Genomic DNA, 144,179 nt, shown 5'->3' with positions numbered 1-144,179 from the left:
AACTTACATTGAAAAAATGTATTGTGAATCCCTTTAGTTTTGGTTTACTAATAAGAAGTGAATTCCATCAGCTCTTGGGAAAACAAACTGTCTTCACTTGGGCCATGTTCCCACCCATCCAGGACATCTACTTGAAACGGTGTCTGAGAGAGTCCCGCAGCATCATCAAGAACCCCACACAGCCCAGCCACGAGCTGTTCACTCCCTTACCGCCGGGCAGACGGTATGGAACATAAGGTCTGATACCAACAGGCTCAGAGACAGTTTCTATCTGCAAGACATCAGACTGCTGAACACTTGAACTGGACTGACCACCTGCACTGACTCTCCGCACCTTAGCACCCATGCACTCACTCACTCACACACATCGACACACGCACGTGTGTGTCCATGTGAGTTGGATTGTGCACGTGTGTTTGCACAAGCATGTGTGTTCATGTGTGTATGTTTTCATTCCATCTACACAATAATAATTGCGCGCGAGTCACAGAGTGCGACGGGAGAGTCAACCGACTCACCGCACACAACATAATCAGTGGGAGATCTTCTTATAATAGAGCAGCGGAGAGGCCGGCTAAATCTGACCATGATGTCTGCCTGCTGCCCAGCATGAATAAATAGCAGCACAACGTCCACTGGCACGCTCCATATTGACTTGGTGGCGTGCTATCACAACACGGCATAACACGGCATCACCAAACACGTCAAAACTTTAAAGGAATGAGCGTGATTTCTTTTTTTTTTTTCTTTTTTTTTTTTTTTAATAGGTTTGACTCATAAGAAGGGTTTTTTAATCAGATCTGTGATCTGGAACAATTGGTCTTGGCAGAGTGTAAACGGGCACACAATGATTGTCATAAAATAAGTGTGCTGTATTAAAGTCTGTGGCCATTCTATGTAAAAAGTCTAGGGGTTACAGAGCCATCAAATCACCAGAGTCAACTAAGTTCAATAGAAAGCCAGACTCATCAAACTGAAAGCCATTAAACATTGAATTACCCACCTACTATTCCACCTCTCATATTTGGTTCATTATGCCGATGAGGTGAGAGTACGGCCCAGTACCTCGGAAGGTGCCTATCTGATCCAATTTAGATGTGCTCTATGGCTGTTGCTAAGTGCCATCTCAAACAGAGCCTTCCATTGATTAAAGGAGGACTTAATTGAGTTGAGGCCTTTGCTCCCCAATGTTGCTGCAGTGGATAAAGCTGTCAAGTGTGCACTTATGAGATAAAAATCCCAAACGCACACAAGCCTGACAGAATCAGTACGAGCTGACACTTTCCCCACAGTATGGATGGAGTTTTAATATCCCGCCACGAGACATTTCCCCGGAGCAGCCATGGCAAACACTGGAGGTGGCGGGGAGAGAGAGAGGGGAGGGAGAGATGGAGGGAGGAAGGGAGAGAGAGAGAGCGCGAGAGCGAGACAGAGAGAGCAAGAGCGAGAGAGAAAGAGAGAGACGCTCAATTGGATTTCACACCACCAGCACTTTCATTTCTGGATGAGGGCTTAACAAATGAGGGAATAACCACATCGCCTCTCTACCATGGGAGACGGGATAAGTGAATAAGCACCGACTCTAATTCGCCAAACAAGTCAAGTGGTTTTAAAGTTGTGGAAATGGGGAAGAAAACCTGATATTTCCCTCTCTGCTAAGCAGCCATTCTCACTGACTCCCCGAATAGACAAAGTTCATACTTTTTGGAAACAGAATTCTTAAATTCTCCCTCTTGGGAATCGAAAAGCTTGCCTTTTTTAAAATCTAATCTCTCAAGCGTTTTCTTTTCTCAAGACTATGGGTTTAACATAACAATATAAATGTTGCCTCAGAACAAGTGCCCACATGATTATATAATGTCGGTCTACCATTTCAAACAGCTACTCGGTCTGCTGTCATGTGATATTACATGGAAATGCGCCCTCTTGATAATGTGACACACGTTCCTTCCCCTGAGAGCGAGGACAAGGAGATGTATTCATTCATAAAGCTTCATTCACAAAGACTGACCATTTCAATCAAGAAGCAGAAACATATACCAGGTGGTACATTGTACAAAACATTCATCAGTCATACCACCTTGACGTAAATGCCAGTTCTAGTGACAGTGTGGAATTGTCATAAATGATGAAATGGGACATTTTCCCCTGTATGAAAACCAGACCACCAAAACCCACTGGTGCCTACGGGGCCCGATAACATACTATTTTGGATTTCCACTTTTATATCCCTAATTATGTCCGTTCTTGTGTTTCTCTCCCACTTTCGCAGCCATCTCTCATCTTCTCCCTCGTTCTATCCCTTCGCTCCACTTCCTCGTGGCTTTTCTCGGTCTCTCTGCTGTATTTTCTCTCTGTCCAGTGACAGTCCTTCCTCTTCCTGCCACCACTTGTGTCTTTCCCGTAGCTCCACCTCGGACGCTGTGTGTGTTGATGAACTGCATCAGCTGTTGCTGCAGAGTCCGGCGGGCAGCAACACGATCAAACAGGGAGGGACGCAGAGCCAGACATGCCTGCTGTGATCGTCTCCTCAGCCATCAGCACTGACATTTGCGAGACGATACTGACACCATACACACACCCACACATTATTATTCTTCAGTTGTATTGTTCTTATTTAAACGCGTGTATCTTTAGTCGTCTCTTTTTTTTAAAAGTCTGTGATGTTTACACGTTTATGTTTTTGTATGTAATGTGTAAAGTATTGTTGTCTGTAATGTCTATTTCACTATGTGTCACACCACAGTTAGACTAGCTGTTGCCAATGGGGATCCTTATCAAATCAAATCAAAACACCATGGGGATGGCAGTGTGTTAATCCCACAGTCTCAGGCAGGTATTAGTCAAACTGTCTGCATGGAAATATGATACACCTCCTCCACTCCCTCCTCCCACTCTTAGAAAGCCCATGTCTAGTTGCAATATAAACCATTTTGATTTGAGATAACTATACCTTATCTGTCATCCCCGGTAGAAACAACAAAGAACCATACACTCTTAGGAAAAAGGTTATATCTTGAACCTAAAAGGGTTCTTTGGCTATCCCCATATGAGAACCATTTGAAGAATCATTTTTGGTTCCAGGTAGAACCCTTTGGGTTCTATGTAGAACGCTTTCTATGGGGACAGCTGAAGAACCCTTTTGGAGTGTAGGTTTGGAATTGGGTAATAACGAATCCCAAGGCTTTGATGGAATGCAGGGACTAATATTACAATACTTAGTAAAGACTGTGGAGTGCAGTCTGGAGAGTCTGCCAAATGCATTCTTTACAATATGGTTTCATTCTGGCTCCTGTTAATCAGAGCAAGCAAAGCCTGTCTCTAGAGTCTTAAGCCCCCCACACAGTACTCCAAGTTGGAGATGGCATGGAGCTGTGCACCAGTGAGCGAGGCGGGTAATACCGTCCTCTCACAGCTGCTGCTGCTGCTGCTCTTCTCTGGGGTTTTGTGACAGTAAAGCCCTCTCGGCTCATCCATCCAAGGCCAGACAAATCGGGGCTTTCTGTCTAAGCGGGGCTGGCATGACTCACCAACAGTAAGGAAATCAAAGCATCAGCGTGAAAAAAAGTGCTTCCTGAGGATGTGAGGGCACAACACTGTTACAGACAATGGAGCACCTGGCCAGCCTCACCCTTCTTCTTACTTATGACTGATTCGGCTCTGCCGTTGACTCGTCATGACTATTGTAAAGGCTGAATGTCTCACAGAGAGGATCTGTAAATCAATAAGCTAACAATGTGGGCCTGCAGTACAGCACTGTTGAATTGAACGTACATGTCTTACACCAAACTGGTGGCTACTGGTGACACCTGTGTGCTGTGTGCTCTGCACCGGAGATCACTTCACACACATCTCTCTACACTGCGTATCCTCTTCTTGAGTACACATAGCAAATCAGTCTGAATGTGATTATCAGTCGAAGGGAACCAAATCCTTTGAGGGAACTAGGGCTACTGCCTGACTACGACCAATGAACTCCCACTGATGATTCCACTCTGATCTATGGTTATACGTTCAAATGTTTGGCTGCATCTGCAATGGCACCATATTCCCTGTGTAGTTTTGTCCAGGGCCACATGGGGATGAGGTACCATTTCAGGGCTCTAGACAAAACGTAACCTAGGTGCATTTTATAGGGAATAGAGTGCCACTGCAAATCCACATTTTGTCACAAGTTTTATTAACGCACCTCTGGTTGAGCAGCGCGAGCAGCTCCCCTGCGTGGTACAGGTCATTTCGCGTCACGTGACTGAAGCGGAAAAAGTTTAGGTTGCAGAACGTGACAGCAGGGAACACCATCATCGGGGTCGAGATCTCGTCCAGTTTGGTGACGTGCGGGTACTCCAGGTAGAAGTGTATTCGGTCCACGCACACAAACAGTAATAAAGTCAAGGAGCCCAGGAAGAACACGACCCATAGACAGCGCTTGATGCAGGCTCGCTCATAGGTGAAGATGTGCGAAATTCCGTGCAGCGTTGAGTTGTGAGCAAAAACCTCAATAGCGGGTGGCTTTGTGCAGTCCATTTCTTCAGATTCTACTTTGAGGTCCATTGTGTTACAGTCTGGGTTAATAGCTATACAGAATGCGGAGGGACATTGAAGTTGTTTGCAGTTCAGAAGGCAGATAAATTACTTCGCCTCACAACCGTATTCAACTATCTATCCAAGCTGATAAAAAAACACACGCAACAGAATCATGTACTCATTCATATTCGTACACTTAATAATATGTGATCTTTGAGCATCTGCTTCATATAAAATCCATACCATGCACCTGTGGCATCTCCGATACACCCGGCATTAGCAAGTAATAGCTATTTAACGACTAACTGCCCGAACGTGCGGGAAACCAGCGCGGGATTTGCTGTCGCGTGGTTATCACCATCCAAAAGGCGGAATGCAAAAAAACGCAGGATTCCCACATTGAAGTCAGGCGCGCATGAATTCTCAGTAAGAGTCAACATAAAGCAAATAATTTAAGAGTAGCCTATGAGTCACCAAGATGCTTCTCTTTTCCGCAAGAAAAGTATTGATCATTGGACGGTGTTCGGAAACACTGCTTATGTGCTGTCTTGTCAAGTCCAGGTAGCCGATCTCAAAACGCGTAAAGCAATTACAGCTGTGAAAAATATGGACCACGTTCGGTCATCGAGCGTTTGTCTCAGATTAATTGTTGACTGAAAAAAAAGGAGAAACGCACGTCATGGAGGCATGAAGAGGAGTGAGTGAGACAGGGCTCATCGTGTTGGCTGTCCAGCTTCAGCTCCCTGTTGAAAACGAATTCATATCCGTCGTTCCTTTGTGTCTGTCTTTTGGCAGAACCGCGGTTATATCCGCAGGGGAGAGGTCCGAGGGGATGTTCTGTGGGACTGAGGGATTCGCTGTTGCATTGGTCGGTCGTGACTCGTGAGCGTTTTTTTTTTCTTCATGCATATTTGTCTAGCACTCGCAGCGAGGCAGTGAGAGCAGAGTGCAAGCGAGAGGACAAGTCCTGCGCCACACTGAGAGATGTGAACTGTGGCATGCAGTTGTGATCTAAGTTAACTCTCCAATCATGCAAACAGATGATCGGAGAACGCGAAAGAACGCACCCGCTATATCATCATTTGAATCTCTCTCTAACGATATACACACTGAAGAGATCAACTGTAGGCATAGATTGTATACATTGTATGCATTGTTCATCAATAAACCAAGACACATTTAGCCCCCAACGGGTACCGTGCCTACAGAAAGTATTCAACATTTTGTTGTGTTATAGCCTGAATTTAAAATGTATTACATTTATATTTTTTTGTCACTGGCCTACACACAATAGCCCAACATGTCAAAGTGGAATTATGTTTTTCGAAATGTTTACAAGTGTAATTAAAAATGAAAAGCTGAAATGTCTTGTCAATAAGTATTCAACCCAAGCCTAAATAAATACAGCAGTAAACATGGACTCTGTGTGCAATAATAGTGTTTAAGATTATTTTTGAATGTCTACCCCATCTCTGTACCCCACACATACAATTATCTGTATGGTCCCCCAGTCAAACAGCAAATTTCAAACACAGATTCAACCACAAAGACCAGGGAGGTTTTCCAATGCCTCGCAAAGAAGGGCACCTATTGGTAGATGCTGTGGCGGATTTTGGGGAATGGTAACATTTGATCGGTTTTCTATCGCTCATTTACACGTCACGTCAATGATATCATGTCATCGTGTGGGACTGTGTGTCAATTAACCTTGTCGGAGTGGGCGCCCTGATTCTAGTTTTTGAGCTAGGCAGGCTACTGCCTGGGAAGGTTTCCCACTCAGAAGTATGAGATGGGGCGGGAGTAGGTTGACAGGTCTCCCCACTGGAAGCCTGAGGTAGGGGGAGCGGGTGAATCTATCAAATAGCACACCTCTAACTTTGTACAGTACTAATGCAATTAGTAAAATCAGTCACACTACGAAATGCTACCAAATAAACCACAATTCATTCATAATAGGGGGGCCCAGGGAGCCATACAAGCTAGAACCGCCACTGGCTAGATGGGTAAAAAAAAAGCAGACATTGAATAAGCCTTTGAGCATGGTGAAGTTATCAATTACTTCCAGTCACTGCAAAGATACAGGCATCCTTCACACTCAGTTGCTAGAGAGGAAGACAATAACTCAGGGATTTCACCATGAGGCCAATTGTAACTTTGAAACAGTTACAGAGTTTAATGGTTGTGATAGGAGAAAACTGAGGATGGATCAACAACATTGAAGTTACTCCACAATACTAATCTAAGTGACAGAGTGAAAAGAAGGAAACCTGTACAAACAAAAAATATTTGGCAAAGAAATTAACTCAATGTCCTGAATACAGTGTTATGTTTGGGGTAAATCCAATACAACACACCACTCTTCATATTTTAAAGCATGGTGGTGGCTGCATCATGTTATGGTATGCTTGTCATTGGCAAGGACTAGGGAGTTTTTTTAATGATAAAAATTAACGAAATAGAGCTAAGCAAAGGCAATATCCTAGAGGAAAACTTGGTTCAATCTGCTCTCCAACAGACACTGGGAGACAAATTCACCTTTCAGCAGGACAATAACCTAAAACACAGGGCCAAATATACGCTGAAGTTGCTTACCAAGACAACATTGAATGTTCCTGAGTGGCCGAGTTACAGTTTTGGCTTAAATCGGCTTGAAAATCGATGTGTCACACCCTGGCCTTAGTATTCTTTGTTTCTGTAATATTTTGGTTAGGTCAGGGTGTGACAGGGGGGATGTTTTGTATGTATTTGTCTCGTCTTGGGTGATTGTATTGTATAGGGGGTTTTGTTGAGTGTATGGGGTTGGGTTTAGTATAGTATAGTTGTCTAGGCAAGTCTATGGTTGCCTGAATGGTTCTCAATCAGAGACAGCTGTCATTCATTGTCTCTGATTGGGAGCCATATTTAAGGCAGCCATAGACAGTAGGCTTTCGTGGGTAATTGTCTATGTCTATGTTGCATGTTAGCACTTAGTCTTTCATAGCTTCATGTTTGTTGTTTTGTTTTCGTTCGTTTTTGTCTTCCTAATAAAAGAAGATGTATTTTTCACACGCTGCGCCTTGGTCCACTCATTATCCTCAAGACGATCGTGACACGTTGGCAAGACTTGAAAATAGCTGTCTAGCAATGATCATCAACCAACTTGACAGAGCTTGAAGAATTTTAAAAGAATAATGTACAAATATTGTTCAATGCAGGTGTATAAAGATCTTAGCGACTTACCCAGAAAGACTCGCGGCTGTAATTACTGCCAAAGTTGATTCTAACATGTATTGACTCAGGGGTGTGAATACTTATGTAAATGAGATATTTCGGTATTTCATTTTCAATAAATTTGCAAACATTTCTAAAAACATGTTTTCACATTGTCATTATGGGGTATTGTGTGTAGATGGTGACAAAATTCAGGCTGTAACACAACCAAAAATGGAATAAGTCAAGGAGTATGAATACTTTCTGAAGGCACTGTTTATGCATGAAAAATTAATCTAGTTATGTAACGTGGGAGTAATTCAGGCCTTACTAATATAACAAAATATATATTATGTGTCAATAAATATGCGAGAGTCTCTCAGGGTTATGGACAAGCACTGTTTAAAGCCTCGCTAAATTAGTGTTTCACTTGACACTGGTACAAAATATCAAGGGACAGTCCTAGCTACCTCTATCATCGACATCGGGACTAGGTGCTTGAGTTTCGAAATAAAATACAGACTAGCTATTTCTCTATTCAAAGTAGCTTAAGGCTAGATATTGCCCTACATTAGAAGTTTTTAGGAGGCTCTTCTCTCACCTGTAAGTCATTGACTGGCTGAATATTCTTAAAAATAAAGACAATTTCCTCACCCCAAGAAAACGTTAGGCCTATATTAAGCCAATAGTTATCTTCCTCTTTTCCTTGAAGAAACACCTGTCCTCCTTCGTGACATATGCCGCATGGTAGTCAAAGAAAAGTTTGAAAACATTCACTTTCATGTTGATGTGGTGGCTGTAGGATGACTAAACAAACATTTGAAACAACATAGCCAGAGCCATAATAGAGCCCCATAGTGGAAGTTTCATAATACCCATAAACTCTAGCAGTCAAACAGGGAAATGGTTCCAGTCGTTTTTCCGCCATTACTTTTTCCCATTGGCGATTTTAGAAACTCTTAAAATAAGGGCTGTGTTTAATCTAGGCTTACCCTGGCGTGACATTTTGATAACCATGTAAATCTCTCTCGGACATGGTGACTTTTATCGATATATATTCGGCTTTATTTACTCTCAGATTCGAAACTGCTAATTAGCATCAAAGTAGACATCATGCAAATCTGCAAATCTCTGCAAGCTCCTGCACGTCATCTCCAGCTGACACCTTTGCAAACAGATTGTGTGTCAATTTAAAACTTGCACAAGACAGTTCACAGAATTGTCAGTTTAAAGAAATGTAGCCAATTTATTCATTACTACATGTATCTAACATTAGATGGTTCATCCAGAGATTCTTACCTTTGCCTCCATTCGGCAGTCTTCTCCAGATCATCATGGCATTTATAGTTCTTTATGACAGCCAAATTAGCAGCAAATTAACATTTAATTTTTGTGGGGTAAATACAGGCGAATATCTCTATAAAAGTCACCTTGTCCTAGAGAGATCTACACAGTTATCAAAACGTCACGCCAGGGTAAGCCTACACAAAACACAGTCATTATTTTAAGTGAATCTAAAATCCCCTATGGGAAAAATGAATGGTGGAAAAACGATTGGAACCATTTCCCTGTTTGACCGTTAGGTTTTATGGGTATTATGACTCATACTGTGGTACTCTATAATCTAAAAAAACAAAGTGTAGGTCCTACCACAGGACAGAGCCCACATGTTGAGCGTTCCTTCGCCAGTCAAATCAGCACCAGGACAGCGCCTAACCAGGTTTCAATTGTAAATGAAGTCCAGTATATTATGTTCAATGCATTCTCCGGTGCCGTAGATGGCGCCATTTAGCAATAATCATAGTTAGAAGATTTACCAAGAAGGAAATAGCTTTGTTGTGTGAGTAAAGATGGCGATGTCCCTTGGCTTGGGACAATATTGTCGCTTGGCAGGACGAATTATGGGCGCATTGTCCCGCAGACAAACGCGTGGGACACTTCTTCCAGCGATAAGATGGTATATTACCCAAACGGCGGGCAATAGTGAGTAGAAACTTGAACTGCGTGTGGACACTGAGTGAGGCGCCCTTTGACTTAGTTTCATCTCATAGCAAACTAGAGGTCAGAGCAGGGGAGATTGCATAACACAATTCTGACCGCGCTCGTGGCCAGCTGCTTGTGTTGTAAATCTTAACGTGTAGGTCTAATTTTGAAAGTTTCCATGCGTAAATTAACTTTCGTTTTGAAATCTGACATTTCACCAAGTTTACAGAATTTACAAGCTTTGAAAAGTTTGGTTACATCGTGTTGGAAGGACTAGGAAACTGCATTTCAGCTTTCTTACCTTAGTAGCTTAAATACCCCAGTAGCTTAAATCGATTTGCTAGTAAATCACAACGTTTTAACATGTCTTATGTCATGTATGTCTCCACTTTCACCATGCATATGCATTTGCCCCTCTAGAGAACGTTCTGCAGTTGCCAATATCTATTAATACTTTTTGCTCTCCATTCTGCTTCTCTCTATAGACGTGCAGTTTAAGCTGGATGACAGGACCGCCCACAGCAGTCTGGACCTCTTTAAGAAGGACACAGGTGTCATCTATCGCATCCTGGGCCTAGACCCCAGCCATGTCCAACAGAACCCCGAGCGCTTCCGTGATTGGGCCGTGGTGTTCGGAGACGGGCGAATCACAGGCGGCCGCCACTACTGGGAGGTGACAGTGAAGAAGTCTTCTGAGTTCCGTTTAGGGGTGGCGGAGGCGGCGATGTCACGGGACGACTGCGTAGGCACCAACCGCTCCTCCTGGGTGTTCGGCTACGTCCAGCGGAAGTGGTTCGCCATGACAACCAACCAGAGGGTGCCGGTGCCTCTCGTGGGTAAGCCTGATCGCGTGGGCATCCTGTTAGACTATGAGGCCGGTCTTATAGGCCTGGTGGATATCCCGAAAGCCAAGGTGATCCACAGCATGAAGGTCACGTTCAGGGGGCCTCTCTGCCCAGCGTTTGGCTTGTGGGATGGAGAGCTGCTTACACACTCAGGTCTGGAGGAGCCTGAAGGCTTGAAGTGAAGCAGAAGGATCTCTGGACTCTGATGACAATATGTCAGGCAGGTGGATGGCTTTGATGGCAAGGCGAGAGGGGGCCAGGAGCGGCGATGTGCATTAACTCTTCCAACTTGGTTCTTGTAAACTGAACTAGGCGGCCGCCACTACTGGGAGGTGTACAGTAGGCAGCACTTGAACATGTCTTTCAAATCTCCCATGAAGAGCAATATTCTCGACCGGAAGGAAAGCTGAAGTTTATTTTCAACGGGGGAAGCAAGGAGTTGATCCAATCTGTAATTTCACTGCCATACAGACTCCGCACAACAAGTTGTGTTTTTGTTACCTCTCGTGTTATCTTTTTTCTTTGTGAAATAAATGGCAACAATATGTAGCCATCCTGTGTGTAACAAGAGGTCATGAGGTACTGGGAATGTTGCTGTTATTACTATGGCTTAATGTCTTGACATCCTCCATTATCTTGTCAAACTTGAATTAAACCAAAACCATGCCTTTTTGAACCTTTTGATAAAATCCAATTGTGTGCTGAGATGGTATGCTGAAATAAAAACCGTTACACATTTCCACTCATTTATTTACAGCAGCAAGCTTACATTGACAGTTTAACCTGAGGAAGCAGTCTGTAGAACAGCATCACTTAATCCCAGTAAGAAACCCCTGGATGTGTGTGTCTTTGGTTTTTATAACATCAAAACAACAGTCATATGACTCAGTAGATTCATGTACATATTTAAAAGGGAATGCTGATGGGACACTGTCATACATGAATATTCATCAGTCTCAGTCACTCAAAAGATCCCTTTTAGACATGCCATTTCTATAGTTACATAACAGTTGTGTTTCTCTTATGTTGGGCCAATTGGTATTCACACCAAAGAGGAGAAAAGACCAGAAGCAACATGATTGTCAAATACCTCATCCTCACGATCCATGGCTCATAGTTCACTCATATCTTCTGACCTGCTTATGAAACTTCATATTGAGGTAGATTAATATATACTTTCATACTTAATATATTTCTAGATTTGTACAGTATATTTATAACCTGCCAATATGTAACGTTACAATGCTGTGTGCGTTATGCAGTTATAATGTATGTATAGAGGCATAAAATCCACTAACTAAATACTAACGTTGCAGCTTCATACATAATTAAACCATCACAAACCATTGTATAAATAAATACATTACAAACAGTGGTCACATACCAGGCAGCATATATACATAAAATGTGCATCACACTGGCATTTTTAAGTGACGACTAAGGACAAAGTGTGTGTGTACTCATAAATAAAAAAACTGCCAAGTTCACCTGAACTAGCCACTGATCACTTGTTGGTGCCATGTCAACATGAAACAGTTCTACATTGATTCTGTCCACTCCTGAAGACTCCTGAAGCTTTTATGTGCAGCAACATGGACAAAGAAAGTGTGCTTGGGACAGCGCAATCTCTCACAGCGGAGTGCGATGTGCTGCGGCCAACCCCAACCTTTATACACAGTGATGTTTGACCCTATCAAATATACTCGCTTACACCTCTTCACTAATGGCACGAAATGGCTGCATGTCACATGTTTAGACACATCCAGTCCGTCTGGCTTAAACCACCACCTTCAATGTGTCTAACTTTCTCTGGTCTTCTGTTTCTGACTGGGACTCACTACTGCATGGGTACAGCCGCTGGTACTCTGTCAAGACTGACACCACCCCGTCCCAACCAAACTGCCTGGCGTCATCCAGGGGTGTGTTTCCCCACCTGATAACACAGAGAAAGATATGAGCGGCAAGGAAAAAGCTTTGAAATGGGCTTACAGCTACAGAGGCAAATGTGGGGCGAGGCAAAGGGAAACAAGTGACAAATGAGACTCAGTTGAAGATCTCATTCTAGCCCTTAACTATTCTGGTGTAGCAGAGTGATTTTAATGATCTGGACACTTAATAAAAAAACACCAGTCTCCATTATCCATGCCAAAAGGGCCTTTATTATGGAACATTTCTCAGAGACGTGTGAGTTATTAAAAGTGTCAGGCAGAGGCAGTGGTGTCCCTACCTGTCCTTTATATGGGGGTTCACTTTACACGTCCCTGTTAGGAAGATCACCGCTTCCACATTACCTGAATAAACAGGATGGAAGAATTCAACTTCAATATACGGTAATGCGTTTGTGCAACCAACCAGTGATGCATTCACATATCCATTGTCCACACAGCGAAGCCATCCACTCCAATTAAACCATATCAGCCACACTTGAATTCCAAATGTGAACGATAAGGTGAAGTACATGTTATGTGGGAGTACAGTATTATCATAACAAATTATAGTGTCACCTTCAGCTGACGCCACGTGGAGGGCTGTACGAGAATCGTAGTCTTTCTCTTCCATGTCCACAGCCGTGAGAGCAAACCTAGGGAAGGACAGGAGCGAGAGAAGGAAGAAAAGAAGAGTAGAGCAAAAGGTTAATTGGAATGACAGATGGCCGAGACTAAGAGATAAGGGATTTGAGACAAATGACTTTCTGAAAAGCTCTATATAGTAATTATATTGAAGTTAACCGAAATTGATTTGATACGAGGGGTCGTCTGTTCCATGCAGAACATACATTTAAATGTATTATGGAAATCATTTCACAAGTTTCTTCTTGTCTGTCTGGCGCCCAGCACTTGGTTATGAAAACGCAAACTATAATTTCTTATAAATCATTAGGACCGAATATAATGGATTGAATTTATATAACTAGTCTCCCAGGATTCAGTCTTTACCTCCTCAGGGCAGAGACATCTCCACTGTAAGCTGCAAACATCAGGTTCACCACTGACTTGTTCTGAAGGGGGCAGAGGAAAACATCTCTATGATGGGCGATCAACATAGAAGAAGGCTATTGAAGCACAGAGGTGTTTCAAGTGTTGTAAAGGAGACAAAAGAAAACATGAATTTTCCAGAGAGTTTAAAATGTTAAAATAAGAAAAAATGAAAAGTAGTATTTAGTGTGTACTCTATCCCTTACTTACCCTATCATCAAGTGATTGTCTGCGAGGGTCCAGCTTCCTTGCAAAGTGTCTCAGGTTGTCATAGTTATGGAAGTTGAAGAGAGAAACCAGCTCCTGATCAATCAGCAGATAGAATGGGAAAATTCAGACAGGAAAATGACCGATTACTATTCAACGTTCTATTCTATTTGAATCTTCCATTTCTACAATGTCTCATACAGTTACAAAGTATACTTTCTAAATGTAAAAAAACAAGGCCATCACTGAAAATAAATATCGACTGCTGGGTTTGACAAAAACGTCATAGTCATAAGTAATAGGTTATTGAAATTCTTGTTGTCTGTGTACCTGACAGAAGTGAATGCCTCGGACACTATTTCCGACACGGTCTAACGGAGGAGACCAACACATTATTCCCATTACATTAGGGACCACCAGCAGTACTGCACCAGAAACGCCAGACTTAGCAGGTAAACCCACCTGGAAAAAATAACAGGTGGAATGAAGGTTAGTAGGACACTTATAGCCGGGTGCATCTCAAGTAGTCTAAAATAGATTCCTGTCTTAAAAAAAAAACTGTACAATTCAGTTGGGAACATAGAGACATTGCAAACAATACAACATCCCCAGTCCTTAACCTCACTGGTGTAGGGGGCAGTATTTTCACATCCGGATGAAAAGCGTGCCCAGAGTAAACTGCCTGCTACTCAGGCCCAGAGGCTAGGATATGCATATTATTAGTAGATTTGGATAGAAAACACTCTGAAGTTTCTAAAACTGTTTGAATGATGTCTGTGAGTATAACATAACTCATATGGCAGGTGAAAACCTGAGAAAAATCCAACCAGGAAGTGGGAAATCTGAGGTTTGTAGTTTTTCAAGTGATTGCCTATCCAATATACTGTGTCTATGGGGTCGGATTGAACTTCCTAAGGCTTCCACTAGATGTCAATAGTATTTAGAACGTTGTTTCAGGCTTCTACTGTGAAAGGGGAGCGAATAAGAGCTGTTTGAATCAGGGATCTGGCTGAAAGCTATGAGCTAAGTCACGCTCGCGGCCGTGAACGCGACCTCCGTTCCTTTTCATTTCTAAAGACAAAGGAATTGTCCGGTTGGAATATTATTGAAGATGTATGATAAAAACATCCTAAAGATTGATTATATACATCGTTTGACATGTTTCTACGAACTGTAATGGAAAGTTTTTTGACTTTTTGTCTGGACTTAGTGCCCGCGCCTTGTGCATTTTGGATTACTGGACTAAACGCGCAAACAAAAAGGAGGTATTTGGACATAAATATGAACTTTATCAAACAAAACAAACATTTATTGTCTAACATGGAGACCTGGGAGTGCCATCAGATGAAGATTTTTTAACGCTATTTCTTTTAATTTTAATTTTAACGCTATTTCTGTCTTTTGTGACACCTCTCCTTCTTGGGAAAATGGCTGTATGGTTTTCCGTGGCTAGGCGCTGACCTAACATAATCGCAAGGGGTGCTTTCGCCGTAAAGCCTTTTTGAAATCAGACACTGTGGCTGGATTAACAAGAAGTTTATCTTTAAAATGGTGTATAATACTTGTATGTTTGAGGAATTTGAATTATGAAATGTCTGTTGTTTTGAATTTGGTGCCCTGCAATTTCACTGGCTGTTGGCGAGGTGGGACCCTAGAGAGGTTAATCAACCCACACCCACGGCACCCATCCCTCCTATCCCACCAAGGCATCACACCAAGACGATACAAAACAAATAAACAATAACAGAAGAAAAAAAACAATAGCAATAACTTTTGACAATAGCAATAGCAGTCTCTTTTCATTTAACTACTTATCTGACAACATAGGATAGGTTAAAGAAATAGGGCACATCTGAGATAAAGGGGAATGTTCTAATTGACCACATACTGTATAGTAGGATAAGGCCACCTCGGGTCATTGACTTCTGACCTCTGTTTCTCAATAACTCACATGGAAAGCGAACTGGCCAGAGAAGTCGTACATTCCACAGGAATGCATGAGGCTCAGGGTGTTCCGAACGGCCTCCGCACTCAGCACCTGCTCGCCTGTGATTGGACAGATGCCCCCGTTGGCCAGTGTGGCAGCCATGACACTGCCTGACTCACACGTCACCTCGATGGAGCACAGCTGAGAGGAAAACAGAGAATAGTTAAGACCTCTGGTTTACTGTAGAGGGTAGTACTTTAGTCGAATACAGAGTGTTTCCACCAGGGACAGAAAGTCGGAGATAGATTCAATCCGTAGCGCTGAAGATCTGCGCTGTAGCGCGATTGAAATTTGTGCAATGTTCCCGCGTTCGCAGAGACTGCATTCATGGTAAACACTGCATAACTAGGTTCAATCAAAAATCACCTTTCAATTTCCATCGCACTACAGCGCAGACCTTCAGTGCTACGGTTTCAATCTAGGCCTAGGAGAAAGCTAAAGACCTTCTTGGATTCAACAGCAAACTTCTTAAAAAATGAGTCTCACCTGGAAGTAGAAGTCAAGGGCTGCAATCATATCTGCATTCTTAGGAAAGCACTGTCAGGCAAAATGAGAGAGAGGCCACAGTTTTAGATCACAATTTTAGATCACAATCAACAGGTAACTCATAGTCTAAGAGTTTAGGAATTGGTAAGACTCCGTGAAGCTCAAACACCCAGACTCACTTTTTTCTCCTTCAGGTAGTAACCAATAGCAAAATTCCTATCTCCGGTCTCTTTCTCTGATTGGAAACTGTGAAGGCAAATGCATATCACAAGCAGTGTATCGCACCACAAAGTGGAGTTACTGCATGGGCTGCAATATTGGATAATTGCATTTGCATATTCTAACATTCAATTCGACACTCACGTAGCGTTGCTGAAGCCCACATACTCTGTGCCGGCCATCTTCTTTAAGTATTCCATTACCTACGAGAAAAGACGTGTCAGTTGTGAGATGAAAGAACACACCGAGTGTACAAAACATTAAGAACACCTGCTCTTCCCATGACATCGACTGACCAGGTGAATCCAGGTGAGAGCTATGATCCCTTATTGATGTCACTTGTTAAATCCACTTCCAATCAGTGTAGATGAAGGGGAGTGGTCAGGTTAAAGAAGGATTTTTAAACCTGGAAACAATTGAGACATTGATTGTGTGTGTGTGCCATTCAGAGGGTGAAGGTAAAATAAGTGCCTTTTTAACAGGGTATGGGGTATGGTAGTAGGTGCCAGGCGCACCAGTTTGTGTCAAGAACTGCAACAATGCTGGGTTTTTCCATGCTCAACAGTTTACTGTGTCTATCAAGAATGGTCCACCACCCAAGGGACATCCAGCCAACTTGACACAACTGTGGGAAGCATTGGAGTCAACATGGGCCAGCATCCATGTGGAACGCTTTCAACACCTTGTAGAGTCCATGCCCCGACAAATTGAGGCTGTTTAGATGGCAAAACGGGGTGCAACTCAATATTAGGAAGGTGTTCTTAATGTTTTGTACACTGAGTGTATAACATGTACATTGTTACTAATAAGACACGTCAAAAGTCTGAAATCTTAAAGGATACTCACATAATCAAACCTCTCTGCCGTGTTCGAGTTAGGCTGTAAAGAAAAATACAATTTTAGTACAGTGTTCTTGTGCTGTAGTATTTCTGTATTGACACTATGCAGAGAGCTTACCGGCCCCTAGGTGGCAGTGTTTGTGTATTCTGCCACCTGTCAGACAGATTCTGGGTGGGCGTGTGGGGTACATTTAGTCACGGTGTCTGTCTGTCCGCCTGTCTGTCCACGTGTGGTAATGTGATGAGTATGACATGGGCTTGGAGCTCCGGGGGCAGATTATTGCCCTGCTTAGGTTTCAGGGTCCAGTGAAAGATCACCGCCAAGTCGTTAAGTCACCAAAAAGGGCAGAGTCTGGTACTTCCCCTTACTGCTCTGAGCCACCCTGTCTTGAAAGGTCAGAGATGATCTGAAACATTACTGTGACTAGTTGAGTTGTCCTCAAGGAATGGGTTTCTTCTGACGTGGTGCAACCCATGGGTTATTGATCAGTAACATTCTGATGAGGTGTTCATGAGTAGTGACACGTTTTTCCACTCATAACTTCTGAGAGTTCTGCTCTCTCCGAAAGATCAACTGAAATTTGCGCAACATTTATAAATATCAATTGAATAAACTCAAATGAAAACGTCCTAGAGGTGCTACACTGACTTGGAAGAGTACAAGTAGTACAGTATGTACAATAGACTATTAGCCAATTAAATGACTTTCAGACATCTCTATCTGTTCTTGCATCATGTACTTAAAGGCCCAGTGCAGTCAAAATGTAGATTTTTCTGTTTTTATATATATTTCCACACTATGAGGTTGGAATAATACGGCTGTGAAATTGTGTACATTTTAAAAGACCGCTTAAAATTTCAGCCTGTTTTGGTATGGTGGAGTTTTGGCCTGACTGGTGACGTCACCAGGTGTTAAATTAGCTAATAGACCAATAACAAAGAGAGTTCCAAACCTCTCTAATAACAGCTAGTTTTCAGTTTTCCCCTCCCCACTCAGACCACTCCCAGACAATCCTAGCAAAATTCTTGCATGAGAAATTGACTCTTCGTTAAGCCCCAGAATTTCTTGATTAGCAAGGGGTGTTCTGCGTTTAATTTAATTGTTTATTACCAACACAGTTTGAGATCATTGTGAGGGGATTTCACCATTGGTTGAATGGGGATGTGTTGTCCGAGGTTGCAACAGTAACCAAGGGGGGCGTGGCTTAGGGAAGGGTCAATTGCCTCTCGCTAAGCATTTTTTTTCTCTTTTTGACCATTTTAATTGAAAACAATCACAGTAAGGTTTGTTTACCCAGAAATGATATGATATTGAGATAAAAACATCTGCATTGGACCTTTAAAGGACCCTATCTAGACATTTGAATTTCACTTTGTCATTATGGGGTATTGCGTGTAGATGGGTGAAAAAATAAATAATATTTAATCAACTTTGAATTCAGGCTGTAACACAACAAAATGTGTAATAAGTCAAGGGTTATGAATACTTTCTGAAGGCACTGTAATTGTTACCTAGAAATGATAAGATATTGAGATAAAACCGTCTGTATCAGACCATTAAAGAACCCTATGATTGTCAAAGACATAAAAAATAAACACACAAACACACCTTCTCTTCCCAGCTGTCTCATTGGCCCGACTCACTCCCCCCCCGACAGTAACCCCCTCCGCCACTACTGTATGTGACCCGCATAGCCAAGAGGCATATCTCTCCAGTCAGCTGGTAAGGACAGGCAGCCAGGCAGGGAGAGAAAAACACAGTAGAATAGAGGTCCATGTCTACATAAGGCAGAGGCCAGCCCTCTTTCCCCCCTGCTTTAGCTGTTAGAATGAGGGCAATGCTGACTGATAGGGAGTCAGCTGGTGATAGCTTATTGACCTCTGTCCACACAATATTGGGCAATTGGTCAATGATTGACGGTAAAGTCTGACCGTGAAACTTGTCTGTACTAGTTATGACAGTTTTCCTGATTTCTTGTATATCTAATGTTGGCGTGGATTTGGTGTATAGCAGTTTGCATACATACAGTATATGCAATGCAATGCTTAATCTGTGTGAATGTAATGTACTACTGATTTTGTTTCAGTTAGCGAGCAAAGATTAGAGCTCTAATTCCAAAACCTCATGAAAATCTTATAAGAGATTATACAACGGGTGGGTCTAATCCCGAATGCTGATTGGTTAAAACCGCATTACAGCCGGTGTCTATTCCACAAGTTAAAACCGGCTAAATCTATGATGTTAAAATGCCTATTTACTCTGTTCAATATGACTGCACAATCCATTGTCTCATCAGCCCAGCCAGCCAATTTATAAACTTGATCTCCATTATAAAAAGCATCAAGACATTATCTCACATTTCTTTTAGAGTAAAACGCCTAACAACACCAGTGCCAATATATCCTCCAAACACCGGCTTCGAGGGCATTATCACTTAATTATAACATCAGTGCACCCAGGAATCCCCTTACCTTGAGCAGAGAACTGATGACAATAGCCCCGGCGTTCACCATAGGGTTGTGTGGTTTATCTGTCCAGAGAGAGAGAGAGATGACAATGTTGTCACTGTCAATGACAAGGACAATGTTGTCAATGCACTCCACCACCACCATATAACCTAAAGATATGTCCAGTAAAATAACTTCCACTAAGAAAGTTAACACATGCATGTGTATGCCAGAGATGAACATATGTAATGGCACCTAGCCAGCTGAGAGGGAACCTGCAGATAAATTGTATTGACTTGCTAATGATCAGATGGCCTGTTCTTGCTTGTTCCTGCTCTATTGACTGTACCTACAGCTTGTTGCAGTCATTGGTCAAGCTGATGGATATTTTCCCCTGTAGTTGCAGAGAGGTTGGCTCTCTTGACTTGCCACAACTGTTTACTGAAATGTGTAATTGTTTGCTTTCACAGTGTAACATTGGAATGAACTATTTACTTCCCTACAACTGAGTTAGGTTAGATCAGGCGATAGTCAACGTCAATTTGACATTGAACTTGAACCCTGTAAGAATCCTCGATCGAGCTGTCACAGTTGTTTGTATAGGAGATCTCAGAAATGCAGTGTAACTACATGTTATGGGCTGAAAAAAGTTTTCATGGGCACAACATGTCCAAAATAATAAATGTGTTGGGAAATTAAATCCTTCTAACCGAATGTCACCTTCCGCTGATACTTAAAACCTAAATCGGTACTGTCATTAAAGTGGTTCTTGAGCATTTAGTGTCAAGCTGATTAGATATGCAGTGATATTTTCACATATCGTCATCTGATCTAGGAAGGAATTTTCCGAATGACAGTCAAGTGACGGAACAGCTGTTGTGATAGTGCACGCGAGGCAGCAACAGCCCAAGTGCTGGAGGGGGGAAAGCTGTTCGCAAGGAATGTCCAGAATATTTTGGTTCTCATTTGTTAAATTGGTGAAGACAGTTGTGCCTGGATCCACGTTGGATCTAATATCCCTAGCGAATTGAGGTTGATCATCTGTTGTCTGCTTGATTTGCAACAGGGTCTCGTTAGATTTAACAGAGAAGCATCAAGGTAATGTGTTCACGTTTTTGTGCCTTGGTTTGGACACCAAGTCTACTGTGCGCAATCGTGTAGGATAGACTATTGCGCAACACCCAAAACTAGTCCTATGAATTATTCTGGATATAATGACAACAAATGACATAGCCTAGTGGGCTTATTAACAATATGATCTGGTAGTGAAATAACACGACAGATACATACTTTTCATGTTACACCTGCAATTTTAAACACAGGAGCTTGAAGTTGCCTACTTGAAATTGAATTTGGAGCTCAGAAATGCAAGTACTGGAATAGGCCTTACCTTGAAAATCAGACATTTCCTACATTTGGTGATTGAAAAGTCCTTGTAATTATTGTATCCAATTTACAAGTTCTCCTGCTCCCTTATAATTATCCGTAATTTAATTTTGTATCCGTTTTTGGGAGAGAGGTGGCCACTTTCGTTTGTTTCCCGCGGCTTCAATTGAAGGGTGTAGCGCTACACTGTCGTGGTAAAACCACGTGCGGTTATTATGAGAACGACAACATCTAATGTAGGATTCAACTTGACTTTCCATACAAGTCCTTCAATTAAAAAAGGAATCTGTTTTTTGGCAACTTTCTCATTCTAAAAACAGCGATGGTGAGATTCAAATGGTGAGATTAATGCTACTGCTACAGAAACATCGCCAAATTTACATCCAATCTATTAAGTCAGGCAATGTCCACATTATTCTCACATATTTTAGAATGTAATAATAGTTTGAATATCAATGCTAGGCCTAAAAAATGAAAGTGGTAATGGCCTACTTTTTAATGTTCTTTTAACGCTTTTTGAGGTTTTTTAACACATCGAGGTCTTTGAAAACGAAGTGCTTGACAAAGTCTCTGAAAGTCCTTGAATTTGACTTGCCAATGTCTGTATGAACTCAGCTTTAAAAGATCCTTAGTCCTAGGCCTATAGAAGCCAAAATGGTTCTACCTGGAACCAAAAAGGGTTCTCCTACGAGGACAGCCGAATAATCCTTTTAGGTTCCAGATGCCACCTTTCTTACTAAGCGTGTAGGCAGACAGGGTCAGAGTTAGGGTAACAGTCTCTCACCCTCCTCATCCAGTGACAGCTGGTTGAATTTGAGTCCGCTGGGCTCTTTGCCCACGTAGCGATGCACACGCTCAGTGCCAATCTCGTGCACAGCGATGGCGTACTCCAGAGGCTTCACACATGATTGAAGACAGAATGGAACCTTGGTGTCACCTGCAGAATGTCTGCCTCACGCCAGCAGGGCACAGGGGAGAGATCATGGGACAGTGAGAGGAAGGCTGAGGTGAAAGCAGATACAGAGGAGGATTCTACATGAACAAGTTAGGCAGACACTGACAAGGCAAGATGGGGTAGGGGGGGTGACATGCTCCTCATTTCAGGGACATGGGATTATGTGTTTTAAGATGGAAACCAGTGGGGATAAAAGGAGACTATGTACATAGAGCAGATAACACAAATGCTGTAATCTCACCTCTGTCCATCCACGGTGCATAGTGACACACCCCACAGATCAGGGCTGAATTTAGCCAGTTGAGGAATATAATCTGCCACCTGAGCAAAAGACACACACACACACACACACACACACAAAGGAATGGAGTGGATAAGTCACGTGTCATGTGTGTCAAAGGCAGGTATTCACAGTACACGTGTGTACAGTATGTGCACGTATCTCCGAATGTACAGTGTGTGCATGCTTTTATTCAGTACGTGCTTGTGAGTGCGTTTTCAGTGAGCGCTTGTCAGTGAGCTTACTTTAGCATGTGATGTAACCTTTGCACAGTGTCCAATGTTTTTTTAACGTCTGCAAGCAAATGTTTGGTGGTGTGCTTATTTTAACATGTCCTCATATGTGAATGTGTAGGTGTGCATGTGTACAGTGTGTGAGAGAACGTTTTTAACGCGGGAATGCATATGTGTATAGTGTAGCCCAGCGACATTTTTAGTTTCCCTGAGACCACCATTGTCAAAAGCTCTTGAGGACCACCATTCGCAGAGGTTTACGTAAAATATCTCAATTTTAGCAGTGCATTTAACACATTAAAGGCACATTAAAGGCCTATGATAAACCATAAAAAGTCAGCCCAAACACATCTACCAACATTTGCAGACCACCCCGCAGTACACCGGTCCTCGGACCAAAGGTTTGAAAACCGAACTCACGTGTCCCCCAACCTGCCTCTGGGTGCTGTAGTACAGCTGGTTGATGTTGGACGCAAACGCCTCAAAGTCTGGGATGATGAACTTCCTCCTGAACGCCTGGGTCAGCAGCAGGATGTTAGCGCCCACACACCTGAAACACATACATAAATATCACACATCACATGTATACTTTGTATGCTCACTGTGGCTCAGTTGGTGGAGCGTGGCGCTTGCAACGCTAGAGTTGTGGGTTCGATTCCTGTTGGGGTCAGCCGTACAAATGTATGCACACACTACGATCAGGCACTTTAGATTATTTTTTTAATAGTACAACTACTCTATTATCACACACAGTGTCAGTGACCTATATATAGCCCTAATACAAGGCTGTTGACTCTTATGCAGCGTCTAGGAGTCAACAGCCATGTATCAGGGCTAAGTGACCTGTAACTGTGGAACAGATCCACTACTGACCCTATGATGAAATCCTAATGACACCAACAACCTAAAACTGGACCCCAACTGGGACCAAAATAAACGCTGAGAATAGACAGCCTATCACATTGTAGATACACACCTGTCTTTACCACTAGACAAACATTGCGCCAAGTTTAGTAAGCGCTGACGTGATCTCAAAGAACGGCTTTGAAATGGCTCTCATAGCTGTGATGAGCTGAAAGATCCGCCTGGGCTTGTTAATTAATACGCAACTTGGTTTAGAGTTTGGGGCACTAAGGAGGCGAATCGAAGGATCGCATCATTTATAGAAATGGGATTTTTCTTTTAGTGGCCTATCGCTAGTGACCACCTCAGAGTGTTCCACAGAAGGAAAGACCAATGTCTAATCACAACACATTCTTATTCTGTTCTCCATGACTTTCTGTCTGTCTGTGTGTGTGTGTGTGTGTGTGTGTGTGTGTGTGTGTGTGTGTGTGTGTGTGTGTGTGTGTGTGTGTGTGTGTGTGTGTGTGTGTGTGTGTGTGTGTGTGTCTTTGGCCCTAGTTCAGAAACAATACCAAGCACAACATCAAGTATCAATCTAAGATTTACAAAGGGACTGTAGATATGCAGTATTCAATCACTGGAATATAGTAATTCAATATAAGAAGAAGTCTACCAGACAGGACTCAGTGACCCGCTACTGTAGCAGGCCAGTGTCTGAATCATCACGGCATTCATTAAGTTAGCTTTGACACCTAGGAAGTAATACTGTTTGGACAGCAGTCTAGAGCCCATCAGACCTCGCTGATAAGCCGAGCTCCTAATTCAACCAGCCGTCTGCAGTTCACCCACTACGCTGGCCTTTCATTAGCTCCTGTCCAGCCTTAAGCCCTGCACAAATGTCATACTCTGTTCGCCAACAATTCCAGAACACACACACTCTCTCTCTCTCTCTCTCTCTCTCTCTCTCTCTCTCTCTCTCTCTCTCTCTCTCTCTCTCTCTCTCTCTCTCTCTCTCTCTCTCTCTCTCTCTCTCTCTCTCTCTCTCTCTCTCTCTCTCTCTCTCTCTCTCTCCCTCCCTCCCTCCCTCCCTCCCTCCCCCTCTCTCTCTCTCTCTCTCTCTCTGCATGTGTTACGTTTACATGTGCATCAGTGAGGATCAGAGGCAGCTGTCGTCCATTAAAACGACAGACGCGGTCCATCTGTCTTCGCCTCACATTAAACCGCAACAGAAACACTACTATACACCCACAATCAAACATCCCTGACAATCCAAACATCCCTACCATAACAAATCTCCACCTGTCCACTGTAGAGGTATGAAGAACAGATACAGACAGAGAGAGGGGAAAACAAAGTCTTGGAAGTTTCTAGTTAACGCTTGGGCAATAGTATAAACAGTTCCTCTACACAGTGAAATATATAGTGTCACTTTCAATAAAATACCATGTAAAAAATGGGATGTGGTGTTTTTCCCAATCAGCCAGAAGAATGAGAATACTCTACGTGGGATAGAGAAAGACACAATACATCATGCAAACTTTCTGAATTAAATCATCAGTGTTTACTAGTAAATACTCTCTCTAAACCATCCTGCAAGAGAATTTATATGATATGATAAAAGGGCCAAATAAGGATATATCCATTCCATCTTATCCCAAATCATTAGAGAAAATAATAGAATAGAATAAAACTTTATTGTCCATCCAGGACGGACATTTTTCCATTAAAAGAATCAAATACACATAAATTCTCACATCATACACATTTAAACCAGTCAGTCCATCATGTTGCATATACTAACAGAGGACATGAATACATTCACTCACAAACAACCACTGTCCCAACTGCACTAGATAGATAAGTACATAATACCGATACAATTTACTTTACATTTAGTAGTCCAACAGCACAAGGAACAAATTCATGTTTGAACACGTTCTTCTTGGCCATGGGCATTCTGAAGCACCGGCCAGAGGGAAGCCTCTCCAACTGAGGGTGTAGAGGGTGGGAGGGGTCGCTAACGACAGCCAGTGCCTTCTTTTTGGTTGCCTTGTGAAACAGACTGCTCAAATGTGCCTGTGGTCGACCAATTACTTTGCTGGCTGTGTTTACTATGCTGGTCAGTTTGCTTTTGCTCCTCACACTCAGATGACTATACCAGACTGTCATATTGAATGTGAGGATGCTCTCCGCCAAGCTGCTGTACACCCTCTCCAGAACATCCTGGCTGACCACAAACCCCTTTAATTTCCTGATTAAGATCAGGTGTTGGCTTGCTTAAAAAAAATACACAACCTGCATTCTCTGTATAACTTAGCTTGTTATCAATGTGTGTCCCTTGCTATTTTAAACACTCAACCACCTCCACTGGTTGGTCGTTCAGAGAGAGTGGTTGGGACATTGGTAAGAATGGTAGCCCTTTTCACTTACAGCTCCTGTCATCCTGTATACGGGTTGAAACCGATTTTGCCATCGATAAGCACCTAAATTGGAACCCAGCGGCTGTACAGTAAAATACTATACATGACGTCAGAGCTTAGGTTCTCCGGTTAACAGCGTTGTATGGGTTTTGACTGAGAGCAGTTCTAAACTTGAGCACCGCGCACAACAAAAAGATTCCCCCATCCCTCCCGCTAAATTGGGCTACTTTTGCACCTTTGTTGTCGTCTGAGTGAGGGAAATGCTGTAAACACAGAGGAGTCGATGGGTTCTGAAAGATGAGATTTCAATAGATGTCACACAAGCAAACCGCACACCCACGGGTCCAAATCTACGCTTCACATTTCTATATTTGAAAACATGTCATTTACAGTATCAACGTTTATGATCGCTGTGTTTGATCCACAGTTACAAGGATGACATGTGTTGCACCCTGGACAGAATGAGCCTGCATTTGTCGTATTGTGAAGAAGATTTGCAGCAGAACACACACTTGAATGCATGCCATTCTATGCACACCAAAAAATGGCAATCTGTTAGTCTGAAGTGCCGTTTAAAAGCCGAACCATGTATGATCATATTTTATAATTTTGCTAGCCATGTTGGCACTAGAATAAGCTTTCAAATTATTCCCACCTGACCCAGATTGCGATTTCAAATGGACCATGTTTTGGATTGTGTAAACAACAACAGTAATCATGTGAGGGTGGGGACGCAGGGCTATATTACAAATAAAAAAGTACAAGTGTGCCTGACTCCGTTCCTCAATGGCAAAGCTAGGAGAGCTCCAAACAAGCACCTTATAGTTGAAGGCTCTTTCCTTGAGTCATAAAAGTGCATTGAAACGACTAAGGAACTGTGTCAAGTTTGGAGAGGTGTGTGGCCACACCAGTTAGACCTTTCACTCAAACCCTTGTCATCTTTGTTTTTCTTATCTTGCACATACTTCAACATGTATGTTACTGAATGTATCTAAAGTATTTTGTTATTGACAAATGATGTGAAAAGTACCGTAAATGTAAAACGCACGTACAATCAACAGTGTCATTTTGGGGATTAGGTCTTGTGTTGTGTCCTCATCTTTGGTCTGATCATTTCCCCATAAGCTCCAAAGTGTTCTCTTTCAATTTCATGCATATTCTTATTATATTTCTTCTGTTAGATTTTTTTTTAAATTTGGCCCTATCCATATAGGCCAATTTCCACAAGTGTAAGGGGTTAACGTGAAAATAGAGCAGTGAAATTGCTCACTTCCTGAAGAGTTTCTGGTCCATCATGACTGTTCCGGCAGAGTCCTGCATTGACTGGCGCAGTTGACGCATACAGTCACTCAGCCTGGGATCCGATGTCAATAAACCTGTGCTCCTCAACGCCTGGAAGAAGGAGAAAGGAACATTTACAAAAGGAGAGTGAGAAAGAGAGACAATTAGACCGAGAGAAATGAGAAAGAAATGAGAGGGGGGGGGGGGGGGGGGGGGGGGGGAATGGGGTTGTGGTGAGCTGATCAACACTGATACAGCATTTCTAGGGTAGGGAGGTCCATATTTGAGCTCTCTCAGTAGACTGCTGAGCTAACCCCCATGCTGGTCCTGCAGATGCTGGGCCTAATAGAGTAGATATATATTTGTACATAATGATAAGGGCATGTGTAGGACATTAAAAGGTTAATAATAATAGAATTACTTTTATTTCGTTTTAGAGAAAACTGAGGATATACAGGACTACCATAATTGTTTTAGTGTGTCATATTCAATACCTGAATTGGAACAAACCCTGTTTCCCATTAAGTGAGCAGCCACAAGTGTTCAAGCAGTCCTGTAAACGACTCTGTAAAGGAGGAAGGAACATACTGTACCTACTGTATTGGAATCAGTGGTGTAGAGGTTTTTGTTGCCCATCTTTGGCGGAAAAATGCATTAAACGTATAGGGAGCGTGACTTTTATCACCGCAACCAGCGATCAGAGTTCATCCACCTACTTTCTTTATTTTTTACCATTACACCACTGATTGAAATCCCTCCCCTAAGCCAACTTCAAGTCATTCTGACAGCTATAGGCAACAAGTGTGCCTATTTCTTGGAAATCATATGCAGTGACAGCAGACTTGCCTCATGGGAGGGTCCAGGAGGTTACTTTCAAGCCTGTGTGTCTGATCAATGCATTAATGAGCAACACACACTGCTTGACTGAACTGTTGTGTTTAGTTATCGCATGTCAATACTTCACATCAGGCAGTGGCTTTCATGAGAGGCTGATATCATATTCAGACATACTGTATAGGACAGTAACATTCAAAGCTATATTGACCGGGGGAAGTACAGTGTATCTGTAATTTCTGGCAGAAGACATTATGACAAAATTGTAAAGCTATTGAGATGTTGAATGAGAGAAAGTACTTCAATGAAACTAGTTAAAAAACAGAATTGTTGGCCTCCCGAGTAGCACAGCGGTCTAAGGAACTGCATCGCGGTGTTTGTGCGTCACTACAGCCTGGGGTTGTAGTGACGGGCTGTGTCATTATCGTCTGTGACCGGGAGTCCCACAGAAGGCGCACAATTTGCCCAGCATCGTCCGGGTTAAGAGATTGTTTGGGGGAGGGGGGCTTTACTTGGCTTATCGCGCTCTAGCGACTCCTTGTGGTGGGCCGGGCGCCTGCAGGCTGACTTCGGTTGTCAGTTGATGGTGTTTCCACTGACACATTGGTGCTGCTGGTTTTCGAGTTAAGCGAGCAGGTGTTAAGAAGCGCGGCTTGGCGGGTCATGTTTCGATGACTCGACCTTCGCCTCTCCCAAGCCCATTCGTGGAATTGCAGCGATGAGACAAGGTCATAATCACGAAATTGGGGAGAAAAGGGGGGGTTATTCAGTAACCACAGCTACAGTTCAGTGACAGTCCTTTCAGATCACTGTGTGTTACAGCCAACTCCTCTGCCGTGTCACTGTTCCCTGTCATGCCAAACATATTTTATTTTATTTATTTATTTTATTTCACCTTTATTTAACCAGGTAGGCAAGTTGAGAACAAGTTCCCATTTACAATTGCGACCTGGCCAAGATAAAGCAAAGCAGTTCGACACATACAACAACACAGAGTTACACATGGAGTAAAACAAACATACAGTCAATAATACAGTAGAAAATAAGTCTATATACAATGTGAGCAAATGAGGTGAGATAAGGGAGGTAAAGGCAAAAAAAGGCCATTGTGGCGAAGTAAATACAATATAGCAAGTAAAACACTGGAATGGTAGATTTGCAGTGGAAGAATGTGCAAAGTAGAAATATAAATAATGGGGTGCAAAGGAGCAAAATAAATAAATAAATACAGTAGGGGAAGCGGTAGTTGTTTGGGCTAAATTATAGATGGGCTATGTACAGGTGCAGTAATCTGTGAGCTGCTCTGACAGCTGGTGCTTAAAGCTAGTGAGGGAGATAAGTGTTTCCAGTTTCAGAGATTTTTGTAGTTCGTTCCAGTCATTGGCAGCAGAGAACTGGAAGGAGAGGCGGCCAAAGGATGAATTGGCTTTGGGGGTGACCAGAGAGATATACCTGCTGGAGCGCATGCTACAGGTGGGTGCTGCTATGGTGACCAGCGAGCTGAGATAAGGGGGGACTTTACCTAGCAGGGTCTTGTAGATGACCTGGATCCAGTGGGTTTGGCGACGAGTATGAAGCGAGGGCCAGCCAACGAGAGCGTACATGTCGCAGTGGTGGGCAGTATATGGGGCTTTGGTGACAAAACGAATGGCACTGTGATAGACTGCATCGCCGAAGTCGAGGATCGGTAGGATGGTCAGTTTTACGAGTGTATGTTTGGCAGCATGAGTGAAGGATGCTTTGTTGCGAAATAGGAAGCCAATTCTAGATGTAACTTTGGATTGGAGATGTTTTATGTGAGTCTGGAAGGAGAGTTTACAGTCTAACCAGACCCCTAGGTATTTGTAGTTGTCCACATATTCTAAGTCAGAACCGTCCAGAGTAGTGATGCCGGACGGGCGGGCAGGTGCAGGCAGCGATCGGTTGAAGAGCATGCATTTAGTTTTACTTGTATTTAAGAGCAGTTGGAGGCCACAGAATGAGTGTTGTATGGCATTGGAGTGTTGTATGGAGGGTTGTTAACACAGTGTCCAAAGAAGGGCCAGAAGTATACAGAATGGTGTCGTCTGCGTAGAGGTGGATCAGTGTCTCACCAGCAGCAAGAGACTCACCAGCAGCAAGAGCAACATCATTGATGTATACAGAGAAGAGAGTCGGCCCAAGAATTGAACCCTGTGGCACCCCCATAGAGACTGCCAGAGGCCCGGACAACAGGCCCTCCGATTTGGCACACTGAACTCTATCAGAGAAGTAGTTGGCGAACCAGGCGAGGCAATCATTTGAGAAACCAAGGCTATCGAGTCTGCCGATGAGGATGTGGTGATTGACAGAGTCAAAAGCCTTGGCCAGGTCAATGAATACGGCTGCACAGTATTGTTTCTTATCGATGGCGGTTAAGATATCGTTTAGGACCTTGAGCATGGCTGAGGTGCAACCATGACCAGCTCTGAAACCAGATTGCATAGCGGAGAAGGTGCGGTGGGATTTCGAAATGGTCGGTAATCTGTTTGTTGACTTGGCTTTCGAAGACCTTAGAAAGCCAGGGTAGGATAGATATAGGTCTGTAGCAGTTTGGGTCAAGAGTGTCCCCCCTTTGAAGAGGGGGATGACCGCAGCAGATTTCCAATCTTTGGTAATCTCAGACTACACGAAAGAGAGGTTGAACAGGCTAGTAATAGGGGTTGCAACAATTTCGGCAGATAACTTTAGAAAGAAAGGGTCCAGATTGTCTAGCCCGGCTGATTTGTAGGGGTCCAGATTTTGCAGCTCTTTCAGAACATCAGCTGACTGGATTTGGGAGAAGGAGAAATGGGGAAGGCTTTTGCGAGTTGCTGTGGGGGGGTGCAGTGCTGTTGTAGTTTATGTGTCGGGGGGCTAGGGTCAGTTGGTTATACCTGGAATACTTCTCCTGTCTTATCCAGTGTCCTGTGTGAATTTAAGTATGCTCTCTCTAATTCTCTCGTTCTCTCTTTCTCTCTGAGAACCTGAGCCCTAGGACCATACGTCAGGACTACCGGGCATGCTGACACCTTGCTGTCCCCAGTCCGCCCGGCCTTGCTGCTATTCCAGTTTCAACTGTTTCTGCCTGCGGTTACGAAACCCCTACCTGTCCCAGACCTGCTGTTTTCAACTCTTAATGATCGGCTATGAAAAGCCAACTGAGATTTATTCCTGATTATTATTTGACCATGCTTGTCATTTATGAACATTTTGAAAATCTTGGCTCTCTCTAATTTTCTCCTTCTCTCTTTCTCTCGGAGGACCTGAGCCCTAGGACCATACGTCGGGACTACCGGCCGTGGTGACTCCTTGCTGCCCCCAGTCCGCCTGGCCTTGCTGCTATTCCAGTTTCAACTCTTCTGCCTGCGGTTATGGAACCCCTACCTGTCCCAGACCTGCTGTTTTCAACTCTTAATGATCGGCTATGAAAAGCCAACTGAGATTTATTCCTGATTATTATTTGACCATGCTTGTCATTTATGAACATTTTGAAAATCTTGGCTCTCTCTAATTTTCTCCTTCTCTCTTTCTTTCTCTCGGAGGACCTGGGCCCTGGACCATGCGTCGGGACTGCCGCCCGTGGTGACTCCTTGCTGTCCCCAGTCCGCCTGGCCTTGCTGCTATTCCAGTTTCAGCTGTTCTGCCTGCGGTTATGGAACCGCCACCTGTCCCAGACCTGTTGTTTTTCAACTCTTAATGATCAGCTATGAAAAGCCAACTGAAAATTATTCATGATTATTATTTGACCATGCTTGTCACTTATGAACATTTTTGAACATCTTGGCATAGTTCTGTTATAATCTCCACCCGGCACAGCCAGAAGAGGACTGGCCACCCCTCATAGCCTGGTTCCTCTCTAGGTTTCTTCCTAGGTTTTGGCCTTTCTAGGGAGTTTTTCCTAGCCACCGTGCTTCTACACCTGCATTCTAGCTGTTTGGGGTTTTAGGCTGGGTTTCTGTACAGCACTTCGAGATATTATCTGATGTACGAAGGGCTATATAAAATAAAATTGATTGATTGATTGATTGACCGGGGTATATAGCATAACATGACAACAAATGGCAGATCTCCCTCGTCTAAACTGGCAGATCAATCTAAGGTCAAAGCAGACGTCATCATGATGTAAGTATATCAAGCATTGCATCATAATGAAATACAAGGTGGTAAGACATGTCGGTATGTGACACGCACACAAAGATAATACAGTGCTCAGAGAGGAAGAGGCAAAGCGAGAGGCTTGACTCTGCCCCAAAATCTGTCAGCATGAAAAAAACTGCGAGAAGCAGAGAAAGTGCAGCCTGTCGGCTCACAGTATATTCTTCCGCTGCTCTGTTGCACGCTACATACTACAGTCGCGACTGCCATCATAAAAGTTGTTTGTGGGGATGAGTGGCCCGAAGTCATCAGCGATTGGATCGTCTCTAACCAATTAGAGTATCAAAGCCAATGACGAATTTTCAAACTGACGCTTTACTCACGTGTTCTGGCTCTGGCCCAACCCATCGGGTTCTGTACCTAGACTAGCTGGCCTAGCTAACTTTAGCCACAACATATTGGAATTTGTGTAATGTACACGAATGTGTTCTGAAGAAAGAAAATTGTGTAATACGCATGAAATGCGTTGTGATGAAAATCGCATAATACAAATGAAAAATGTAACTTTTCGTGTGCCTGTCCAACACAGTCTCACATTCAATTCGCGCATATATGTACAAAATGTATTTCAGCAGATTTCGTGCGTTTTTGTGCATTTTTGGGGTGTTTTGGGGTGGTTTAATTCGTTTGAAAATACACGAATTTCTGTGCTACTTAATTCGTGCGAAAAGACACAAATTTAACCAGTAGGCGACACACAAGCCGTTGCAACAACCATGTAGAGGCGATAATTTGTATTTCATTTTTGTTCTTCTTAATGGCTAATTCAACGTCATGAATATACAGAAATGTTGTCTTTGTTTAACCATGTTTTAAAATGTGTCGTTGTATGCCTATATGTACTGTTTTAGACTTGCTGAACAGAATTTTTGAGAAAAGACGCACCTGCGAATTTACCTGCGACTTAATTTGTGGGAAATATTGTTTTATTAATGCCAATGCTGTTTTCTGTGCTTGATTTCGCTTAATACTTTGGATACTGGTGCACTTGTAATCAGAACGCCTTTTTGTCATGTAGGCAACCATACACGATTTTCTTCATAACCCATTTCATATTTCGTGGAGCCTAAATTACACCATTTTCTTCATAATGCATGTATTACATGTTAATGTAAAATAATGAATTATGTTGGCTTACACTTATGGCCTTTCCAAGGCCTTTCCATACCTTAAGGGAACATTTTAGCACTCGCCATATGGTTTGTGAGAAACGCCACATTGCAAATGTAAGGTCCCTTACTAGACGTCCTGCAACGTTTCTAAAATTCGCGGACGGCGTCGGGCCGTGCGCGGGGGAGAGATCTTTCAGGAAGTCATCAAACTAAATCTCTCGGACGTTCGGTTTCCGTTTTATAAAAATAACACATTTTGGTCATTTTTCCGCAGTCTAGGAAATTCCCTCCAGAGGGAAAATAAATAATATTGCAAATGCACAAGCACATTGCAAATGCATGTGGCCTTTTCTCCTAAACGGAAAATATTTCGAAGACGTAATGGACAGTTGGCCCCGAACAAGATGGCGTCGAGGCCTCAACGCTTTTTGAGTTATGGCCATTTTTCTGGGATTAAAGGTCAAAAACGTAAAGTAGGGTGCTAATTTGACCGCTTCACGTCAAAGTACATAAGCATACGGTGTCAGGAAAAAAAGAACCAGCCATTTATCTATCGTAATTTAAGAGAAATCGTACATTGACAAATTGGTCATGTTCACAAAAAAGGAGTAAAAAAAAAAAAAATTACAGATCCAGTTGCAGTGTGTTCAGACGAACATTTTTTAAGTGGGTCTCGAAGCTCTGCCACTGCATCACAGTGCTAGCTGCGCCACCAGAGTCTCTGGGTTCGCGCCCAGGCTCTGCCGCAGCCGGCCGCGACCGGGAGGTCCGTTGGCCTAGCATCGTCCGGGTTAGGGAGGGTTTGGCCGGTAGGGATATCCTTGTCTCATCGCGCTCCAGCGACTCCTGTGGCGGGCCGGGGGCAGTGCACGCTAGCCAAGGGGGCCATGTGCACGGTGTTTCCTCCGACACATTGGTGCGGCTGGCTTCCGGGTTGGAGGCGCGCTGTGTTAAGAAGCAGTGCGGCTTGGTTGGGTTGTGCTTCGGAGGACGCGTGGCTTTCGACCTTCGTCTCTCCTGAGCCCATACAGGAGTTGTAGCGATGAGACAAGATAGTAATTACTAGCGATTGGATACCACGAAGAAAAGGGGATAAAAGGATGGAGTGAAAAAGTACGGTGCTTAAAGACACACAAAGCCTGCAATGGCATTGCCATTATCTCCAGGCCGTGCCGAGTTCAACGAGATGCCCTGCTTGACCGTAGCTAGCTCGGTCTGAGTGCAGCGACAGGGACAAGAAGAAGGACCCAAATGACCATTTGACCTCAATTTCATAGTTTTTTGCTTTTGGGAGACAGAGAGAGAACCGTTAAGGTTACAAGCACAATTTGACCTCAGGAACGTTCCTAAGGTCCTCCCGATCTGTGCAAGCCTAACATTGACCATGTGGCATTAACCCTTAATAGTTAAAAGAAGGTGTTTACATCAAACAGTTTACAATGACATGTCTCCCCATAGGAATACATTGCCTGCTCCCCTAAATTCAACCTGAAGCCTATGTGGGTTATGAATGTCTTATGAACCTGTCTTCGATGGCAATCCATCAGGCCACTATGAGATCTACCTGTGTCGATTCTAAGCTTCCTGGAGCAACCGGAAGTGGTTAAATCACCCTAAAAGTGTTTGCCATACCCAACCTGCAGTTTGAGAGAAATAGTGCATTCAACCCTATGTAAATCAGTGAGTTCTTAACGTATAGACTTAAAACTCGGGATTCTGTAAAAGCCCACTCCAATGAGGATATGTGTTTACTTTCAGCTTCCTGTGCCAACCGGAAGTGCCATAATTGGTGTCAAAAGGGCTGTTTCGAAGGGTTAAAAAAGTCAAATCTTTCCAAAACTTAATATATGTGAATAGGCAACCCTCATGAACTGTAAATCAGTCATTCATCCCATCAGATTTCAAGGAAAAATGTACACACCCGCACAGAAAGGATTGAGTGACACACTGAGGGGCTTAGAGGCAGACAGTGCCTGCAATAGTTACTTTTGTTTGAACTTTTAAAGAACCGTCAGACCTAGAGTTCTGAAACTTTACAAACCTGTTCTAGAGCTCAGGTCAATTAAGCATGGTGAGTTATATGGCTCTAGAAGGTTCTCGGACCGATAAAAAGCCTCGGTGAATTTGCATTGACTTCAATTCATTTTGAGCATTACAAAATGGTGACATTTAGAAAAGTCTCAGAGTTGCAAGACTAGGTGCATTGAAACCGGCTCGGCCCATAGAGACGGACCCCGACATTTCTGTTCGATAGCTCATTCAAGGACCCCGTAGCAAGGCATGGAAAAAAGTGGAATTTCAGCACCAATTAAGGTTTTGCTCGGGCACCGAATGACCTATCGAGCCGAAACTTGGGATTCGAGGTCGCCTCACATAGGGCTAAACATAATGTGAAAACTGGACCCGCAGCTAGAACATAACTACGTATTATTTGTTTTATTATGGTTTAAATGGAAGGCGCTGTGAATTTTGGGCCTGCTCTGAAATATGTGATAGTTGGCTTCTAAACGAGTTGGAAAAAGTGAGTTTGGAGTCAGATGGTATCAGCTTGGTGTCTGAAAATATCTAATTAGCTGATGGACACTGACTTGCTAGTTGACTTTTGTGTATTTGCAATACGTTTCAACAGTGAAAAACCACCAAAATAGCATTCTGAAATCACCACTAAAAATGACATCACCATAGCCGTGCCGAGTTCAACGAGATGCCCCGCTTGACCGTAGCTTGCTCGGTCTGAGCGCAGCGACAGTGACAAGAAGATGACCCTTGACCTACATTTCAAGTCTTTTGCTTTTGGGAGACAGAGAGAGAACTGTTAAGGTTTAGAAGCACAATTTGACCTCAGGAACATTCCTAAGGTCTCTGTGCAAGCCTAACATTGACCGTGTGGCATTAACCCTTAACAGTTAAAAGAAGGTGTTTACATCAAACAGTTTACAATGACATCTCACCCCATAGGAACACATTGCCTGCACCCCTAAATTCAACCTGAAGCCTATGTGGGTTATGAATGTCTTATGAACCTGTCTTCAATGACAAACCATCAAGCCACTATGAGGTCTACCTGTGTTGATTCTAAGCTTCCTGGAGCAACCGGAAGTGATAAAATCACCCTAAAAGTGTTTTGCCATACCCAACCAGCAGTTTGTGATATATAGTGCATTCAACCCTGTGTAAATCAGTCAGTTCTTAACGTATAGACTTAAAACTCAGGATTCTGTAAAAGCATACCCCGATCAGGATATGTATTTACTTATAGCTTCCTGTGCCAACCGGAAGTGCCTTAAAATGGGGTCATAGGTGCTGTTTCGAAGGTTTAAAAAAGTCAGATCTTTCCAAAACTTTAAATGTGTGAATCGGTCAACCCTCATGAACTGTAAATCAGTAATTTCGCTAAACAGATGTCAAAGAAAAGCTCTCTCACACACACACACACACACACACACACACACACACACACAGCAAGGATGGAGTGAAAAAGTATGGTGCTTAAAGACACACAGAGCCTTAAATGCTTTTAGGGGGGATCCAGACTTCCATACCCGCTCTGGGAGCGCTATACTACCGCCCCAAATCAATGGGTGCTGGCCTGAGTGATTTATGGAGGTTTTTAAAAAATAATCTTTTTTTTCTTCTGGAAAATATTTTATGTTTTTTCTTCTCGAGTCAATTGCCTGAGTGATTTATGGAGGTTTTCAAAAAATATTCTAAGTCCAAACTTTTCATGCACCTGATATTTTTTGGGGGTTACTAGGCGTCATTTTTTCAAAACGGTTGAAATTGCTTTTAGGGGGCATCCAGAGTGCCACATGACCGGATGAGGTAACTATTCTTGTTCTTCTTGTAACTTTCCGGTAGGCTAGAAGCTTTCCGGTGTTTTGCTGCTCGACACAGGTCGACGCAGGTATTGCACTTGATTTATCGTTATCGTAACCGTAGGTGCAGCCAAGTGGAAATACGAAAGCTTTCTAGCTATTTCGCACTGACGGTAATTTGAACACAAGAACGTTTCTAGTGAAAAGGTGCTTACACTCAGAGCCATGTATTTACACTCAGCCACCCTAGCCTTATTACGGGTTAACGTTTGGGTAATTTTGGTTGGCCAACAAAATGGAAGACTACAATGACTGCATACGTTTCCCCAAATGTTATACGAAAAAAAAAAGTTTTGTTTTTGATGGACAATGGCAAGGCTGCCATTGTATTTTCAGTTACATTCTGTTCAATAAAAATGGTTTACACGTTTATTTTTTAAGAAATACATGGAACTACAACCGAATAAAACACCATTACCATCATGCATTGCTTACATTCATTCTATCCTGAAAAGTCTGTTCAGAAAAAAATCGAAAACAGTACATATAGGCATAAAACCACAATGTTTTAATAGGGATTAAATAAAGACAATATATATATAACCTCTTATGGTTAAAAAAATACAAAATATCTACATATTCATAACGTAAAATAAATAAATACAGGCGATCGCGTATATGGTTGTTGCAACGGCTTGTGTGTCGCCTACTGGTTAAATTCGTGTCTTTTCGCACGAATTAAGTAGAAACAGAAATTCGTGTATTTTCGCACGAATTAAGTAGAACAGAAATTCGTGTATTTTCAAACGAATTGAACCACCCCAAAAATGCACAAAAACGCACGAAATCTGCTGAAATACATTTTGTACATATATGCGCGAATTGAATGTGAGGCTGGGCTGGCCTGTCACGAATTTCAAATAAATAATTTGTGTCTATTTCACAATAAACTGTGATAATGTTTTGCATCCTTTCCCAGGTATTTTACAGCTTATTTCTAGCATAAAGCATAGCTAGCTGACCAAAGCACGGTTACAGATCACTTTATATAATCGGATCCGTTTTTATTTTCTTCAAAATCTTAAGCTAACAAGGGGTAAGCCTGTGCTTAAAAAAAAATAAAAGGTAGGCCTATGGAATACCCTGTCATACCTCCGCAATTCAAGTCTTGAATTTAACTTAACAGCCATTCACTGACACGGAGCTAAGCTATTTAAAGAGTACATGGTGGGTGGAGGAATTACGAATATAGCAGCCTATTGCCTAATTTCATCTGTCAAACCTCATCTGTCAAACCTCTTCAATAGGAAGAAATAGGCTCCAACACAAAGCCCCCTTGTTATTAGTAAAGTCTAATTAAAATGAAGACTTTGAAATGAATTATGCCTACTATAATTTGCCTACTTTCAGCACCATGAACTGTCCATTCCCGATTGATTGTGCCTTGGCTGCTGCTTCAAGTTTCAGCACCACAACGTCATTTACTCCAATCTGGTATTACTGTGAGGTCAATAACTCTGCTAAATACATCATGGGCAAGAAACATTGTTTTTAATAAAAATCAATTATAGTAGTAGCAAGCTACCAAAGTTGACCTCCGGTCCTCCTCGCCTTCGCTCTCTGCTTCTCAAACAGAACAGAACATAGGCTATAAGGCTAGTCCGCTCACAAGATAATAATTCATTCATTCATTCGGAAGAAGCCTTTGACTCTCCTCCTGAACTTCCACTGTAGCTGTAACGGCTGGTGCTCTCCTCATCCTCGGAAGAGGTGAGGAGAGAAGGATCTTCAGACCAATACGCAGCTTCAGGGAAATAAGACATCTTTATTATAAATACGACGGCCAACCGAAACAAAACAAAACACTTTCAAAACTACAAAACAAGAAAACGACGTTGACGAAACCTGAACATAAACTTACATAACTAAACATAAACTTACGTACAGGAAACAGACGACATCGAAACGAAACAAACAAACGCTACAGTCCCGTGAGGCACGAACATACATACTAACACAGGAGACAATCACCCACAAACAAACAGTGAGAATGCCCTACCTAAATATGACTCTTGATTAGAGGAAAACGCAAACCACCTGCCTCTAATCAAGAGCCATACCAGGCAAACCAAAACCAACATAGAAACAAATAACATAGAATGCCCACCCAACCTCACGTCCTGACCAACTAACACACATAACAACTAACATAAATAGGTCAGGAACGTGACAGTACCCCCCCCACAAGGTGCGAACTCCGGACGCACCAGCACAAGGACTAGGGGAGGGTCTGGGTGGGCATCTAACCACGGTGGTGGCTCAGGCTCCGGGCGCGGTTCCCACCCCACCATAATCCATCCTAACTTCCTCCCTCCAAGAATGTCCACCCTCTTTTCTCTCCCACAAAATTCTCTTAATAACATACCCAATAAGGACAACACCGGGACAGAGAGATAAATCAATACAGAGGGATAGATAAGAATATAGAGGTAGATAAAGATAGAGAGGGAGATCAGGATAGAGGGGCAACTCCGGACTGAAAGGCAGCTCCGGACAGAGAGACAGCTCTGGACTGATGGGCAGTTCTGGGTATCTAGCCTTTTTAGGCTGAAGGGCAGCTCATGGCTGACTGACGAATCTCGACGCTCATGGCTGGCTGACGGCTCTCGACGCTCATGGCAGGCTGACGGCTCTCGACGCTCATGGCAGGCTGACGGCTCTCGACGCTCATGGCAGGCTGACGGCTCTCGACGCTCATGGCGCTCTGACGGCTCTGGCTGCTCATGGCTCTCTGACGGCTCTGGCTGCTCATGGCTCTCTGACGGCTCTGGCTGCTCATGGCTCTCTGACGGCTCTGGCTGCTCATGGCTCTCTGACGGCTCTGGCTGCTCATGGCTCTCTGACGGCTCTGGCTGCTCATGGCTCTCTGGCGGCTCTGGCAGATCCTGTCTGGTTGGCGGCTCTGGCAGATCCTGTCTGGTTGGCGGCTCTGGCAGATCCTGTCTGGTTGGCGGCTCTGGCAGATCCTGTCTGGTTGGCGGCTCTGGCAGATCCTGTCTGGTTGGCGGCTCTGGCAGATCCTGTCTGGTTGGCGGCTCTGGCAGACCCTGTCTGGCTGACGGCTCTAGCGGCTCCTGTCTGGCTGACGGCTCTAGCGGCTCCTGTCTGGCTGACGGCTCTGTAGGCTCATGGCAGACGGGCGGCTTTGCAGGCTCATGGCAGACGGGCGGCTTTGCAGGCTCATGGCAGACGGGCGGCTTTGCAGGCTCATGGCAGACGGGCGGCTTTGCAGGCTCATTGCAGACGGATGGCTCAGATGGCGCTGGGGAGACGGATGGCTCAGATGGCGCTGGGGAGACGGATGGCTCAGATGGCGCTGGGGAGACGGATGGCTCAGATGGCGCTGGGGAGACGGATGGCTCAGATGGCGCTGGGGAGACGGATGGCTCAGATGGCGCTGGGGAGACGGATGGCTCTGGCCGGATACGGTGCACTGTAGACCTGGTGCGTGGTGCCGGAACTGGAGGCACCGTGCTAATGACAAGCACCTTCCTACTAGTGCGGGGAGCAGGGACAGGGCACACTGTACTCTCAAAGCCTACTCTATCCCTGATGCGAGGTACCGGCACTGGTGACACCGGGCTGAGGACAAGCACATCAGGATTAGTAGGGGGAGAAGATACAGTGTGTTCAGGGCTCTGGAGACGCACAGGTGGCTTAGTGCGTGGTGCCGGAACTGGAGGCACCGGGCTAGATACACGCACTACAGGGAGAGTGCGTGGAGGAGGAACAAGGCTCAGGATACGCACTGGTAGCCTAGTGCGTAGTGTAGACACTGTAGGTACTAGGCTGGGGCGGGGAGGTGGTGCCGGAAATACCGGACCGTGGAGGCGTACTGGCACTCTTGAGCATTGAGCCTGCCCAACCTTACCTGGTTGAATACTCCCGGTTGCCCGACCAGTGCGGGGAGGTGGAATAACCCGCACCGGGCTATGTAGGCGAACCGGAGAAACCATGCGTAAGGCAGGTGCCATGTATGCCGGCCCGAGGAGACGCACTGGAGACCAGACGCGTTGAGCCGGCCTCATGACACCTGGCTCAATACCCAATCTAGCCCTCCCAGTGCGGGGAGGTGGAATAACCCGCACTGGGCTATGCACTCGTACAGGAGACACCGTGCGCTCTACTGCGTAACACGGCGCCTGCCCGTACTCCCGCTCTCCACGGTAAGCCTGGGAAGTGGGCGCAGGTCTCCTACCTGCCCTTGGCCCACTACCTCCTAGCCCCCCCCCAAGAAATTTTTGGGAATTACTTACGGGCTTTTTCGGCTTCCGTGCCAGACGCGTTCCCTCATAGCTCCGGTTCCTCTCCCCGGTAGCCTCTGCTCTCCTCAATGCCTCCACCTGTTCCCATGGAAGGCGATCCCTCCCAGCCAGGATCTCCTCCCAAGTGTAGCAACCCTTTCCGTCCAAAACATCATCCCATGTCCATTGCTCCTTTCTCTCCTGTCCCTTACTCCGTTTAATTTTCCCTTGCCGCTTGGTCTTAGCGTGGTGGGTGATTCTGTAACGGCTGGTGCTCTCCTCATCCTCGGAAGAGGTGAGGAGAGAAGGATCTTCAGACCAATACGCAGCTTCAGGGAAATAAGCCATCTTTATTATAAATACGACGGCCAACCGAAACAAAACAAAACACTTTCAAAACTACAAAACAAGAAAACGACGTTGACGAAACCTGAACATAAACTTACATAACTAAACATAAACTTACGTACAGGAAACAGACGACATCGAAACGAAACGAAACAAACAAACGCTACAGTCCCGTGAGGCACGAACATACATACTAACACAGGAGACAATCACCCACAAACAAACAGTGAGAATGCCCTACCTAAATATGACTCTTGATTAGAGGAAAACGCAAACCACCTGCCTCTAATCAAGAGCCATACCAGGCAAACCAAAACCAACATAGAAACAAATAACATAGAATGCCCACCCAACCTCACGTCCTGACCAACTAACACACATAACAACTAACATAAATAGGTCAGGAACGTGACAGTAGCCCTGAACAGCACAGCCATTGGTTTGGCAGCACAGACAAACAGTTTGACCAGCAAGAGCAGAGCAGGCCGGGGCTCAGTGTTGGAATATCCATTGCAGTGTGTAATGCAGCCTAGTTTTATTTAGAACATCCCAGCTATCTTAGAAATATAATTTTGCTCTGTGCTTCTCCGAGCATGCACTTCATAGCCAATAGGCTATGGATCATTTGATTGAGAGCACACTAAATGGCCTATAGGTGCGCTTGATATTGCGCGCCTAGTGGAGATTCAGAAATGAGGGGCGGCATCGGACACACATCAATACATAACCTAATAAGCAACTAATTCTAAAACACAGAGAAATATAGAAATTTCATCAATTAAAAATGACATGTCCCTTCCCTGGACTGGATTTAAAAAATAATAAACACTTCCCATGACTGAAATTGAAAAAGCATGATCCTCACCCATTTTCCTCCAGGTACCCATTCTGTACATTTGGAACCATCCCTAAGGATCATTTAGTTGCTAATGGCAGCCTGCCGTATGCCGGTCGGCCATCAACTTGAGATTCTCAATGAATGGTGGCAGCACTGGGCTGTCACTTCCTGGAGTTGCTCAAACTGCACTCTATGTCTCTATGAGACACCATCTTAAAAGGTCCAATGCAGCCGTTATCTCAGTATCAAATCATTTCTGGGTAACAATTAAGTACCTTACTGTGCTTGTTTTCAAAAAAGAATTAAAAATAGCTTCTTAGCAAATAATTTAGCTAGGACTGCCTGGGAGTGGTTCATCGTATGTAAGGGAAAACTGAAAACTAGCTGTTAAGCCATGATGATGATTCAAAGGTCATGAGACAATGGCCTGTCAAATATCACGCCGTGCCACAACACCACCCAGTCTTTTAATAGACCCCGGTACCCTGTACTGTTCAGAGTTCATTTGAATATGCATATGAGGGGCACCAAGAAAGGCTCCGAAGGTATGAATTATGGTGTAAAACCACTGGGAGGGGACACTGGACACAGAGTCTCTTCACACATCGTAAAAGGTTCAGCATGCATGGTGCTATGGATGACTGTGCTTGTTTGACTTTTTCACCAACTGAGCTGAGACTTCTAGGATGTTCTAAATCAGGGGATGGGCAACTCCAGTCCTCAGGGGCCTGATTGGTGTCACATTTCTCGCCCCAGCTAAAACAACTAATAATGCAATTAGTTTAATCAGCTGTGTTTGCTAGGGATGGGGAAAAGTGTGACAGCACTCCGGTCCCCGAGGACTGGAGTTGCCCATCCCTGTTCTAAATTGTGTCGTAAAAGCCCTGGGAGGGAACACAGCAGGTGTTTCTCAGTATGCATACTTCCGCGCTCCACACTCTCATGCTCCGAGTTCGAGGAAGTTCTCTTTAGTACGTTCTGGTGAAGACACGAGTGTGGAGAGCGCATAGAAATGTACATTTGAGAAGCACTGCGCACTCCCCTGCTACTGCGTTCCCTTTGGCCACCACACACAAAACAAGACGCACTACATCTGATCCTGAGCACCGCACGCGACGAGAAGACACCTCCATCCCTCCCGCGAATTGGGAAACTTTTGCAAATGTTTTGTTGTCCGAGTGAGGGAAATGCTGTACATTTTGAGTGCTCTATGTATTTCTTTGAAAGATGAGTCGTTGATCATTACAATCAATACCGCTTTGATGTCATACAAGCAAGCCAAACACGCATGAGTCCAAATGTGCACTTCACATTTCCATATCATAAAAGCCCATGTCATACTGTATACAGTGTTTATGATCATCACCTATGTTTGATGTACAGTTGACATGGCGTCATACCCTGGGTTGTTCTGAACAGAAATTGCCTGTTGTCTATTGTGTAAAAAAATTATGTTTTAAATTAAAAATAAAAACCGCAGTGGAACAAGCACCTGAATGCACTCCTGATTCCACGTGGACCAAAATTACGATCTGTTTCTCTGTTTTGCCTTGTGAAAGCCTAACACTGTAAAATCATATTTTACAACTTAACTAGTCATGTTGGCAATCGAACAAGCTTTCAAATGATGCCCACCTGACCCTGATTGTGATTTATAATGGACCGTTTTTTGGATTGCCTAAACAACGACAGTAATTGTGTGAGGGTGAGGATGCAGGGCTGTGTTCCAAACAAAACAACTACAGGTGTGCTTGCTCTAGTTCCTCAACGGCACAGCTAGGAGAGCTTCAAAAAGTACCTTGTAGTTGAAGACTCTACTTTGTGTCATAAAAGTGCATTGAAATAGCTTAGGAACTGTGCACACTTTGGAGAGGTGTGTGGCCACATGGAGACACCAGTCAGTCCTCTCACCCAAACCTTTGTAATTTATTTGTCTTAAGTTGCACCTACGTCACATTTTCCAGGAATATTCTTATCATGTTACTGAATGTATCCAGAGCAGGGGTGTCAAACTCATTTTGCTCCGGGGGCCACATTCAGTCTTCAACAAGGTCCAGAGGGCCACACTGAAAATGTGTTATATTTCCTTGCTGTCAAAATGTGCTAATAATAGCCCCATAACCATAGCTTAGGGAATTATCGATGCGACCTGACTGTCTAGTGATTATTAGTGAGCTGGACAGTCAAGAAACTGTATGAATATAGGCACATTATTATTTCTACAAAGTTTTGATTTTGGTTTTAGTCATTTTAAAGTAAATTGAGTTCCCCCCCCAAAAAATGTATTTTGTGGCGAAAAGTACAGTAAATATAAAATGCACATAAAATCAACACTGTAATACTTGGAATCATGTGTCAGCTGAACTGGTGTTGTCCTCCACTTTGGTCTAATAATGTTCCCGCAATCTCCAAACGGTTCCCGTTCAATTGCTACAATGCTTATGCATTTCATATTTCTCCTGTAAGAAACATTTCAATTTTGCCCTATCCATAGAGGCCAATTGCCCCGAGTGTAAAGGGTTAAGAGAATTCACTTCTAGCCTAACAACAGCTACACCTGTCTATTAGTCATAAAGTTACATAAGGCGTTTCCTCAACACTTTTCAAACCTGAGCCTGGGCTAGTGATATGGTGTGATGGATTCCTGCCTTGGCTCGTCTTACACTTCCTGGGATTCCTTCGGTGTGCATTTAGCTCAAGTGAAAACAGCAAGCCTAAAGGCCGCAATGTGTTGTGGTACAGTACATGTTGGGTCAACTTTAAAAGGACGTCACAGAAAGCCGGAGTAGTTGTCAATATGATCAATGCAAAGTGTTTCCAGCAAAAAATTCCAGCAAAAAAACTAAATAAATAGGTTAAATAATAACACTGTATGGGTTAGTGTTGTTTGGTGGCACACAGTGAGGGTGGATGTGATGTGTTGGAGACTCACAGAGATGAACTGAGAGACAGGGATCATCTCTTTGCCCTCTGTAATGGTGTAGAAGAGAAGGTCCTCCATCCCAGAGATCAACCTGCTCCTGTGAAGACCAGACAACACAGTGCATCATGTCAATCAGTGGAGGCTGCTGAGGGGAGGACGACTCATAATAATGGCTGGAACGGAGCCAATGGAATGGCGATGTATTTAATACCATTCCCCTTTTTCCGCTCCAGCCATTACCAGGTGCCTGTCCTCCCCAATTAAGGTCCCACCAACTTCCTGTGATGTCAATACTACTGTAGGTCTGACATTGTTAAAGATTACCAGTGCATATACGTTGTACACTGTGTTTTGATAGTTGACTCATCTGCATAACTTTTCTCAAAACATACATCATGTGCAAAAGAGCACTTAACCACTAAAGACAAGGGTGTATGAACAATGTTCTATGTTTTTCTTTTCTCCCCAGCACCAGAAGGAGAGTGTAGGAGTGTGTGTAGTGTAGGCTTAATGTACAGTAATGTAGTGTAGGTCTAACGTACAGTAGTGTAGGTCTAATGTACAGTAGTGTAGTGTAGGTCTAATGTACAGTCGTGTAGGCCTAATGTACAGTAGTGTAGTGTAGGTCTGATGTAGTGTAGTGTAGTGTAGGCCTAATGTACAGTAGTGTAGGTCTAATGCACAGTCGTGTAGGTCTAATGTACAGTAGTGTAGGCCTAATGTACAGTAGTGTGTGTAGTGTAGGTCTAATGTACAGTAGTGTAGTGTAGGTCTAATGTACAGTAGTGTAGTGTAGGTCTAATGTACAGTAGTGTAGTGTAGGTCTAATGTACAGTAGTGTAGAGAAGGTCTAATGTACAGTAGTGTAGGTCTAACGTACAGTAGTGTAGGTCTAATGTACAGTAGTGTAGGTCTAATGTACAGTAGTGTAGTGTAGTGTAGGCCTAATGTACAGTAGTGTAGGTCTAATGTACAGTCGTGTAGGCCTAATGTACAGTAGTGTAGGTCTAATGTACAGTCGTGTAGGTCTAATGTACAGTAGTGTAATGTAGGTCTAATGTACAATAGTGTAGGTCTAATGTACAGTAGTGTAGGCCTAATGTACAGTAGTGTAGTGTAGGTCTGATGTAGTGTAGTGTAGTGTAGGCCTAATGTACAGTAGTGTAGGTCTAATGCACAGTCGTGTAGGTCTAATGTACAGTAGTGTAGGCCTAATGTACAGTAGTGTGTGTAGTGTAGGTCTAATGTACAGTAGTGTAGTGTAGGTCTAATGTACAGTAGTGTAGTGTAGGTCTAATGTACAGTAGTGTAGTGTAGGTCTAATGTACAGTAGTGTAGAGAAGGTCTAATGTACAGTAGTGTAGGTCTAACGTACAGTAGTGTAGGTCTAATGTACAGTAGTGTAGGTCTAATGTACAGTAGTGTAGGTCTAATGTACAGTAGTGTAGGTCTAATGTACAGTAGTGTAGTGTAGTGTAGGCCTAATGTACAGTAGTGTAGGTCTAATGTACAGTCGTGTAGGCCTAATGTACAGTAGTGTAGGTCTAATGTACAGTCGTGTAGGTCTAATGTACAGTAGTGTAATGTAGGTCTAATGTACAGTAGTGTAGGTCTAATGTACAGTAGTGTAGGCCTAATGTACAGTAGTGTAGTGTAGGTCTGATGTAGTGTAGTGTAGTGTAGGCCTAATGTACAGTAGTGTAGGTCTAATGTACAGTCGTGTAGGTCTAATGTACAGTAGTGTAGGCCTAATGTACAGTAGTGTAGGCCTAATGTACAGTAGTGTAGGTATAATGTACAGTAGTGTAGTATAGGCCTAATGTACAGTAGTGTAGTGTAGGTCTAATGTACAGTAGTGTGTGTAGTGTAGGTCTAATGTACAGTAGTGTAGTGTAGTGTAGGCCTAATGTACAATAGTGTAGTGAAGGTCTAATGCACAATAGTGTAGTGAAGGTGTAATGCACAGTAGTGTAGTGTAGTGAAGGTCTAATGCACAGTAGTGTAGTGTAGTGAAGGTGTAATGCACAGTAGTGTAGTGTAGTGAAGGTGTAATGCACAGTAGTGTAGTGTAGTGAAGATCTAATGCACAGTAGTGTAGTGAAAATCTAATGCACAGTAGTGTAGTGAAGGTCTAATGCACAGTAGTGTAGTGTAGTGAAGGTGTAATGCACAGTAGTGTAGTGTAGTGAAGGCGCAATGCACAGTAGTGTAGTGTAGTGAAGGTCTAATGCACAGTAGTGTAGTGTAGTGAAGGTCTAATGCACAGTAGTGTAGTGTAGTGAAGGTCTAATGCACAGTAGTGTAGTGTAGTGAAGGTGTAATGCACAGTAGTGTAGTGTAGTGAAGATCTAATGCGCAGTAGTGTAGTGTAGTGAAGGCGCAATGCACAGTAGTGTAGTGTAGTGAAGGTCTAATGCACAGTAGTGTAGTGTAGTGAAGGTCTAATGCACAGTAGTGTAGTGTAGTGAAGGTGTAATGCACAGTAGTGTAGTGTAGTGAAGATCTAATGCGCAGTAGTGTAGTCAAGTGTAGAAGTGTAGTTCATCTTAACATCTGCTTTCAAACCAATTCCACTGACTATTCAGCTCCATGTTCCTACATTTATGATGAAAGTAGTTGTTTGGATGGAGTATTATTGGGAATTTCGTTTGAAGTCCACTTTGTATGCATAACAAAATGTCTGAATCAAAAAATAATAGCTTCATTTCATTTTCTGTTGACGAGCCTAATTTGAACACAAAATCAGCAGTTATAGGGATGGTACTCTGAAAATATACCCTGAGTGTACAAAACATTAGGAACAGCTGCTCTCTCCCTGACATATAGACTGACCAGGTGAATCTGGCTGAAAGCTATGAGCCCTTATTGATGTCACTTGTTAAATCCACTTCAATCAGTGTAGATGAAGGGGAGGAGACAGGTTCAAGAAGGATTTTTAAGCCTTGAGACAATTGAGACACAGTTCATGATGCCGATTTGTGTCAAGAACTGCAACGCTGCTGGGTTTTTCACACTCAACAGTTGCCTGTGTGTATCAAGAATGGTCCACCACCCAAAGGACATCCAGCCAACTTGACACAACTGTGGGAAGCATTGGAGTCAACATGGGCCAGCATCCCTGTGGAACGCTTTCGACACCTTGTAGAGTCCATGCCCCGACAAATTGAGGCTGTTCTGAGGGCAAAATGGGGTGCAACTCAATATTAGGAAGGTGTTCCTAATGTTCTGTACACTCAGCGTGGTTTACCAAGCTACCGATTACTTCACACTTGAAGAAGTTAAGCTACCCTAAAGAAACATGTAGTTTACTTAACTAAAGTTACTTTGTAAAAGTAGTTCACTACATCCAAACTACGTCATGATACATTTTCATATCTAAATCTGTAACGTCATAGACTACAAGTTGCAAGAACAGATCACTCTGGAGTCAGACGTTAACAGAATGTGTCATTTAGCCTATTAAACACAAAAACGATGTTTCAAGTGAAAATTAGGCAGGTCTGATGTCGAAAAAGAAAGGAAATATTGCCTACTTTAGTCATATTTCCTGTTCTTTTTGTAAAAATGTAGTGTGTAGTTCCAGTAGTTAGCTACACCACTACATGGCAAAACAATGTATTACCTACTGGGCACGCACTGGTTGAATCAATGTTGCTTCCACATTATTACAATGAAATGACGTTGAACCAATTGAATTGACGTCTGTGCCCAGTGGGTAACTACTGAAAACACTACCAAGATTTGAATTTAGTTCAACTTCCACCACCAAGCTACAGCTACATTTATTGAAATGACTCGTTAAAGTACATGTAGTTCACTGAAAATCAGTAACTCATTATTATAGGGTCCTTCCATTTGGTTTTAATCCCTTTTTATCCCCGTACCCCTTTAGATTTGAACAACACTTCCCATACATATTTGCTTATGGGAGAAGCGGCATGAAAGTGACCTGAATGCCAAAACATTTAGGTGATCGAGGTGCTCAAAGTTGACCTATTTTGCATGCCCCACCCTACCATGAGACGTCCATGTCTTCATCACTGGAAAAAATAAACAGTTGAGTTTGATATCACTTAAAAGCTTACAAAACAGGGTTGACAAACTATTTTAGAATTTCTTGAGTTGTAATTATTTTAATAACGATTACGTACTTTAAAAAAAAAATTTTTTTACGGATTATTTTTTTATTTTGCTTTTCGCCAATGTTATAGCTTAGACCCTATTTTACATCCTCTGAGGTGTTTGTGTTGTGCCCGCCATCGGTTGAGACACAGCATGCTCTTGAATAAGGGTGCAAGTCATTCAATCACAGAAACACAACTCATCGTGGAATATCATCATAAATGCAAATGTCTATTGTATTATCTATCTTTCTATGATTTCAATAGGTTTCCTATGGAGGATTGACAGTATAATTTAAAACAACTAATATTCCCATTCAATTCAACATCCTCTGATGTTTGGACCTCCAACCATCTTTGTGCTACCATTTTAAAGTTGAAATGTACATTTCATTCCCATTTCAGTCAATCAATCAAATGTATTTATAAAGCCCTTTTTAGATCAGCAGTTACACAAAGTGCTTATACAGAAACCGATCCTAAAACCCCAGAGAGTACTCAATGGAGATGTAGAATCACGGTGGCTAGGAAAAACTACCTAGAAAGTCAGGGAACCTAGGAAGAAACCTAGAGAGGAACCAGGCTACGGGTGGCCAGTCCTCTTCTGGTAGTGCCGGGTGGAGATTATAAGAGTACATAGCCATTAAATTATAAGAGTACATAGCCATTAAGGTCAGATCGTTCTTCAAGATGTTCAAACTTTCATAGATGACCAGCAGGGTCAAATAATAATCACAGTGGTTGTAGAGGGTGCAACAGGTCATCACCTCAGGAGTAAATGTCAGTTGGCTTTTCATAGCCAGGCATACAGAAGTCAAGACAGCAACATGACACCCACCCTGTATTCAAGAGCATGCTGTGTCTTAACCGATGACGGACACAACACAAACATGCCGATTATGTAAAATAGGGTCTAAATTATAACATGCAAAAATTAGATTATTTTTGATAATTTAAATTAAAGGTTTAAAAATGACATGATTATATATGTTTGTCTTATGTTTCAATACATTATTAAATCGTTTGACAACCCTGTTTGTAAGCTTTTAAATTATATCAAACTCGACTGTTAATCTTTTCCAGTGATGAAGACATGGCTGTCTCATGGTAGGTTAGTGTATGCAAAATGGGTCAATTTGGAGCACTTCCATTTTCGAAATGTTTTGCCATTCAGGTCCAAAAAGTGACTTTCTGTCCACTTTACCATGGGCAAATATGTATAGAAAGTTTTGTTAAAAAAAATGGAACGACACTATAGGATCTCAACAGAAGAATATAATTTCACTCTTTGAGACAACTTGTCACTACTGTAGGCCAGGGTTCCCCAACTAAATTCAGATGTGGGCCGATTCTTTCTTGAGCAGATGGTCGAGGGCTGGAACAATTATTGTTCCAGTTTGACATCAAGAAGCACAAAGATATAGACAAAACCAGAATCATTTCAAACCTGTATTACATTAGGATACGATAACATATGTCTATATTTATGGGTGGGAATACATGGGGAAATATTTCCTTAATTAAAATTGATATCCGGGTGATTTTAAAGTATTGTATGTCCAACAATGAAAATGTATTTTAATAAATGGGGTTTAAATAAAATCACGTGCTGGTCGAATTTGGCCTATGAGCCGCCAGTTGGGCAACCCTTCTGTAGGCACTGCATAGTCACATTATTCTACAGTACCAATTAGGGAAAGAGTATGTATTTACCTGCACTCTGCTTCGTCCATGTCATTGACAACTTGATGATGGAAGGGTTGCTGACGCTGGCTGTGTGATGCTGCGCTTGAGCATAACAGCGGAGATTGTTGCTCGATCCTGGATAAGCCATTGCTGTCACTCCCAACCCGTGCGGAGTTGACAGCGTGTTTGAGCAGTTGTAAAACTCCCGCATTAGTAGTCCGCAGACGTTTCAGACAATGCATTATTAAAAGGGGTGGATCGCAACCAAAAGAACAATACACTTAGAATATAATAAACACTGTAGAGGCATCAGATCTGTGTCCAGTGCTTCGTTCCTCGGAGGCTTTATGTCAGTTTTCACGCACGCGAGCGCGCTTGAGGACTTGATACTATCGCGTGGGGGGTGGAGTTGTGACTGGCAGAAGTTGGTCGACAGATGAAATGGGCCAGTGACCAATGACAAGGGAATCCAGAACGGGAAGATGGCTGTGCTGTTTCGGGATCCTTGGGACGTCCATAACCTAAACCTCAAACCTAACCTAAACTACCATTACCCTGACCTTTACATAACCCCAATCTTAACTCTTACCTGGGTAGAGCTGTCAACTTCAATGGGGTGACGTGGGAGTTTTACGTCCCGAGGATCCAGATTAGACTTTTCCCCGGGAAGAGGGTGAGAAATGTACGATCCATGGCATGGGTATGGGTATAATTTCAACTGCGTGATTCAGTGGCTAGGGGCACAGTACAAATCTAATTATAGGATACTTTTCTGAGCAGTTTCTATGGAAAACATTGCCAAAACCTTTAAACACCTTGCTGTAAAATGTAATATTATCTAACCTTGTTACAACTGTTGAACAAGAAGTTGTAATATCACCTGTGAATAAATAAATAATACAATTTCCACACAAAAAAAGTGAATTCAACTGCTTACAATTTCATGGTTACATTGGCTATGGTGAAATGAAGCATAGCAATGGGCAGAGACGGCATTGGGGGATTTTCTAGTCATTGTAGCTTGTGTAGCGACACCATATGGTAGTGTGTGTGATTTTCTCCCCCATCTACACACAAATACCCCTCAATGACAAAGTGAAAACATGTTTTTAGACGTTTTTGCAAATATAGGCTATTGAAAATGAATACAAAAATATCTAATTTACATAAGTATTCCCAACCCTTTGCTATGACACTCCATATTGAGCTCAGGTGCATCACATTGTCTTTGATAATCCTAGAGATGTCACTACAACTTGACTGGAGTCAACCTATGGCCAATTCAATTGTGCGCACTTAATTTACAAAGAAACGCACCTGTCTATATAAGATCCCACAGTTGACAGTGCATTTCAGAGCAGAAACTATACCATGAAGTCTAAGGAACTGCCAGTAGATCACCGAGATAGAATTGTGATGAGGCATATATCTGTGGAAGGGTATAAAATAATTTCTAGAGTGTTGAAAGTTTCCAAGAGCACGGTGGTCTCCATCATTGGGAAATTGTAAAAATATGGAACTACCCAGACTCTGCCTAGAGCTGACCGTCTGACCAAACAGGGCCTTGTCAGGGAGGTGATCAAGAACACAATGACCACTGACAGAACTACATAGTTCCTTGGATGAGATGGAAACTACAGTTGTAACATTGTGTACTTATATTTTATTAGGCAAGTCAGTTAGGAACAAATTCTTATTTACAATGACAGCCTAGGAACAATGGGTTTAACTGCCTTGTTCAGGGGCAGAACAGCAGCTTTTTACCTTGTCAGCTCGGGGACTCAATCTAGCAACCTTTCAGTTACTGGCCCAACGCTCTAACCCCTAGGCTGCCTGCTGCCCCAGGAAATTAATGGGGAAAGAACGGGGTTTTGGGATAAACTAAGAAAATAAGGTGTGAAGTTAACACACGCTTAGGAGATCTTAGATGGGTTTTTTTTCAATTATATAACATCAGTCAGTTAACTTAACCTTTTTGAATTTTGAAGCTTTCGTGCGATTCACGTGCTTGTTTTGATTACATAAATGTCACAAAAAGTGATGTTAGCTGATGAAAATCTTATAGAACAATACGTATAGGAACGCCCAGGCCAGTGTTTACCACAGATCTTATTCTTTGCGTTTATCCAGAAACCCTCCAAAAAAGAAACATCCAGTTCCCCATAGGCTTTGGCCAATGAGCCATGCAGGAGTTAGAGCCTAAAAAACACGTCATCAATGTTACTCTATTGTTTGTTTAAAATAAAAACCTGTCCCCCTATGCACAACCCTTTCAAATCCACAACCTTGAAAAACAGTAAATACACAACCGTTTTAAGATCAGTAGGGCAGGGCAGCTGGCGGTTTACATTTCTAGGCTGAGGCAACTCAATGCTGCTCCATAATAAACCTAGAAGACCTGTTCTGCTGTCTGTTTACGTCTCTGCCTGCAGATGGCAGACTCACTCCAGACCTAGCACCTCACATCCTTGCTGTGTCACTGTCTGTGTGTCTGTTGTATCCATGAGAGGGCATCTCTCAGGGGTCCATCACGCGCAAGTACACTCTCTCTCTCGCACGCAGGCGCACTCGAGCGCACACGCACCCACGCACACACACACGCACACACAGGCCCAGTGTTCCTACCCACAAGCCTCTGAGTGAGGGGACTGGCTTCCTGTCTTGTTCTTCAGTCTCTGTCTGGGCAGCCTGCCCACACATCGCTCCTCACCTCTCTGATCCTTCATGTGCTCAGTGTCTGTGTACAACACACTAACTGACCTTTTCTTCAGCATTATCAGCACACTGGTATAAATTAGCCTCTCCTGCTAAGGGGAAATTATTTGACAGGTTATGGGCTATTACAGTAAACATAAGATAATAGGAACCTACACTATCAAATTTTTCTCAAATTTTTAAACAGTTACAATGTGTACCTTATTGGATATCTATCTCTCATGTAGTATGAAAAACCTCACTAAGGAGAGGAATAAATTGGTGGATTACATTTACCAAGATTCTATCAAGAGGAGCTCACTTCAAGGCACTTCAAGGAATTCTTTCAGGAGACATTATTGTCATGCAGACAGTCAAGGCCCCCAATGGTCCCCAGACTCCCCATCCAAACGTCCTCGTAGTTGAAAAGTTCCTGCACCCACCCGTATAAGGTTACATAGGTTTTAGACTGTACATTCTGTACAACTGTTGGGTAGAATGCTACAGTATCCACTTCCAGATTGACTCTACGAGGTGACATAGCATTACCTGCATTACCAAATAAACGAGGCCTCACCCGGCACTGGTGGAGCCTTTGGATTTGCCTCGCTAGGAATGTGACTGCTCCAAAGGGCCACACGCTAACCAATGGTCTCCCTACACTACCTCTCCCGGTTGTAGCTTCTCTGTTTTCAGGAGAAAATGTTTTCCATTCCTGAAGCCCATGAATGCCAGCTTTGTCCCCTCAGCCTCCATCTTGTGTGAGAAGCCCCCATGCCCCACCCACCCTGCCTGCACAAACTTAACTACCCCCCCGTCGTCTCACACAGGAAAATAAATATACCGGTTCCTGCTGCTTTGATTCAGCCTCAGTAGTCTGAGAGCCTGGATAAAGCCCTGGAGCTTAGAATAACCTACAATGGACAGTCAGTTTGAAAGACTTGGGGGTTGGAGATTCTGTGTTTGGACAGGATTATGGGTCAAAAAGTATTCTGGTGAAATATAGTAGTTAACAGACTCACCTAAAATGTCACCATGATATCCTGGATTTAGGAGAAACTGCTATATATTTCTGTTGGGTCCAAAGCTTGTCTGGGATTCCTTCAGCAGTTCAGGGCGTCTCAAATAGTGGTATCTACCCGGCCAGGGTTGGGGAGTAACTGATCATATGTAATCAGTTACATGTAATCTGATTGCAAAAAACCCCGAACTGTAATCAATTACGTTACCAGCTAAAATATTCTAATCAGATTACAGATACTTTAGAAAAACTTCATGATTACTTCTTGGTTTACTTTTAAATTCAGAAAGGATGTTTGCGGAACAAAATACATTATGACACCTTTCTGTTTTCTCAATGACATTCAATTCAACATTGAAAAAAGGTGCAAATTTAAGTTTGTTCCACATGAGCGAGTCTGACCACAAGTTAGAAACCATTATGATGACATACCATATGTGTTTGATGGAACATTTTTGTCTCCTTCTAATGCCTGTTAAAGGGAAAGTAATCCAAAAGTAACGGAAAGTAATCAGGTTACGCTACTGAGTTTTGGTAATACAAAAGTCACGCTACAGATTACAATTTTGGACAAGTAACCTACTAGTAACTGTAATGGATTACATTTAGAAAGTAACCTACGCAACCTTGTACCCAGCTAATATCATTGGACGATTTCACACAAGCACATATCAGAAAGTGCACACAACCCCAATATCACAACTACTTCATGAAGTGCTAAAGAAGATCAGGCTACTTCTCACTGACATCTTTCTCCATTTTCTCCGGCGTTCTCTGAGGAAGAGGGGATGTTGTTTGTTTTGTATTAATACTGAGGGTTTTGGCAGGACTTTTCAACATATTACCACACAATCATGACTATGTCGGTTGGTGGAAATAAAAGTACAGGCTTTGTTGTTGGCAAAATCGTTCATATGCAGTATAAAGAAAAGTCTGCAAAAAGTTTTAGTATGCTAAAATTGGCGGCAAAACGTCTTGGTTTGAAAGGTTTGTTTTTCTGACCCTCGCTAAACTCTCTTGGGTCTGAGAGGTATGCTTTCTACTTTGTAGGACAGAAGGTTAGAATGATGCTGGAAGAAAAGCCAATGAGGAACAAAGTGTCTGCGACGTCTTAATTTTATGCTTCTACTATCCAAAGGGAATTGCTACTCTCCAATCTCAACCTATCCTCTGCTTTAAATTTTAGATGACTTCTTAGACGTTCATTTGATATTGATCATAGCGAAAGGAACATTTTAATTGTGTGTAGAGTGGTGAAACAAAACTCCCTAATTAGAGAATTGTAGAGATTTGATGCATCGTTCATTTCGCTTCTCAAATTAAAGAACACGGTCCATTATCCATCTACCACCCAGCGTGAATGGAATTCTTGCTCAATGCCAACCTTACTCTCTCCCACATTCATCCCCATAATGACACAGACATACAGGCCTTACAGTGCAAACAGGCACACGCACACACACGCACACACACAAACAAGGCACACCGCTAAAGCAAGAGTAGCCAGACAGTTCTACCCAACTTCCACTGGAGGGAGTTTTTTCACCAAGAGATCTTTACGCCAGAGATGTGCACTGAAACCCAAATATTCCACAGATTTTCCTCATTCTCTTCAGCAGAAGTTAGAGTTCCTCTAGTTAAACACAGTGCAATTGTACAGCGTTGAAAAAAATGTAGATTATATTCTATCACCTTTTTGGTCCCATGGTCTCTGTGTTATCTACTCTTTGGTAATCGGGGTAAGCTATCCAATTTTACAAATGTTACCTCCTGCACCATTTATGAAATTATAATAGAAAATGGATACAAAAACAAATATATTTTATAGACTGAGAATGGCCCTGTCCTTTGCTCGACTTCCCCAGGTACGTTGAAGCACCCCCCCCCCCCCCCCCCCCCCCTCTCTGTGTACTCAGCAAACCACAGCCACCCCTCCACAGCGGCCACCGTGCCGAAACCTAGACACCCTCTAGACCCCTGGAGCCTCTTTGCAGTCAAACAGTCCTGAATGATCAACCCTCCCCAACCCCTCCATCCTCCTACCTTCCTCACCATTCCTCAACCCCCCACCCACCATCCTCATCAAGCAGCGATCCCCACTGCCCTGCCATCTCACAGCATTCCGTGGGCCCAGCACACAGAGGCCTATTGTGTGCTCAGGGAGACGGAGGTAGCGTACATTCAGGGGAACGAGAGAAATGTCTAGAATGGACAGTTTTCTATCTCACATTAAGTTCTATGGACCTTGGCTACCATTGTGGAGGCGCAGTTCAATTGATCTATTGTTGTGATCATAAGGCATGGTACACTGAGAAATCCAGCATAAGTAAACCAGTAAAACAGAACATTCCAAATAAGTCCCCAAGATGGCCGTCTAGTAGGCATGCATTTGAGTGATGCTTTCAGTGCAGATTGCACAGGTAACTGCCAAAATAATGGAGACACTTGAGTAAACGAGGGATACAAAATCTATTGAAAGTAGGTGCTTCCACACAGTTGCGGTTTCCTGAGTTAATTAAGCAATTAACATCCCATCATGCTTAGGGACATGTATAAAAATGCTGGGCAGGCCAATATTTTGGCAACCATGGCTATGCCCCAATAGGATGACATTGTCGCCATCACAGGGCATGAGTGGTCACCGAATGGTTTGATGAGCATGAAAACGATGTAAACCGTATGCCACGGCCGTCTCAGTCACCAGATCTCAACCCGATTGAACACTTCTGGGAGATTCTAGAGTGGCACCTGAGACAGTGTTTTCCACCACCATCAACAAAACACCAAATGATGGAATTTCTCATGGAAGAATGATGTCACATTACTCTGATAGAGTTCCAGACACCTACACCCTATTGAGACACTTTATGTTGCTATTTCCTTTATTTTGTCAGTTACGAGTTTATTCCAGTTCTACACTGAGTACACCAAACAATAGGAACACCTTCCTAATATTGAGCCTCAATTCGTCAGGACATGGACTCTACACGGTGTCCAAAGCTTTCCACGGGGATGCTGGTCCATGTTGACTCCAATGCTTCCCGCAGTTGTGTCAAGTTGGCTGGATGTCCTTTGGGTGATGGACCATTCTTGACACACACAGGAAACTGCTGAGCGTGAAAAACCCAGCAGCGTTGCAGTTCTTGACACAAATCGGTGCGCCTGGCACGTACTACCATACCCCGTTAAAAGGCACTTAAATATTTTGTCTTGACCATTCACCCTCTGAATGGCACACACACACAATCCATGTCTCAATTGTTTAAAGGCTTAAAAATCCTTCTTGAACCTGTTTCCTCCCCTTCATCTGCACTGATTGAAGTGGATTTAACAGGTGACGTCAATAAGGGACCATAGCTTCCACCTGGATTCACCTGGTCAGTCTATGTCATTGAAAGAACAGCTGTTCTTAATGTTTTGTACACTCAGTGTATGCACCTACTGTAGGTCCTAGGATCTATCAATCGCCCATTTTCTACTACAACGTTTCTCCTGGAAATCTGCCACAGTCAACTGATTTACCACCGTTGTAGTCTTTATCAACCACCTGCTTTACATGAATGGTAATGTGAGGGCGTGGGTTGTATTCTGAGAGGAAGAAAAATCGCTGAATATTGTTGATGGGATATTAAGCGATAGAGGGATTGGACCACCACCTATGTATGACTGCATGTATCATAAAACCCTGCTGTGAAGTACTGTAAGAAGTGATCAGTACCTCAACAGTTTCCCTAAAAATGTACTAGAATTCATTTACAATTACTGTAGTAATTACTGAATTACTACACAGGTCAAAGTGCGAGTTATTGTACAGTGGTATAATGAGATATGTTGCAAGAAAAGGACGTTTGACCATCCAATTTTCTATTCAAGCAGAATAATCATGCTTTGGGGCTATGCACATTTTGCTTAAGTCCAGCTTCTTGTTCTAACTGCCCAATAAGATTGGCCCTTAAATCAAGACACCTTCCTCTTAAACAGATACTGATCTTCCATCTTCATTCATATAACCTGGCAACGTTAACCCGGCTTGACCTTGTATATTGGAGAGGGTGTTGATGAGAAGGAGAGTGTGATGTGGTCTATTGTCTCAATGGAACATATTATTGGTTCAGCTAGGACAGGCATGATGGTCATTTAAGACAACACTCTGACAGACATTCAGAGCTCGCTAGTTGCTTTAGGAACAGGTATGAGGACTTCATCGGTCAAGATGCTTCCTATGTTCTTCCAAATCAACTGATTTAGGATCAGCTCTCCCTTCCCCAGTCCTAACCATAACCAATATGCACCAAATAATAAAACTGTCCCTGGATCAGTTGTTACTGTATCTGCAGAACGTGATCAGGGGTGTGATGGAGGGTTCAGACTCTTTCTTACCTGTATGACAGGACTCTCTAAAAGGTTATGACCCCGGTGTGACTGTGCCTCTCCACTCAACAAAGACCCGCTTTCAGACCCTCTCACCTGGCCCAATCAGTCTCAGAAAGATACACGATAAAGATCGTAGAGGCATTTCATCCCCTGGTTCACAACTTCTGAGCTTCACAATGAAGAGAGTCTGACATAAGTGTTATCTTGTCTCGATCAGGAATGTTATGGTACTGGAGATACAGGAAACCCTGTCAAAGCCCATTTTGTTTGCCTGGAGAGGACTGTTGGACATCTGAACTGTTGTGACAGGTAACTAGTATAACATTAGCAATAGCAACAAGCTCCATGTACCGGTGGACATTACTGTAATTTGAAGGGATACATTGTTGGTTTAGAATAGACAGTGCGGTGCTGCTTGCTGAGTAATTACAGTTGGTTTGTATTTCTGTTCACAGTTACTTTAAATCAAGCCAACACTATTACTGCATATGCAGGAAAGTTACTGGAAATGCCTACAACACGCCTTCAGTTTCCAGCCCCTTAATATCCATTGCAAACAGTCATGGCAGACATCTTCTTTTAACTGGTTCTCACAGCCTCATGTCAACTGGTCTTTGCTCAAACAGACAGGCCTCTTGCCGAAACTCTGACTGACCCTAAGTATGCAACGTGACCATGACATAACACTGTCATCGACTGGACTGCTCTACACACCCAGAGGTAGCCTCAGGTCCCGCAATAATTAGACACCCATAAAGCCATAATCCAAGAATCTCTGTAGAGTCAGACAGGTTTAGATTGAGTTAATCCTCAGAGAAAGGCTGGCCGTTTCCCATGCCCTCAGTGCTCCCTACAGTAGTTCACACCATAGTCCACTTCAAACACCCTCAACTCCCATTGTTAGCAAAGTGGATTAGCCTTATTTTATTTTGTATATCTTTTTTGTACATGTAGGTTAGTTTGAGGCCTGTGAGCAGATGAACACCAAGTTTGTTAACAATTCATGCCAATAAAGCCCTTTGAATTGAATTGAGAGAGAGAGCGAGAGAGAGAGAGAGAGAATATTGAAATGTAGACACTTTCTAAATATAGGCCTACAACATTTGCCAAGTGTGGGCACCTGTATATGTGGACAGGTCGATAGTGTCATTCACTCTCAATGAGGAGATGTTTCCTCTTGGGGGAATCCATGGACTTCAATACAGTAATCCTATATTTGTGTGCACAATAGCTGATCCATCTTAAAAGCCTGTCTCTCATCGATTGACCTGATTGAGGCTGTTCTGGGTCCTAAATCGAAACTGCACGTCTATGGACATGATCCCAGGTAGACTTCCGATACTATTGCATCAAAAGAGCCATGATGTAGAAGTAATTCAGACATCAGGTCATTACTGCATTACACAGTTGTTATAAGGCCATATATAATAGAGTTGCCTATTTTAAGTGCCAATAAAAAAAGCATATGAATAAACATGAGTTGAATATGAATGTAGGCCTATCAGTGAAGGCCTAAATCCACCGCAAATGCTAAAATGGCAAATCTGTTATTGGTTATTGTAGCCTATTGAGCAACATTCTGAAAAGGTCTACTTCAGATATTGTAATGCAAAATTGTGGTGAGTGGCTATACTCCACCTATTGTAATGGGGGTTCGAAAGCGAACTAAAAAGTGTGACTTATAGGTAGGCTACCTCGTCCCCGCAGCGCGTGGGAGGAATAGGAGAAAGAAAAAGGTCCTTGGGAGAATAGATTCTGGTGGTGCTGAGGGGAGGGAGATGTGGGTTGGGTTTCAAGCTTGACTGGGGGTCGGGGGGAGGTCTAGTATTTTGGAATATACGAAGATTCGTAGAAGGTACTGTGGACATAAAACCGCTGTTCTCGCTCTGACGCGGTGGGTGTAAAGTGCCGGCTAGGGCCCCGCATTGGATTCCACTTTGATTCTGGAAGGTTGACTGCATGGTTCGGTTGTAGTCTCTGGGAACACACAAATACACTCCATTAAAAGAGAGCATCGTCTGATCCGTCCCATCTTTTTCTTCACCCAAGGTCCTGCATGTCTAATATTTAGACATGTTCAGCTTTGTGGATTCACGGACTGTTCTGCTACTTGTAGCATCCCAAGTTGTTTTAATATCCATTGTCAGATGCCAGGAAGAGGATGACCGTAAGTTACATAATTCTGTTGAATTGTCTTTTGCAAAAGTTTTGATTCTTCTGATGATGCCATTTTATCAACTCATATTTTACTTTATGCGCTTCTGTGGCACACTACCTTGGCATCTATCAGTTTCTGCGCAATTCTCACCTTCACAATGAGTAGGGCAAGTGTTGGTAAAACTGCAGCAAACAAGATATGAGAATTGGATATGATTTTGTGAACCACTTTGGTACATTGCCATTGATGGAGGGGCACAAACTCATACAAATATATCTGTCGGTCATTGGAGGAATTGCACAATTATGAATTACAATTCTTGCAGATACAATTCAGAGATGAAATGTTAATGATCTGGACTGTTATACTGTACATGATATCAATTTAAGAAATTACTATTTAACTATGTAAATAATGGTATTGAATTGAACATTATCCTCCTAATACTGGTTTGATATTGACATAGTTCATTGCTACATTTCGGTTACATTGTAAGTGTTTGCAGATATAAGGGGCCTATGAAAGAGTTGACCTTTCTTTTGGGAGGATAGGTGGATAGGTGAGGCGATCAAGGCACATCTGTGTGGGATGGAGAACCAGGTGAACAAGTGTCCGTTTGTTTCACTCCTGGATACTCACTGTGGATGCTGTCTCTGAACAAGGACACGTCAGTGTGCTCTCTCTAGCTGTGGTGCCAGTGTTTAACAACACGAATCCATTTGGTGGAGACAACAGACGAGACACACTTGAGATGCTTTGGCAGTTCAAGAGCTTATTGGGCAATTTAGAAAACGTTTACTTTGGCATTTACCCCCCTGAGAAAACACTCTGATTTCAGAAGAATAGCTGAATTGTTTAAGGTGACTATTTGTTAGACTAGGGGGATTAAAAGTGTAATTGTTTGTGTTTCGTGCTGTGGCTGAAATATTTGAAATGGTTAATTATATTCGTAATTTAAAAAGACAGGGTCAGACACAGCTTGACCCCAGACTAGAAGGCTCAAAGGGTAGCAGGAAGTGAATGGCAGTTGGTCGCTCAAGAAGAGATTTTATTTTATGAAGAAACTATGGAACAGGATACTACTGTATGTCGCTAGAGAGATAGGCTACACCACATTATGCAACGTGTAATGTATCATGCGTTGCTTTACAAATCCCCATATTCATAGGCTTGTTCTACATAGCCTAAAATGTTTCATCAATGTCTCTTGAAGTACTCCAAAGAATAGATTTTAGGGGCCACATGTCCATTGGGCTAGTAGTTTTAAGCATTTAGTAAGGAATTAGAGATTGTAGGTCCGTATACACATTGCCACAACTCAAAGAAAAGTTGTGGAACCACATGCCACCAACCAACCCCACCTTTTGTGGGGAAAGCTTAAATGGTTTACTCATGTGTTATATAGTATAGTTTGGTAGCAGGTACGTGCTAATAACCACTTTCACATAAATGCAACACAAACAAATAGCTGCATTTAGCCTAGTAGGCCCAACCTTAGACCCTGTGCATGAAAGCTACCCATTCTCAATTCTCCAATGTGTTTGAACTGGCGCCTGACACAGCTATGCGATCCAGATGGAGAATTTTAGAAGGACTCCCTGTTGACTTAAGGCAGCAGCTTGTCAATTGGGCACAGTCCCCCAGTGTGAGGGGCTCATTCATACAGGTCCACTGTTCACCAGGGAGCGCAGTAAGCATACAGGTTAAATATACTAACTGCACCACGCAAAATACCTACTTCCACTGTAAATGGCACCGCTATATTCCTTGTTGGCTGCCTCAGAATCCTCCTGCATATGATTACTGTAATCTGAATGAATGCTTTATCTTCCTTTGGAGTTAACGAATCTAGCAGTTTGAGTGCAGGATAAATAAACCTGGGTGAGGCTTGTTGAGCTTTTATTTTTTACCAGGTAGAGAACATTCTCATTTACAGCAACAACCTGGGGAATAGTTACATGGGAGAGGAGACCAATGTAAACTGGAGATGATTAGGTGGCCATGAAGGCCAGATTGGAAATTTAGCCAGGACACCAGGGTTAACACCCGCACAATAAGTGCCATGGGATCTTTAGTGACACAGAGAGTCAGGACACCCATTTAACATGCCATCGGAGAGTCAGCATCCTACACAGGGCAATGTCCCCAATCACTGCCCAGGGAAATTGGAATATGTTTTGTTTTTAGACCAGAGGAAAGGGTGCCTCCAACTGGCCCTTCAACACCACTTCCAGCAACATCTGGTCTCCCATCCAGAAACAGACCAGGACTAACCCTGCTTAGCTTCAGAAGCCATCCAGCAGTGGGATGCATGGTGGTATGCTGCTAGGTTAAAATAAACCATAGATCGGTGGTTAGATTTTGTGAGACTGCAGCCCCCAGGTAGAATCAGCACCCACCCAGACCAGTACCTTGAAAGATCCAGTCTGCCATGCTGCCAATCCATGTTGCATCGTGCTGAGATGCGTCTATTAGGCCTAATACCTGGATATGATGAACATAATGTCATACATTATTATAAATTATGCTGACATGCTTCTGTCTTTACTGTGGTAAATAATAAATGCTTTCGTGTGATTCTGGACATCTCTGTTCTTGTTTGATAAGAACAGAGATACTTACTTTTAAAGAGCAGATCAAGGCAAAAGTGTTTTAGCTACTCGGCTCTGTGGTCTTGTAATTCTCTCCAGACCAGCGTGAAACTCCAGGATCTTCTAAACTAGGAGGAGATTAAAAGTGTGGTTGCCATGGTACAGTTGAAGTCGGGAAGTTTACATACACCGTAGCCAAATACATTTAAACTCAGTTTTCACAATTCCTGACATTTAATCCTGGTAAAAATTCCCTGTCTTAGGTCAGTTAGGATCACCACTTTATTTTAAGAATGTGAAATGTCAGAATAATAGTAGAGAATTTTTTTTATTTCAGCTTTTATTTCTTTCATTACATTCCCAGTGGGTCAGAAGTTTACATACACTCAATTAGTATTTGATAGCATTGCCTTTAAATTGTTTAACTTGGGTCAAACGTTTTGGGTAGCCTTCCACAAGCTTCCCACAATAAGTTTCGTGAATTTTGGCCCATTCCTCCTGACAGAGCTGGTGTAACTGAGTCAGGTTTGCTTTTTCAGTTCTGCCCACAAATTTTCTATAGGATTGAGGTCAGGGCTTTGTGATGGCCACTCCAATACCTTGACTGTTGTCCTTAAGCCATTTTGCCACAACTTTGGAAGCATGCATGGGGTCATTGTCCATTTGGAAGACCCATTTGTGACCAAGCTTTAACTTCCTGACTGATGTCTTGAGATGTTGCTTCAATATATCCAGATAATTTTTCTACCTCATGATGCCATCTATTTTGTGAAGTGCACCATTCCCTCCTGCAGCAAAGCACTCCCACAACATGATGCAGCCACCCCCGTGCTTCACGGTTGGGATGGTGTTCTTCGGCTTGTAAGCCTCCCACTTTTTCCTCCAAACATAATGATGGTCATTATTGCCAAACAGTTTTATTTTTGTTTCATCAGACCAGAGGAAATTTTGTCCACATGTGCAGTTGCGAACCGTAGTCTGGCTTTTTTATGGCGGTTTTTGCGCAGTGGCTTCTTCCCTACTGAGCGGCCTTTCAGATTATGTTGATATAGGACTCGTTTTACTGTGGATATAGATACTTTTGTACCTGTTTCCCTCAGCATCTTCACAAGGTCCTTTGCTGTTGTTCTGGGATTCATTTGCACTTTTTGCACCAAAGTACGTTCATCTTTAGGAGACAGAACGCGTCTTCTTCCTGAGCGGAATGACAGCTGCGTGGTCCCATGGTGTTTATACTTGCATACTATTGTTTGTATAGATGAACGTGGTACCTTCAGGCTTTTGAAATTGCTCCCAAGGATGAACCAGACTTGTGGAGGTCTACAATTTTGTTTCTGAGGTCTTGGCTGATTTCTTTAGATTTTCCCATGATGTCAAGCAAAGAGGCACTAAGTTTGAAGGTAGGCCTTGAAATACATCCACAGGTGCACCTCCAATTGACTCAAATTATATCAATTAGTCTATCAGAAGCTTCTAAAGCCATGACATCATTTTCTGGAATTTTCCAAGCTGTTTAAAGGCACAGTCAATTTAGTGTATGTAAACGTCTGACCCACTGGAATTGTGATACAGTGAATTATAAGTTAAATATTCTGTCTGTAAACAGTTGTTGGAAAAATTACTTGTGTCATGCACAAAGTAGATGTCCTAACCAACTTGCCAAAACTATAGTTTGTTGACAAGAAATTTGTGGAGTGGTTGAAAAACGAGTTTTAATGACTCCAACCTAGTGTATGTAAACTTCCGACTTCAACTGTACATATGATAGATAAAAAATTGAAAGAATTCTGTAATTTAAATGTATTTGTGTCTGCGTCAAAACATAGTGTACCAGTCAAAGGTTTGGACACACCTACTCATTCAAGGGTTTTTCTTTATTTTTACAATTGTCTACATTATACAATAATAATGAAGGCATCAAAACTCCGAAATAACACATATGGAATCATGCAGTAAGCAAAAAAGTGTTAAACAATTCAAAATATATTTGAGATTTTTCAAAGTATCCACCCTTTGCCTTGATGACAGCTTTGCGCACTCTTGGCATTCTCTCAACCAGCTTCACCTGGAATGCTTTTCCATCAGTCTTGAAGAAGTTCCCACATATGCTGAGCACTTGTTGGTTGCTTTTCCTTCACTCTGCAGTCCAACTCATCCCAAACCATCTCAATTGGGTTGAGGTCAGGTGATTGTGGAGGCCAGGTCATCTGCTGCAGCAATCCATCACTATCCTCCTTGGTCAAATAGGCCTTACACAGCCTGAAGGTGTTATCCTGTTGAAAAACAAAGGATAGTCCCACTAAGCGCAACCAGATAGTATGGCGTATCGCTGCAGAATGCGGTGGTAGCCATGCTGGTTAAGTGTGCCTTGAATCTAAATAAATCACCAACAGTGTCACCAGCAAGCACCCCCACACCATCAAACCTCTTTCTCCATGCTTCACGGTGGGAACCACACATGTGGAGAACATCCGTTCACCTACTTTGGGTCACACAAAGACACGGTGGTTGGAATCACAAATCTCAAATTTGGACTCATCAGACCAAAGGACAGATTACCACCGGTCTAATGTCCATTGCTCGTGTTTCTTGAACCAAGCAATTCTGTTCTTATTATTGATGTCCTTTAGTAGTGGTTTCTTTGCAGCAATTCGACCATGAAGGCCTGATTAACACACTCTCCTTTGAACAGTTGATGTTGCGATGTGCTGGTGAATGTATCCTCTGTAGCAGAGGTAACTCTGGGTCTTCCTTTCCTGTGGCGGTCGTCATGAGAGCCAGTTTGGTTTTTGATGGTTTTTGCGACTGCACTTGAAGAAACTTTCAGTTCTTGAAATGTTTTACGGATTGACTGACCTTAATGTCTTAAAATAATGAAGGACTGTTTCTCTTTACTTATTTGATCTGTTCTTGACATAATATGGACTTGGTCTTTTACAAAATAGGGTCAAATCTGTATGCCACCCCTCCCTTGTAATAACACAATTGATTGGCTCAAATCAACTTGTAACAAGGCACACCTGTTAATTGAAATGCATTACAAGTGACTATGTCATGAAGCTGGTTGAGAGAATGCCAAGAGTTTGCAAAATTATCATCAAAGAAAAGGGTGGCTACTTTGAAGAATCTCAGATATAAAATGTATTTAGATTTTTTTAACACTTTATTGCTTACCACATGATTCCATATGTGTTATTTCATAGTTTGATGTATTCTTTTGAATAACTTTTGACTGGTACTGTATATACTTTTTATGGTGTGTCTATGTAAGTTCTTACAGTATGTCTGACATTTGTCTCAAATATTGTTCCCCCCTGCTGCTGTCTTGGTTGGACCAGGTCTCTCTGTAAAAATAGCTTTTATTGCAATGAGACTAACCTGGATAAATAAAGGTTAAATAAAATAAAATACAAAATTATATGTGAAACCTGTTGATTGTCCCAAGCTGTGGGTGTAGTCATGAGTGTGAGTGCTGTGATGCTGTGTGCTGTGCATGAGGTGTAAATTAGGCCTCATGCTAAGCTGATAACTTGTCTCTCCCCCCTCCTCCCACCTGCCTCCACTCACCTTTACCCATTTCACTCCGACCCCCTTCCCTCTCCTCCACCCCATCTTGCACTCAATGACCTTCCTGCTTGCCCTCCACCCTACCCTGCCATTTACACATGCGCCCCCCTCATGCTTCCTCCCCCGCACCTATACACTATGATCACTGTCATGCCCTCTTTGACACCCACCCATCCCTATTTATCTCTCTCCTGCCACTTCTCACATCCACCCTCCACCCCGCCTCTGCCCCCTGCATGCCCCATGCCCTCTGTACCACCTCCTGCCGGTGGTCACAGAGGAGGCAGGCAGCTGCATCCAGGATGCCCATCGCTATAACGACAAGGATGTGTGGAAGCCGGAGCCGTGTCGTATCTGTGTGTGTGACAGCGGGTCAGTGCTGTGTGATGAGATCATCTGCGAGGAGATCAGAGAGTGTGCCAACCCCATCATCCAACCTAGAGAGTGCTGCCCCATCTGCCCTGCGGACGCCAGCGCCCCCACTGGTTGTAATTTATTTATTCACACAATCATGAATAAATTACTGTGCCCTTTTAACATGCCAACACTTTTGAATGGGGAACTAAATGGTTGTTAAGGTTTAACAGGTCCTCAGTAGCTTATGTTCATGACTTTGGTGTGCAGACATGAGTCTGGACAGAAGTCAGGACAGATTCTGTGGCTCATAAATTGGTATTAAAGGGATTTATAAGTAGCTAGGTGTGAAATTCCCTATTCAAAAGTGTTACCTTTTTCCCTGCTTGTTTTGGGTTGGAGACAAGACCTGCAACATCCTCTGGGTAATCTCTCTCTATGGACGTTCACTTCATGAGGAGTTTAATCCTACAGTTGTGGCATCTGGTTTCCACTTAAAACAACCAGGGTCAATCCTGAAAACAAGACACTTCTAAGTTTGCTTTAACTAGTGGCGGGTGACTAAGAAGCTATCCTGAGCTGCCAATCACTGTGTCATTTTGTCCAATGGAAGCTTTTTTCCCACCACATCAAAGCGATCCTATTGGGTGAAATAAGACAAATGATTGACAAGACATGATAGTCCCACCCACTTTTGGGGTTCTGAAGTCTCATTTCCATCACAAGTGTCTAAACGTGAACATTTTGACTGCTTTGCCTTCTTCTTCATCACCGGTCACACATTACTCCCATCACGTCTGGATGTGATCTTATTTCCGGTGACATACGCATGTGGGAGTCATTATTGTTCTTCACTTTACCAGACTTGACCCAACCTACACTCTTAGAAAAAAGGGTTATTCGGCTGTCCCCATAGGATAACCCTTTTTGGTTCCAGGTAGAACCCTTTTGGGTTCCATGTAGAACCCTCTTGTGGGAAGGGTTCTACCTGGAACCAAACATGTTCTACCTAGTACCAAAAATGGTTCTACAAAGGTTTCTCCTATGGGGACAGCTGAAGAACCCTTTTAGGTTCTAGATAGCAGATTTTTCTTCTAAGAGTGTAGTCCCAGGCTCAACACACAGCAGATAACATATGCAAAGAGAAGAGAGGCAAACATATGATAATACAGAGTGCCAATGTATTATTACTATCAATATTCAAAGATACAGTATATTCACTTTGAACATCGAATAGTCATACTTGCTTTCCGAACAACACAAATAAACCAAAGCTGCTTTCACATTTCACATTTGAATCATTGTTCATGTTTTATGAATGAACAATGCATACATATTCCCGAGACGTAATATTTTCATGGATTTTGAAAAATGCGTCTTTAAAAAAACAAAAACGATTTTCATGCGTCATGTTTTACTCTGTTAAGTACACTAAACTTTAACTTTTGAGGAGATACACATTTTGGTTCTAACAATCCATCCTCAATCTGTCATAATAACCATGTAATGTGCCATTTCATAGCATGATATGCTCCTCGCTAAAGCCATTTATTCAATGAACTCGGTTGTTAGCTCCAAAATATGCTATATTGACAAATGTTTTTTACGCACAGAGGATTTGATACAAACATCTGTCCCACCCCCATGCTTTGCTTGCTTTTGGCACCATCCCCTCAACATGGAACTACAGCTAACACTCAAACCCACTCTGGATGTGTTGTCAGGGCCTTGGAGTACAGTCTTTGGTTTCCATTGGTTTCCACAGGTGTTCCTGTTAATCTGGAGTGTTCAAACTCTGGAGGTTTGGCCCCCACACAGCTATCAGCAGTCTCAAGTTCACCCTGTTTAATGTTGTTTTCTCTCTCTCTTCCTCATCCACCTCATATGCAACATCAGAGGCGGTGTTTGGTGCTAAGGTGAGACCATGGGAAACGATGATATGATATGCCACCGTGAAAGCTGTTATGAACGAATAACAATAACTTGGCAAAATACAATAATATTTTCTGTTGGATAAACTATGTGTCATTTAGACAATGCTTATCAGACTATCATCCACATGATCATCTAAACACTCTGTATAACCATCCACACACTCAGGCTACAAAATACTTAAGACTTACATGATGCGAATATTATGTGTCTTTATACTGATAAAGTCTTCATTAGGACCCCGGACTTTCATTAGGACCCCGGACTTTCATTAGGACCACGGACTTTCATTAGGACCACGGACTTTCATTAGGACCACAGACTTTCATTAGGACCACGGACTTTCATTAGGACCACGGACTTTCATTAGGACCACGGACTTTCATTAGGACCACGGACTTTCATTAGGACCACGGACTTTCATTAGGACCACGGACTTTCATTAGGACCACAGACTTTCAATAGGACCACAGACTTAAGACCAGACACTTTCATTAAGACCACTGACCACCATTAAAATCACTGACCACCATTAAAACCACTGACTTTCATTTTTTCCTATTAGGGCCAGAAAGGGGCACCAGGCGAGATTGCAGATGTAAGTATGCACACTCAGATTTACTGTATAGTCAAATAATTGTGCTAGTATTCAGGGGACACAGGGGGTTTATTATCTCATGTACTAATTTCTTCTCCGTCTTATTCAAGCGTACAGTAAATCATGAGCTGCTGTAGGCAAAGGCATGCACTACAGCTCACGCTCACTCAGAAAGAGATCAGAAGACTTGTTTGTCCATCAAATCAGAGTGATAGAGGGATTTTTGGTCAATGAAGGCACTGACACTCCTTTCTAGGTAGCTACGCATGCCATTGTCAAGCATTAGTCAACAAGAGACTATGGCACGTCTACTTAGAATGATAACACTATAGCACTATAGCAGTAGTTATCCAAGTCAGTTTGAAGTCATTATCAGGGTTGACTCTCTGGAGTGTAACGGACTCCTAATTTGGCCATTTTTGTTCTTCTTCTTTTGGGGAATCATATGATTCCAAGAGAGCCAAGGCCTCCAGATGATAAGTGATTAGCTACCATGCTTTGAACCTGGTGGTTTTAGACAGATTTTTGTTGTTGCTGTGAAAACATGGAAGGAAGCCGACATTCCTAGGATATAATGGACCGAAACCAATCGTCTTACATCCATTTAGTAACTTTTTTTTATTCATTGGTATGCAAGGCTTCTTGGGAAATGAACAAACCCTGACAAGCGGAAGATGTTTTTTCAGCTAAAATAAATTGTCAATAGACTTCCTGCTATTTCAGGAAGGTCCTTTCCCAGCATCTTAGCAATTCAAATCAGTGCAACCCGAAACCTTATCAAAGACATCAGGGCTCTGAAAAGACTACTTTCACCCCACTAAGTATTGAGAACTGAACAGGCTCTCTTTCTGTTCTGTTGTCCAGGTTGTAGGACCGAATGGACCAGCAGGCCCTATGGTAAACATATTCTCAAATATTTACTTGCTATTTTTGTTTTAGGAATAATGTACTCTGTTTGTCAAGCATCTTGCTCATCCTAATATGTTTGTTTGTGCAGGGCCCCTCGGGCGAGCAGGGACCACGTGGAGAAGCTGGCGCTAAGGGTGATAAGGTAAGACAGTAAATCCCAGTCACCTTTGTGCAGGTAGGTTGTGCTTAGGAATCTGTCTGTGGTATGGACTGAAATAAGGGCTAACCATTCCACATCTCCAATTGCTGCCTAGTTTATCATGTATGAGACTTTGAATTTAGATCCCCGATAGTAAGATATACAGAGATATACTACCTTATTGTGGAAAATCCAATATATTCCAATTTATAAATAGTGCAATAAGATTGTATCGAAGTAGTGGCATGCTCCGTAAAGCACCTCAATACGTTCTCTGCAGTTCTTCTACCACTGGCCAGGCTAGTTACGCAGCAAGTTGAAAGGTTCATTGATGCGTTCCAGTTGATTGATTGGTTAATTGCTTGATTGTTTGGGTGATGGACTGATTTGTGGATTGGTTGGTTGATTGATTAATGGATTGGTTGCTTGATTGATTCATGGATTCATTGATTGATTGATTGATTGCAAACAGAATTACATTCAGTCTCCTAAGGCAGACAACACCATCAAAGTCATGTAACAATATCGATCACTCACTTTTCCCAATGAAAGCTGATAACACTGAACATGTTTATGTATTGAACCCGTTTTTGAACCCGTTTGTTCCCTCTCTCTTTTCCCTAGGGAAATGTTGGCCCCAGAGGCAGAGATGGTGAGCCTGGAACCCCCGGGAACCCCGGAACCCCTGGCCCTCCTGGACCCAACGGAACCCCAGGTCTTGGCGGGGTAAGTGGTAGAAAAGAGTGGAGAGGACAGGAGAGTAGATGAGAGAGGATGTCACTACCACACATAATCTCGGTTTATGTCTTTGTGAGGCAGAGAAGCACTCCCTGTTGATGCACTAGCAGTACAGTCAGTGTGTGTGTGTGTGTGTGTGTGTGTGTGTGTGTGTGTGTGTGTGTGTGTGTGTGTGTGTGTGTGTGTGTGTGTGTGTGTGTGTGTGTGTGTGTGTGTGTGTGTGTGTGTGTGTGTGTATTCGCACGCACACACACACGTGTGTGAAAGAGACATAAGCCTATTTGTTAATCTATGTGTTAGTTAGTAGAATAGAGAGAAGAATGGACGACACATTGGTAAGCTACTGTACCACAGTCAATATCACCAATGTGATCCCTTCTGACAACCGCTAAGTAAATGTGTCGCCATATGTTTTGTTTCCTCAGACCCCTGGTGAGGTCATATATCCTGTATAGCAGAAATACAGGCTGTGAAAGCTTTGGTGGACACCAGGGGGCAGTGCATCTACTGTAGATACCATCAACTCACGAACAATGTCTCTTTACGCGTCTTGTGTTTCTGCAGAACTTCGCTGCGCAGATGGCTGGTGGATTCGATGAGAAAGCTGGAGGCGCACAGATGGGAGTGATGCAAGGACCTATGGTTAGAGGACAAGAGATGTTACTGTAACGTTACATGAACTTAACAGAATCCAGAGGGGTTAAAAAGACTCAAATGAATTATTGAAACAAATAAAACCTAAAGAGATATATGGTATATTGTAAATGTAGGTCGGTAGTAGCATGTTGTGTTACAGACTTGAAGACAGGATTGACGTCAGACTGCAATCTTGTGCTGGAAAATAACCACTGAATGGAACATACTGTAGTACAGATTGTGCTGGCATACCAAATCGATAGCTAATGCTGTCCTGTTGGTATGAAATATGAGATATACTATAACGACAGTCGGTAACAAAGACATAGAAAGGATCATGAAACATATTTTATTTATATTATCTATGGACTATGAATTGACGTATCTATGGATACGCCCTGCAGCATTTGGAAGCATATGAACCCTCTCCCAATTCCCAAATAAGAGTCAACCTACAGTCTATTATGCTACCGGACGACTCACTGAAATACACTGTATTTATTTATTTTCCTTATTTTTTCTCAAAAGACCAGATAACCATGGCCTAAAACCTTTCTACACCACAATTCTAACTGATTATTGCACAACATCAGAAGACCCACAGGCCATGTTATTTGAATTACAATGGGACATCTGACAATTCAAGTGTTTTTTTCCCCCCCTAAGACATAACTAAATAGCAAATACCCCAATAGTCTTTGAGCTATGAATTGCTATCAATATTATGCATTTCCTCTCATTATCTCTCTCCCTCTTCCTCTGCAGGGCCCTATGGGTCCCCGTGGTTCACCTGGCCCTTCTGGAGCCCCTGTAAGTATACACCACCTTCATAACTGTGGGCTGGACACCTCTCGAAGCCCTAGTAATAATCACAACAGAAGGAGAATGTGGATAGTGCTTGACTCTTTGACCTTCTGTATAGGATGGATAAACGAGATACATTGATGGTCTACCTGTATCCTAATATACTATGTTGATCCATAATGTGGACACCCTACGCCTATAGAAATATGCAGACTATTAAGATGTCTTTGACTTGATGTCCCTTCTAATCAATTCCAGGGCCCACAAGGTTTCCAAGGTAACCCCGGAGAGACTGGAGAGCCAGGCCCTGCTGTGAGTATCCATAACTATCCCAGGGTGCACCATACATCTCTGTGCCATAACGCCAATATAGAAATATAATACGTCGATTTTGGCAGCAGCACCAGAGCATTCTAGTATTAGCTATCTAGGGAGCCGTATTCGATTGAGGGCTATCTGATTGCGTACTAACCACATGAAGTATAGAGAAATGAGTGTTTATTGTGAAAGTGTCTCATAAACCCACTCAACCCAGTTCGACCTCTAACCCCCGACCCCTAGAAGTGGTAGGAATGTCTATCCATGTGAGGATCACATGGAGCTCCGTCCCCCTCAGAGCTCAAGTGAAAATCACCAACATCATTACCCGTCATTAAAATCAAACCACTAGCAACAGGAAAATGCCCCCTTCCTCTACCTGCTGTGAATGTCAGATATAAATAGAAAGGAATAGACAGGGTACCTTTTTTAACATGACTGCCTGCGACATAACATTTTCATTAGAGTTGGCAGTGAGAATTCAAAGACTAGGTGAAAGGCCCTGAAATCATGAAGTGAATGCGAAATTGCATTGATTTATTTTTTGTTTACTGAGGGGAGGTAGCTTCTTGCACTAGTCTGTACTAAGTCACAGCAATTCGGCCTACACATCAATGACAACAAGCTCTCTGCCCTTATGACAGGGTGCACTGGGACCCCAAGGACCCCCTGGACCTTCTGGCAAACCAGGAAGTGATGTAAGTATTGCCATCTTCAGCAACAAAAACAGAACCATGCCAGGCTTGAACCAGATCCACGGCTCGGCCCTGAGCTCTGTTGTCAAAGCCATGCTCAAGTAGAGCGCGAGCTCTGTCAGATGTCGAGCTCTGAACATGCTTTGTTACTTCAATTTCCTCATATGTAAATAGAGAGCATTTTCCTATGGAAAACAAAGCTCTTGCCACCTGCCCAGACTATCATTATCTTATTGACTTAGTCAGGCCAGACTTCAGTGCCCCTCATTCCATCATGAAGAGCGGACCTTGTTTCTTCCCCCACTGTTTAAAAAACACAAGCATGATCCTCTTTGACACAACACCACCGAAGCGGTCCACAAAGCACTTACCTGCCATTTCTAACTTATAATACAATTGTTTCATTGAATGTCCCTTTAGAAAATCCTAAACTCCTAGCCATTTACATTCCCACACTGAACTCCCCACCCACCCACCCACCCACACACTCACACACACCCCCCACCCCACCCCAGACGGCATTTCGAATCTAAAATGTAAAACGTTAAGACATTTGCTATTCAGTTGATAAACTCCTGATTTTAATCATATCTTCAATCTTCAAATGTCTCCCTTTCTTTCTTGCTAGGGTGAGGCTGGCAAACCTGGAAAGGCTGGTGAACGTGGACCTGCAGGACCTCAGGTAAACACTGAAAGATTAGACTATAGTAGAAAAAAATACAGAAATCTATGTCCACAACATCAGAGCACAATGCCATGGATAAAAGTTCTCTAATGTACTACAGACTAAGTTTTCTATCATCAATTGCCTTTATTACATCTTACTATATACTGATCAATTCAATGTTCAATATCTTAAGATAGGAGTTCCTTTTACAGATGAATTCCACACAGAATCCTTTAGTATCCAACTTCCTCATTTATCTCTTTATTTCAGGGAGCTCGTGGATTCCCCGGAACTCCTGGTCTTCCCGGAATCAAAGGACACAGAGTGGGTGCTTCATCGTGTTTCATTTAACAATCACAACTCCATCCGCATGGATATGATGATGTTACACGTCCAGCATGATTAGCAACACCATATATTAGCTAACTAGTGTTCATTAATCAGTCTAATGGGGCTGATGTAGGACTAATAAGTCCTGATGAAGTGGCTCACTGCTGTCTGTCCGTCCGTGTGTGTAGGGTCATCCTGGTCTTGATGGATCTAAGGGAGAGGGTGGTGCTGCTGGAGCCAAGGTAAGACTTCTGCCTAGATCTTCTATTCATCAAATTTTTTAGTTTCTATTTCTGTGTCTATTTGTCTGACTATCTGACGGACTGTCTGAGAAGCAGTCTGATTGGCTAACTGACTGACTGTCTCCTCTCTATAGGGTGAGGGTGGCGCTCCCGGAGAGAATGGCGCCCCTGGACCAATGGTAAGAGAGCGTTACACCTGTGCATTACCCAAAATATTATGAGTATAATGCTTTTATTCGCCAACTGTAACTTTTACCTGAATGTTACCAAGCTGAGTGTTCATCACTTGTCTCCTGTAGGGACCACGTGGTCTGCCTGGCGAGAGAGGCCGTCCCGGACCTTCTGGCTCTGCTGTGAGTAACAACACAGACATTTACCTTCAACACTCTTTGATTTAACCATATACTCCTGAATAATACAAGCTAGTAATACACCAAAGCTAAGTATAGCCCTGAATAATATGCCATATAGTTTCGTTCATTTATGTCCCCAATCCCAATCAATCCTAACCAGACCCAATCAAACTCTGTCCACTTGCCTACCAGACAATCCCAGCCTAGTTTGGGACGTTCTCTTTGGTTAACGTTGCCACCCGATAAAGATCTTCTCAATCTGGCTGTGTAGCAAAATCAATTACAGTCAAAATTACAATTATGATAAGCCTGCCTAATGGTGGTCTCGTGAAGCCGACCTTAGGCGTTTTAAGACGGAATATTAAAACACAATGGTGTAAATGGGTTCATCCATAAACACCTCACAGTACCTACCGTCATCATAATGTCTCCCGTGTCTGCTCTCTCCCCAGGGTGCCCGTGGTAATGATGGCTTGCCTGGCCCTGCTGGTCCTCCTGTACGTATGAGCTCCTCCTATTGGTTCCTCACTGTTTCACAGACATATAGCTTTTATTATTGTAGTACAAGATACCGTAACGCAGAAATCAATAGTACACTTCACTACTTACAGCACAATCACAATTGTGCATATTTTCTAAATACCTTCAAATGGATTTGGACCGCTTTGTCTGTTTCTCCCAGTCCATGTTGTATTTGTGCGATGATAACATAACCAGGAGTTTGTGAGTTTGTGAACTCTGACCTTTGAACTGGGATTCCTACAGGGGCCTGTCGGACCTGCTGGAGCACCTGGTTTCCCTGGATCTCCTGGTTCCAAGGTTTGTACTATTTACAATTACAGAATGTACAATTTTGATATTCTTCATGTCCTTCTGCCGTGCATCCTGTCAGCCATGAACCAAATCGAAGCCTATTGGTGTGATCAAGGATGGGTCTGTTCAATTCCCACCAATCTTGGCGGTCAGACACTTCATTTCACTAGACCACGGGTGATAAACTCTGACGAGATGATCAATAATGATAAGCTGCAACGAGGTGAGATTCTCACAGTCACTAGACTTCAAGGACTCCGAAGTGTCACGTTGAACCGTTACTGTATGTCAGTCTATCACAGGGAGACAATGAGCTCTAATCGCCATACCACTTGACTTCGTCACCGAGGGCAGTTTGAAGAACAGTTACACGGAGAAGCAACGTCAGTCCTAATGGTCCTCTGTATCGCTTCCATCCTACAGGGAGAAGCTGGCCCCACCGGTGCCCGTGGAACTGAAGGCGCACAGGGACCCCGCGGAGAGGCTGGCACACCCGGATCTCCCGGTCCCGCTGGCGCCTCTGTACGTAACACCCAGGCTCTGTGTGATACAGTCCGAAGTGCATTATCTCATACTGATTATCTCTCATAATTAAACTGATGCATTGTTTTCTTATCTTCACTCTCTTCCTTTAGGGCAACCCTGGTACTGATGGTATCCCCGGAGCTAAAGGATCTGCTGTAAGTATACTCTTACACTATATGGGTTTAGAATGTACCCTCTACACTCTTTATATACTCAGCATGAAATAAACAGTGCTCTTGGACACCATTATCGGTCTACCACTCAGTCAGTAACGCTCAGTTGTGTTCTCTCTCTCGCCCTCTGTAGGGCGCTTCTGGTATTGCTGGTGCTCCTGGTTTCCCAGGACCCCGTGGCCCCCCCGGACCTCAGGGAGCAACAGGACCTCTTGGGCCCAAGGGCCAGTCGGTAGGTCCCCCATGTTCCCCCCAGAACATGGACACCCTAATATTATGTTGGTGGTGCTTATTGGTTTTACTGGGGGAAACACATGTTCTGGGAGTCATGTCATTCCTATTTCAACTGTTCTGAGTGATTTCTAGAACGATGACTTTGCCCCTGTGTTTGTTACAGGGAGACCCCGGTATTCCTGGTTTCAAAGGAGAGGCTGGACCCAAGGGAGAGCTTGTGAGTTCTGTTTTGATGGGTCATTTAATATCTTCACTACACATGGATATTTTCAGTCAGCTGAGTTGGAAGTTTGGGATTAATCCGGCATCTTCTTGCTCACCCCCTGTAGGGCCCTATTGGTCCCCAAGGCGGCCCTGGCCCCGCTGGCGAGGAGGGCAAAAGAGGAGCAAGAGGAGAGCCGGGTGCTGCTGGACCACTGGGACCTCCTGGCGAGAGAGTAAGGATCTGAACCATCACAGATCTCGCGGCAGTTTGTTCTGTTTTTGTTCTGTTTTTGTTCTGTGTCATTGGGTCACATCAGTTCTTCCCACGTCCGATTCCTCATCACGGAAATGTCCTCTCTGTCCTTGTTTCTAGGGAGCTCCCGGTAACCGTGGTTTCCCGGGTCAGGATGGTCTTGCTGGTGCTAAGGTGGGTCTTACAACGCAGATTTGACACTTTTACAGTTCTCAAAGCCACATCTCACCTGATAGACAGGAACAGACAGGAGTAGTTCCAAAATCACTATAGCAACTAGTTCTACTAAATGAGTCCCTAACTGTAAGAAGACTCCAATACCTGCTACAATTAATACAATTAGCTAGTCACAGTTCATAAACAATGTTGTTTAAACGTGAGTGATGAAAGCAAACAATACTAATCTCTCTTTCTCTCCCGTCTTCCTCCTCAGGGAGCCCCTGGTGACCGTGGTGTTCCCGGCGTGGGTGGGCCTAAGGGAGGCACTGGTGACCCCGGCCGCGCAGGAGAGCCTGGTCTTCCCGGAGCCAGAGTGAGTAGTAGTACCTCCGGTGTCCTCCACCACCGCCGCCGCCACCACAACCAGCCAAAATAGTAATCGATACGAGCTGGGGCTCATCGTGGCTTTAAATCGGTGTGTCCATCTATATGTATATTGTTGACACTGTCATTGTGTGTGATGCTCACAGGGTCTCACTGGTCGCCCTGGAGATGCTGGTCCTCAAGGCAAAGTTGGTCCTGGTGTAAGTATGCCTCGTTAACCGCCTAGCACCGTCTAGTATTCCACTCTTACAAACGATTGACCAAGATTTGGTGCAGTATCACAGAGTTGTACTTTCCAAACCCATGAGATGTACAAGACCTCACTGGAGATCCGATGTACTAGATCTGACCTGCTCTTCTCTCCTCTGTGTGTGGCACTGTAGGGTGCTGCTGGGGAGGACGGTCGCCCCGGCCCACCTGGTCCTCAGGGAGCACGTGGCCAGCCTGGTGTGATGGGATTCCCCGGACCAAAGGGAGCCAATGTAAGTGTCACGGGGGTTTCCAGTAAAGTTGTGATACCCAGAGGGAAGAAATTGCCAGTAGATTTGCCTCCAGCTCTAGATGCAGAGTATCTGACAGCGGAGACACATACAGTACAGGAAGTGTATGGAAACGTCCCCATTAAGTCCCGCTGCACTTGTCTTTTCTTCTTCCCTGTGACTGACCAGTGTGTTTTTTTCTTCAACAGGGTGAGCCTGGCAAGGCAGGAGAGAAGGGTCTCGTGGGTCGTCAAGGTCTGATAGTAAGTTGATCAACTTTTCAGATGAACTTCCTGTCACCCTTGGTCTTAGCAAAGTTGAGTTCACCTCTGTGCAATTTGGGTATTTTCAGCCCCACAAAATTGAAAGGAATGAGAACCGGATATCGATCGCCATCCCTTTGCAGCGGTGGTTCACGATGAACTGATAAATGTTTCTCTCTCTGAACAGGGTCTGTCTGGTAAAGATGGTGAGACTGGCGCTGCTGGACCCAACGGCCCTGCTGTAAGTGTTCAACCTCTGACAGATGTTGCAAAAGACAATATACAGCAGACAGTTCTTAAGGAGTGAAACTGCACCCCATAGTAATATAATCTCTTTCTGTGATGCACATATAACAGAATACGTGTAGCCATGGTATTTGTAAAAGCTAGCGTCTCCCTTTGAGCACTTGAGGATGCAATGGCATTCCCAAACTTCCACACAGCTCCACAGAGTGCTGTTGCTGTGTTGATCACCTGTGTTGATCACCTGTGTTGATCACCTGTGTTTGCTCGCATCTTAGGGACCTGCTGGAGAGAGAGGAGAGCAGGGAGCTGCTGGGCCATCTGGCTTCCAGGTGAGTTTACCTTACTTTTCTGGAATGGCTAGAACAGTAATGATTCTATTCCGAACAACTTGATGTCTATTTTTGATGATGTCATAGGAAGCCACTGATTGTCCTGTTGTTGTTGTGCAGGGTCTGCCTGGACCTGCTGGCTCCCCGGGAGAGGGAGGCAAGCCTGGTGATGCGGTGAGTGTCCACTGTCACAGCAACACACCAGGTCGCCTGTCCAGGTCCCTTATTGATTGATTGATTGAACACATTAGGAACATCTAACCCTGTTACTCACATCACATTTGTCATCACACACCTCAGGCCTGTATCCTGATCATGTAATTCTAGCAAACACAAGAACTTGCTGTATTCTCAAGATATCATTTATCTACTGTAAAAGTATGCAGCTATAATGTCTCTCTCCTCTCTCTGTAGGGTGTTCCTGGAGAGGCTGGTGCTGCTGGCGCTACGGGACCCAGAGTGAGTTTTCACTTCTACAATAAGTCTGATTTAGATGTTTTTTTCACTTACTGTCATAATCATGTAGTTAGCCACCACCATCTACTTGTCACCACCATCTACTTCCTGTTTCTGCCTCTCACTTCCTGTCTCTCTGTTCCCTGATAGGGCGAGCGTGGTTTCCCTGGTGAGAGGGGCGGTGCAGGATCTCAGGGTCTGCAGGGACCTCGTGGACTTCCCGGAACTCCCGGAACCGATGGACCCAAGGTTAGGAGCCCCTCCCCTCAGCCAACCTCGTCTTCAATAAGAGTTTCCGTTGCTATTGGATACAAAGTCCTGAGCTCCTATAGTCGGGCAATCACAGTGCCTCTACTGAAGAGAGAAACATCAGAAGCAGTGTGATCGGCCATCTTCTAACTCCACTTTCCTCCGCTCTGACAGGGAGCCATTGGGCCAACTGGTGGTGCTGGATCTCAGGGACCCCCCGGCCTGCAGGGTATGCCAGGAGAGAGAGGAGCTGGTGGTATCCTCGGAGCCAAAGGTGACAGAGTGAGTAACAACTGCCAAAAATATCAAATCATTGTCGTAGAAAATCCGACGGCGGATTGCAAGGTTATATCACGATACATGTCATGGTTTTCTGTGTTTTGCAGGGTGACAACGGCGAGAAAGGACCTGAGGGCGCTCCTGGAAAGGACGGTTCCAGAGTGAGTACCGCAGAAGCAGAGAAAATAGCCACACTCTTCTGTAGGCAACTCTGATCCAAAGGCCCAAATGGAAATACAACGATCCAATGACCAAGTGAGGTTGATAATAACTCCAGCTCTCTCCTTTCCATCTGTCTTCTCTCCTCCCACTCAGGGCTTGTCTGGTCCCATTGGTCCTCCTGGCCCAGCTGGTCCCAACGGCGTGAAGGTATGAATTACCATACTGATCAAACAGACCTGTTATTATGTGTACGGTCTAATATTCATTTGACAGATGGTTGTAAGGTAGCAATGTTGGTAAACGTGTGTACTGTATGGGCTTCTCACTCTTCTCTCTCCTTCCCTCTCAGGGTGAGGGCGGACCTTCTGGCCCAACTGGTGCTGCTGGTGCCCGTGGTGCTCCTGTAAGTTGGGTCTCTCCGCCTCCAGTGTCATATCGTCCGTTTTTAGATGTGTATTGAATCAGCCACGTTGTCGACATGCTCAGGTTTGAGATGTACAACGTGCAAACTCACTCCCCTCCAGTACAGAGAGCAGGAAGAAACGAGAGAGGAAGCAGACCCTGTCATGAGCTCTACAGATCCAAATATAAGATCACTTGGTCAAAGTCACCAGATATTTTGACGTCAACATATTGTTCATTTTGATTCCAAGACCACTCACTTCCCAAGTTGCCCCGGCAACAGTTATAAATAATAAAGTAAATTCAAAGTACACTAAATCCAAGTACACTAAATCCCTCAGAATGTATTTCATTCCAAAAGGTTGGTTCTCTGATGAGTACAGCCTCCTCCACTTTCATTCACTGCACCTGCAGCATGACGGACAGGGCCACATCCACCTGCAGTTAGAAAATTTTTCTCTGCGGTACCTGTTTTGAGTCCGTCTCTCTCTTCCGGTAGGGTGACCGTGGTGAGGGTGGTCCTCCTGGGCCTGCTGGCTTCGCTGGGCCTCCTGTGAGTAGAACCACAGCAATCACATAAGTTTCAATGAAAACATTCATATAATCCATAGAAAATGTTGGATATTTCTTGACCTGTATCTTTCATCCACCAAACTCCAGGGTGCAGATGGTCAGCCTGGAGCCAAGGGAGAGTTTGGCGAGGCTGGACAGAAGGGAGATGGTGGTGCCCCTGGACCTCAGGGACCCTCTGGGGCCCCTGGGCCTGTGGTAGGTACCCCAAAAACCTGTATGTCCCTGAGACAGATGTCTTATGACCCAAGACATTACCATTCGGAGAAAAGGAAATGGAGACTATTTGAGAACACAGTTGACTCACTTCTTGTTTCATTGTTCTTGTTTCTTTGTCTAATTGTGTTTATTGTTGCTTTTTGTTCCAGGGTCCCACTGGCGTTTCTGGATCTAAAGGAACCCGCGGTGCCCAGGGTGCCGCTGTAAGTCAACAGTTCCAATGACAAGAGATTATTACCCAATAGTAAGTGAAAATATCACATGCTATGTTCTGTAATTGAAATATTGTCTTGTCCCTTTCTTGTTGGTAGGGTGCTACTGGTTTCCCTGGTGCTGCTGGAAGAGTTGGTTCTCCCGGTCCCAACGTGAGTATCACATCCTCACAACTATTCCATAGACAACAGAAAGTCTCCTTTTCATTCAGATGACCTGTGTACATGTGTGCGATTGAAAAAAAGGCTGCATCTCTCTGTTTCCCTCTCTCAGGGTAACCCTGGTGCTGCTGGCCCCGCTGGTCCTGCTGGTAAAGACGGTCCTAAGGGAGTTCGCGGTGACGCTGGCACCCCAGGAAGACAGGGAGACGCTGGGCTGCGTGGAGTTGCTGGAGCCCCTGGCGAGAAGGGAGATGCTGGAGAAGATGGTCCCCCTGTGAGTCTTCCCCATCCACTCTTACATTAGCTAAATTATATCTCACAGAGATAATGTCACCCAGCCTCTTAAAGTAACGGTCCAGTGTTTCCAGATTTCTAAGATTTCTATGAAATCTGACATTTAATTAATTACAATGAGTGAAATACTTATCCTTCCAAACATTTTTAATAAGTATGTTAAAAAGAAGCTTTTCTTGGAATGGTGTGGGCGTATACCGGTCATAAAAAATATTCATGCGAGTAGACCACTGATTGGCCAGCTCAGCCAATGAGGCATTCTCTACGAGGAAATAGCAAGCATTTTTTTTAAATGGTCTGTTTACGATACAAGTTTGAGGCGGGGTTTTGCAAGTGTACCTTGTAGGCTTAATAACACCAACTCAGCCACCTTGATAGTCTATCACTTCATTTCAAATGTGTCTGGATTTTCTGGAACTGGAGTTATGAACTCGAATGAGCTGGAGTTGTAAAGTCAATGTAGTAAACTTTGACCTAATTGTCTCCTCCATTTCTAGGGTCCTGATGGTCCTTCAGGTCCCCACGGTCTGGCTGGGTCTCGTGGTATTGTTGGTCTGCCTGGGCAGCGTGGAGAGAGAGGCTTCCCTGGACTTCCTGGACCTTCTGTGAGTATCTCACCCCTGATAGTACTACCACGCTTGAATTAGGCTATGATTAGTGAGTAAAAAATTGTCACGGTATTTTCTGAATCATGAAGAGAGCTGAACTTTGAAAGCCAGGTCTGTGTTATAGAGCCATTGCCCTTACTGGTCCGGTTGTAAGTTAAAGTCTCTTTATAAGCTGAAAATATGAATGACAATTGGCCTGAGAACCTTTCAAGTCCAGGCTCATATAACTCCCACTACTCATGCACCATTGAGCGGTAACTAAACAACATATTTACCCTAATATCATATATGGGATGCCTGGAGGGATTGCCTGTGTAATATCATGGAGTCCTGATATCCACATACATTCAATATGACAGATCTATACCCAGACTTCTTTCTCCTTAAAACGGTCACAAAGAAGTCGATCACTCAGTGACCAATTGGCTGTAACTGAGATGCATTATGAAGAACTAAATGTCCTTCACACTACTTCATATTGAGGTTTTGATGCTTTTCTTACCACCTAGGGGCTTTTAGACAGTTGCTGATGTCCTACTTACCATGCGGATCAATATTGAAGTCCATTGACTAGTCACATGTTACATCGTTGCAGTTATAGACATTAGATATAATTGGACTGTGGTGACATCTGACACTTACTCCTTGATGGTGAGTCTGACGTCCATGTTCTGTGTGTCCCAGGGAGAGCCCGGTAAGCAGGGAGCTACTGGTGCTGGTGGTGACCGTGGACCACCTGGCCCTGTGGGACCCCCTGGACTGTCTGGACCCGCAGGAGAGCCCGGAAGAGAGGTCAGAACTAAACCACAACAGCAAAGGCCACAACAACGACAACAAATATAGGCCACTGTAGCTGCACACAGCAATAACAGAGGTATAGGCCATAGCTGCACTATAGTGCCACCTGCTGGCCAATATAATTACGCCTCTGGATTGAGCCACTGCAAGAACCATAGCAACGACAGCAGCAGCATAAACAACAACATTAACATAAATATCAATAATCACCACACAACAACAGCAACCTCCAAAAACAAGAAACTCCCTCCCCCACACAGTCACAATAACCACAAAGCAGAATTGTAAACAATGACCACAGCACTAACAACAACAACCACAACCAACAACGACACCAGCCACAGACGACATGAGCACAACTCCCATAGCCAATCACAACCATCTGTATTTCTACAGCACCATTAACCCATGGATCCCAAACATTGTGTTGCTCTGGCAACTTCTTCATGACTGGAAGCAATACATTTCAATTCATGATAAAATCGCTTGTCTCTACCTTACAGGGCAACGCTGGATCTGATGGACCCCCAGGTAGAGATGGATCCACTGGGGTCAAGGTGAGACACCTGCATTATACACCAATCAATCCAATTGATGGATAAGATATCATATGCGCTTTGATGGCCTTATATCCTATGATCTTCTCTCCACCTGTAGGGTGAGCGTGGTAACACTGGTCCTGCTGGTGCTCCTGGTGCCCCAGGCGCTCCCGGTGCCCCCGGCCCTGTCGGCCCCCTGGGCAAGCAGGGAGACAGAGGAGAGGGAGTGAGTACCCATAGGAAACTAGACGCAATATGAATGAGATACGTGTTGGTGTTTTGTCATTCATACTAGTTTGGTTGCTGTTAGCCTGTCTAATGGAAGAACCTCACTCTTGTTTTTAGGGTGCTCAAGGACCTGCCGGACCCGCTGGACCAGCTGGCGCTAGAGGAATGGCCGTGAGTTTCAACATCCCTCATTGTGAAACACACACACCATTCTCTAATAAACTATACCTACTGTAGCTGCACCTGCTTTGGCACACCATTCTTTTTGCTGAGTTGATTGACACTCTCTGCCTCTTTAAATCAGGGACCCCAAGGACCCCGTGGAGACAAGGGAGAGGCTGGCGAGACAGGAGAGAGGGGACAGAAGGGACACCGCGGCTTCACTGGTCTGCAGGGTCTTCCCGGACCTCCCGTAAGTCACCCAAGTCCTCTGGCCACACTGGACCTTTAGCCATTATACTTCTCCATCTTTATAGAACTGTATCCATGAAACTTCTGCATGTGGAATAAGTTCTGCTCCCTGACTTCCAGTCGTCTTTGTCTAAACTAACAGGGCTCCGCTGGAGACCAGGGAGCTGCTGGACCTGCCGGACCTAGTGGCGCTAAAGTGAGTCCAGACGAGAGAGAAGGACAGAACACTTCTCTAATCCCTCCAGACTTACGATAAGACAAATGGACTACTCCTATACAGTAGTTATCCCTTGATATGATATTGAGGGTCAAACGCTATTTTTTTTTATAATCCTCCAACACCGTGATAAGATAGAGGATGAGAATGGCCACTGTGTTTTAATTAGTCTGTCCTATGATAACAGGGAAGGCTAATGCTTTTGTGATTACCACATGTTGTGGTAGAGAGGAAGACAAGACAGGAGAGGCTACTACTTTAAAAAAATTAACCCATAAAGATGAATTACATGATAAAGAAGAGGAAAGAGATGTGAATAATTATCACCCATAGATACACTATATATACAAAAGTATGTGGACACCCCTTCAAATGAGTGGATTTGGCTATCTCAGCCACACCCGTTGATGACAGTTGTATAAAATTGAGCACACAGTCATCCAATCTCCATAGACAAACATTGCCATTACAATGGTCTCACTGAAGAGCTCAGTGATTTCAACGTAGCACCGTTATAGGATGCCACCCTTCCAACAAGTCAGTTAATTAAATGTCTGCCCTGCTAGAGCTGCCCCAGTCAACTGTCAGTGCTGTGATTGTGAAGTGGAAAATTCTAGGAGCAACAACGGCTCAGCCGTGAAGTGGTAGGCCACACAAGCTCACAGAACGGGACCGCCGAGTGCTGAAGCGCGTAGCACGTAATAATCGTCTGTTTCTCGGTTGCAACACTCACTACCGAGTTCCAAACGTTTGTCGAGAGCTTCATGAAATGGGTTTCCATGGCCGAGCAGCCTTTCCTGTTCCAGGAATGACAATGCCCCCGTGCACAAAGCGAGGTCCATACAGAAATGGTTAGTCAAGATCGGTGTGGAAGAACTTGACTGGCCTGCACAGAGCCCTGACGTCATCTCCATATAACACCTTTGGGATGAATTTAAACGGAAACTGCGAACCAGGCCTAAGGGATAAACATCAGTGCCCCTTCTCACTGTGGCACTTGTGGCTAAATGGAAGCAAATCCCCACAGCAATGTTCTAACATCCAGAGCAAAGTCTTCCCAGAAGAGTGGAGGCTGTTATAGCAGCAAAGGGAGGACCAAGTCCATATTAATGCCCATGATTTTGGAATGAGATGTTTGGTCATCTAGTGTAGCTGCTAGGTTTGTAATGTCCGATAAGCAGGTTGTTTTTGAATTAAAGAGTGTACACTGTAGGACAATTGAACATGAACAATGTTACATCCGGTAAAAGTTTCAAACTTACTGTGAATCCAGCCACTCTACAAAGAGACTCCCATTCATACATCCACGTCTGTGAGCTGTGACTGACCCCACTCTATCTATCTCCTCAGGGACCCCCTGGCCCAGTCGGTCCCACTGGTAAGGATGGATCTAACGGTACCCCTGGACCCCTCGGACCCTCTGGGCCTCGTGGTCGTTCTGGAGAGACTGGTCCTGCTGTAAGTAACGCTTGGAAACCTTTATAGCATATAGCAGCAAATATGTTAGTCTTCATGTTGTCCCACCTTGTAAAAATCATCTCCTCTTCTCCTTCAGGGTCCCCCTGGTAACCCCGGACCCCCTGGTCCTCCTGGTTCTCCCGGCCCTGGCATCGACATGTCTGCCTTCGCTGGCCTGTCTCAGCCTGAGAAGTCTCCGGATCCCATGAGGTACATGAGGGCTGATGAGGCGTCCAGCTCCCTGAGGCAGCACGACGTGGAGGTGGACTCCACACTCAAGTCCCTCAACTACCAGATCGAGAACCTGCGCAGCCCCGACGGTAGCCAGAAAAACCCTGCCCGCACCTGCAGAGACATCAAACTGTCCCACCCCGAGTGGAAGAGCGGTGAGTGGGGGAATGGTTAGAGGAGAGGGAGAAGAGAGAGTGCATGGAAAGGAAAGGACACAGATGTGTATAACATGATCAGGTTTGAACCGTTTGTCCTCTCCCCCTCCCGTTCGCCAGGTGACTACTGGGTGGATCCTAACCTTGGCAGCACAGCTGACGCCATCAAGGTCTTCTGCAACATGGAGACTGGCGAGACCTGCGTGTACCCCAGCATAGCCAAAGTACCGCACAAGAACTGGTGGACAAGCAAGAGCAAGGACCGCAAACACGTCTGGTTCGGAGAGACCATGAATGGAGGATTCCACGTGAGTCTCTACATGAATAAGCATTTCACTGGCACGTTTGAGTGAAATATGGCTACTGCTTTTGTAGGGTAACTTAGTTTCAAGGGTTACCCTGATCATCAAGTAAAGCACTTCCTCTCAGTTTCCTTTCATGAATTACAGACTGAACATATATTTCGGCCTTGCAGATAAGTTTATAGACATCACATAAAATCCTACCACCCATAAACCTGTGTGTGACCTCCATGTTTGTTGCTGCCGCCTTCCTTGCCCCGTGTCGCATTTAACCCTAAGATCTTCCTCTCTGGCTCCCTCTACAGTTCAGCTACGCTGAGGACGGTACCAACGCCGCCAGTATCCAGCTGACCTTCTTGAGGCTGCTGTCCACGGAAGCGTCTCAGAACCTCACCTACCACTGCAAGGACAGCGTGGCTTACATGGACGCGTCCACGGGCAACCTGAAGAAGGCTCTGCTGCTCCAGGGCTCCAACGACGTGGAGATCAGAGCTGAGGGCAACAGCCGCTTCACCTACAGTGTGGTGGAGGACGGCTGCAAGGTGAGGGGAATAGGCACTGTCAAGTAGGGACAGGGAAAAGATGAACATAGTGAAGTAGGACCTATTGGGGAAGGCACAGTCCAGTTACACAGTAAAAAAAAAAAAATCTGTCATTGTAGCCTATGGGAATGTACAGTGTTTCAACACATATCCGTTGTCGTCCCACAGAAACACACAGGCCAGTGGGGCAAGACTGTCTTCGAGTACAAAACACAGAAGACCTCCCGTCTGCCCATCGTGGACATTGCTCCCATGGACATCGGAGGAGCAGACCAGGAGTTCGGTGTGGACGTGGGCGCAGTCTGCTTCTTGTAAAGTGGGATAAAGAAGACGACAAAAAACTAAAACACGAAAGAAATAACTATGAAACAATACACGCTCCAAAAAAAAAAGAAAGACCGGAACTTAAAAAATTATAATTGATATTTTCTCTTACAAAGAAGTGCTCTCCAAGTTGTACACCCTGGATGTTAGCGCTGAAGGACACCAGCAATATCCGTACGTAAATCCAGCATTCCCCAGTCGTGTTGCCTGTGGCCCACAGTTGGTGGGAATGAGTTTGAGCCAGAAGGAAAAGGGACCAAGCCAAGGGACGAGTGATGGAGAAGCAGAAACATGACTCGATGTCACTTATTTATTGTCTAAACTTTAAAGGGGCATAGATGAGGTACAGTGGGACTGGGGGGCTTCACCATAAGAACAACACAAGCTCCTCTCACTACAGAACACCTAGAACCTCCCACTCCCCCTCCCTCTCCAACCTAGCTACAAATACACCATTTTGAATCAATGTAGACCCAAAAATATTTTCAGTAATTATAAGGTGCTCAAACTGTTTTTTTACCATCAAGACCAGGAGCTCAACTTTTACTGTGTATTAAAAATACTTGGTTCTATTGTTGTAAAAATCTGTGTTTATAAACAACCAGATGATTTTATATATATTTCCACATTATGTGTGTACATGTGTCTATATGCACACTAACACTTTTTGGAAAGTGAGGTTACATTTGGGATATGTCTTTCATTGTCCTTTACCCCTTGATTGCCCATTAGAGGAAAATGTCTTACTCAATTGACAAACAACCCAAAAAAATCAAATAAAATTTGGGAAATTAAATCAGTTTCGTTTTGTTGTAGTCATCCTGATTGTTTAAAGCTACCTCACGCTGAAAAACAAAGTGAAAACGTTGACTTTAAATCTTGAGCTGACCAAAATGAGCTTTCGGGTAGAACTGGTGCTATCTGGGCTTTGGGTGCTGTCTTCAGAAGGTGCTATGAGTTCTAGAATTCAGTCTCTGCCATTGTTCCCCCAAACCCCCACTAGCCTCACACCACACACACACCCCACCTTGGAGGACAGGTGCAGTCAATCAAGGCAGGGAACCAAGTGGCTCTGGATATTCTCCTATGGAGTCTACGCCCCACAAATAGAATCACGGGACTCCAAGGAGAGCTACCCAAAACGACCAGGGTGGCTTGTCTCTTTCTGTGTGTGTGAGGGTGTGTCAATTTCTTTTGTTGTTATTAATTTTATGATGATCATGATCATTTTTTTGTTTGTTTTTATTTTGTTACACTTTTAATTGATGTAAATTGGAAATAAAAAGGAAAAACCAAGTAACAATGAAGTTGATTTTTAATTGCGTTTCTTTTGAGTAAGTACGGAAATGGCATGGGAGTTGAATAGCTTTTTTTTGCTAACTGAACCCAAGGTCTGTATACTTTAAAGTTTTTGTTGTAGTTATATTTCTTGGGAGTTCAGTTAACTTTTTTTTTATGTTTGTGAGTGCATGGTATGTGTGTGAGTATGCGAGACTGTGTGTGAGTGTGTGTTATAGCTATGAGAAAATCTCATTACACAGGAATGAAAGTACTGTCTGTAATCATTCACCGGTTTCAGGGTTGTGCCGGGCATGGTTGGCTTCTGTTTGTTTGAATTAATAAGCATAAATAAAGAAAATGTGCTGAATGGAATTGTGAAGTATTTGGTTTGTTAACAGTAATGTCTTACTGATGCATCAACACGTTCACATAGGTGTTTGCCGTTGTGTGCTTTCTCCACAATACCTTTCCATATCTTTCTGCTGAGCAAGAAAAATTAGACTGAAGACTAAACAGTGACATATTCTTATTTAATGGGAAATTATTCTTATTACAAACCTACATTGAAAATCAAAAATATCATCTATGTTGACCTACATCTTTGAGTTATTGACCGAAAGCAAAGCTATACCATTAATGCCAGATTTATTTAATTGTTTTAATATTGAAAAATTATTGCCAAGATAAACATAGATTAAGAGAATATACAGTAGACTTAATTACCTTAGACAGGGATCCTCAAATAGATTCAGGATGATTTTTTTCTTGAGCGAAGTCAGGGGGCCAGAACATTATTATGAATCATTTGTAGACTGCAAATTGACCGCAAGAACCCCAAACAGATGTAGTATGACAAGAACTGAATAATTTCAAAACTTGATTCCATTTGTATACGGTCATGTACACTCACCGGCCAGTTTATGAGGTACACCACCCCATTCACAAAAATGGATCGCTCCTACAGACAGTGAGTCATGTTGCTTGCTATATAAAGCAGGCAGACAGGCATTCAGTTCCTGTTCGATTTAATGTTAAAATGGGCAAAACGAGTGACCTAAGGTGCGTCGGATCAAGTATCTCAGAAGAGGCCACCCTCCTGGGCTTTTCAAGTATGACACTGTCTAGGGTTTACTGAGAATGGTGCGACAAACAAAAACCATCCAGTCAGCGGCAGTCCAGTTGGTGAAAACAGCTCGTTGATGAGAGGTCGAAGGAGAATGGCAGGAATCGTGCAAGCTAACAGGCGGACCACAAACAGGCAAATAACAGTGCAGTACAACAGTGGTGGTCAGAACGGCATCTCGGAACGCACAATTCCTCGATCCTTGTCACGGATGGGCTATTTCGACAGAGGACCACACCGGGTTCCACTCCCGGCTTCAGTGGGCACACGATCACCAACACTGGACAATTGAGGAGTGGAAAAACACCACCTGGAACATGACAGTGAGTTCAGTTTACTTGAGTGGCCTGGTCAGTCCCCAGGCCTCAACCCAATAGAACATCTTTGGTATGAGAACGAGCTGTTCGCAGCATGAATGTACTGTCATCCAATCTGCAGCAACTGCGTGATGTCAACGCGTCAGCATGGACCAACATCCCTGTGGAACGTTTCCGACACCTTGTAGAATGCCCCGAAGAAGTCAGGCTGTTCTGGAGGCAAAGGGGAGTCTGACCCGGTACTAGATGGGTGTACTTTTATTAAAATTGCAGGTGAGTGTATCTCTCTATTGTGCATGGGAATACTTTGAACAGATTTGCTTTTACAGTCCTTTATGTCTGTTGCTCAAAAAACTTGGGGGGGATCAAATTCAGCCAGTTCTTGCAAAAAATATAAATAAGGTGATTGGGAGTTTGGAGTGTTTTAAATGGAGATTTTCATTAGACTTACTTAAAGAATCTTCAGTTGGGAAACCCTGCCTTAGAGCATGGATAGTCTTTAAGTAAAACTAATGAAAATCTCCATTAAAAGACACTCTCCAAACTCCCAATCACCTTATTTATCTCTTTTGAAAGAACGGGCCGGCGCTGCCTAGACCTTAACCCCATTCCACCAACCCCCTTGCCATGTCCTGGACTAGGAATTCAAGAAGACACAATCCTTCACAATTTGCGTAACACTTCGTGCACGTTTATTTACAAAGTGTTCAACAACAAAAAAGTATAAATTGTACTGAAATATGGTTTCTGTGTTAGTTTGAGTGTGTGTATGTGTGGGTGTCTGGTCAGGAGATGAGTTCTGTGTAGAGAGTCTGGTTGTTGTAGTCGGCTGGTCTGCCCTGGGACAGGGGTACAGATGGGCTGCCTCCCAGGCCAGGCTGGGGATTCCCAGCACTCATAAAGCAGAAAGGCACGTGGGTAATCTTCCCATTGGACCAACACTGTGGAGAGAGAATTCACTACAGTCACTAGGATGGGTTAAGTTCCCCCCACTACACCTGTTGCTCTAGTCACTGATGCACTACTGTACAACAACAGCCGTGTAAAAGGGAATTAGTGTGTGGACCATGTACCATTTTTATGTTGCCCATGTTTCCTATACGAATGGAATAAAGGCAGAAATAACTTGAGGTTTGAAAACCGCTCTAAATTTCAAGTTTATCAGTGAACTCGAGCTTTATTAAGACCAGTTTAAGCGGCACTGTGAGACAGCGTCTAAATGACTGGAGGCCCGCGAATGTAAAGAGTACGAAGAGAGACTAACCACAGTGAGCTGGGCTCCATGCTGGTAGTTGGGGTTAAACTGCATCAGTCTGGGCTCAGTCCCGGCCTCCCCCTGGACAAAACCACTGACACACACACACACAGTTATTACCACTGAGATACAATCTACTGATTACCACTGAGATACCTTCCTGGCAATGTAATATACTAGAGCACCTACCATGGCAGAAGCTTAAACGCGGGGCTGATTTGAGTCTTGAACACTGCGATCATGGCAGGGCGGCCTGCTTCAGCGTCTCCTGACGGAGCCGACAAGAGGGAGGAAGTGAGCGGGGGAGAGAAGACGTCAAAACACACAATCTCTCAACTCCGGAGAAAGAGGAAGCGAGAACAAGCCTGACCTTTGACGAGCACGGCTAGACGCTCGCCTCTCGGATCCCACGCCATCGACTGGATCTCTCCTCCGACCCTGACACACACAGACAAAACGCAACAATCCAATCTGTGAGGATAATCAACAACTAGTGAAGTAAATGACTAGTTGACCCGGGCCTTTCCTTACGTGATATCTCCGTCAGGTGTATTTAAGGTGGTCTCGGACAGGTCTGCCACCACTGTTGCTGCCTTTGGCCCACCTGACATCATTAAGGGCACCCCTAGTGGACAAATAGGAAAACTCACATCAGAACAAACAATGCACACACAGCACAGTGTAAACAACTATAAAAAGGTTGATGTGCCTCATATTGAACATGGAATTGTGTGTGTGTGTGTGTGTGTACCTGGGTTGTCAGTGAAGGTCAGGGCATAGATGACAGTCTCTCCTTGCACACTGAAGAGCAGCCGACTCCCATCAGGACTCCAACAGCCAGACTAGACAGTTACAGAGACAGTTAGCCACACACACAACACACACACACACACACACACACACAGAGAGACCAGGTGTCTCACCTGACAGCGTCCCTTCAGACTGGGCCACCGCTCGCAAGTCCACATCCTGGTTTCCCAAACCCTGCAGCAACACAAACACATAAATAACACACACATACAGTAATACAGACACGTCGAGCCGATCCAACACTACACAAAGCACGACGCTCTCCTGCACTACCGTCTCTGACCTGAAGAGGGAGGAGGGCGTAGCTGCCAGCACGCGACTGCCATCGGGAGACCAGGACAGGTAGGTGACTCCTCCCCCTCCCACACGGTGGAGAGGCACACAACTCTCAACAGCTACGTCCCACACCTGACAGAGAGAGAGGAGGAGACGGCGAGAAAGAGAGAGACAGACAGGAGTCACAAAGCCCTTACGACATCACAGTAAAATACTTTCACAGTCGAGTAGCAGTAGAGGCTGTGTGTGTGTGTGTGTGTGTGTGTGTGTGTGTGTGTGTGTGTGGACTGAGACGGTTCCTACCAGCATGGCAGTGTCCCTGGGAGAGGCCGACACCAGGAGAGGTCCGTTAGGTGACCATGCGACGGACGTGACGGGGGAATGGCCTGGGTGGGACAGGACCTGGGCACAGCCGGAGGAGGGCCTGTGGGAGGGAGGGAGACCAAAAAAAAGATGAGAGAAATAGAGAGGGCAGAGGAGAAAGAACATTCAAGACATAGAAATGACTCTATAATGTACACAAGGGTGTGTGTACCTGGTAGAGAGTGAGGTGGGGTCCACGTGCCAGACAAGCAGGCAGTTGTGACAGGCGACGGCCAGGGCAGAGGCACACAGAGGCTTCCACTGCAGAGCCGCCACACTGCGCTGCAGACGGTGCTTCAGGGTGGGAGTAGTAGCACTGAGGAGTGTGTGTGTGTGTGTGAGAGAGACAGAGAGACGAAGAGACAGGGAGACCAAGGCAGAGAGACAGAGAAGAGAGACAATTTCACTCACAAACCGTACGTAAACACTGTAGGAACGGTGCCATAGTTTAAACACTGCACTAGGCTGGTCTGACAATATGATTGAGGACATACAGTGCATTCGGAAAGTATGTCCCCTTGACTTTTTCCACATTGTTACGTTAAAGCCTTATTCTAAAATGGATCCAATTGTTTTTTTGTCCTCAATCTACACACAGTACCCCATAACGACAATGTAAAAACAGGACCTTAGGCAGCGATTACAGCCTCAAGTCTTCTTGGGTATGACGCTACAAGCTTTGCACACCTGTATTTGGGGAGTTTCTCCCATTCTTCTCTGCAGATCCTCTCAAGCTCTGTCAGGTTGGATGGGGAGCATCACTGCACAGCTATTTACAGGTCTCTCCAGATATGTTTGATCGGGTTCAAGTCCGGGCTCTGGCTGGGCCACTCAAGGACATTCAGAGACTTGTCCCAGAAGTCTCTCCTGCGTTGTCTTGGCTGTGTGCTTAGGGTCGTTGTCTTGTTGGAAGGTGAACCTTGGCCCCAGTCTGAGGTCCTGAGCGCTCTGGAGCAGGTTTTCATCAAGGATCTCTGTGTACTTTACTCTGTTCATCTTTCCCTCGATCCTAACTAGTCTCCTAGTCCCTGCCACTGGAAAAAATCCCTACAGCGTGATCCTGCCACCACCATGCTTTACCGTAGGGATGGTGCCAGGTTTCCTCCAGATGTGATGCTTGGCGTTCAGTCCATAGAGTTCCATCTTGGTTTCATCATGGTCGGATAGTCTTTAGTTGCCTTTTGGCAAAGTCAAAGAGGGATGTCATGTGTCTTTTACTGAGTATTGGCTTCCGTCTGGCCACTCCACCATAAAGGCCTGATTGATGGAGTGCTGCAGAGATGGTTGTCCTTCTGGAAGGTTCTCCCATCTCCACAGAGGAACTCTGGACCTCCTGACCAAGGCCCTTCTTCCAAATTGCTTACTTTGTCCGGGGGGACAGCTCTAGGAAGAGTCTTGGTGGTTCCAAACTTATTCCATTTAAGAATGATGGAGGCCACTGTGTTCTTGGAGACCTTCAATGCTGCAGACATGTTTTGGTAACCTTCCCCAGATCTGTGCCTCGATAGAATTCTTTCTCAGAGCTCTACAGAAAATTAATTCGATCTCAAGGCTTGGTTTTTGCTCTGACATGCATTGTCAACTGTGGGACCTTATATAGACAGGTGTGTGCCTTTCCAAATCATGTCCAATCAATTGAATTCACAACAGATGGACTCCAATCAAGTTGTAGAAACATCACAAGGCTGATCAATAGGAACAGGATGTACCTTAGCTCAATTTCGAGTCTCATAGCAAAGGGTCTAAATACATACGTAAATAAGGTATTTCAGGTTTGTTTATACAGTTGCAAACATTTTCACCTTCTCATTATAGGGTATTGTACGTAGATTGATGAGGAAAATGTTTTACCTAATCAAATTTTTGAATAAGCCTGTGACTTTACAAAATGTGGAAAAAGTCAAGGGGTCTGAATACACTGTAGGTGTCACCCGAAGCCAGCCCATAGAGTTTGATAGTCAATGACACACAGAGAGAGAGAGAGCACCATTGCGACAGACTTAACCTCTTGGGGTTGTAGATCTTGATGGAATCGTCTGAAAGGGCCACAGCACACTTCTGTGTGTGTGGGTGCCAGGCAAAGCTCCGCACTGCACAGTCCGACCTGAGACACAGGGAGCAAGAACAGGGGGACAGTTACAGATACATAGCCTACTGCAGCCATGATTTCAGAGAGTATGCATGTCTGAGAATATATCCCTAAAGTAAACAAATACCTCATGTTTGACAAGGACATACATAACACAAGAGGGGGTATATTTAAGGATCCGATTGGGGATTCATCAACTAAAAAAAGGTGGTCTTACCAGTCCAGCACTTGGGAAAACTCGACGGTCATTTCCTCGCTGCTCAACTGACGACAAAGGGCAGATAACGACAGTCAATTAGAGAAGCCTGCAGAATCCAACACAACCCGGGCAAGTTGTGTATCGTTTGATTAGAACTGCCCGAGAATTAGCCGTGTGAAAACCACAGACTGGGCCCACTTACTGTGAGGTGAGGAAACAGAGAGCTGTGGAAGGAGGAGACCCAGCGTAGCAAGGCCAGGACGCAGCTCGAGCTCACCCCTAGCCACTTGGGCACTGGGAACACACACGCAATTAGGAGACGGACTGAAACGCACAAATAACCTAGAACATTGGTTTACATGTCGAGGTTAGGGAACCTTGTTGAACGTGATGGTATGAAAATGTTTTTAGAACATAATGACATGTTTTTCGAGAGACGTTTTATTTTATTTTTATGTAACCTTTATTTAACTAGGCAAATCAGTTGAGAACAAATTCTTATTTACAGTGACGGCCTACCCCGGACGGCGCTGGGCCAATTGTGCGCCGCCCTATGGGACGCCCAATCACGGCCGGATGTGACGCAGCCTGGATTCGAACCAGGGACTGCAGTGACGCCTCTTGCACTGAGATGCAGTGCCTTAGACCGCTGCGCCACTCAGGAGCAGCCATAATCAAACAAGTGAATAAACGAAAAGCTAAAACAACCAATTTGAGATCGAAAAACAACAAAATACTCACAACCACGTTAACAAGCCTGTATAGTCCGGTCAAAAAGGTATTTGCATATGTATGAGCACATTCAACTTGCCTACATTACATGGGCAGAGGCATCAGATCTACTGTTACCCGACAGTAGTAAACTAGCTAAATACATGATGTCCACAATAACATTCAAAGCAGGTAGCTAGCATCGAATAAGTGCCTATTGTCCATTCAAAAACCCACGTACACAGGTCTAGCTGTGTTAAACATTACAGTAGTTTTGACAAGGGTAACGTATCGTACTGCATTAGCCAAAGCTAGCCAACAGGCTAACTGCATGGTAATACCACCAATAACTAAAACGGTATTGAATATGGTTTGCAGTGAGAGACTTCACATGTGCCAAACCTAGGAGAGGCTAGTTAGATACCTGGGCTAGAAAATCGAGTATTCCGTCAACGCAAGCTAGTTAGGTATCTGTCTGTTCTGAAAGAGTTAGCTACAGATATGCAGGGTTGTTAACAGTGTCCACTCCTATTAAATCAATGGCAGCTAGTTGTGAGACTTAACAAATGATGCTGCCAATGTCCTTAGTAAAATAACTGTAGCAAGATGTTCTGCTAACGTCACTAGACAGCAAAACATCCATAAATGATAGCTGAGCTTGCTGTGGTTTGAACTAGCTGGCTAGCTTTGATAGCCCACCTTGCAGGGTATATATTTTTGTCAATTTATCATTCATGCCATGTTACCTGACTAGTTTCCAACGGAATAGCCTTGTAAAAAGGCACTTATTTTCCTATGTTTTTTATTGTCAAAATTAAAACATTCCCAATGAGGCTACTAACATGCAATGTAATCTGGGCTGCTTGTCAGACCAACCATTCAAGTGATGTCATTGATGATGCGTTATCAAGATGGCGGCATTGCAGTAGTCAGCTGAGGCAACGTTTAAATGTTTTAACATACATTTGTTTTTCAGCAGTTTTAGGTGTAGGAATATGCTTCTTTATCACATTTGGTTATCAAAATGACCTTTGCCTTCGAAAAATGTTTCAGATCACCTTTAAAAAGACGCAAACTCTTGCATGACGGTTTCTTATCTAAAGCGCGCGCTGCATGTAATACTTTCGTGACAGTGAAAGAATGACGATAACATGGCACTCACCCTCTGCACTGGAGTTGGCGATCTCATTTAGGAGTCCAGACAGGCCTGCATCACGCCTAGCAGACAGACACAGAGGTGGGGATTAGTGAACAGGGCTTCGGAATTGTGTGTGTGTGAGAGAGAGAGAGAGAGAGAGAGACACACCAAGCCCCTGCACTCCTTGTGTACAGCGTCTCACAGTGGTCCCTAAAAGCTGACTTGCTGCTGCTCTCTGGCCGGCTGTGAGGCTTCAGTGACTCTCGCGGGAAGTACAGATTCAGAGCAGGTGAATCCTACAGCAAATGGAAACACACACAACATTATACACACTGTAGCTCTTGCTCTCCACACACACCTTTGCCTAATATTAGGTGATAACATTAAACATCCAAGTAATGCAGTGACAGACAGTTTGTGGCAACTCGGTAAATTACACTGTAGCGTGTGGTGACTAGTAGGTTAACAGGAGTGGGTATAATTTGTGGAACGTTCCAACAGGAATCTGTTCCAAAAACGTAAAGTACAAGGTTGCCAACAAACAACGCATACAAAGTAGCATGGTCAACTCACCACGTAGCTTATTCTTAATGTTTGTCCATAGGCTACCAGAGTGAGGAAAGACATTTTTCGGAGTAAACGTGGTGAGTGAAAAACGTTATCAAATAGCCCACTCTCTAACCGGTATCTTATTCTGCCGCTATACAACTTTGTATGCATTGTTTGTTGGCAACCTTGTTATTTCCATCGTTTTTGGAACAGATTCCTGTTGGAACGTTCCACAAATGATACCCACCCGGTTAACAGTAGTAGGGATTGACAATGATACGGTAGCCCACCCACCCCAAACCAGACGGATGGATCCGTGTTGGACTCGTTGTACTGAGAAGTTTCTCCATCGCCGGACAGCGGTGGGGGGAACAGTGCCAAAGAACACATCATAACCACATTCCTCCTGAAAAAGACACATCACATTTAGCAAGCTCAACATTCAGCCATCACATGCAGCTGCTAGCGAAGTTAGCTAGATTGCTAGCTAGTCATAAACGTCAGCTAGTAAGCTAAGTTTGATTGGCAATTTAGCCATGCTAGCAAGCTAGACCGAGAATTAATAAATACAACTACTCAGTTGCCCATGTAGCTGTTGTTAACTACCTTCCTTTTCCTGTAAAATGTAGCTAGGTTTGCTTCAAAACGCCGATCGGTGTCCGTCAGAAAAGTTTAATAAACTACGGAGGCCTGTAAAAGGCATACAATACGGAGAATTTCCACAACGCGGACGTACTTTGCCCAATGGTGCATGCGCTGCTGTCATCTACCGGAAAAATAGCAGCATTACATCCTACTTCTGTTCACACCAGATGTTGGGGAGTAGAGCTGGAGCCGAGCGATCCCAATTTGACTGGAGCTCGGAGCGAGATTCTCAAAGGCTGGAGCGTCGGCCTTTTCGCCCGCTCCAGTAGCGCTTACCTCACGACTTTAGGCATGCCCGGCCCAGCATGTATGTGTAGTCTACTTCTATGCTGCTATAGCCCCTTGCTTTAGCTACTGACCTGGAGTTAGCTAAATATTTTCATAAGGAAACTGATTAAACACACAGGTGCAAAGTCAAGGTGACTTACACAGAGATGTAGACCAAGAGCAAGAGAGAGTTGTGGACAATGTAGTGTCCACAACTAAATAATCATAATGGAATCTGAAAGGACACGTATCCTGAGGCATGGTGGTGTACTACATTCACATGCTAAAATAAAGGAATGAGGTGGATAGATAACTAAGTGTGTCATTGAGCAAAGTATTTCTACTAAAAAAAACAGATCTCTTAAACGTTTCGTTCATGTTTGTTCTATTATCTATCTATACAATAGGCCATAGTTGATTTTGGCCCAATGGGCCTGGTATATGACCATGTTCAAGAAGCGTTCCGTTTTGATTGGGTTATTTTGTCTAAAAACCGGTGTCCGTCAGAAAAGGCCTACCTATATAAATAAATATAAATCTCAGGGTCTCTGCCCAGCCTGTCAAGAATGGCGAAAAGGATGTTTAGCATCCCCAATGGCTTTGCAAGTGTGGAAAGGATATTCTCCGCTGCTGGCCCGCTCTCCAGGCATCATCGCATGAGCCTGAAGCCACAGACTGGCCAAACTCATGTTTCTAAAAATGTATTCTAAAAATAAATTCAAAGGCCATAATGTCATTTTTCGTTTAATTTGTATTTAATTCCAAGTAAGTCACAGCCTATATACGAAATGTATAGACTATAATGATTTAATACAACAAAATGTTGAATGCTTTATGTCCCTACCAGCCCACCCGTAGCACGCGCTCCAGCAGGTGTATCTTACTGATCATCCCTAAAGCCAAAACCTCATTTGGACGCCTTTCCTTCCAGTTCTCTGCTGCCTGCGACTGGAACGAATTGCAAAAATCTCTGAAGTTGGAGACTTTTATCTCCCTCAACAACTTTAAAAATCTGCTATCCGAGCAGCTAACCGATCGCTGCAGCTGTACATAGTCCATCTGTAAACTACCCACAAAATTTACCTACCTCACCTCCATACTGCTTTTATTTATTTACTTTTCTGCTCTTTTGCACACCAGTATCTCTTCTTGCACATGATCATCTGATGATTTATCACTCCAGTGTTAATCTGCTAAATTGTGATTATTCGATTTATTGCCTACCTCATGCCTTTTGCACACATTGTATATAGATTCTCTTTTTTCTACCGTGTTATTGACTTGTTTATTGTTTACTCCATGTGTAACTCTGTGTTGTTGTCTGTTCACACTGCTATGCTTTATCTTGGCCAGGTCGCAGTTGCAAATGAGAACTTGTTCTCAACTAGCCTACCTGGTTAAATAAAGGTGAAATAAAAATAATAATAATAATAATTGTGTCACACTCGCAAATGCTTCACAATGTATTTTTTTGTAGGCTATAGCGTTGAAATAATTGAAATAATATAGCCTGAATAATTCATTTCCATTCCTTCTTAGGCTCCCTGTCTGGCTCCTGACCTGTTTGGAGTGATTATATGTTGTTTAATATGACATGTACACTTCTTACATTCACCTTTTCATGTTTATTCAAACACTTTTCATTCAAATCATATGATTTGGTTTCAATACTTCAAAACCAATTGGTAGGTCCAGGTAGTCACAAAAATAGATGGGTGTTGGTTAAATTGTGATTTTAGTGAATGGAGAAAATATCGAGCGGCAGTTTTTTTTTCTGTGAGCACAGAGCGGTTTTTAGCAGAGACGTTGAAAAGGACCTGGAGCACCTGAGCAGTGCGGTATTTCCAGCCGCTCAACTCCGCTCACATACTCTGGTTCACACTGATGATGTTTGTTACATGGCCTGGATGAACCAAACAAATTGTAAAAATGAATTGTAGACATTGAATGTTGCCCTGTCATTCAGGGCAGGTTTTGAGCCCCACATTTTGTTTTGGGGGGGCTTGCCTGTTCTGCATGTTATTTTAGCATTAATACATATCCCATATCAGTTTACAAACAAGTAAAAAATACATATATCACTGAGTTAATAAAGCTGCATACAAACATGTTCTCTTTTTTGTTTTCTTGAGTAAGGCAGCACCAAAATGCAGGTGTTTCAGCCTAGCTCAGTGTTTTCTGTTGTGGTTGAACAAGCCAGCAGGAAATGCAGAGAGTTGCACTGCGATTGGCTCAGTGTTCTGTCACTCATGGGGACACTACGTCACCACCAAGTCTAGGGGTAGACAACGAAAATTCTAGCCCCTTGGGTGCTGCCACAGAGTTACATTAGAAGTGCCCATCCAAGAAGGCTCAAGGTCACTGGCCACAGATAAAATGACATCAAATCACGTTTTATCTACAGTAGCTTTGATTGGACTGATCATGTCAACATCATACTTTCAAAATCTTAGCTAGCAGTCATCATCATGAATCAAGTCGACAATCTACTGGCAAATCCTTTTTAATCCTTGTCATATGAAGGGAAATAATGAAGAAAAATTATAGATAAAACGTATTGGTGCTCATCGGCCATTGGACATAAACATTACACAAGTTGGAAATCGCAAATTCAACAATGAGTGGTTTGGAAGGAATCAGTGGCTAACTGCTATTCAATGGAGTGGCTGTGTCTGTGTGGTCCCAGGTCTAAGAATAAGGGTCTCTTTTCCTAGTTTAGAATTATAAACATTCAACATTGGCCATGCTGTCAAAGAAGCATGATTTGTGGCGAGCTCAAACCAACTGTTAACTCGGAACTGCAAAATCTGACTTTAGTGAGTTCAAGACAACTGGGAACTCTGGAAAACGAGCTACGACTGGGAAAATACATTTTGAACTTTCATCCAATGGAATTGTAAATCAGGAACTCATGCCTCTTTCTAGAGCTAAGGCCTGAAGATCACTGACGTCATCATGATTCAACCTTTTTTTTTCAAGTTATAAATCCAGAGAATGGCAGACTTTGATAGTTTGAAGACAAAATTTGTACACGAAGGACCGCCGTGCCACCTTCCTGTTCAAGTGAGCACAGCGCAACAACTCAGCTAGCAATGAGGAATCGGCTCAGAAGCGGCCCTCTTCCGGGGGGCCGGAACTGATTGAATCGGGCCGGAATCAGGTTACGGACTCGGCACGGAATCAAAATGAACGACTGCCCAGAATCAGCCCAAGTACATCAGGCCGTTTCTGTCTACCGGCATTCATCCGACTTTGTCGACATCTTACCAGAATCCTCCCAGAAGTGGCCCGATGCTAATTTAAATAAATGTATACAACATTACCCGATTTAGTCATTTTAAATATTACTCTTATACATTTTATTCATACAAATTATACCCATCCACCTCCAAAAAAATGATGTCAGAGGAAACACCGTACACCTGGTGACCGTGTCAGCGTGCATGCACCTGGCCCGCCACAGGAGTCCCTACAGTGCGATGCAACAAGGACATCCCGGCCAACCAAACCCTCCCCTAACTCGGACAATGCCTGGCCAATTGTGTGTCACCTCATGGGTCTCCCATTCGCGGCCAGCACAGGTATCGAACTAGCATCTGTAGCAACGCAGTTTGCACTGCGATGCAGTGTCTTAGACCGCTGCACCACTCGGGAGGCTCCCTCCACAAAGTTTTTAATTAATGCTTATCAGTGGCCTTGCACAAAGTATCAAAATACTAAAATACAACTTAAACAGGACTCTTAAAGAATTTACTTTCAAATGTTAATTGTATTTTTTTGATCACAGAAACAATGAGAAAATATGGAAAAATAAATATGAAATGTTAATGATCTCAGCCGAGTGCCCCAACTCTCAGCCGGAATCGGCCCAGATCCACTGTGCTAGCTGGAAAGGTGAGTCCAAAAATGTATTATATGCTGCTGCATAAATGATGTAATATGCCAGGGAGATATGCATACTGTAGCTAAAAAAGTAATACTAAGTTTATGTTGTGTAGTAAGCTGTTAGTAGCCCATGTGCCTCACCCTAATAATTTGGTCTATTTTCACCTCTTAATTTCAGCTACTGTTATGACTTGGTGGTGCACATGTAGCCTATAACCTGTTTTTGAAAAATGTAATCATCGAATATTGTATGAGCTTTCATTGTCTGCTTATATGCGCCCTTTATTTATCCTACAGTTCTGACTTGGTGTACAGGGAGAACACTGTAAGAACTCCCGTGTTCTGAATTCTGTCGCTGTACATTTCAAAAGTGCTAAACAGATAGTTATATTGACTAACTTTATGTTCGTCCTAGCTCGCTCATTAATGTCTTAATCGAAAATACGGATTGTCTCTTATCCGCTTGTCATCCCCTTATGCCATAGTTTGTACATCTCAATTGTCAGTAGAAACCACATTTGTTTAAACACACTTTAAAAAGGCAATAAATGAGGCTGAATGAACTGTTTCACTGCCAGATAAGGCTCCGCTGATAGCCAGGTGAAGCAGTGGTATAGTGCAATTCATGTATTGTTTAGTGTTGTGTTGTGTAGTGGCTTTGCTGGCATGCATCCCACATTCTTTTTTCCTCCCCCACCAAGATTCACATGATGTCTAGACCTTGGTGGATCAATTATAGACTATAGGGTAACGTGGTGTAAATAGCCCCCCCCCCCCCCAAAAAAAGCTCCTGAGGTAATTTGATTGAATATTTCGTAATGTAGAGACAGTTATATATATACAGTACCAGTCAAAAGTTTGGATACACCCATTCATTCAAGGGGTTTTCTTTGTTTTTACTATTTTCTACATTGTGGAATAATAGTGAAGATATCAGAACTATGAAATAGCACATATGGAATCATGTAGTAACTAAAAAGGGTTAAACAAATCCAAATAGATTTTAGATTTTAGATTCTTCAGAGTAGCCACCCTTTGCCTTGATGACAGCTTTGCACACTCTTGGCATTCTTTCACCCAGCTTCATGAGGTAGTCACCAGGAATGTTTTTCAATGAACAGGTGTGCCTTGTTAAAAATAAATTGTGGAATTTCTTTCCTTCTTAATGCATTTGAGCCAATCAGTTGTGTTGTGACAGGGTAGGAGTGGCATACAGAAGATAGTCCTATTTGGTAAAATACCAAGTCAATATGATGGCAAGAACAGCTCAAATAAGCAAAGAGAAACGACAGTCCATCATTACTTTAAGACATGAAGGTCAGTCAATGGGGAAAATTTCAAATACGTGGAAAGTGCAGTTACAAAAACCATCAAGTGCTATGATGAAATTGGCTCTCATGAGGACCGCCACAGGAAAGGAAGACCCAGAGTTACCTCTGCTGCAGAGGATAAGTTAATTAGAGTGACCAGCCTCAGAAATTGCAGCCCAAATAAATGCTGCACAGAGTTCAAGTAACAGACACATCTCAACATCAACTGTTCAGAGGGGACTGCCTGAATTTGACATTCATGGTCAAATTGCTGCAAAGAAACCACTACTAAAGTACACCAATAATAAGAAGAGACTGGCTTGGGCCAAGAAACATGAGCAATGGACATTAGACTGGTGGAAATCTGTCCTTTGGTCTCATGAATCTCAATTTGAGATTTTTGGTTTCAACCGCCGTGTCCTTTTGAGACGCAAAGTAGGTGAACGGATGATCTCCGCATGTGTGGTTCCCACCGAGAAGCATGGAGGAGGTGGTGTGATGGTGTGGGGATGCTTTGCTGGTGACACTGTCTGTGATTTATTTCGAATTCAAGGCACACTTAACCAGCATGGCTACCACAGCATTCTGCAGCGAAATGCCATTCTATCTGGTTTGCGCTTAGTGGGACTATCATTTGTTTTTCAACAGGATAATGACCTAACACACTTCCAGGCTGTGTAAGGCCTATTTGACCAAGGAGGATAGTGATGAATTGCTGCAGCAGATGACCTGGCCTCCACTATCACCCGACCTCACCCAATTGAGATGGTTTGGGATGAGTCGGACCGCAGAGTGAAGGAAAAGCAACCAACAAGTGCTCAGCCTATGTGGGAACTCGAGACTGTTGGAAAAGACTGTTGGAAAAGCATTCAGATGAAGCTGGTTGAGAGGATGCCAAGAGTGTGCAAAGCTGTCTTCAAGGCAAAAGTGGCTACTTTGAAGAATCTCAAATATAACATATATTTTGATATGTTTAACACTTTTTTGCCTTCTACATAATTCTATATGTGTTATTTCATAGTTTTGATGTCTTCACTATTATTCTACAATGTAGAAAATATAAAAAAATCTAGAAAAATCCTTGAATGAGTAGGTGTGTCCAAACTTTTGACTGCTACTGTGTATATATATTCTAATTAAGATAGATTCGATGTAAGTCAATAGTTCCTAAATTAGCATTTTCCAAATCATGTCCAAATCATCTACAAATACCTTAAATGAGTTACATAGTCATTTTTTTAGATACTTTAGGATGATGTGGACATGATTTGAAGGGACAATAAAAAGAGGGACCTCAAATCAAAACCTCATCATAGTGAGGATATTTAAAAGTGAGATGTACAATGCCATTTTATTTCAATATTTGATACTTAGACTTTAACTAATCACTAGTTAATTTAGTTAATCACTCAACACATTATACAAAAAAAATAATTTAAAAAAAAGTTACCCCAAAAGATTTTCAAAAAATAAACATTTGATTAAAAAAGTGTAAACTGTAGCCACTTATTTGCCTTCATAGTTTGTTTTTCTAAGCATGACCATGATCCATATTCCAAATGTTTTACCAAACTTTGCTTTTCTTGTGGAGGGCTAGTCATCCCACGTTATCCTACCGTATCTGAACCATTAATTGTGTGTGCAAAACATTTCCAAAGGCACCATCTCAAGCAAAGAACAAAGAATCTGTGCAACTCACATGACTCGAAGACAGTTTATGAAACGTTGCTGAAAAGATGGAAACCACTGTACAATTTTGTGGGGGCGATATTCGCGCCCCCTTGTGGGTAGCTTGCAACTCCGTGACGTCAATTCAGCACTGGGAAGGAGACAGCTCCCTCCCCCAACCCAGCGCGCGACTCACGTTCCATGGTTCCCCGGTTATTGATAACACAATTTGCCCGCTGGGATTCGTTCTGATAACGTGAACTCGTGGAAAGGGACTTTCACGCAATAAAACGACTGTAAGTCCGGAGTGGAAAAACGACAATTGTTCTAAATTATCGCATGTAGCAAGCTGAACCCACCCAGTACTTGACAACGCGACATCAACCAGGCAGAAAGGTATGGGAATGTCATGCTATCAAGTATTATAGATCAAATAGGAAATCAGTTATTATGAGATGTTCATGTAGGTTTGCCTTTGCCTCATGCAGTGTACTCTGTTCACATTGTAGCGTACCAGCACGTCAATCTAGGAGAAAATGCATAATCCCTGATTAATGCGAGAGATCATATTTGTGCAGCAGCGTGATAATCTATTACGAAATATGTTTGTGTTGGTGCCAACATTAAGTAAATCTACAGACGATGCGGCAGTTAGACTTGGCATGGATGGACTCGTACGGTTCGGGCTTTAATTCATGCACGTCGACTGTGATGCTAGTGAGTGTCATCATCACATCCTTGGTTATTTAAAGATAGATCTCCCTGCATTTGTGAGCGAAAGTGCTCCTTCCCACTGTGGCCCAGTGTTTTTCCCATTTAACGCTCTCTATTCGCTCGAGCGTCGCGATTCTCATGCGGTGGTGCAGTACAGAGTAAGGGGCTGCCGTATGATGTAAATTGGATACATGTGGCAGTTCTCTCTCTCTCTCTCTCTCTCTTACTTACACACACACACGCACACACACACGCTCTCTCTCTCACACACACACACACACACACACACACACACACACACACACACACACACACACACACACACACACACACACACACACACACACACACACACACACACACACACACACACACACACACACACACACACACACAGCTCAATGGGTTAGTTATGCAATTTCGTCATATTCTACAGAGATACAATGCCATGACTTGTACAGTATTGTAAATGAATAGGCTGCAGCATAACACTGTCAAGGCAAGCATGTAACAGGACCGTATGTTCCATTCACTACATACAGTACCAGAAGAAGCATAGTAGCTTACTCGTTGATTCCAACAGAGTACTATCCATATCCATAATGTAACAAATATATAGGCTTGCCTACCCTATGGTGACACTCCTAAGGGAATCACCCTGGGGATAAAGGTCAGGTTTATTCTGTAGTCAGTGCTATCTTCCTGGTTCATTCATAAAACTATTTCCCATTCCAGATGATTTGGCCCTGTTTGACTGCCTCAGTCCCGTTCATAGATTCATAGATATTAAAATGTGGTTTGCTGAATAATTGAGTCTTTATTGAGGAGAAATTGCATGAAATGGTTGACTTGTTCTCACAGGAGTGGTTTTTTAAAAGAAAGGTAGAGCAAGATTGTTTGATTCCCTGTAGTCATTTTTTTCTCTCTCTCCCACAAAGTAAGGCCCATCTGGCTGATGTTTCGTCTGTTACAGACAGTCTTTTCTGCTGAGTGAACAACACCTATGTAGTTGACTTGATTACAATAATTTCTACTTTACTTAAACTTAAAAAAGGTACCGAATTGTACTTAAAGGGTTCCAAACGCTTGTCACTGTAGTGGTATTTGTAAGCAAAATTAATTGTACCGTTAGTTATAGACATATATCCTTGCAGTTTGTACAAATGTCCCTTTTTAGAGTACCACCACAGTGACAAAGCCGTTTGTTCCTTTTAAGTGACAAAAATGTACCTCTTCTCTATACCAAGCTCCTCATGTGTTCACACCTCTCCGCCATCCCGCTTCTGACACCAGTGTAGCGAATTCGTGGGGGTAGCCTGGGACTCGAACCTGGGTCCAGCAACTGTCAAGTCAACACGTTAATCATTACACTAAGAGGTCCATGCCTCTGGACTAGTTGGATCGGAGTCGTGTTAACGTCGCTAAAATATTAATTACAGCTCTTTATTGTCACATGCTTTTATGTGAGCCTTTAGAAAGACTTCAGAACTAGCAGCAGACATGCTCAAACTTTAATTAACATAACCATAGACTACTTAAACTGGTACACCACTTTCAATCACAGGTGGCCAAAAATAACTAACTGAATGCCACCCCGACTCAGCCATGCCTCCCATGATTGTACCTTAACATTCCAAATATCGGGTACAACATTTTTACATTATACTAGATTATCCCCAAATGTATCCTAAAAGGTACAGAACAGTACCATGTGAGTTTATACAGTGCATTCATAAAGTATTCAGACCACTTCCCTTTTTCCACATTTTGTTACGGCACAGCCTTATTGAAAAAAATCGAAATTGAGCTTAGGTGCATCCTGTTTCAATTGACCATCCTTGAGATGTTTCTACAACTTATTTTGAGTCCACCTGTGGTAAATTCAATTGATTGGACATGATTTGGAAAGGCACACAGCTGTCTATATAAGGTCCCACAGTTGACAGTGCATGTCAGAGCAAAAACCAAGCCATGAGGTCGAAGGAATTGTCCGTAGAGCTCCGAGACAGTGTCAAGGCACGAGATTGTGTCAAGGCACAGATCTGGGGAAGAGTACCAAAACATTTCTGCAGCATTGAAGGTCCCCAAGAAGAATAGCCTCAATCATTCTTAAATGGAAGAAGTTTGGAGCTAGCCGCCTGGCCAAACTGATCAATCGGGGGAGAAGGGCCTTGGTCAGGGAGGTGACCAAGAACCCGATGGTGACTCTGGCAGAACTCCAGAGTTCACCTGTGGAGATGGGAGAACTTCCAGAAGGACAACTCCTTCTGCACTCCACCAATCTGCACTCCACCAATCAGGCCTTTGTGGTAGAGTTGCCAGATGGAAGACACTCCTTAGTAAAAGGCACATGACAGTCCGCTTGGAGTTTGCGATGACCTTCCAATGACCTTCCAATGACCCTAAGCACACAGCCAACACAACGCAGGAGTTCCTTCAGGACAAGTCTGAATGTCCTTGAGTGGCCCAGGCAGAGCCCGCACTTAAACCCAATCTAACATCTGATGAGAGACCTGAAAATAGCTGTTCAGTGACGCTCCCCATCCAACCTGACATAACTGATTACTTATGTAAATGTGATATGTCAGTTTTACATTTTTAAGACCTGACATTTTTTTTCTTATTGTTAAAACCTGTTTTCACACAATGGAGTATTGTGTGTAGAGTGATGAAGAAAACAACAACAATTTAATCAATTTTAGAATATGGCTGTAACATAACAAATCGTGGAAAAAGTAAAGTGGTCTGAATACTTTCAGAATGCACTGTATGAACACATAAGACATGGCAAAATGTTTATAATTACAGGAAATTTAAAACTGCACATTTTTCTCTTTGCCCCATGGCAAAATGTGTAGAATAGCATGAGATTAGCTATAGAACTGCACATTTTATAGCCTTGCTCGAACCTTGGGGGGGGGGGGCCTCGCAAAGCTGTGGTATGCCACTGACCCTAACCGTACCCTATTTTCTGAGAGTATATGTATCATACTGACAAGGCCAAACATTCAGAAAATGCTGTTTTGAATGAGAAACCGAGATACAGGTATATTTCAGCACTGGACAGCTCCAAAAGAGCAGGTTTTAATGGATTATGCTGATTTATAGTGATTAATTTTATTTTTTCTTCTCTCTTCATTTTTGTTTCTCCCCATCCAGGCCTCCCCTTCTCCCTCTGTACTCCCATCCATCCTTGGCTACTGTGTTGTGGGACCCCCTGATGAGTGGGACCTGCCTCCATGAGCCCCGCGCCCCCTCCCCCTCTCTCTCAGGCTTCAGCACCCCCATCTCAGAGCCCCCCTTCCGCAGGTTGGATGCAGACACCCCCGCCTGCACCCCAGAAACCGACCTGACCCCCACCCAGTGTGTCCTCCGCAACGTGTTGTCCATCGACACCGGTGGGGCACCAGGGGTGCCAGGTGGGGTTGAGGGGTGCCCCCACACCTGTGGCAACAGCCCCACCCCTAGTGACGGGCCCCCGGCCCACTTTGACAACAGTGTGCTGAAGTTACACGAGCATGAGGCCTGCCAGTGTGGGGGCGGGGCAGAGGCGGGGCTTAGCTCGGAGGCTGGGGCCGTCCGTAGCCAATCAGACAACATCCGGATGCAGCAAGGAGGTGGAGGGTTCCTGGAGGGGCTGTTTGGCTGCCTGAAACCCGTCTGGACCATGATCGGGAAAGCATACTCCCCCGAACACAAGCATAACCAGGAAGGTGTGTGGAGTGAGTATAACGGCCAGTTCTTTGTCACTTCAGCACAAGGTCTTCTGTGTTTAATAACAACTTTTGTATACTTTTAGGATACTGAATACCTTAACCAATACAGAAATAGATGGAGATGTCATGTAGGATACTGAGCCTATTGTCACTTGAAATGTTAGTCATTCACTGTGTAAAGATGTTGAGGTAAATCCGTAACCATGGTGATGCATTATATATCCAATAAAAAGGTTCAACTTCGAGATGCTGCTCTTCCTTGCTACTTTTCATGTTGGAGGGTATTCACTAAAATGGCTTACATTTCTCTCTCTTTTTATATCTCTCACTATGCCTTCCTGCCTTCCTGCCACCATCCCCTACTCTCCACCATAATGCGGCTGATGTTACCTTTGCACTAGCCTCATTCACAGTCTTATCTACGGTAGCGGATTCCCAGCTGGTTAGCGAGACAACAAGAACAGCTGCCTCTACAGCAGCAGGTCCCTTGAGACCACAAAACTTCAGTGGACCTCATGCAGAATTAATCTGCTTGTCTCTCTTATTCCGCCTACTGGCGTCTGTCTTCTCACAGTGACCAAACTCTCAGTTATTTATCTATCTACTGCACTCTTATGACAGATTATGGGAGATGAGAGATTAGCTTTGGGGAGATGTGCAGCTGTTTGCCTCTACATGTCTCTCCAACTGCCACCTTACTGTACACTGCACATATTGATCCAATCGTGAGCTATGATGCCATAACTGGGAAAACACCTACTAATGTGTCGAAATTAAGTACTTTTTCCACAGGAAAGTCATATATATGTAGATGTCTTTCCCTTGTGGACCATTAAAATGCAACAGAGGATGTCGTTTAGATGATACATCTCAGCTGGTTTGCTTAGAGCCGTCTACCACCCACGGCCTGTCACCTACTGCTTCCTTGTGTTGATGTTGCATTCTTAGAATCCTGGGAGGTTCCATTTGAAGAGATCTCAGACCTGCAATGGGTTGGCAGCGGGGCCCAGGGGGCGGTCTTCTTGGGGAAGTTCCACGGCGAGGAGGTGGCTGTCAAGAAAGTCCGGGACATCAAGGAGACGGAGATCAAGCACCTACGCAAACTCAAGCACCCCAACATCATCACCTTCAAGTGAGAAAAACTCCCTGACCCTGAACCCAAGAGAACATAGATAGAGATGTATAGGACTATAGTAGTAGAATGTATAAACATATACCCAACTGTTGGTCATCATGACATCATTAGACATTGACTATTATTCTCCTCTTTATCCTTGTCCCTTCCTCCCTCCATTCCTTCTTCCCTCCCTCTCTGTCCCCCAGGGGTATCTGCACCCAGGCTCCCTGCTACTGTATCCTGATGGAGTACTGTGCCCAGGGCCAGCTGTACGAGGTGCTGAGAGCAGGCAGGAAGATCACCCCCTCCCTGCTCATTGACTGGGCCATGGGCATCGCCGGGGGCATGAACTACCTGCACCTCCACAAGATCATCCACAGGGACCTCAAGTCCCCCAAGTGAGTCCATGTGCTCGATATTATCAAAGTCAAAACCAAGTCCGTTCAAGAGTGTCCCGGAGTGTTTTTAACCAAAAACATAATTCCACCCGCGGGCTGGATTGAATGGCCTCGCGGACCAAATCCGGTCGGCGGGAGGTATGTCGTCCACCCCTGGCTTATAGAGACTAGAAGTCTCCAAAGTGAATCAATGAGCTCTTTCAAAAAAATGTTTTAGCTATTTCTGGCTTAAGAACATCAACAATAATAGTGGTTTTCTTTCTATCCTTGGCAGTATGCTGATTACCCATGATGACCTAGTGAAGATCTCTGACTTCGGCACCTCCAAGGAGCTCATTGATAAGAGCATGAAGATGTCCTTCGCTGGTACGGTGGCCTGGATGGCCCCAGAGGTCATTCGGAATGAACCCGTATCGGAGAAGGTGGACATCTGGTAAGTGAAGGATTCCAACTTCTTGGGCATAGAAAAGATGACCAATGCAATCCCATCTCAGTGATCACTAATATAAGGAGTGTTGTGAACTGCAGGTCGTTTGGGGTGGTGCTGTGGGAGATGCTGACCGGGGAGGTCCCCTATAAGGATGTGGACTCCTCTGCCATCATCTGGGGGGTGGGCAACAACAGTCTGAACCTCCCTATCCCCGAGAGCTGCCCAGACGGCTTCAAAATCCTCCTGAGGCAGTGCTGGTGAGTGGAGATGGAGGGAGGGAGGGAAGGAAAGAGAGGGATGGTGGAAAAGAGGATAGAGAGGTGAGAGGCGGCAGTGGAAATAGATAGCGGGAACTTCTGTCCTTTTAAACTTTTCCCAGATAGACTTGGCCCACGTAGAACCATATTGATTCTACAGTAGATATACCAAAGTTGTCTCTGACTGAAAATATCTCCTTGGCTTTGCAGGAACTGTAAACCCAGAAATAGACCCTCTTTCCGTCAGATCCTCCTCCATCTGGATATAGCCTCAGCTGATGTACTCTGCACCCCACAGGAGACATACTTCAAGTCTCAGGTAGCCTACTCTACACTATATCTCACACAACCTGATGAACTTATACACAAGCAAACACATTCCCAAGTGACACATATGAGTGCACAAATATCTGCATGCACGTGTACACTCGCACACATACCCAGTGTCTAAGTGTGTGTGTGTGTGTGTGTGTGTTGCGCAGGCTGAGTGGCGGGAGGAGGTGAAGCAGCACTTTGAGAAGATTAAGTCTGAGGGGACCTGTCTGCACCGATTGGACGAGGAACTGATCAACCGGCGCAGAGAGGAGCTCAGGTCTGTACCACGACACTCTGACAGGCAGAGTTACTCTTCTCTTTTCGATGCTGGAAGTGATGCTATGCCAGGATAGTGTAAGAGAAAAACCACCACCCACTGGGCCCAGACTCAATTCGTTGAAATGACATGGCCACATCATTGATTTAACCAGTGTGTGCCCAGTGGGCGGTGCCTTGTTATGAGCTGTGAAACCATAGTACAGTAATCGCATGGTCATGTCGACAGGCAGTTTCACTAACATCAAATGTCTACAGTTCCTTTTAATCCAATGCCCTTCCTTTATCTAACGTTGAAGATAGATAAAAGAAAGAGATAGAAAATAATAGTCTCGGGGCACATTTCATGCATCCTTTCATGCGGAACATGATGTCATTTGTGCTCTCTTTTCCATTCAGGCACGCTCTGGACATCCGGGAGCACTATGAGAGGAAGCTGGAGAGGACCAACAACCTCTACGTGGAGCTCAACGCTGTCATGCTGCAGCTGGAGCTCAAAGAGAAAGAGCTGCAGAAGTAGGTGGCTCCCTCAATCAAAGCACTTCGATGCTTATTTAGTTGTTTAGCTTGTTCTCGGGAACATTTGCATAAAGAAAAGTCAAATTTATCACATGAATCATGTCAGTTCTTATGGCATATAGACATACTGAACATGCAGTGTTTGAAAATGAGTTGATAAATAGTCTCAGGTATTTCGGGTTATAGAGGATACAAGTCATAGAAATAGAATATGTAGAACAGACTAGTTTCTCGATTTCTTACGCGATCAACATGAATGGTATTGATGTGTTCCTAGGAGAGAGCAGTCTTTAGATAAGAAGTACCCAGGACTGTTCAAGCACCACAGCTCCAGACAGACTAGCTCCTCCAACTCCATGGACAAACTCATCAAGAAGAGAAACGTCCCACAGAAACTGCCCTCTGGAAAGAGGTGAGAGTTCATTCCGAGAGCCAAAAGCATAGGAGACAAGAGTAGTTCTTATGTGAACCCTATAAGGAGGTGGATCATGCAAAACTAAATACTCGGTTGAAACCATTATAAATAGCTGAAGATTTGTTATCCAATTATTTCACATCTGACCATCACTTCCTATTCTATTCTGTTCTCATAGGCCAGACATCCTCAAGTCAGAGGTGATCATTCCCAAGATGGATTCCTCCGTGATGCAGGTCACTATCCCCTCCTGCTCCAACAGGGGCTCCACGTCTCCCAGCCGCTCGCGTAGGGTCAAGACCCGCCACCGCAAGCCTGGCAAGGGCAGCAGCGGGGACCTTGCCGGCCTGAAGGCCACTCAACCCTCTCCCGACGGGGACAACCCTGCCCAGGCCAACAGCTCCAACACGGGCCCCTCCAAGCAGCTCCAGGACCCCAGCGTGGCCCTGCGGGCCCTGGGCCTCGAGCAGCAGCAGAGGCAGCTGTCCTCCTCCAGCCCTAACCTCATCTGCACCACATTGGCGGCTGAGGGTCAAGGGAAAGGAGAACCCACCGTTGGGGGGCTTGAGAGGGGCGGCAGCCTGAGCGCCTCCGCGGGCTTGGGGGGGTCCGAGGGGGGCGCGGGGGGTCTGGATGACCTCACAGAGACCACCCCACGCAGCGACACGCCCAGCGAGGACGCGGCCTCGTTCCCCTTCTCTAGCAGCCCAGACTCGCCATGTGGAAGGGGAGCGGCCGCCGGGAGGGGGTCTGTGCTGGGCGCCCCACGCCTTCCCCACGATGGGGACGATAAGGAAGAGGGAGTAGGTGGTGTGCGGTTACCCCGGGGGGCATCAGGGCATCTCACCCCCTCAGCTATCCTGTACAGGGCGGCCATCGCACGCAAACAGGTACTGTCCCAACGGAAGCTAGTTATGTTCAGTATGTACTCTCTCCTTCCATCTCTGTGAATCTGTTAGCTAACCCATTCTGTTTTCCCTGCTGTGTCCACAGAGGCGTGGCGTGTCTTCAGAGGAGGAGGAGGGGGAGGTTGACAGCGAGGTGGAGTTGCCACGGAGACGGTGAGCAGTGTTGGGGAAGCTACTCGGAAAATATAGTTTACCAAGCTACCGATTACTTCACACTTGAAGAAGTTAAGCTACCCTAAAGAAACATGTAGTTTACTTAACAAAAGTTACTTTGAAAAAGTAGTTCCCTACATTCAAATTACGTCATGATACATTTTCATGTCTAAATCTGAAACGTCATAGACTACAAGTTGCAAGAACAGATCACTCTGGAGTCAGACGTTAACAGAATGTGTCATTTAGCCTATTAAACACAACTGTGATTCAAGTGAGAATTAGGCAGGTCTGATGCCGAAAAAGACAGAAAATTCTTGCCTACCCATATTTTATTTTAGCAAAAAAGGTAGTGTGTAATTCCAGTAGTTAGCTACACTGCTACATGTCAAAAGTAATGAAAGCACTACCAAGATTAGAATTTAGTTCAACTACCACCAAGCTACTGCAAAATGTAGTTAAATCACTAGTTGAATTATATGTAGTTCACTACTCCCCAACACTGAAGGTGAGTACAGCATCTTGCTGTACTCCAGTGCCCAAAAAACAGATAAAAATGTCTTCTTTTCTCATCTTTGATATCTCCACTAAATGGTAATGTGATATGATTTTAGGAGTCAGTGTTTGGTACCGTTATACAAATAACATTTGTAAAATATTACTATTCTAATCAGAGATTTTGTGTAGCAAGTATAAGTGGTTATTCAATGAATATTCAATATGAGTGTTCAGTATGACTGTTCAGTATGACTATCCAATATAACTATTCAATATGACTATTCAGTATGACTATTCAATATGACTATTCAGTATGACTATCCAATATGACTATCCAATATGACTGTTCAATATGACTGTCCAATATGACTATTCAATATGACTAGTCATTATGACTGTTCAGTATGACTGTTCAATATGACTATTCATTATGACTGTTCAGTATGAGTGTTCAGTATGACTGTTCAGTATGACTGTTCAGTATGACTGTTCTATATGACTATCCAATATGACTGTCCAATATGACTATTCAGTATGACTATTAATTATGACTGTTCAGTATGACTGTTCAGTATGACTGTTCAATATGACTATTCAATATGACTATTAATTATGACTGTTCAGTATGACTGTTCAATATGAGTGTTCAGAATGACTGTTCAATATGACTGTTCAATATGACTATTCAATATCACTGTTCAATATGACTATTCAGTATGACTGTTCAATATGACTGTTCAATATGACTAATCAATATGATGGGTCCAATATGACTAGTCAGTATGACTGTTGAATATGACTGTTCAATATGACTATTCAATATGACTGTCCAATATGACTGTTCAGTATGACTGTTTAATATGTCTATTCAATATGACTGTCAAATATTACTATTTGATATGACTGTTCAGTATGACTATTCAATATGACTATTCAATATGACTGCTCAGTATGACTATTCAATATTTCTATTTAATATGACTGTTCAGTATGACTGTACAATATGACTATTTAATATGACTGTTCAGTATGACTGTTCAATATGACTGTTAAGTATGATTTTTCAATAAGACTATTCAATATGACTGTTCAGTATGACTGCTCAATATGACTGTTCAATATTACTATTCAATATGACTATTCAATATTACTATTCAATATGATTATTCAATATGAGTGTTCAGTGTGACTGTCCAGTATGACTGTGCATTATGACTATCCAATATGACTATTCAATATGACTGTTCAATATGACTATTCAATATGACTATTCATTATGACTGTTCAGTATGACTGTTCAGTATGAGTGTTCAGTATGACTGTTCTATATGACTATTCAATATGACTGTCCAATATGACTATTCAGTATGCCTATTAATTATGACTGTTCAGTATGACTGTTCAATATGAGTGTTCAGAATGACTGTTCAGTATGACTGTTCAATATGACTGTTCATTATGACTGTTCAATATGACTGTTCAATATGACTATTCAGTATGACTGTTCAGTGTGACTGTTCAGTATGACTGTTCAAAATGAGCATTCAGTATGAGTGTTCAATATGACTGTTCAAAATGACTATTCAATATGATGGGTCCAATATGACTATTCAGTATGACTTTGAATATGACTGTTCAATATGACTATTCAGTATGACTGTTCAGTGTGACTGTTCAGTATGACTGTTTAATATGACTATTCAATATGACTGTTCAATATGACTGTTCAATATGACTGTTCAATATGACTGTCAAATATTACTATTTGATATGACTGTTCAGTATGATTGTTCAGTATGACTATTCAATATGACTGTTCAGTATGACTATTCAATATTTCTATTTAAAATGACTGTTCAGTATGACTGTTCAATATGACTATTCAGTATGACTGTTCAGTATGACTGTTCAATATGACTATCCAATATGACTGTTCAATATGACTATTCAGTATGACTGTTCAAAATTACTGTTCAGTATGACTGTTCAATATGACTGATCAGTATGACTGTTCAGTATGACTGGTCAATATGACTGTTCAGTATGACTGTTCAATATGACTATTCAATATGACTGTTCAGTATGACTATTTAATATGACTGTCCAGTATGACTGTTCATTATGACTATCCAATATGACTGTCCAGTATGACTGTTCAGTATGACTGTTCAATATGACTATTCAGTATGACTGTTCAATATGAGTGTTCAGAATGACTGTTCAGTATGACTGTTCAAAATGACTGTTCAGTATGACTGTTCAATATGACTGTTCAATATGACTATTCAGTATGACTGTTCAGTGTGACTGTTCAGTATGACTGTTCAATATGAGCGTTCAGTATGAGTGTACAATATGACTGTTCAATATGACTATTCAATATGATGGGTCCAATATGACTATTCAGTATGACTTTTGAATATGACTGTTCAATATGACTATTCAATATGACTGTCCAATATGACTATTCAGTATGACTGTTCAGTGTGACTGTTCAGTATGACTGTTTAATATGACTGTTTAATATGACTATTCAATATGACTGTTCAATATGACTGTTCAATATGACTATTCATTTATGACTGTCAAATATTACTATTTTATATGACTGTTCAGTATGATTGTTCAGTATGACTATTCAATATTTCTATTTAATATGACTGTTCAGAATGACTGTTCAATATGACTATTCAGTATGACTGTTCAGTATGACTATTCAGTATGACTGTTCAATATGACTATCCAATATGACTGTTCAATATGACTATTCAGTATGACTGTTCAAAATTACTGTTCAGTATGACTGTTCAATATGACTGTTCAGTATGACTGGTCAATATGACTGTTCAGTATGACTGTTCAATATGACTATTTAATATGACTGTTCAAAATTACTGTCCAGTATGACTGTTCATTATGACTATCCAATATGACTGTCCAGTATGACTGTTCAGTATGACTGTTCAATATGACTATTCATTATGACTGTTCAGTATGAGTGTTCAGTATGAGTGTTCAGTATGACTGTTCTATATGACTATTCAATATGACTGTCCAATATGACTATTCAGTATGACTATAAATTATGACTGTTCAGTATGACTGTTCAATATGAGTGTTCAGAATGACTGTTCAGTATGACTGTTCAATATGACTGTTCAATATGACTGTTCAGTGTGACTGTTCAGTATGACTTTTCAATATGAGCGTTCAGTATGAGTGTTCAATATGACTGTTCAATATGACTTTCAATATGATGGGTCCAATATGACTATTCAGTATGACTTTTGAATATGACTGTTCAATATGACTATTCAGTATGACTGTTCAGTGTGACTGTTTAATATGACTGTTCAATATGACTGTTCAATATGACTGTTCAATATGACTGTTCAATATGACTGTCAAATATTACTATTTGATATGACTGTTCAGTATGATTGTTCAGTATGACTATTCAATATTTCTATTTAATATGACTTTTCAGTATGACTGTTCAATATGACTATTCAGTATGACTGTTCAGTATGACTATTCAGAATGACTGTTCAATATGACTATCCAATATGACTGTTCAGTATGACTGTTCAAAATTACTGTTCAGTATGACTGTTCAATATGACTGATCAGTATGACTGTTCAGTATGACTGGTCAATATGACTGTTCAGTATGACTGTTCAATATGACTATTCAATATGACGGTTCAGTATGACTATTTAATGTGACTGTTCAGTATGACTGTTCAATATGACTGTTCAGTATGATTTTTCAATGACTGTTCAGTGTGACTTTTCAATATTACTATTCAATATTACTATTCAATATGACTGTTCAGTATGACTTTTCAATATGAATGTTCAGTATGACTGTTCAATATGACTTCTTAATATGACTTTTCAACATGACTGTTAAATATGAATATTCAATAAGAATGTTCAGTATGAATGTTCAGTATGACTATTCAATATTACTATTCAATATGACTTTAAAATGTGTCTATTAAATATGACTATTCAATATTCAAATAATCTAATTAATTAATCAAAACTGAAACGAAACTGGAATCCTCTCTTCTTTTATCTCCCTCTTCTCCCTCGTTCATCCTCCCCAGACGTCCGACCAGCATCACCAAGTGCCAGTTGGTGTCTACCTTCAGCTCGGAGAACCTCTCTGTGTCGGATGGGGAAGAGGGCCACACCACCGACCACTCCCACAGCGGCACGCCGGACGTCGTCAGCACCAACACGGACGACCGTCTGGGCGACCGCAGCGATGACCTCCTGTCGCAGGGGTCAGAGATCCCAGCAGACAACACTGACCCGGTGCAGGCCTCTGGCGGGCTGTCTGAGAGGGAGGGAGCCCTGGGCCAGGTCAAAGCCCTGCTGGACGCTTCACAGAATCCCAATGAAGTAACACAATTCTCTCTCTCTGATACTGGATATACAGTGCATTCGGAAAGTACTCAGACCCCTTGACTTTTTAGAATATTTTACAAACGTATTAAATAGAAATAACTGAAATATCACATTCACATAAGTATTCAGACCCTTTGCTCAGTACTTTGTTGAGTATTTGGGGAGTTTCTCCCATTCTTCTCTGCAGATCCTCTCAAGATCTGTCAGGTTGGATGGGTGAGCGTCGCTGCACAGCTATTTTCAGGTCTCGCCTGAGATATTCCAAAGAAGTCCGGGCTCTGGATGGGCCACTCAAGGACATTCAGAGACTTTGTCCCAAAGCCACTCCTGCGTTGTCTTGGCTGTGTGCTTAGGGTCATTGTCCTGTTGGAAGGTGTACCTTCGCCCCAGTCTGAGGTCCTGAGCGCTCTGGAGCAGGTTTAGGGAGGGTGCCACGTTTCCTCCAAACGTGACACTTGGCATTTAGGCCAAAAAGTTCAATCTTGGTTTCATCAGACCAGTGAATCTTGTTTCTCATGGTCTGAGAGTCTTTACGTGCCTTTTGGCAAACTCCAAGCGGGCAGTCATGTGCCTTTTACTGAGGAGTGGCTTCCATCTGGCAACTCTACCACAAAGGCCTGATTGATGGTTGTCCTTCTGGGAGGTTCTCCCATCTCCACAGAGGAACTGGAGCTCTGTCAGAGTGACCATTGGGTTCTTGGTCACCTCCCTGACCAAGGCCCTTCTCCCCCGATTGCTCAGTTTGGCCGGGCGGCCAGCTCTAAGAGTCTTTGGTGGTTCCAAACTTCTTCCATTTAAGAATGATGGAGGCCACTGTGCTCTTGGGGACCTTCAATGCTGCAGAAATGTTTTGGTACCCTTCCCCAGATCTGTGCCTCGACACAATCCTGTCTCAGAGCTCTATGGACAATTCCTTCGACCTCATGGCTTGGTTTTTGCTCTGACATGCACTGTCAAATGTGGGACATTATATAGACAGGTGTGTGACTTTCCAAATCATGTCCAATCAAATTAATTTACCACAGGTAGATGAGGATTTATTTTTTTATTAATCCATTTTAGAATAAGGCTGTAACGTAACAAAATGTGGAAAAGGTTACGTGGTCTGAATACTTTCCGAATGCACTGTATACCTTGTGTTATTTTTAATTACAGTGAAGAAAAATATAAACGCAACATGCAACAATTTGTTACAGTTTATATGAGGAAATCTGTCAATTTAAATAAATTCATTAGACACTAATCTATCGATTTCACATGACCGGGAATAGAGATATACATCTGTTGGTCACATATACCTTAAAAGAAACACGCCTCAGGATCTCATCACGGTATTTCTGTGCATTCAAATTGTCATCGATAAAATGCAATTATGTTCGTTGTCCATAGCTTATGCCTTACAGGGGTGTCAAAGTCAAATGGACGGAGGGCCAAATAAAAAATTTAGCTACAAGCCGAGGGCCGGACTGTTCGAATGTTCATTGAAAATTTTTTAAATGACGCATATAGTCTAGTGAACCTAATTGAACCTACTGAAAACCTAACAAATATATTCCAATATGATCAGATAAATGAAGCAATATTTTCTTATGGCTCTGTCAGTAATCTTTAATTTTCAACAGACACAAAAGACAAATTTCCTTTATATAAAAATCCCCATAACATGAACATTAAATGAAAGAAACCGGTATTCAAGGCACCATCAGTAGCCTATATTTTCTATTTTAGCAAAAGTGGGCTAAATTTACTTCAAAGAAAAAAACAATAATAGCAATTTTCTATCATCCACTCAACTGAAATATTTTTAAAATATAATTGGATTGAAATACAATAAAATAAAGTGCAAAAATCTATTAATCAAAAACAACACTTTGTTTAAGGAGAAGTAACATGCAGTGAAAACAAATATTAAACTTTAACTTTTAAACTTGAACTGAGTAAAAACTCTAAATATGTGATTGCACAGTAATGTTCACTTGTTTGAGGTTGAGGGTGATACTTGGTGGTGTCCCATCTTTTCCACAAGTTCATCAATGTTCGGGGTAAGGCTCTGAGCTGAGGAAATCCTCAGAATTGAGTGGAGGTGTTCAGCAGTAAGTCGACTTCTGTGTGATGTTTTGTTCAGGTTCATCAAAGAAAACAGTTGTTCACACAGGTATGTGCTGCCAAACATAGACAACGTTTGAGCAGCCTGGATGCGCAGCTGGGGCATTGTGTCGGGGAGGAAACGGGCGAACTCCGCAGCACCCACTGCCGCATATTTTGCCCTCAGTGCATCATTGCATTGGAGGTCAATCAACTCCATTTGGAGGTTTGGTGGTGAGCTTTCCACGTCAACAGCAAATGGGTTACCGAGCAGTTCCAACCTGCTTTTTTGTGCTTCAAAGTCAGCAAATCGGCGTCGAAAGTCAGCGGCAAGCATACCTATTTTATCAGCCAACTGTGCGCTCGGGAACGCACTGGTAGAGAGCTTCTCTTTCATGGTCTGGCAGCTGGGAAAGTGGCTCAAATTTTCTTTCCGCATCTGCGTCTCCCACAGAGTCAGTTTGGTTTTAAATGCCTTCACTGTACTGTACATATCAGAGATGACATGATCCCGACCCTGCAGCTGCAAGTTCATTGCATTCAGATGACTCGTAATGTCACACAGAAAAGCCATTTCACACAGAAACATTTCGTCTCGGAGTTGTTGTGTCTTTCCCTTTGCTGTCCAAGAACAGACAAATCTCCTCACGAAGCTCGAAACATCTTTGAAGCACCTTTCCCTGGCTTAGCCATCGCACCTCTGTGTGATAAGGCAAATCACCATGCTCCGTTTCTAACTCCGTCAGAAATGCCTTGAACTGGCGGTGATTCAAACCTTTGGCTCTGATAAAGTTAACTGTGCGCGTGATGATGCTCATTACATGCTCCATTTTCAAGGCTTTACCGCACAACGCTTCCTGGTGTATGATACAATGATAAGCTGTCAGCTCACCTGTCGCGTTTTCCTCTTGCATCTTTTCCCGTATCTTCGCCACCAGTCCGCTCCTGTGTCCACACATCGCAGGTGCTCCGTCGGTTGTCAAACCCACGAGTTTTTCCCAAGGCAGCTCCATCTCATTTACACATCTTGACACCTCTTCATACAAATCATGCCCCGTAGTTGTGCCATGCATAGGACGTAAAGCCAAAAACTCCTCTGTCACGCTTAGGCTGGAGTCCACTCCGCGGATGAAAATTGACAACTGGACAATGTCAGAAATGTCGGTGCTCTCATCCACAGCCAAGGAATATGCAATGAAATCTTTTCCCTTTTTCACAAGCTGCTCTTTTAGATTGATGGACAACTGGTCTACTCTCTCGGCAATGGTGTTTCTGCTCAGACTCACATTTAAAAAGAGTTGCCTTTTTTCTGGGCAAACTTCGTCACAAACTTTAATCATGCAGTTTTTGATGAAATCCCCCTCCGTAAATGGCCGGGCTGATTTAGCGATCTCTTCTGCCAAAATAAAACTGGCCTTGACAGCAGCCTGGCCTCGTTTTAATTCCTCTGCCTTTTGTAGCCTTTGTTCCATGTCCATATTCTTGTTTTTGTCCGCGTGTTTCGTTTCATAATGTCGTCTCAGATTATACTCTTTCAGTACCGCCACACTTTCTCCACACAGAAGACACACAGGTTTTCCAGCTACCTCCGTGAACATATACTCCGACTCCCACCTTGTTTGAAACCCCCGGTTCTCAGTGTCCACCTTCCGTTTTGCCATTTTTGATGGGTATCTGAAAGTTAATTTTACTGTGATGCTGACGACTGCTGTGCCAATAAATATTGAAATTAAGCAGCCTACTGCTCGGTGCGTCACCGTTGCATTGTGGGAAATGTAGTATTGGTGCGTGTAAAAGATCTGCGGGCTGCCGGCTTGCTGCGGTCTGCGGGCCGGTTCTAATAATAAATCAAGATCATCCCAGGGGCCGTAAAAAACCTTCTCGCGGGCCGGATGTGGCCCGCGGGCCTTGACTCTGACATATGTGCCTTACACCATAACCCCACTGCCACCATGGGGCACTCTGTTCACAATGTTGACATCAGCAAACTACTCGCCCACATGACGCCAGACACGTGGTCTGTAGTTGGCAAAGGAGAAATGCTCACTAACAGGGATGTAAACAAATTTCTGACCATAATTAGAGAGGAATATGCTTTTTTTTGCACATGGGAAATGATCTGGGTATCTGTTATTTCAGCTCATGAAACATGGGACCAACACTTTACATGTTGCATTCATTTTGGTCGGTGTAGTTTACCTGTTTCCCACCACTAGTTTCTAATCGACACTACTTCCATGGACTAGAACCATTAACACCTCCCATAACTCTGAGGGTTCCGTTGTTTATCTTCTACCTCTAGCATGTTTCTCTTCTCTCTCTACCTCAGAGTCGGTCCCTGTGCGACGACTCGGACTGCGACAGCGCTGAGCTTGACCAGTCAGGAAGTGGGGAGCTCAGTCGTCCACCCAGCGCTGGGGCCTGGCCACCTCCATCAGGGTACCCCTCTGGGCCCCAACAAGGGTCTCCTCAGGGGCCCCAGACAGGACCTCCATAGAGCCAACACACTGGACACTATAGAACTACAGCTACCTTACAGTAAACAACCATCACAGAGCCTACCTACGCCAGTATCTAAAGCAGGACTTCACTGAATGTGATGAGTGGTCACATCAACTGAGCTCAGGCTATGACAAGTTAACTACCAGTGTCTCGTGCAGCAATATGGGTTTGTTAGTTATATCTTCATAAGATAACACATGTGATTTGTTATAAACTGACAGCAGTTGTTAGGACAGCTTGTGATATGACTTGTTTAGATTTCATTTTATAGAGTTTAGATCAAGTGTTAATACAGGTACCTTTAGACACGGCTCCAGTTCAGCAAAAAAAAAACTTGCACACTGAAAAACAGACATGTGGCGCACACACTGTCCCCTTGCCAACTGGTACTTTACCATCACAGCTCTTGGAGGAGCCTAATGTCCAATTCACTCATTTCTCCCATGCAAATGAATAATGTAGATATTCACATATCACATTACAAAAATAATATATTTTACATGTAAGATAAGAACTGATGTATAAAAAAATAAATAAAAGCAGTATGCAGCCCAATTAACAAATGCATGACTACACGTTTATATTAAGTTTTGGATGTGTCCGTTTTATATTTTGTGAGGTTTACACTTTTTTACCCTGAAAGTATTCATTTCCAGAAGAATTTTTGTTAATGAATTGAAGTTGGCACTTAAAAAGGTTATATCAAAAGGTGAATGAACAGCTCAGTAAAATGTTTTGAACTTTCATGGATGGGTCCCTCAGCGGGTAATGTTAAAGTCATACTTTTATCTTAACTCTCCTACCAGAGAGTTTTGAATACACAACCCTTTAAAAGATCACAGAGAAACTAGCCAGAACAAAGATAGACTACTGCTCTCTGGTGGTAGTAGTGGAATAGTAAGTATCCTTTGAATTTCAAGAGGTTTGGTTTTTATAAAGCATTGTACTGTAACATAGGAATTATATCAAAATATGAGCAAGAAAATAAATACTGTATTGGTAAATGTTCTGAGGTGTGACGGGTGAGTTATATTGTGAACATGTAAACTTCTTATCGAACTTAGGTGAGGCCCCTGTATGACAAAAGTCAAATCCAGTTGAAAAAGGAAACCAAACTGAAATGTGCAGTACAAACTGCTTTGTTCCATTTCATTCAGTGGGCTCAGGCAGTTGTTTTAATCACATTTGATTTCTACATCAGTAGTAGGAAAGTTCCTCCTATTTTTACCCCAGGAAAAATGATAGCTTACATCCAGGGGTAGTTTTAGCATTTCACATATTTTTATTTATGTATTGAAGTTCTTCAACAATTCAGTTTGCACCCAAATCTACAATAGTTTGAAAACGTGCACAAAAACGTGAGTTTCTTCATACCGCAAAGAATAATAAAAAATAAAATCTGATCCAGGCAAAGGAGATAGCAGGAACCTAGTGTTAATTTTAGATTCTTCCTTCTAGTTATTTTAAATTAATACCTCAAGTCTTATCATATAAAGACACACAATAATTGTTTTGCCCCTTGCAGCACCCTCCCACCCCTGCAGTTAAAAAAAATATTTTCTCTATTCAAAACAAATATTCCAACGTTATCAATGTTTATCTTCCATCTTAATAATTTCAGAGAAAAGAAATTCATCCCTCTGGCCCGTTGTCTCCGGGTTACCATGCCCCACCCACCCTATCAGAATCCAGTACACAATAACAACACTCAAATGTCCTGAATAAGGAAAACATTTAAAACGGATGAAAACAGGAATGACAAAATAATTATACAGCAAATAAAAGAGGTGACAGAATTCAGTTAAAAACACTGCTCATAGTCCCACTTCAGAGACGTTTCAATTCATTCCTGATCTTGTCTTTCGTTACATCTTAAGAGTACATCATTTACACCCCACGTATACCCATTACCCACAATGCCTCATTTAGGAAGTTCAGCTTTAAAGAATGGTAAATATCAGTGAATTCTAACAGGAGGACTGGTGTGTATTAAATAAACAATAAATACAAAACATCAAATACAGGGAAGGAACAGTCCACAACAGCTTGTTATTATTGGGTCTTTTTTTTCTTCTTTTTTTTTTTAAACATTTACTAAGAAAAATCTGACATTAAAAAAACATATTCCTTTTCAGATTTTTCCTAATTGTTTCTTCCCCGGCTATTAAGGTCAAAACATAAATACACCAAAAAAATATCTTTAAAAAACTATATGCAAAGGGAATTTAACATAATAAATAAATAAAATACCTTGATGTAATTACAGCTGAGTAGGTAGGTGTTTAACCAAAGGATTGGTTTTTGCATTAACTTTAGTGAGGGACCTCTCGGTAAAAAGTAGGGGGGGTTACGTCAGGTGCTGATGAAGATCCTCTATGTCAGTTGGCTGCCAGTCCAGTAGCTTCAGATGACAGCCTACAGCAACATAAAAAACAAGAGATTCAAAAACTAGCCTTAAATGCAAGCGGCTTTGATTTCCTAGTCATATTAGTCCTCTTATTCTGAACCATGACTTGGCATATCAGTAGTTCCAGCGTGTTGTCCCTCACCTGGCGTTGATCAGGTACTCAGCCAGGCTAATGCTGGCAGGGGAGCCGGTGATGGTCACCTGCCTGTCAGAAGAGCCCTCCACTGGGTTGGCAATCTTGATCTGAGCCCCGGACATCTGGCGGATCTCATTGATCTTAGCCCCCTGACGGCCAATGATGCAGCCAATCAACTGAGGCCAAGGAAGGCAAGAGAGAAAGTTTCAGAATACAAGACATTTCAACCACTCTTCTCAGGAGTGAAATGGATTTTAGACTAAAAACCCAGATAAGACAAGTACGCAACAACGAACACTAAACAAATTAATGAATGATTTACATGAATCTTGGGCTGAAGTATCGAGAACAAGTAAGGAAGAGAATTCCAGAGTGGACGGGGACACTTACATCGTTTGGAATGGTCAGCTCATGGGAACCAGTTTGTGCAGAAGCATCCATCCCAGCTAAAGAGAGAAAACACAAGTCAGCACCTACAAAGACAAAATGTTGCGCACAATGCAACATAGAAATAAATAAAATGATTCCCATCTCTACTCTTTCCCTGTTGACCTACCCTGGAAACCCTGGTTGTTGGGAGCGATGGGGAAAGGGCTCTGCTGCATGGCGAGCTGGTGGAGTTTAGTAAGCTGTGGAGAGAGATGGATACATGGAGAGGAAGAGAGAGAAGGGTTGATGAAAGGAGAAAGACAGGAACTATAAGCCAGGAGATAATGCAGAACATAACCCTGTGTAACACACATACACACTACATGACCAAAAGTATGTGGACACCTGCTAGTCAAACATCTTATTCCAAACTCATGGGCATTAATATAGAGTTGGTCCCCCTTTTGCTGCTATAACAGTCTCCACTCTTCCGGGAAGGCTTTCCACTAGATAAGTGGTTCCCTAACTTGAGTGAGGAATCACGCTTCACAATCTGGCAATCCAACGAACGAATCTGGGTTTGGCGAATGCCAGGAGAACGCTGCCTGCCCCTATGCATAGTGCCAACTGTAAAGTTTGGTGGCGGAGGAATAATGGTCTGGAGCGGTTTTTCATGGTTTGGGCTAGGGCCCTTAGTTCCAACACATTTGGGTGAGGTTTTGTTCTCGCCCGAAGAGCCTGGTTTCATTGCCAAAAATTAAATTAAGCCATCTAGTGTTCAGCGAAATAACAACTCAATGTCAAATACAGGTAGCCTAGTCAAATAATTAACACCCAATCACATTAACTTTTACTCTCTCGTGGGAAACCTTCACTCTTGCGCAGACATTTAGAAACAAAACATGCCAACTTGAAAAATAAGTCACAGGAGTTTTTTGATCAAGAATAAAGATGACCTTCGAGTGTGAAGACTTATAAAAGCAACAGATACCATTAATAAGAAGTGGCTAGAAGCATCTTATATGGTGAGCTACCGAGTGGCTAGAACAGGCAAGCCCATACTATTGTGGAGGACTTGATTCTTCCTGCTGCTGCGGATATGGCTGGGACAATGCTGGGGGAAAGGTCAAAAACTATACAGACAATGCCCTCATCAAACAACACTGTTTCACGACGCATCAGTGACATGTCAGGAGATGTTTTTGAAACAATTTCTGCTTTGCATACAAGCCAGGGAATTATGCGTTACAGCTGAATGAGTCAACATAAGTGGCAGGCCTGGCACAGCTCGTGGTATATGTCCATTACGTTTATGGGGGGGGGTCAATTATGGAAGTCATCCTCTTCTGGAAACCAGGACAACAGGAGAGGATATTTAAGTACTGGACAGCTTTGTGACATCAAATGGACTTTGGTGGTCAAGATGTGTTACTATCTGTACTGATGGCGCAAAAGCCTTGACAGGGAGACAGTGTGGAAACGCGTGTGCAACCAGTTGCTCCCAACGCCACTTAGATACTCTGCAGCAACAACCGAGAGGCTCTTGCTGCCAAGGGAATGCCTGACCGCTTGAAAGACGTTTTGGACACTACAGTGAAAATGGTTAACTTTGTTAAAGCAAGGCCCCAAATAATTAACATCCAATCACATTAACCGTTGGATGTTAATGATTGCGCATGTACCTATGTGAGAGTGGATTCTCGGCCCTCACTAGCATGAAAACTAAATACAGGCACAGACTGTGTGGAAAATGATTTAAGACTGAGACTCTCTCCAATACAACCCAACATTGCAGAGTTATGTGCATCTTTTCAAGCACACCCTTCTCATTAACCAATAAGTTATTCACAATTTTTGATGAACAAATAAGGTTTTATATGTAAGATAGCTAAAAAAAAAGAGCAAAATGTATTGATTATTATTATTTGTGCCCTGGTCCTATAGAGCTCTTTGTCACAACACGGATCGTGGAAAGTGACAAACTCACTCATTCTTATGTTTAATAAGTGTATCGTGTGTGTGGTTGTGTGTGTGGTTGGGGAGGGGGGGGGCAGGCTTACGACGATGGCAAAAAAACATTTTGAGTGCGCTGACCCTGGTGCTAGAGGGGGTACGCACCTGGAGGTTGAATGTTTTGAAGGGGTACGGGACTATAAAAAGAAAATGTGTTTTCACTGCTCCAGGGTCCAATGGCGGTGAGCTTAACAGGTGGCATCCTATGACGGTGCCACGTTGAAAGTCACTGAGCTCTTCAGTAAGGCCATACTACTGCCAATGTTGGTCTATGGCGATTATATGGCTGTGTGCTCGATTTTATACACCTGTCAGCAACGGGTGTGGCTGAACTAGCAGAATCCACATATTTGAAGGGGTGTCCATATATTTGTGTGTGTGATATATAAATATTTATAAACTGGGTGGTTCGAGCGCGGAATGCTGATTGGCTGACACCCATGGGATATGTCTGATATGGCTATGACAAAATATTCATTTTTACTGCTTTAAATTATGTTGGTAACCAGTTTATAATAGCAATAAGGCACCTCAGAGGTTTGAGGTATATGGCCAATATACCACGGCTAAGGGCCATTTCCAAACTCATTCAAAGGTTTACCTTTATTTTTTTATTTTTTTTTACAATTTTCTACATTTTAGAATAATAGCAAAGACATCAAAGCTATGAAATAACACATGGAATCATGTAATGAAAAAAAGTTAAAATCAAAATATATTTCATATTTCAGATTCTTCAGTGGCCAGTCTTTGCCTTGATGACAACTGCACACTCTTGGCATTCTCTCAACCAGCTTCATGAGGAATGCTTTTCAAACAGTTTTGAAGAAGTTCCCACATATGCTGAGCACTTGTTGGCTGCTTTTCCTTCACTCTGCGGTCCAACTCATCCCAAACCATCTCAAATTGGGTTGAGGTCGGCTGATTGTGGAGGCCAGGCCATCTGATGCAGCACTAAAATCACTTCTTGGTCAAATAGTCCTTACACAGTCTGGAGGTGTGTTGGGTCACTTTCCTGTTGAAAAACAAATGATAGTCCCAAGCGCAAACCAGATTGGATGGCATATCGCTGCAGAATTCTGTGGTAGCCATGCTGGTTAACTGTCAATCAATCTATTGTTTTGTGTTGAGGCGTACACATTTTTCTTTACTGTTGCTGGTAGTGTAACAGTATAACTTTAGTACGTCCCCTCGCCCCGACCTCGGGCGCGAACCAGGGACCCTCTGCACACATCAACAACAGTCACCCACGAAGTGTCGTTACCCATCGCTCCACAAATGCCGCGGCTCATGCAGAGCAAGGGGAAACCCTACATCAAGTCTCAGAGCAAGTGACGTAACCGATTGAAACGCTATTAGCGCGTACCCGCTAACTAGCTAGCCATTTCACATCCGTTACAGTAGGGCGGCACAGTATTTCAGCCTTTGTATCGGTTGATAATTGCCTAAAGAAATATATCAGTATTAGGATGATTTCATAGCCAGTATTTTGTCCATATAATTCAGTGTTAAATCTGAGCCACAAATAATTTATCGGTGTTGGACAAAATTTTTATGTGCATCCCTAATGGTATGTCTATATACAGTTGAAGACGGAAGTTTACATACACCTTGGCCAAATACATTTAAACTCAAGTTTCACAATTCCTGACATTCAATCATAGTAAAAATTCTGTTTTAGGTCAGCTAGGATCACCACTTTATTTTAAGGCTAGCATCAAACAAATTTGATAAAGCCTAATTTCAGAATTTCTCCCAAACATAATCAAGGCTGCAAAAGAAATTAAACGATACACATGGCATCAAACAAAAAATGTAAAGTACCAGCAGGCCTTAGCGATGCATCACTGCAGTGCATTTACTGATTGAAACTTAATATGGAGATAGAGTGGTTGGGGGGAAAAAAGAAGGTACAGCATGTAATAGAGAGTGGGTGCCATGACTACCCAGGAGGGTTGATGTGTAGATATATGGGCTCACTTACAGAATGACCTTCACTTACGTCAGGCTGTGGAATGGCGTGCTGTCCTTGGACAGCGTATGCCTGCAACGAGAGAAAAGCACTTAGGAGGGTGCATGGGGAAATGGACACAAAAAGCACACTCACAGGCTGTAGTATCTTGGAGACCCATGGCTGCGTTTAGACAGGCAGCCCAATTATGATCGCACTAATTGGTCTTTTGACCAATCAGATCGGCTCTGACAAAGATCTGATGTAATTGGTCTAAACACCAATTAATGGGAAAAAAGATCAGACTTGGGCTACTGTAAATGCAACCATGTCCTTGGATGTCTGGAATGAGAACGCTATGGGGTAATTCAGACAACAAGGATATGGACATATAGCCTAGTGGTTAGAGCGTTGGGGCCAGTAACCGAAAGGTTGGAACATTGAATCCACGAGCTGACAAGGTAAAAGACTGTCGTTCTGCCCCTGAACAAGGCAGTTAACACACTGTTCCTAGGCCGTCATTGTAAATAAGAATTTGTTCTTAACTGACTTGCCTAGTTGAATAAAGGTTAAATAAAAAATATGCACCCTCCAGCTAGTATTCAACCCATCTGACAGCTCAGCTACTCTACAACTACTGGAGGGGATTTCTCTCCCTTAACATAGAAACTCTGGAGGCCATTTGGCAATGGTGCTGACATCTGCACAGCGCAGACCACACTACTGAAATGTAGAAACAGACTTAATAATACAGTGTTATTCAACTTCCCGTAAACAACTGACAATGCTATCATTTAAAAAAAAAGGGACACTTAATTAGAAAACTGATATATGAATTACAGACTAATTAGTTGATTAATTACAGATGAATGAGGTTGGTTTATTTACCTGACCTCCCGCAAATATGACAGGAGAGCCTGAGGGTTTGGGCCTGTAAGGGATGGTTACACCCTTAGGCGGAGACTGAGGAGAGAAACAAAATCAACCATTAGGAACTGGAAAATGTGCATAAGCGGTAGTTATTTTGAAGACACTTCAAAATGTAGGACAATGATACATATATATATATTTTTTTTTTTATAAAAAAAAAAAAGGAAGCTAGGCAACATCTCTGATGAGATAGAAAAAAGACGAGACAAAAAGGGGGTAGTGCGCAATGGTTCCCATACTACTACCTCGAGCATGACGACGCAGATCTGCTTGACACACTCGATGATGGACTGGGGGGTCCCTGCAATGGTGATGGCACGCTCCGTGGAGTTAGGCAGCATGTCCCCTGCCACCTGTACCTGAGCTCCTGTCGACTGGAGAGAGAAAAGGTAGGAGGGAGGGTCAACATTAAGTGTTCAGAGTTCTCTTTAGAATATCTGGTGGCACAGTTAATCTAGAGAGGGCGGGTGATCATTTCTAATTAGCATAACAACACACCAGTGTGGGTGTACTGTACGTACCTCTCTGATCTCTTTGATCTTGCAGCCGCCCTTGCCGATGAGGGAGCCACACTGGCTGGCAGGCACAACGATGCGCAGGGTGACTGGCGGTTTGCTGGTGGCCGTGCTGTTAGTCATCGAGCTGCTGATGTCCTGTAGGGAATCGGACGGAAAAACAAGATACACTGCTGAGGATGGCTTCAGTCCAAAGGCTAGGACTTACAGATTTTTTTTCATGATCTTTACTATGCAAAATCTGAATTGCTACATATCTTACTCTAAAATGGTGTATTGTTCATGGGTGCGTGACAAATATTTCAATTTCTTAGTAATAGGTTTCCAGCCTGACTGAAATGTTCTATGGCTTATTTGAAATCTGTAGTTAAGAGTCAAACCTCCTCCAGCTTCTCAATGATCATGGAAAAGGCTTTAAAGATGGCGGTGGTGGGGCCTGCCAGGGTGATGATCCTCTCTGGGCAGTTCCCCTCAGAGATGTTGATACGAGCGCCACTCTGTCACGTTGACATGACATGTTATTCATGCGTTTGCTTATTACAACGCTAAAATATTAAGACAATATATTTAATTGCATTTACACATTCAGCGCTGGCCTGAATTTGGTTGTAACATTGCAATATGTCAACCCTGAAGCACGAGTCATCAGAATCAGTAGAAAATGTCTAGAATTGGCCACTTCTCTCAAACTCCTTTCAATACGTCAATCCATGCCATGACGGACAACTCACCTCCTCTCTCATCTTCTTCACAGACTCTCCTTTCTGCACAGAAAGCACAATGTTTAAACAACAGTCACGGCCATGAATGAAAAGTGCAAAGCCGAACACTGTGAGAAACATCAAGAAGGCACACTCACCTTGCCAATAATGCTTCCAACTTCCTGCAGACAAGAAAAGCAATAACACAGTAAAATCAGTAATCCATCTTTTATTATATATATTCACTTTCCAAAAACTTTACTCAAGATTGAAAGAACCCCATGTAGAAGTATTTTGTATTGTATGCAAGTTATCCATGTAGTGTGCAATGTAAGGTTTATGCTAGTCCCGGGTGACCGACTCAAGACAGTGGCTGTAGAAAAAGATTTGGTTTATTTTAGTCTCGCGGTGCCATACCGCCAAAATCACGTTGTCGCCGTGCCGCCGTTGGAGGTCTAGAGAATTTATTGCAAACATTTGATGTTTTTGAAGATTTTGATTGGACGTTACATTTCAAGAAGCTCCCGAGTGGCGCAGCGGGTCTAAGGCACTGCATCTTAGTGCTAGAGGCGCCACTAGACCCTGGTTCGATTCCAGGCTGTATCACAACCGTTTTGGGACTCCCATAGGGAGTACCACAGGACATTGCATGAATGTCAAAACTTAATTACAAGGCACCCACCACACAGGTAAAATACAAAGAATACACCATTGAGGTTAACTTCTTGAATGAAATTCAAATGATGAAATGATTTGATGGGAGTCCCCAGCGTTGAGATTGCCTGCAATGACAACAAGCTCAGTCCGATGATGCTGTGACACACCGCCCCAGACCATGACGGACCCTCCACCTCAGACCCGCTCCTGAGTACAGGCATTGGTGTAACGCTCATTCCTTCGACGATAAACGCGTTTTTACGAATTATCGCTGAAAGACAGGGTCCTGAAATAACAGTTCTATTATAGAATGTTGTGTGTTCTGAATTTGCACGTGCAAGCCAAGCGCCACCACCACTATCAGTAGCACTGTCAATGCTGTACAAAAAAGTCTGCAAACAAGCAACCACTGGCCACAAACGATGTGTTTACAATACTGTGTTGGTAATAAAGCATTATTTGTTCTACCACAACTTATGGGGTAGCTAACTAGCTTTAGCTTGGTACCTAGCTAGCACCAATACAACCAGCCTGAAAACAATAACCAGTAGAAACGTCAGCCATTTTCACCATTCTTAGCAATGATTTGGGAATCATTGTGAGTAAGTATTAGCTAGGTAGCCACTTGTTGTTCGCTTATTGAAATTGAACTTCAGTTCATGAAAATAAATACCTAACCAGCTACTTAACCCTGTTGCCCAAAGCTAACGTTATAAACAGCCAGCTAGCTTCATCTGGTTAGTGAGGCTCGACCTGACCGGGTTATGTGTTGGGAAGCTAGCCACAATAAGGATTAGGTACAATAGTGGAATTTGCGGTTGGCCTTCAAAATAAAATTACCTATTTGAAAGTGATGCAGAAGGTTACAATTGGTTAGATCATGTTAAACAAGGTTGGAATGTGAAGCAATGAAATGGGGTATCAGTCTACTCGGTGACACCCACAGAACACAACTGTGAAGAGTTTACGCAAGTATTAGCGTTGTAGCTCTTATCGCGGGACTGTGACTGTGTGAAATCACCTCCCCAGTCAGCCTGTTGTGTGTATTGACATTCATATTGCACTGTACAGCTTTACCTAAGGATTGAGAATCAATGAAATGGGATGACAGTCTACACAATACCCAATATATCCCCCCCCCCCCCCCCCCAACGTCCTCCTTACGAGTTATCAGACTCCAAAACATCCACGTAGTGTTGTTTTTTCTCGGGAATAGTGTTCAATACACTTAGGTTGTCAATGAATGTGGCTCAAGTCACAGCTGTTTCAGAGTCCAGCAATAAGAGCTACGATGCCAATGTTCTCTGGGTGTCACTGAGTATACCCTATGTCATTGATCCACAGGTAAGGCTGTACAGTGAAATAAGTATGGCCCCAATGCAATTCAAAAGTATAATACATCCAGTGTGATTTCAACAAAATGTTGTCTTTTGTTGATTTTATATAACATTCCAACCGCGTTTAGCATGATCTACTAAACTATGGCATAATTCCACTATTTGTATTCATTTGCATCACTGTCAATGACATACTTTTATTTTGAAGGCTAACCGCAAAGTCCACTATTGTGGCTAATCCTTATTGTGGCTAGCTTCCAACCACCATTAATCAAATAATAACTGTCTTGTAAATTAGGGTTATTTTAGATGACACCTAGCTATATAATTAGCTAGCTAACGATAGCTACTGAAACAGATTGTCGTTTTGCTATGTTTTTGGGGTAGAACATTGTTTGCATCCATGAGCTAGCTAGCTTTTTTTAAATGACCAGCACTGTAGGTGCGCGAGACAACTTTACCAGCATCATAGCATATGTATCGATGAATCGTTGTGACATATGAAATACGAGTGATAGTGTAATAACTACGTCAAATTTTTATGAACGCCTTAAATTATGTAACGTGCAGTCATATTCAAGACGCGCAAAGACCCAAACGGCGCCCCATAGAAATCCTGGCTGAGAATGAAACGACTGAACAACGAAACAGCACAGCAAGAAACTGATAGAAATAGGTTTTGATTATGTTTTACTGGTAATGGGGACATACGTAAATGCCACCTAACAAACTTTTTGTTCAGTGTGGTGTCTGTAACCTTTTTTTAACTAGGCAAGTCAGTTAAGAACAAATTCTTATTTACAATGATGGCCCGGGCGACGCTGGGCCAATTGAGCGCCGCCCCATGGGACTCCCAATCACGGCCGGATGTGATAGAGCCTGGATTCAAACCAGGGACTGTAGTGACGCCTCTTTCAAAGAGATGCAGTGCCTTAGACTGCTGCGCCCGTGTGTGTGTTACCTATTTAACTGTACTAGAATGCTTAAAAGGCCGCAATTTTTTTTCTATCTCGGTATCGGATTTTTTGGCAAGGAAAAGATTGGGTATCGGCTAAAAATGTAATATCGGTGCATCACACACACAGCCAAAAGTTGACACCTACTCATTCAAGGGTTTTTAGTTTTACTATTTCCTGAAAGAATAAACGTTTTGTTTTCTAAATGATAGTTTCTGGATTTGGCCCTATTAATGACTTAAGGCTCGTATTTCTGTGTGTTATTATATTATAATTAAGTCTATGATTTGATAGAGCAGTCTGACAGTGGTGGTAGGCAGCAGCAGGCTCGTAAGCATTCATTCAAACAGCACTTTCCTGCATTTGCCAGCAGCTCTTCGCTGTGCTTCAAGCATTGCTCTGTTTATGACTTAAAGCTTATCAACTCCCGAGATTAGGCTGGCAATACTAAAGTACCTATTAGACCATCAAATAGTGAATATGAAATACAAATGGTATAGAGCGAAATAGTCCTATAATAACTACAACCTAAAACTTCTTACCTGGGAATATTGAAGACTCATGTTAAAAGAAACCACCAGCTTTTATATGTTCTGAGCAAGGAACTTAAACGCTAGCATTTTTACATGGCACATATTGCACTTTTACTTTCTTCTCCAACACTTTGTTTTTGCATTATTTAAACCAAATTGAACATGTTTCAATATTTATTTGACTAAATTGATTTTATTGATGTATTATATTAAGTTAAAATTAAGTGTTCATTCAGTATTGTTGCAATTGTCATTATTACAAATATATATATATATATAAATAAAAATCGGCCGATTAATCAGTATCCTCTTTTTTTGGTCCTCCAATAATCGGTATCGGCGTTGAAAAATCATAATCGGTCGACCTCTAATATCAACGATACCAACTTCAAACGAGTCCTCTGACACTTGTAGGGGTCAGAGCTAAACGGAGAACACCATCGTGATTGCAGTTGTTCCCTTAGATGGAGCAACCATGTACAGTTTATGTATCACTGACCCTGGCGACTCTGCTAACACAACTAACCTTCTAGTTCAATAATATGCCGTTTTTATTCAAATGTAGTTGGCTTCATTATCTTAAGAGGAATTTAACTCGCTAGCTTACAAGGTTAGCTGACTTTTCTCAAAACTACCCCCATTGTGGCCAGCTTCTTCTTGTCCCTCATGCTAGCCTTTACAGCCATTTATCACTTCAGAAAAGTCCATAGTAAATATACTGATATGGCCATTGTAGACCATTTCTCCGCTCTGGTTGGAGCTTTAGCTCATCTCGAAATAGCAGAGAAATTCTGTGAAAACCAGCGTGCTGCAAATGTTCTAAAATGTTTCGTGACCAGTGCTTGTCTTGTTTATATTTTTAGTCCTCACGTACTGTTGCTCCTACGGTACTAATCTGGTGCGCATCTTTGGAGCTCCACCCAAGCATGGCATTTCATTAGTTTGACGTGTTGCGAGGAGTCTGATACACCGGGTTCTGGCCCGTCTAGCCAATTTTTGCAATGGAACTTCCACAGGCTCCCTGTTTTAGGGAAGCCTGGTCCATGACGATGCTATGTTTATGCTAACTACACAGTAATGAATGAGGTGTGTGAATGGAACAACCACGGTGTAATGGTCATAACTCTTATCGTCCATCTCCTGTGCACACTCACCTTTCCGTGCATAAGGAGTCTAATGGTTAGGGTGACATTGAGCCCTCCTTCAATCACACCGGTGTCCATAGTTGTTGTAGTGTCTGAAGTCTATATTCGCCAAGAAGTAGTATTTGGTCTTCAAGACAAGAGGGAGCAGAGACAAAAAAAACAGAAGTGTTAAGTTACAGACGGCAAACAATTGATGAAAAAAAATCTATTCAAGCAAGAAACCAACCGGTACTACTGACTTACATTTTTACATGTAGTAATTTACCATTTAACAGATTCCAGAGCAACTTGCAGTTAGTCCATTCATCTTACAATAGCTATGTGAGACAACCACATTTCAGTCATAATAAGTACATTTTACAGGATTTAGCTAATTTACTTATATTGGTTCTGCTAAAAACTGTGAAACTAACTAATGAGAATGCTGACCAGGGTATTGTTTCCTTAAAAGCGTCCTAAGACTAAGTTCATCGATTAAGTGAATCCCATTGCTGAAATTGATTCATTACACCCAAGGTTCACTAACTCTGCTCATATTGCAGTGTATTGATTCAGATATAGTGTCGCTAATTATGCAGCGAGGAAACCAGACGTAGCTACATTTATTACACCATTTAAATACATAACACCGATTTAACAAAGTTAGTTCCAGTTGCCTGTATGTAGTATGATAATTAGTTAGCTAACGTTAGCTTGCCTGCTAGAAGCATTGCTAACTAGTAACCCTAGTGACATTGGCTAACGTTAGTTACCTAAAGTTTAAAAACCTAAAGTTGATGAACCAATGAATGAAAAACGGTACCTACTCAGTCTTGGTAGAATGTGGATAGCTGCATCAATATTGTGCAAACCGCTCAATAGCGAGCTAGAAACGGATAGTAGCAGCTAACGTAGTTAATCAAATCAGAATGAGCGCAATGCTAGCAAGCTAACCTAGCATGTGACGATAATCCGCTATTTTGAATGCTGCGGCCTAGGTCCTGAATCATTCAGGCGCAGTTAGCTCTGTCCTTCACAATCCAAAGAAAATTCAGTAGTTAGGGCAGTCTTACCTGAACAGTCCCGTGAGGTGTGTTTAGGGGGAGGGTAGGGTAGAAGGGGAAAGGTTCGGGAGGGAATTTTAAAAGGATTCGGGGAAGAGGGAAGAGACGCTGCTGCTTGATCGGGCTCCACTCTCCTGCTTAGCACAAAAGACAACAAAATGAAAATCGTTCAACTTTCACCTTTAACCCGATCCTCCCCCACGATTTTAACCCCGCCCACTAAAAACCTTGGAACTCGTCATAATATTTCTCAGTTGGCAAACACACAAGTAATGGGCACAGTCCCACACATTGGTGCTGATAAATTGATAGATTTTTACAAGCCATATTAGAAAATATAAAATATATATTTTGGCTGTGCTGAGTGACTATATGACGGCCATATGAACAACAAGAAACACATTTAGCTAAGAAATATATTTTTACTTTTCTTGCATTTTTTGGTATCTTATTCTTTTATTGTGAATTAACAGTAAAGAAGGGTCTTACATTTGTGTTAAAAGAGATCAGGGAATATAATGTAGGGTTGTGGCCTTATGTCGCAAAGCCACTGATGTGAGAGTAATTTCACCAGATGGCCATGCACAGTTAGCTCATTACTGGAAAAATAGCAGAGTATGTCTGGGAAAAAGCTGTTATTCAGAATGGTGTTGGACAAAAATACACAGAGGCTTCCTGGTAACACTTTACAATTAGGTTTCATTTGTAAAGGGTTTATAAAAGGTTATAATTACGTTATTAACGGTCATTTGATCATTTGTAAATGCCTTATAAACCAGGAATAAACTGTTATATATTGCAATAACTGGTCAGTGTTTGCCAAATAGTAACCCAATATTTACTTCCAGTTATTAACCATTTATAAATGTACTTACAAATGCTTATAAAATCAACTCTTATGTATCATCATGCAACCTTATTTTCAATTGCTGCAGTGTTGAACAATAGTTATTTTTTCACTTTTGGGTGTGGTGTATTGTTGTTATCCGAGGAACAGAAGAGGTTGGTTTGAAACCCTGATGCCCTGGCAAAATTTACATCCAGAAAATGTTTCAAACATCATTACCCCTTACCAGATTACCCAGCCTGGTTTCATCGACTAGACGTAACATAGTAAATGTAAATCCGGCACACTCAAATTATACTGAACAAAAATATAAACGCAACATGCTACAATTTGAAATATTTTACTGAGTTACAGTTCATATGGGGAAATCAGTCAATTTAAACAAATTCATTGGGCCCTAATCTTTAGTTTTCACATGACTGGGCAGGAGTGCCTCACCCACCGGGGAGCCAGGTCCAGCTAATCAGAATGAGTTATTCCTGCAGTCAGCATGCCAATTGCACGCCCCCTTAAAACTTGAGACATCTGTGGCATTGTGTTGTATGACAAAATGGTACATTTTAGAGTGGCCTTTTATTGTCTACACCATCAAGAGCATCCAGACTGGTTGCATCACCGCCTGGTATGGTAACGGCTTGGTATATGACAGTAAGGCGTTACAAAGGGTAGTGCGTACGGACCAGTACAACACTGGGGCCAAGCTTCCAGCCATCCACGACCTATATACTAGGCGGTGTCAGAGGAAAGCCCATAAAATTGTCAGAGACTCCAGTCACCCAAGTCATACTGTTTTCTCTGCTACTGCACGGCAAGCGATACCGGAAGTCCAAGTCTAGGACCAAAAGGCTCCTTAACAGCTTCTACCCCCAAGCCACAAGACTGCTGAACAATTAATCAAATGGCCACCGGACTAATACATTGACCCCCCCTCCATTTGTTTTGTACACTGCTGCTACTTGCTGTTTATTATCTACCTACATGTACAAATTACCTCAACTAACCTGTACCCCCGCACACTGACTCGGTACCAGTATCCCCTGTATATAGCCTTGATATTGTTATGGTATTGTGTTACTTTTTTCTTTTTTTTTGACTTTAGTTTATTTGGTAAATATTTTCTTAACTCTTTTTGAACTGTACTTTTGGTTAAGGTCTTGTAAGTAAGCATTTCAAGGTAAGGTCTACACTTGTTGTATTCGGCGCATGTGACAAATAAGGTTTGATTTTATTTTATTGTCAAAAGCAACCAACTGGTAACACAGCCACCTGGTGCAGTCAATGGCTCAGTGTTCCAAAACGGTTCACCTGTTTCTACGTCGTCAAGCCAGGACAACTTCTTCTTCGATGAGGTTTATCGGCAGTTGGCATCCAGTCTTACCTCAAGCCAACAGTCCGAAAGGATGGGACACCACCACTCAACACACCCTGTAACTCTTCTGATGTTAAATCTCTCATATCCAAATACTTATCTGCAGCTGCCACCCTAACCTCTATTTTCTGCGACTTACTTTCCATCACTACAGTACAGTTGATAACCATTGCTGTGAACACTAAAAAGCCAATCTAACTGAAGCATATATCACTCGTTGGCCTATCCCTCTGTGATACAGATCTACTACTCACACGAATCCTCTCAGGATCCTGTCATGACAGTCCTGTGAGGATCCAAATGGGTCAGATCAGGTTTGCAATGAATGACGGGGGGACTGGTGGGAGTTAACAACTCACGTGTAACGCATGTTTTCCTCCTCGTCTGAGGAGGAGCAAGGATCGGACCAAAATGCAGCGGGTGATGAATACATGTTGATTTATTAAACAAGACGAACACGAAGCAAACTTGAATAACTACAAAACAACAAAACGACGTAGACAGACCTGAACATGAGAACTTACATAAAACGAAGAACGCACGAACAGGAACAGACTAGACAAAACGAAACAGTCCCGTGTGGTACATAAACTGACACGGAAGAAAATCACCCACAAACAAACAGTGAGAACAGCCTACCTTAATATGGTTCTCAATCAGAGGAAACGTAAAACACCTGCCCCTGATTGAGAACCATATCAGGCAAATACAATTAACCCAACATAGAAACACATAACATAGAATGCCCACCCAGCTCACGTCCAGACCACTTAAACACATACTAAACAAAGGAAATAAGGTCAGGAACGTGACATCACACCCTGTTATAAATCAAGGACAGAACATTCAGCTCTCCCTCTCCAATGTTCACCGGAGGAATGTGCCTTTCTTTCAAGAAGACCTTTCCCCCCGAAACTCTAACACGTTCTAAAGCAAATACTGGAACAATATTTCAAACATAGAACGTGGGGAATGGTCAGAGGTGATCTAAGTTACACTAATGTTGTTTTGTTAGTTCTTTTGGGATGTCATTAAAAATGTTATAAAGGAAATACTGTAACTTGGAAAGTATACCCACTACACGTACAACGTTTCCATCTTATGCGTTGGCATGAAATATGAAAAATGATGAAAGTGTTTTTGTTAGGAGAGGAACATGATTTTAGGAGCTATAAGAGATAATTGTTTAACATAAACTTTAAAACATTGACAAGTCACGCCCCTGAGTGAGGTCAGAAAGCGTGTCAGCCTGATGGAACTGCTATTTTGAACAAACTGTATGAAATGATGGGTTAAGAATTAACATATCCGCTCAGAGAGATGTAGAGCTGCAGCTTTACGTTTGAACTCTGAATCTCAACACGAGGTATCCTCCTTTCCCTCACACTGGACACATAGTGCTTCTTTCTTCAATGCTACACATTCCTTT

The 144,179-nt window shown here is 43.1% G+C and overlaps 7 protein-coding genes across 12 annotated transcripts in view; 3 read left to right on the top strand and 4 right to left on the bottom strand.

Annotated features, from left to right (window-relative positions):
- LOC129830358 (acid-sensing ion channel 1-like) overlaps window positions 1-5,529 on the bottom strand; it is a gene marked incomplete in the record, with an annotated part of 87,224 nt that extends 81,695 nt beyond the window's left edge. The window contains 1 exon segment of the mRNA XM_055892882.1: window positions 4,190-5,529. Coding sequence (XP_055748857.1) covers window positions 4,190-4,551 — 362 coding nt within the window.
- A 3,996-nt stretch (window positions 5,530-9,525) lies between these two features.
- On the top strand, window positions 9,526-11,279 carry LOC129830355 (SPRY domain-containing protein 4-like). The gene is made up of 2 exons (XM_055892873.1): window positions 9,526-9,696; window positions 10,182-11,279. The coding sequence occupies exons 1-2, from the start codon at window positions 9,564-9,566 to the stop codon at window positions 10,721-10,723; spliced, it is 675 nt and encodes a 224-aa protein (XP_055748848.1). The 5' UTR covers window positions 9,526-9,563; the 3' UTR covers window positions 10,724-11,279.
- On the bottom strand, window positions 11,271-51,805 carry LOC129830354 (glutaminase kidney isoform, mitochondrial-like). The gene is made up of 18 exons (XM_055892872.1): window positions 51,264-51,805; window positions 45,439-45,526; window positions 27,090-27,211; window positions 22,977-23,106; window positions 22,285-22,364; window positions 21,873-22,036; window positions 19,727-19,785; window positions 17,262-17,294; window positions 16,560-16,618; window positions 16,376-16,442; window positions 16,197-16,247; window positions 15,675-15,851; window positions 14,054-14,185; window positions 13,727-13,819; window positions 13,478-13,539; window positions 13,046-13,122; window positions 12,769-12,832; window positions 11,271-12,474 (listed from the first exon to the last, which is right to left on the bottom strand). Exons 1-18 carry the CDS (start codon window positions 51,476-51,478, stop codon window positions 12,318-12,320), a joined length of 1,830 nt encoding a protein of 609 aa, XP_055748847.1. The 5' UTR covers window positions 51,479-51,805; the 3' UTR covers window positions 11,271-12,317.
- A 9,373-nt stretch (window positions 51,806-61,178) lies between these two features.
- Window positions 61,179-90,884, top strand: LOC129830353 (collagen alpha-1(II) chain-like). Of its 2 annotated transcripts, XM_055892870.1 has the most exons (54): window positions 61,179-61,492; window positions 67,920-68,126; window positions 69,892-69,911; window positions 70,493-70,525; window positions 71,390-71,422; window positions 71,523-71,576; window positions 72,198-72,299; window positions 72,876-72,953; window positions 73,713-73,757; window positions 74,010-74,063; window positions 74,714-74,767; window positions 75,393-75,446; window positions 75,702-75,755; window positions 75,950-76,003; window positions 76,138-76,182; window positions 76,303-76,356; window positions 76,809-76,853; window positions 77,122-77,175; window positions 77,593-77,691; window positions 77,805-77,849; window positions 78,001-78,099; window positions 78,265-78,318; window positions 78,431-78,538; window positions 78,679-78,732; window positions 78,992-79,090; window positions 79,248-79,301; window positions 79,485-79,583; window positions 79,790-79,843; window positions 80,031-80,084; window positions 80,365-80,418; window positions 80,539-80,592; window positions 80,833-80,877; window positions 81,025-81,123; window positions 81,298-81,405; window positions 81,510-81,563; window positions 81,718-81,771; window positions 81,914-81,967; window positions 82,466-82,519; window positions 82,627-82,734; window positions 82,905-82,958; window positions 83,067-83,120; window positions 83,242-83,403; window positions 83,921-84,028; window positions 84,716-84,823; window positions 85,333-85,386; window positions 85,487-85,594; window positions 85,714-85,767; window positions 85,901-86,008; window positions 86,150-86,203; window positions 87,575-87,682; window positions 87,780-88,068; window positions 88,189-88,376; window positions 88,676-88,912; window positions 89,081-90,884. In XM_055892870.1, exons 1-54 carry the CDS (start codon window positions 61,399-61,401, stop codon window positions 89,225-89,227), a joined length of 4,470 nt encoding a protein of 1,489 aa, XP_055748845.1. In that variant the 5' UTR covers window positions 61,179-61,398; the 3' UTR covers window positions 89,228-90,884. The 2 variants fall into 2 exon arrangements, with proteins under 2 accessions (XP_055748845.1, XP_055748846.1); XM_055892871.1 differs by lacking the exon at window positions 67,920-68,126.
- A 1,735-nt stretch (window positions 90,885-92,619) lies between these two features.
- On the bottom strand, window positions 92,620-100,061 carry LOC129830352 (aladin-like). Its single transcript, XM_055892869.1, has 17 exons — window positions 99,954-100,061; window positions 99,642-99,753; window positions 98,967-99,094; window positions 98,823-98,878; window positions 97,152-97,243; window positions 96,968-97,014; window positions 96,667-96,765; window positions 94,834-94,977; window positions 94,602-94,722; window positions 94,306-94,430; window positions 94,136-94,196; window positions 93,964-94,054; window positions 93,744-93,837; window positions 93,583-93,650; window positions 93,402-93,480; window positions 93,222-93,306; window positions 92,620-92,898 (listed from the first exon to the last, which is right to left on the bottom strand). Exons 2-17 carry the CDS (start codon window positions 99,738-99,740, stop codon window positions 92,743-92,745), a joined length of 1,545 nt encoding a protein of 514 aa, XP_055748844.1. The 5' UTR covers window positions 99,741-99,753; window positions 99,954-100,061; the 3' UTR covers window positions 92,620-92,742.
- Window positions 100,062-107,251: 7,190 nt separating this feature from the next.
- LOC129830350 (mitogen-activated protein kinase kinase kinase 12-like) lies at window positions 107,252-126,849 on the top strand. 2 transcript variants are annotated; one of them, XM_055892864.1, is made up of 14 exons: window positions 107,252-107,518; window positions 110,996-111,549; window positions 112,501-112,684; window positions 112,876-113,067; window positions 113,342-113,500; window positions 113,596-113,754; window positions 113,965-114,073; window positions 114,237-114,346; window positions 114,745-114,861; window positions 115,142-115,276; window positions 115,458-116,169; window positions 116,273-116,340; window positions 120,951-121,248; window positions 125,669-126,849. In XM_055892864.1, the coding sequence occupies exons 2-14, from the start codon at window positions 111,057-111,059 to the stop codon at window positions 125,834-125,836; spliced, it is 2,904 nt and encodes a 967-aa protein (XP_055748839.1). In that variant the 5' UTR covers window positions 107,252-107,518; window positions 110,996-111,056; the 3' UTR covers window positions 125,837-126,849. The 2 variants fall into 2 exon arrangements, with proteins under 2 accessions (XP_055748839.1, XP_055748838.1); XM_055892863.1 differs by having other exon boundaries at window positions 110,996-111,558.
- Window positions 126,850-127,100: 251 nt separating this feature from the next.
- LOC129830351 (poly(rC)-binding protein 2-like) lies at window positions 127,101-140,712 on the bottom strand. Of its 4 annotated transcripts, none has more exons than XM_055892865.1 (13): window positions 140,544-140,712; window positions 139,501-139,618; window positions 135,022-135,045; window positions 134,894-134,926; window positions 134,543-134,659; window positions 134,169-134,300; window positions 133,890-134,021; window positions 133,606-133,680; window positions 132,751-132,810; window positions 128,941-129,013; window positions 128,775-128,830; window positions 128,391-128,560; window positions 127,101-128,256 (listed from the first exon to the last, which is right to left on the bottom strand). In XM_055892865.1, exons 2-13 carry the CDS (start codon window positions 139,567-139,569, stop codon window positions 128,220-128,222), a joined length of 978 nt encoding a protein of 325 aa, XP_055748840.1. In that variant the 5' UTR covers window positions 139,570-139,618; window positions 140,544-140,712; the 3' UTR covers window positions 127,101-128,219. The 4 variants fall into 4 exon arrangements, with proteins under 4 accessions (XP_055748840.1, XP_055748842.1, XP_055748841.1 ...); XM_055892867.1 differs by having other exon boundaries at window positions 132,769-132,810; XM_055892866.1 differs by having other exon boundaries at window positions 133,893-134,021.
- Window positions 140,713-144,179: the final 3,467 nt, after the last annotated feature.

The sequence above is a fragment of the Salvelinus fontinalis genome, chromosome 31 (genome assembly GCF_029448725.1).
Source record: "Salvelinus fontinalis isolate EN_2023a chromosome 31, ASM2944872v1, whole genome shotgun sequence".
In the NCBI taxonomy this organism is placed as follows: Eukaryota; Metazoa; Chordata; class Actinopteri; order Salmoniformes; family Salmonidae; genus Salvelinus; species Salvelinus fontinalis.
This window is presented reverse-complemented; position numbering and strand designations above follow the sequence as displayed.

Bases quoted from the DNA above. Each gene is read 5' to 3' on its own strand.
- LOC129830355 (XM_055892873.1), top strand. From the start codon at position 9,564: ATGGCGATGTCCCTTGGCTTGGGACAATATTGTCGCTTGGCAGGACGA. The intron at 9,697-10,181 runs GTGAGTAGAAAC...TTCTCTCTATAG, and splicing joins TACCCAAACGGCGGGCAATA to ACGTGCAGTTTAAGCTGGAT.
- LOC129830354 (XM_055892872.1), bottom strand. From the start codon at position 51,478: ATGCATTGTCTGAAACGTCTGCGGACTACTAATGCGGGAGTTTTACAA. The intron at 16,619-17,261 runs GTGAGTATCCTT...CTTTTCTCGTAG, and splicing joins CGGCAGAGAGGTTTGATTAT to GTAATGGAATACTTAAAGAA. The intron at 13,820-14,053 runs GTACACAGACAA...CTGATTGATCAG, and splicing joins GAGGCATTCACTTCTGTCAG to GAGCTGGTTTCTCTCTTCAA.
- LOC129830353 (XM_055892870.1), top strand. From the start codon at position 61,399: ATGTTCAGCTTTGTGGATTCACGGACTGTTCTGCTACTTGTAGCATCC. The intron at 61,493-67,919 runs GTAAGTTACATA...CGGTGGTCACAG, and splicing joins ATGCCAGGAAGAGGATGACC to AGGAGGCAGGCAGCTGCATC. The intron at 76,357-76,808 runs GTGAGTAACAAC...CTCTCTCCCCAG, and splicing joins CCGGACCTTCTGGCTCTGCT to GGTGCCCGTGGTAATGATGG.
- LOC129830352 (XM_055892869.1), bottom strand. From the start codon at position 99,740: ATGATGTGTTCTTTGGCACTGTTCCCCCCACCGCTGTCCGGCGATGGA. The intron at 94,197-94,305 runs GTCAGAGACGGT...GTGTTGCTGCAG, and splicing joins ACGCCCTCCTCCCTCTTCAG to GGTTTGGGAAACCAGGATGT. The intron at 93,838-93,963 runs GTACACACACAC...TTTGTCCACTAG, and splicing joins GACCTTCACTGACAACCCAG to GGGTGCCCTTAATGATGTCA.
- LOC129830350 (XM_055892863.1), top strand. From the start codon at position 111,057: ATGAGTGGGACCTGCCTCCATGAGCCCCGCGCCCCCTCCCCCTCTCTC. The intron at 113,068-113,341 runs GTGAGTCCATGT...TATCCTTGGCAG, and splicing joins AGGGACCTCAAGTCCCCCAA to TATGCTGATTACCCATGATG. The intron at 114,862-115,141 runs GTAGGTGGCTCC...ATGTGTTCCTAG, and splicing joins AAAGAGAAAGAGCTGCAGAA to GAGAGAGCAGTCTTTAGATA.
- LOC129830351 (XM_055892865.1), bottom strand. From the start codon at position 139,569: ATGGACACCGGTGTGATTGAAGGAGGGCTCAATGTCACCCTAACCATT. The intron at 135,046-139,500 runs GTGAGTGTGCAC...TCTTGTCTGCAG, and splicing joins GACTCCTTATGCACGGAAAG to GAAGTTGGAAGCATTATTGG. The intron at 128,257-128,390 runs GTGAGGGACAAC...ATGTTGCTGTAG, and splicing joins GAGTACCTGATCAACGCCAG to GCTGTCATCTGAAGCTACTG.